Source organism: Pelmatolapia mariae, linkage group LG6, assembly GCF_036321145.2.
Source record: "Pelmatolapia mariae isolate MD_Pm_ZW linkage group LG6, Pm_UMD_F_2, whole genome shotgun sequence".
Classification (NCBI taxonomy): domain Eukaryota; kingdom Metazoa; phylum Chordata; class Actinopteri; order Cichliformes; family Cichlidae; genus Pelmatolapia; species Pelmatolapia mariae.
In genome coordinates, this window is record NC_086232.1 from 13,238,787 (window position 1) to 13,381,003 (window position 142,217).

At 41.2% G+C, this 142,217-nt stretch overlaps 7 protein-coding genes across 15 annotated transcripts; 2 read left to right on the top strand and 5 right to left on the bottom strand.

The window, feature by feature from the left end:
- Positions 1 to 19,428: 19,428 nt before the first annotated feature.
- micall2b (mical-like 2b) lies at positions 19,429 to 34,026 on the bottom strand. 2 transcript variants are annotated; one of them, XM_063475834.1, is made up of 16 exons: positions 33,695 to 34,026; positions 32,552 to 32,600; positions 29,061 to 29,202; positions 28,792 to 28,979; positions 28,396 to 28,520; positions 26,849 to 27,544; positions 26,524 to 26,732; positions 25,869 to 25,932; positions 25,248 to 25,369; positions 25,047 to 25,105; positions 24,831 to 24,954; positions 24,605 to 24,707; positions 22,878 to 22,951; positions 22,667 to 22,781; positions 22,116 to 22,162; positions 19,429 to 20,576 (listed from the first exon to the last, which is right to left on the bottom strand). In XM_063475834.1, exons 1-16 carry the CDS (start codon positions 33,835 to 33,837, stop codon positions 20,491 to 20,493), a joined length of 2,346 nt encoding a protein of 781 aa, XP_063331904.1. In that variant the 5' UTR covers positions 33,838 to 34,026; the 3' UTR covers positions 19,429 to 20,490. The 2 variants fall into 2 exon arrangements, with proteins under 2 accessions (XP_063331904.1, XP_063331903.1); XM_063475833.1 differs by having other exon boundaries at positions 25,869 to 25,935.
- Positions 34,027 to 41,709: 7,683 nt separating this feature from the next.
- On the bottom strand, positions 41,710 to 55,986 carry gaa2 (alpha glucosidase 2). Its single transcript, XM_063475830.1, has 21 exons — positions 55,830 to 55,986; positions 54,989 to 55,090; positions 54,211 to 54,783; positions 53,390 to 53,535; positions 52,990 to 53,155; positions 52,619 to 52,715; positions 51,981 to 52,100; positions 50,893 to 51,011; positions 50,619 to 50,750; positions 50,419 to 50,529; positions 48,110 to 48,223; positions 47,919 to 48,003; positions 47,722 to 47,839; positions 47,481 to 47,614; positions 47,125 to 47,276; positions 46,749 to 46,897; positions 46,529 to 46,670; positions 46,342 to 46,440; positions 44,558 to 44,722; positions 44,197 to 44,343; positions 41,710 to 43,147 (listed from the first exon to the last, which is right to left on the bottom strand). The coding sequence occupies exons 2-21, from the start codon at positions 55,073 to 55,075 to the stop codon at positions 43,085 to 43,087; spliced, it is 2,919 nt and encodes a 972-aa protein (XP_063331900.1). The 5' UTR covers positions 55,076 to 55,090; positions 55,830 to 55,986; the 3' UTR covers positions 41,710 to 43,084.
- A 925-nt stretch (positions 55,987 to 56,911) lies between these two features.
- LOC134629682 (zinc finger protein 585B-like) lies at positions 56,912 to 72,380 on the bottom strand. Its single transcript, XM_063477207.1, has 13 exons — positions 72,132 to 72,380; positions 70,909 to 71,040; positions 70,722 to 70,834; positions 70,553 to 70,590; positions 70,238 to 70,454; positions 69,612 to 69,839; positions 67,011 to 67,629; positions 66,291 to 66,309; positions 63,137 to 63,254; positions 60,464 to 61,416; positions 60,203 to 60,380; positions 59,965 to 60,096; positions 56,912 to 59,063 (listed from the first exon to the last, which is right to left on the bottom strand). Exons 1-13 carry the CDS (start codon positions 72,368 to 72,370, stop codon positions 58,363 to 58,365), a joined length of 3,687 nt encoding a protein of 1,228 aa, XP_063333277.1. The 5' UTR covers positions 72,371 to 72,380; the 3' UTR covers positions 56,912 to 58,362.
- Positions 72,381 to 73,620: 1,240 nt separating this feature from the next.
- LOC134628975 (zinc finger protein OZF-like) lies at positions 73,621 to 79,319 on the bottom strand. Of its 3 annotated transcripts, none has more exons than XM_063475841.1 (8): positions 79,052 to 79,319; positions 77,688 to 77,762; positions 77,091 to 77,216; positions 76,885 to 77,015; positions 75,719 to 75,780; positions 75,074 to 75,137; positions 74,514 to 74,777; positions 73,621 to 74,335 (listed from the first exon to the last, which is right to left on the bottom strand). In XM_063475841.1, the coding sequence occupies exons 1-8, from the start codon at positions 79,285 to 79,287 to the stop codon at positions 73,713 to 73,715; spliced, it is 1,581 nt and encodes a 526-aa protein (XP_063331911.1). In that variant the 5' UTR covers positions 79,288 to 79,319; the 3' UTR covers positions 73,621 to 73,712. The 3 variants fall into 3 exon arrangements, with proteins under 3 accessions (XP_063331911.1, XP_063331910.1, XP_063331912.1); XM_063475840.1 differs by having other exon boundaries at positions 74,514 to 74,795; XM_063475842.1 differs by having other exon boundaries at positions 74,514 to 74,795; positions 77,688 to 77,791; positions 79,052 to 79,152.
- A 952-nt stretch (positions 79,320 to 80,271) lies between these two features.
- Positions 80,272 to 92,156, bottom strand: LOC134628970 (zinc finger protein 3 homolog). 2 transcript variants are annotated; one of them, XM_063475832.1, is made up of 12 exons: positions 91,801 to 92,156; positions 88,320 to 88,482; positions 87,791 to 88,218; positions 84,834 to 85,035; positions 84,544 to 84,596; positions 84,101 to 84,251; positions 83,930 to 84,013; positions 83,748 to 83,822; positions 83,552 to 83,638; positions 83,367 to 83,444; positions 81,966 to 82,208; positions 80,272 to 81,573 (listed from the first exon to the last, which is right to left on the bottom strand). In XM_063475832.1, exons 1-12 carry the CDS (start codon positions 91,807 to 91,809, stop codon positions 80,789 to 80,791), a joined length of 2,358 nt encoding a protein of 785 aa, XP_063331902.1. In that variant the 5' UTR covers positions 91,810 to 92,156; the 3' UTR covers positions 80,272 to 80,788. The 2 variants fall into 2 exon arrangements, with proteins under 2 accessions (XP_063331902.1, XP_063331901.1); XM_063475831.1 differs by having other exon boundaries at positions 80,273 to 81,573; positions 83,930 to 84,016.
- Positions 92,157 to 96,497: 4,341 nt separating this feature from the next.
- On the top strand, positions 96,498 to 105,365 carry LOC134628984 (bifunctional apoptosis regulator-like). 4 transcript variants are annotated; one of them, XM_063475856.1, is made up of 9 exons: positions 96,498 to 96,563; positions 98,199 to 98,508; positions 99,412 to 99,510; positions 100,807 to 100,900; positions 101,662 to 101,834; positions 101,917 to 102,061; positions 102,233 to 102,412; positions 102,689 to 102,885; positions 103,707 to 105,365. In XM_063475856.1, exons 2-9 carry the CDS (start codon positions 98,207 to 98,209, stop codon positions 103,897 to 103,899), a joined length of 1,383 nt encoding a protein of 460 aa, XP_063331926.1. In that variant the 5' UTR covers positions 96,498 to 96,563; positions 98,199 to 98,206; the 3' UTR covers positions 103,900 to 105,365. The 4 variants fall into 4 exon arrangements, with proteins under 4 accessions (XP_063331926.1, XP_063331924.1, XP_063331923.1 ...); XM_063475854.1 differs by lacking the exon at positions 96,498 to 96,563 and adding an exon at positions 96,608 to 96,802; XM_063475853.1 differs by lacking the exon at positions 96,498 to 96,563 and adding an exon at positions 96,608 to 96,789.
- A 2,103-nt stretch (positions 105,366 to 107,468) lies between these two features.
- txndc11 (thioredoxin domain containing 11) lies at positions 107,469 to 118,856 on the top strand. 2 transcript variants are annotated; one of them, XM_063475852.1, is made up of 14 exons: positions 107,469 to 107,811; positions 108,942 to 109,038; positions 109,232 to 109,351; positions 109,774 to 109,871; positions 111,206 to 111,335; positions 111,418 to 111,511; positions 111,718 to 111,830; positions 111,949 to 112,152; positions 112,767 to 112,898; positions 113,214 to 113,460; positions 115,355 to 115,542; positions 115,784 to 115,896; positions 116,213 to 116,293; positions 116,803 to 118,856. In XM_063475852.1, exons 1-14 carry the CDS (start codon positions 107,687 to 107,689, stop codon positions 117,320 to 117,322), a joined length of 2,262 nt encoding a protein of 753 aa, XP_063331922.1. In that variant the 5' UTR covers positions 107,469 to 107,686; the 3' UTR covers positions 117,323 to 118,856. The 2 variants fall into 2 exon arrangements, with proteins under 2 accessions (XP_063331922.1, XP_063331920.1); XM_063475850.1 differs by having other exon boundaries at positions 112,767 to 113,460.
- The last annotated feature ends 23,361 nt before the right edge of the window (positions 118,857 to 142,217 follow it).

Genomic DNA, 142,217 nt, shown 5'->3' on the forward strand with positions numbered 1-142,217 from the left:
AAAAACACCTCCATCACGCTGTGGTTTTTAGGCAATAATGACGTCCTCTCATAAATATCCATGGTGCGCATCAGCTGCCTCTGACTAACCTACAGCTGGAGACTCTGTGCCTACAATCCTTTGCTCACTAATTATTCAAAAAGCAGACAGGACTGAGAGCTGTGATTCGCCAGCCCTCTTCAATTAGCGTTGTGTTAATTAAAGAGCATCATCAGGTTCTCGTTAGTTATTAAACACTCGAGTGTGATTACTTAACTCAGCAGGACTCCTGAGGAATCATCTGCCCCCTGATCCTACCGATGAGTGCATATATATATGTGTGTGTGTGTGTGTATTCTTTGTGCATGTGCATTTGAAATTTAGCAATGCTAAGGCGCCAGCAATGGGAACAGATTCTCCCTCTCACGCTGCATGTCAATGCTGCAATGAGCGCTGCATATGCAAAGCTGCGAAGAAGTGCGTATGCGTGTTTGTGTGTCCGATTAAAAGGGGATTTTTGTTCACATGCTGATGAGGTGTCTGCAGTAAGTTAATTGCCTATCAAGAGAGCAAGCCAGCTCTGCCTCTTGTGGTGTGTGTGTATGTGTGCGTGGAGTTGTGTTTGTGTATTTGCCAGGGCCTTTGTGTGCATGTCTGTGTTGCTTCACGAGCTAATTGCCTATCATAGGTCCACTCAGGTCTCTGTCCTTCACTAGGATCAAGTGTGCACTGATCTACCACAACATTAAAATCACCTGCCTAGTATTGTGTAGGTCCCCTCGTGCCACCAGAAAGGCTCTGGCCTGTCAGAGGAGGGGCACAGGACCACTGGCTGCGGTGCTCTGGTAATTGCCACAGAGACAGATGATTGATTGGATTGGGATGTGGGAAGGTTTGGAGGCTGTGTCAATGCACCTAATGCTTTTTTGAATGAATTTTTTCAGAAGCATGGAAAATTATCCTGCTTCAGGCCCAGTGATGGAATAAAGAAAAGCAAAGGGCAGTTTTACAGTTTTACTAATATGCAGGTGCACTGCAGTCAGTCTTAGATTGTTATGTTGGGGTTGGTGGGACTGCTCTGATATTCTCGATAAACTCATGAATTCTGACTTCCAGCTTCAATCGGAACGTACTATCAGCCTGACTTTCTGTGTATTTTAGTGGCTAGCGGATTCAGTATTTCATGACTAGCAGGAACTGCTACAACTTAGAACTCATTCAAAGTCCAACCTGCATGATGACCTGCTGGACAAGCTACGCAATCTCTGAATGGACCAGTTCATTGGTGTCGGATGAGAAGTTGCAAGACATTGCATGAGGAAGTATAAGTTCTGCAATAAGTAGGCTAAGAAAAAAATCCCTTGGCTGGCAACCCTTCCATTACTCCTGCTCTCCAGCGGCCATATCCCAATGCATTTACTGTTTCACTCAGTGTTTATACCTAAGTCTGACTGACTGAAGGCCACAACCATATAGAAATACAGTCTTTGAGCAGGCATACTTCTTCTTTCAAGCTTTGACTCACTGTTTAATTTTGAGATACAAAGTAATGTTACACTATGGTACAGACCAGGCTAGTTCAGCGGTCCCCAACCCCCGGGCCTCGGACCGGTACCGGTCCGTGAGTCGTTTGGTACCGGGCCGCGAGAGTTGAGGCTCGGATGTGAAATGTATGGTTTTCAGGGTTTTTATCGGTTTTCAGCGTTATTTTGTTATCGTTTTTATCGTTAACTCGGTTTTCCTGGGTCTTTTCACGTGTGTTATGAATAAATCTTCTTTTTTTCGGTACCGGTACTAGTTTTATTTTGTTGTATTTATCCGCGACACCTTAAAGGCCGGTCCGTGAAAATATTGTCGGGCATAAACCGGTCCGTGGCGCAAAAAAGGTTGGGGACCGCTGGGCTAGTTGGTTAGCATGCTAACTTCTGTAGCCATCCCTGCAACACAATACATAAAATCTTTGATATAATATCAAAGCTATTCATTCTTCCTATTCTGTTAACAAGTTTCAATAATCTAAACATTTTAAAGTGAACTAAAAATTCTATGTATTGTCCATTTAGGTTTTTGAAGTAGTATCATCATTCTCTAATGATCATAGCAGATCCATGTCTGTATGTGTGCTCCCAAATTCCTCTTAGACAATTAGTTTAATCTTCATGCCATTTAACCTATAAACTGTACTAAGATTCATAACATCTACATGGTGATAGGAGTCTAAACAGAGTCTAGATTTTATTGGTCACCAGAGGGTTTAAGTTTTAAGAGTTGGTAAGTTTTTATTTCCTATCTGGTAGCGCTTTTTTTATCCTACACCAGCCCCGCGTCAGGCTGTGGGCCTGCCCAGGATGTACTCCGCCTCTTGGCCTATGGTAGCTTGGATAGGCTCCAGCACCCCCTCGACCCTGACAAGGATAAGCAGAAGAGAATGGATAGATGTATATAAAATAGTTTATTCTATACTTTGTAATAGAAATATAAGCTAATTTTCTGCCCAGCAGTTTACTAAGTAGGTCCAGGGATTTCCACTGTAACGGCATTCATGTTTCTGTAATAAGAATGCAGTAATGTACAATGAAGTATCACCATGTGAAAGCCCAGTCTCCAGGTCATAATTGCATTAATTAAGTAAATAATTTTAATAATACCCATAGACTCATCCTAAGCACAATTTTAATTTCACACTTTTATTTCTCACTAACAAATATGAATGTTTTCCACCCATGTGTTTGTGTGTTGCTGTGGTTCCCACCAGAGCGGTTTTACCTCCAGAGGCCCGAGATGCTAATTAAGATGAATCCACCTCCGGTCTTTGTTGTCCACACCGCTCTCTCATATGCAGCAGTGTTATGTTAATGAGCATGTGTAAAATCTTCGGCCACTGTCCCATCTCACTCATTGTAATATATAGCATTTAATAACACTGTGCACATACACACATACACATAAAATCAATATCCGTGATTTAATAAAGCAATGTACCGATCCAACTGGTTTCACAGGCCTTATTCCTGGTCACTGGAGCATTACCACGACAACAGGCAACAGAATAATAGATCTGCTTCAAGTGTATTAATTGAAAGCGTGAGTGTGTGTATGTGTAAGTGTGTGCACGTGAATGCAATGAAAAAATGAGCTGGACATTTTTCATCTCTGGAATGATGAAGTAAGATTTAATAAACTAGCAAAACACACATTCACATACACACGCACGCAGATTCCCTCAGCAGGTGAACGTAGCTGAGTTGACACTCTGTCAGCACATTGTAATTTGACATAATGAATGCAAGCATCGTTACTGCTGTTAATTGGCCAGACTAATTATACTCCGAGGACGTCATTAGAGAGAACCTGCCGCTCCGTTCTGTGTGTGCGTTTGTAGATGAGTGTAGCTGTGTGTGTGTGTTTGTGTCGATGAGTGTGTTTATGAGTCAGATTGAGGCAGACGGTGGGAAAAGTGCAGGAGACTGGAAGAGGTGGGGTGTTCTCATGAAGGGAGTGGATGAAGATGAGCAGTGCAGGTGGCCAGGACTGATGACGAGGGAGTGGCAGGGTGAGGAAGGGTATAGTTTAGATGCCATAACGGGAGGTAAGTTTAGATTTCAAGCCAGGAGAGGCGATGAAGGGTTCAAGCCTGTCAGGTCAAAACAATCAAAGTCCTGAAAAGTTTGTTAGTCTTTGCCAAAGTCAGGGCTCCGATGCCCCACGTGGTTTAAAATTAATCCATTTTAACAAGCATAGTCGATTAAGCTACTTTCACTAGTTATTTTTTTATAATCTTCAGTTACTCCATTTATTTTAATACCTTTCTGTATCAGATTTTCACTATTTTGGTTACTCGTTATACTGTAACAGTAACCCTTCCTACAAACGCACAAACCTGTTAACTGAGTGGGTCAAATACTGGCGCACCAGCGCTTTTGACAGCTGTATTTGGTGCTCTGGAAATGAAAAGATGCTGGATGTACAGATCATAGTCACATTGTTGGTACCTATTTACCATTAAGCACAGTTTCTACGTGTTTTAAACATGGAGGGCAGGTTTATTACTGCCCATAACCGTTTATAACTAGTTTGTTAGTTCACATTTAAATAAACTGTCTGTTTTGATGCATCCTTGGCTTCACAGAATAAGCTGTCTTTCACTGCATGCTGTGCTCTGTGCTTACAGTGTGAAATTAAATCTCAACTTCTATACTTGGCAAGCTGTTTTTCATTTTTACTTATGTGTCTGTGCCCATGAGGCGTTGCATTCCTCTCTTTAGTACTAAAGTTTTGATAATATCCTTTAACCATCGTTTTTATTGTAGTAGTGTGTATACTTGAGATTTGAGAGGGGAATTAATTATTGTAGTTTCTCCCTATGTGCATGAATGGCCATTCATCTGCTCACTTGACTACCAAGAAGAGGGGCTGCACTGATAATATTGAGTAAGGTGGAAGCAGACGTTACAAATGTGAACAAAGGGCCGATCCCCCATTCAAGGTCATCTTCTTGTGCACCTCCAAACTATTTTCAACATCTTTTTTTTCAAACACTCTTTAAATACTAGCTGATTGGTAGTAGGAGAGATCATTAGAAAGAACATGAACATGATTTACATGTTACATAATTCAATTTAGCTATTTGGCGATTAGATTCCGATCGCCCATCCCAGCAGAATGGAATCCCAGTGGTGATAGGAATTACGGCAGGACCCCAGGAATCTAAACGCTGGTGGTAGAGGTGAGGATTAAGGCTTGGATGGAGCCTGAGTAACACGGGAGAGGCGGGGATGAGGAGAAGGTGGGTTGCAAGAAGGCGTCTGCAAGGGAGAATGACTGATGAGCTGTAAGATTTATGGTACAGCCAGTAAGATGATTGGACTAGACCAGTGATGTTGCAATGAGCTTGACAGCGTGGGAAAGAGGAAATGATGTAAAGCTTAGATTAACCACCAAACACTAGGAAGCAGAAAAGTGTGTGACTACAGATGTTACTTATTGAATTTATGCAAAAGCTTCATTACAACTTGAAAAAGTTCACCGCAAACCAGAAATGGAGAACATTAGCAAACAAAGTAAAAGCTGAATCTTTTGAACTGCAATAGTGTGATAGTAAGGCACAACTTTAACTTTGAAGGGGAATGTTCTCCGTTTCCAATTTGCGGCTTGCTGTATACAGTTTTGCTGTACAAGTGAAACTGAAATGACACAGTGTTGCTTTGCAACCACTGGCAATCTGCTAGCAACCAAGGCATTCACAAGAAGGCTTCTGGTGCAGCACCATATTCTCCAACTGCTTTCCCTAGTGACCCGTGATTACCTGTTGGATAACTTACCAGGCCTGTGTGACTTTAGCATCTTTACCAACTGATATCACAGCACCTTCCATCAACCTCCAGAAATCACTCACCAACCAGTCGGAGAAAATACATATTTTCCTTGTGATCTGGTTGCCAGATGGTGACCATGTTCACGGAGAGTGTGTCCAGGAGTTATATTGGTGATGACTGACAGTTAATAAAATGCTATTTAATGCAACAAAAAAAAGAAAATTAGCCAATCTAATCTAATCTAATCTATCTGAGAATTTTTTCTGCTCTGGTCCCAGTTCAGCATCAGGGTTTAGTTTTCACCAAAGCACCACTGCACAACTGTTTGCCAGTGGTTTTAGTTTAGCCTGTGATAGTAACGCTCTAACCATTAGTCCTCACACGGCACTCAGTGGAAAAAATTAAGCTGAAACAATCGATGTTTAATAACGAATCAGTCAAAAATGTAATTCAATTCTCTTTGGCATATCCTTATCAGGGTGGCAGGGGGCTGGGGCCTATCCCAGCTACCATAGGGCAAGAGACAGAGTACACGCTGGACAGGTCGCCAATCTCAGAGCTAACACAGAGACAGACAACAAGTGGCACTCACATTTACTCTTATGGTTAATTTAGAATCACCAATTAACCTCACCCCACTAACTGCATGTCTTTGGACTGTGGGAGGAAGCCAAAGTACCCCGGAGAGAACCCAAACACCACACCGAAGGCCCTGGCTAGATGATGGATTCTAGGGATGGGTACCGGTGTCCGGTGCCATGATGGCACCGGTTCTGACATAAACGGTAGTAACCAGACCGAAAAGCAGCGCACATTTCGGTGCTTTATTTTGGTGCTTTTTTTTCCTGAGCTGTGATGACTTTAGATTTTAGCCAATCATTTTACGTTTCCGAGGATAGTAGGCGGGGCCAGGCACGTACGTTCTTTTAGAGCAGAGCTACAGATTAAAAATATCCAAGGCAAAGCGGCCAAAAGTCTGGCTGTACTTCACAGCAAAATATGCAAACTCAGCAGCCTGCAACAAGTGCTTTAAGCTGATACTGTGATACTGTCAAAGGAGGTAACATCTCGAATCCGATGAAACACCTGGCGACGCATAGCGTTTTTTTAAAGCCGAGAAATACGCCGTGTTTGATAGCTGGCTGCGAGACCTCACACCGTGCACATCTACTGTGGGTGTGGTGCCTGTTATCGGACCCGGAGTTAGCAACATCCCCCAAGAACCCGAAGAGTAGAGTCCTGGCCGCTAGCCCTGCCAGTGTAGCAGAAATGATGACGGATGATGATGGCAGCAGCAGCCGTTCTTCTCTGCGTGAGTAGCTTAATGTTGTTCGTGTGTAATTCACGTTGAGTAGGCTAACCACGTTATTAAATTAATGCATGTAAGGTGAACTAGCAAACACCGTCATAGTTACATGCGGCTGTCTTCTTGTTTGATGGCAGATACTCCCTTCACCCTGGCCAAAAAGTTAAAATGACCAAAGAAAAAGTGGAAAACAGTTAAACATGAGAGGTTTTTGGACAAAGTTTGTGTTTTTTCCATTGATTAAGCACTGCTTCCAGCCAAGAGTGATACCATATATGCCCCATAGCTGCAGAAAAGGCTAACATTGTTATATTTTTACAAAAAACAGCTGAACATGAGAGGTTTTTGGACCAATTTTGTGTTCTCCATTCTTTAAGCACCGGTTTGAGCACCGTTTAAGCACCGGCACCGTTTCAAAAGTACCGGTTTGGCACCGGTATCGGATAAAACCTAAACGATACCCATCCCTAATGGATTCAATCGCAGGACCTTCTTGCTGTGAGGGAACAGTGCTAACCACCGCAACAACATGCTACCAAATCACAACAACAGTCATCTAAAGCAGCAGTCCCCAACCTTTTTTGCGCCACGGACCGGTTTGTGCCCAACAATATTTTCACGGACCGGCCTTTAAGGTGTTGTGGATAAATGCAACAAAATAAAACTAGTACGGGTACCGAAAAAAAGAAGATTTATTCATAACACACGTGAAAAGACCCAGGAAAACCGAGTTAACGAAAAAAACAATAACAAAATAACGCTAAAAAACGATAAAAACCCTGAAAACCATACATTTCACATCCGAGTCTCACTCTCGCGGCCCGGTACCAAATGACCCCAACAATCAAACAAACCCCCATGAGTAAGCACTTGGTGACAGTGGGAAGGAAGAACTCTCTTTTAACAGGAAACCTCCAGCAGAACCAGGCGCAGGGAGGTGCAGCCATCTACCATGATTGGTTGGGCTTCACAGAAGATGGCTGGATCATTCTTCTTGCTATGTGGCAAATCTTTGTAAAGTACTAAGAAGAATTATATTTTTCTTGCTATCTTACATTTCACCTGCTCCCGACACAATATATCTCAGAGCTTCCATCCAAATCCAACCCTTGATGGTGAAAGATTTGTTACTAAATTAAATTAATGAATGACATTTAGAAAAAAAAGGTAAAACCTACAGTGAACAAACAGTGTCCTCACAGTGAACGTGCTGATGTCTCTGGCCTGAAGCGGCATCAGTGGAGTATTTACTTATCCAGTCATTACAGCTGAGAAATCTGAGCAAATTCTGAGAAACAATATCGGCTCGCAGTCCGCCAGCAGGGAGGGAGGGGTGGCTGTGAGTCTGTGACAGAGAAACATGTAATTTCCTAATTCTGATCTTGCAAGACAATCCGTCCTTATCAGTGTCTGATTCCCACATTGGAGGAAAAGTAGACGGAGAAGCTGGAGGCCATTTCTCTCTCTCTCACACTCACACACGCGCTAAATAGAAGACAGAGGCATGAAATTACATGAAGGAAAGGGATATAGATAGAAAGGCTGAGAGACTAGTGAGAGAACAAACAGGCCTATCAAACGACCACAGACCCAGATAACAAGATAAGGCCTAATCAATCAATCCTTGCACACGGAGAGAGATTGCGCTAAGTGGCTCATGAGTCCTGCTGTAAATTAAATCTGCACACTCCTTCAAGTAAGACAGAATGGAGGGAGTGAGAGTTGGAGAGAAGAAGAGAAAGAGAGAGGAGGGATAATAGGGGCTAATTTCATCACCGTGGCCCATGATGAAGCTTTTACACGGTGGTTTGAGAGGCCAAACTAAAAGGCTGGAGGTTTGGTGATATTGAATATGAGTGGTGTGTCATGATTAGATTTGTAAGACGATAGCCAAGAATGAGATTATAGGGTCTAATGCGGATATCTGAAAGGGTGTCAGATCTTAAGGGTTTGGTGTGTGTGTGTGTGTGTGCACGTATTTGAGCGTGTGTCTTGTAATTCTCTTCCTGGAGAGGAGAAGCCAACAGACAATGGTCTAACACTCTCTGATTCACTTTAATTCACTCAGTCCAGCATCATACATCCTCATCACTGCTGTGCGTATGTGTGTGTGTGTGTGTGTGTGTGTGTGTGTGTGTGTGTGTGTGTGTGTGTGTGTGTGTGTAGACTGAACGTCACCAGGTTGCTAAAACAAAAAATACTTATAAAAAAGGAAAAGCAGTGAGCGGCAGACCTGAGGAAAAAAAGAAAGAAAAGAAAAATGTCTGCGTTTGGTTAAACAGAAGCGCCAGTGTTCCTCAGCATGATAAATCATTTTGCTTGGTTTTCTCTCTTAAAGCTACAGTGCCAAAGCGTGTGTTTCACTTGGCGCGGCTTCATTGTTCAGTCACTGGAAAAATGCCTTCACGAGGCAATAATTAAGACTATTCAAATGTTTACTCTCCATTTATTCTGCTTGCCTGTGTGTGCATGTGTGTGTGTGTGTGTGTGTTCATAACCCACCTCCAACTTTGAGTATTTATCTAGGGAAAATGGCAAGACAGCATAAAGTATTAGTAGAAACTCATCGTCCCGATGATGGACACATTAGCCCATTTGTATCTCTGTAGACGCTCGGCGTCTCCAAGATCGCAAGTATTAAGTCATGGAGCAACTCTTAAGCACACATGCACTACAGCTCTGGACTTTTATACACATTACCGGACAGAGTTACACTTCAAGTGTTCTTCATTAAACACTGTACACATTAAACCTGCCAATCACATGGCAGCAACTCAGTGCCCTTAGACATGGTCAAGATTACCTTGCTGCACCCAAGGTATGCAGAAAAGCATCTCTGAACGCACAGAACATTACACCTTGAAGGAAATGGGCTACAGCAGCAGCAGACCGCACCGGGTCCCGCTCCTGTCAGCTAAGAATAGGAAACACAATTCACTTCTTCAGCTGCTGAACATTTGATATAATTTGAGTTAATTTTGGTTTGCTTGGCTCATATATTCGATCAAGGTTGGCGAGACCAAAACATTGTAACCTAAATATTTTTGGCGGCGTTATCATGGACCAATGATAACCTCTAATTTTTTTTTTCATTCTTTATTGTTAATATAAACTAATTTAAAATGGTTTTTTCAGTGGTCTACAAAGTAGTTGCCTGAGCTAAGCAACTGAGGCACTATATGTGAAGGAATTTTGATCCTTTGAGGTTCAGGCTGAACTCTGACCCCTCTCCGGAGGTTTCTTCCTCTTAAAAGGGAGTTTTTCCTTCCTACTGTCACCAACTGTTTGCTGACAGGGTCTCTTCTGATTGTTGGGGTTTTCTCTGTATATCTTCTGTATTGAGGCAAATGTTGTTGTGATTTGGTTCAGCATTCGTAAAATTGAATTGAATGTAGACAGCAACAAATTTGCAACAGATGGCAAAAGATTTGGGATCTTTGTCAGTTTACTGCACTTAATCACTGTTTTATCACAAACAGATTGCATGCATTTGCCAACTTGACCCTATTCAACCCCAAAGTGTCTCCATCTATTTGCCGTTTGATTTCACTCTTGATGCAACAACGCTGCTTTTGAAACAGCAACTGACTGCAAGTGCTCACAGGCCCGGTCTCTGTCAGCTCAATGACCATTGCACACAGTCATAATTGCTTTGGTTGTACCACGGTCTCCAACCACTGTTTTCTATAGTGTTACTATTGCATTAGACAACAAGTGAAAATTAAACTTAAAACAATATAAAAGAGAGTAAAAAAAAAAAAAACAATCACAACATCACAAACTGCTGTCTCCAGTCTGACGAGTGTGTGACTTTCTCAGCCCATCCAGCCTGCGAATGCTGACTTTATCTTTTTTTTTTTTTTTTATAAAAGCACTGTTATCTCTCAGTGTCCAAAATTGCTGCATAAAGGTGCAGACACATTAGCCACAGCAGTATTAGCCATACTCCCTCTGTCACAGAGGCTAGCCCTCATACAGCCACACAGCAAAGCAAACACAAACACAGCGCAAACGCATCCAGCAAAACTGGAAATGCAACCAACAAATCTGAATTCCAAAAAAAAGGGGAACTGCGGCTCATGGCGAAGACCCCATAACTAAAAATTAACGACCACGTGCGCGTGCGCAGGCGCAGACGAAGTTGTTCAAGTGTTGTTTGGCAGCGAGGGCAGGCGGGAGATTCATGATTTTTAATATGCAGAGCAACTGAAAAGTGGAAAAGCAGACACTCGCTCACACATACACACACATATGAACTATGAAGATGTTTTTCCATTCGTGTGGTGACAGACAGCAGCTAACACACAACAGATCGCTCCCAGCAGAGAACACAGAGCCCTCACATCATTAACACCTCCTGCTGCGTATCGCCAGCCTTCAACTGTCTGGGGACACAAAGCCAAGGGAGGAAAGGAACAACAGATGAACACTTAGGACACGAACGAAGAGGTGCTATAAATGCATGTGTTTGTGTTTGCGCGCATACACATTTGTGTGCGTGTTTGTGTGCTCTCTATCTCCCAAATGCCTCAACTCATCTACTAATTAGTCAGGAGCAATTAGGTGCGCTTAAACTAACCCCACACAGTGGCAGGCAGAACACACATCCAGGTAAACAAATAATCGCAAACAGAACGAGTGACTCACTTTAACTGCACGGGTTAATAAAAGCAAAAGGCGTCCTTTGAATAGGAACAGAAGAAAAGACTAAAATGAATCTCAGTGAATGTAGTCGTGGGGGACAAAAAAGGCAGACAGAGGGGAAGAAAAGAGTAATAAAGAGAGATGAAAAAAAATGAGGCGAAAGAGATAATCATAAGTCCCAATGGACCGATTGAAGGAGGGCGGTTTCTATCACGTGCTATCTCTCATTTATATGCTAATTTACACTATTAACAGAGAGTGGGTGAGAGAAAATGAGTGGAAAGAGGGACTAATAAATACCTACTGATTGCTGTTTGTTCATTACTAGCTGTGTGATTTTAAGGAAATTTGTTGCGAGCGGCCGGGCAGATGTTGCCATTCTAACTAAAGACAAACTGTGTCTCATATTGTCTCGAGGAACTCTTAAGTGCAACAACAAGGTGTAAAGTGGGTGTTTGAAATGAAATGGGGGAAATAATACACAAAATAAAGGCAGAAGAAAGAGATGTTATCAGCGTAATTCAATTTGGATTAACGCCGCAAATCATCTCCTTTCATCCTTCCTCTCTCCCTCTCCTCCTTCACTTTTGTTCCTTTATGATACCGATAGCCACTCGAGTGCTTCTCTCATTTTCGGCATTAAGCCTTCGCTGCTGCTGATCTCAGTTCAGCTCAATTAACAATAACTCTGAGCTCACACATACACCACGCCTGGCATATATTGCCAGTTTACTTAACCGACCTGCCTATATTTAGAAGGTAAAGAATCATATTAAGGGGTCTTTTGGGCCAAGCTGGGTCCTTTGGTTTGTTTTTCGGACCTCCGTAATTATTTTAATCATGCCATGCTTTTCAAACAGCACATTTGATATAGCTATCATACATGAACACTACAGTAAAATGGGGAAAATTCATAAATACACATGGATTTTTGGACATGTCATAAGCGACATATTGACACAATATACTCAAATGCGATTTTCGGATATTTCACAAGTGAAATCTAATTTCAGTCTCCCAAAAATCTCCTAACACTCCCTTGGAAATCACTTCTTTATTGCATAAAACCTCCTGCTCACATGTCTAAATTTCCCTTGGTGTCATTTTTTATTTTATTTGTGTATTTTATGGTGGTTCTCTAGTCTGAATCTAATGTGTGCTCTCTTTAAAAAAAAAATTGAAGCTCTTATACTTCTGTTTTTTCCTGACCCATATTCCCTGTGGAAAAAAAGAAAGAAGAAAACTCCAAGTTGGTGGAAATGTGGTGAGGTTGGTGAGGCAGCACCCTCACGCTAGGGTTCCCAAACAAATCCTGTTCCAGAACTACAGCTTTTCTAGTAGAAAACGCAGCCTGAGAGAGCTGAAGTCATGCTGTTTCATCTGGACTATCCTCTGTTCTGCTAGCTGCAGACCACCAGCATAGTCTGTTTCTTTCACTTGGTCCAGATCAATTAAACTCACTCAACTGCTGTTACACATACATGCCTCAACTAGTCATGATCCTTCACACAATCATGACTCTGTTCTTTTAATGTCACATTCATTATGTGACAGCTAAGAAAATCATGATCTCTCATCCTCAGTGGCAGCTACAATCTTCTTGTCTTGTTGCTGCCACTGAGGGATGATACACATTTCTTTAAGGAATATGTCCTAGTATGCAATCACTTTTCTTTGCTCTAAGGGTATTTTTATACCTGCGCCATTTAGTTCATTTAAATTGAACTCTGGTTAGTTTTCCCTCATTGTGGTTTGTTTGCGCAGGTGTGAACACAGTAATCACACCCTGGAATGGACCAAAACAACCACAATCTGGACTGCTTTGACGGAGGCGGTCTAGGTGTGGTTCTAAATAAATTTTATGGTGTACTTGATCCGACCTTGATCTGCACCATCTGCCAGGTGTATCTTGCAACTGTGAGCTAAAAAAAACTTCCTGTAGCCAGGTATACTTTGTATTCTAGGATGTTGAAGGTACCACAGATGTGCAAAGTTTATTAGCTAGCCATGAAATGAATGAAAATTCTCCATGTTTTCCACTCGTGCAGAACGCAGCACCTCTTTCCTGTATTTACTTTTGTTGCTCCCGCCCCAGACACATCTGGCCAAATAGGAGACTGAACATTCTCATGTGGTTTGTAGTGACACATTTTGGTTCGCTTAGAATTCAATTTTTTGCTGTGAGACAAACAAACCAAACCATAGGAAAAAGCTGCAAGTTTAAAGACTCCTCAACTGATTTGGACCAGGGTAAATTAACTATAGGTGTGAAAATTAGCCCAAAAAGTCTAATTTCAATACTTTAACAGTCTTATGTGATGGTTGGTGAGTTTTTCAAGTACTGCTCTTCTTCAGTAAACCTCTCAATATACATGACATGAATGTGGTATAATTTATAGGACTTAAACCCCTGTAGCACACGCCTAGGGATAGGTCATAGCCAGCAGTGGTTTCGCCATGGTAACTACTGGTTGCTAGGAAAAAATATGTGTTCTGCAACCACTTGGCAAGTAGTTGTGGGAGGTTGCTGTTGCTAGGTGAAACAGGTTGTGAATAGGTATATGGTTCTGCACTTAAAACCTCTTTCCATTTGTTTTGCTCACTAGCAGTTTGGCGCTGTTGCTCATAGTTGCCAACTTGTCTGCAAACACTCACCAACTACTCGCCAATTAGTTGCAAAACTGTAAAAGGTACAATGTTAATAGGAAACTGAGACCATTCGCCTTCAAAGTGAAAGTTGGGCCTTTTAAAACTTGTTGGTTTTATTTATTTTCATCAATCGCTAAGAAAATCAAAGGACTTCCAGCCAGTGTTGTTGCAGGACAAACGGGTGTCATCAACAGCATAATCATCTAAAGATCTTTACTGGGATCTCACCACAAGTTTATTTATTTTTTTATTTTTTTAACCAAGGTGTGATAGACGTTGACAGGAGAAGCTGCCACAGTTATTTGACCACTGAAAGGTGTGTGAATCCCACATAGCTATGTGCTCAGGCCTAACCTTTAACCAGCTGCTGATGAGGGCTGCAGCGTGTTAAAGCGTGTCTTCATGATTCTCTATGATCTCATGTGTCTCATGTAACAAAGCTATGTGGGTCCGAAGCTTTTGGACTTGCGTAAATAAGCGATAACTAAACGAATGAAATGTGGTGTATCTATATAGAGTCAGATTGTGTTCATGCAAGATTGTGTTCTCCATTAAATAAAATGGTTTGACAATTTGTGGTTGCCACATTAAGTCAAAAGCCAAAAATTAATTAAGGAAAAGAAAACGTCTCCTTTCGAATTTAAGAGACACAAGTTATCAGACCAATATTTGAGCTTTCAAAGAGCTTGAAAATGTGAGTGGAAATATTTACCCTGATAGATGGTGTTTGTGATTCATTGAGCACATATCCTCTCTGTCTTTCGCATTACTCATTCACAGAAACATAAGTATCCATCCGTGGAAGAGCTGATGTGTGCACACAACACTCACACACTGATCATTACCCTGCTGGTTTTTCACAGACACTTGGAGAAACACAAAGAGGGAGACCTAAACCCGAATCCCGAAATGATTTTCCCTCCTGTCACCATCACCACCAAGTTTGTGTGCAAGTTTTTACTGTACATGTGTGCCTGTTTGTGTTGGAGACCACATGCAAAGGGTTTCCACGGGCGACATCCAGAGGTTCTTGGGGGGGGGGTCCCCGGGTTATGATCACTTTTCCAGCAGTGTTGTCACAAAGGCACAATTATACTAAGAGCAAGCTCTTTGTCGAAACATGGAGACGGCGAATCAGACAAAAACAAAGGAAATGACAAAAACAAATCAGAAGCAACGGTTCACTCACAACCGCTTTGCTCTGCTTTATATTTATACGCCTCACACCAGTTCTACAAAATCATTTTGCTACAGATTCCATTCACATCAGCTTCCTTTCTTCCTACATGCTAGAATCTGTCTCGCTCTTAAATCTGTCGTCACTTTTACACCTTATTCTCACCGTTTTGCCAGAGCGGAACATATTGTGCTGCTGTGTGTGAAAACAAAGAAACGTATCCAAGCATCTAAATATCTACAGCATTTTTTTTTTCACTGCAAGCAGGGTGAGGTCGAGCACCCCTAAGTTCCTCGTGTGGTCTGCTTTATGACCTCTCGCTTTTTTAAAAAAAATCTTGTGAAGTTCACCAAAATAAATACACAGAGGAAATTACACATCTTAAGATCTCACAAAAGCAAGTGTAGGGCAGATCGATTCACACCAGCTGAAAGAAAGACAGATTCGTTAGCAGAGTAAGATCTGAACAATACAGCTGTGGGGGCCTACGCCATATTGGTTTTTAGAGAGCAAAAGAATTCATATATTTTATATATATTGTATATACATAGATCACGTATTAGAGTTTATCAAAGAAGAAAAAATAATGGCGTATTGTGTTTTAACTCACAATTGGTTAGGTTATCATGAAGATACAGCTCAGCTGTGCTATCATAGATAGTAATCTATAAAAGAGACATATTAACCAGGACATTATCCACTGGTTTTAAACTCCATACATCAAAGCTTCAGTGGTAATGTTTTGGCCCCCACCATGTTGCATTTTAGGAGCCAGAAGTTAATTTACGCAGAAGAATGTAAAGTGTCAATTTGTTAGCTAATGCTAACTAGCTTGTTAACAAGCTAGCTGTCTTTAGGTAAAATCAGTTGCAATGAGTCTTCTTCAACAAAAAAATTCCTCATGATTGCTTTGGACAGTATCAGATTGATGTGGTCACGTGTAGTTTGCATGGAAGACATTGATACTTAATTAGCAAGTATCTGCAAACATTTGTTAATTAACCACAAAGTGGTATTAAAACTAAAAAAAGCACTGCCACATACTAGAAATGGAGAACATTCAACTTTAAAGTAAAAGTTGTGCCTCACCGGCACAGCCAACACACTTCAAAAGGTGCAACATTTACTTTGAAGGCAAAAAAATCTGTTTCCAGTTTTCGTTCCACTTTTCATACAATGCCACTCAAGGAGTAGCTGGCATGCTCAGGGCTAATTGCTGTGACCACAGCAACCTGCTAGCAACCAAAGTAATCGCAACAAGATTTTCACTTAATGGTCAAGGAATACACATTTTCCTCTAGCATCCGGTTGTTAGTCGATGGTCGCAGACAAGTCTCCAGGTTTTTGTAACTGGGCCTTCACATATTCAAAATGGCGGAAAATTTCACGTCACATGTTTAGTGGTTATGTGTCAGCAATATGTTAACACAGGCCAAGACGATTTTGTACCAAGTTGTAGATATGCTTTTTAATGCTATAAAGGTGAGCAATTTCACACTGGAGTCAATGGAGACTGGCTCCCTTTTGTAGCTTTTGCTCCTTCCAAATTTGTTTGGATTTTCAGTGCTGAAGGTTGTCCTTTAGGGCTGCATGTACTGCACACGGCGCAGCAAATCTTATATACAGTGGTGCCACAGCAGTTGTAATGGATAAATTATGTAATGACACCATTTGTTTTATTTAAATCATCAGTGCATACTCCCAAACCAGTCACAGTGGAAAGCTGCCCTTAGTGAGCCTGGTTCTGCAGGAGGTTTCTTTCTGTTAAAAGGGAGTTTTTTCTTCCCACTTTCACCGCCAAGCGCTTGCTCATTGGGGGGGGGGGGTCATGTGACTGGTATGACTTCTTTATATTTGTGTAGGGTCTTTACTTTACAATATAAAGCACCTTGAGATGACTCTTGTTGTGAATTGTTTCTATAAAAGAATTTAATACTGCACAGAATCTACACAGATACAAATTAATGATATATCTGTGATATGCAAATACCAGCCAACTAATATATATCACTCTGGAGCTAAGTCTTCAAATGTCACATGAAATTCGCCTATATTGGTTTAGTAATCGTAATATTCAACCTTATGCTAACGTAAGAAAATAGAGTGAAGAATGTCACTGGACTAATGCAAAACATCCACATCTGAGTGGATCTGAGTTTATCAGGCAAAAAGCACCAGATATATGCTTTTAAGGTGGAGGGTGACGTCAAATAATACTTAAGAGAGTTCAACTCCCAAAACTGAGGCTTCTTGGGTTTTAAATAAGACAATGCACACATGATAGAAGAAAATGTTGACAAGTTGAGTCGAGCTGAAAGCAGAATCACATCTTCACCACGAGCAATAGCGAGTTAAGTCACAGAGCGCTTAAGAGAAATAGTGGCATGTACACAGTGTGTCAAATTATGAACACAGCTTCTCTTTAATCTTAACAAAAAAGTGAGGAAAAATGTACAAAAGAGTGTGACACAACAGTACCAACAGGCTGAATGTACGCTAATGTCGACTTTATGTGACTTTAACATGGATTAAAGAGATAGGGGCCGTGAATGGTTCAGTCACATTATGTCAGAGCAAAGTCGAGCCTTGCCGAAATTCACTAAACTGTGTAAAAAGTCTGCGTGAATAAGTACGCGAGGGCCCACTGTGTTATGTAAATGAGCCACCTCAAAGTCTCCCGTGTTACAGCTGTAACCTCGCCAAGTCGACTTAAAGGCAAATTTTCCCCCCTCCCCTCCACACATCCCGAAAGATAAACATGTTCCAAAGTTAAGCAGAGACATGATTGATTCAGACACACAGCGGCGTAGTGATGGAACATTTTATCACGGTTTGAGGGAGGAATCAACAAACATTTTCACACATAACAACAGGAACAGATGCCGCTTTTAGAGAGAGGAAGATTACACAGTTTTGTATTTTCACACTAACAGACTTTTAAAAAAGCCAAAAAAAACAAGAAAGCTCGAAGTCAATTTCCCTGCTCTTTTCTGCTGTTATTGTATTATTTTTTCTTCTCCTCTTCACTCCTTTAAATGGATATTTTAACTGTGGCAGAGAAATTGTTCTTGTGTTTCAGAGCTTTGTTTTGTATACAAAACAAGTTTGAGACCAGAAGATTTGTGTGTGTGTGTGTGTCTTAAAATCTGAAAAATGGAAAATAAATCAAATGCTGTGCATTGTGTTCACCAGTGTACTTTGAATCTACAATAGCCTCTTTGGAAAGCTGTAAGTTTGTGAGGATTCTGCACATTCTGAATACTGTAGCTGAAGTGGAGGCAGTTACGGCTATTTCTTTTATTATTTAAACTGAGGCCCCAAAACCCATAGATAGCTACAGCTACATAAAGAGTCGCATTCACGCTAGCTTCTGCTTGGTAATAAAAAGGACATTTTGTTTGTCCTCTGCAAGAAATATGTGTCTTATTTGTTGTGATATAAAAGAGTAAAATAAACCCCGCAACAGCTTAAAATGCATGGTCAGGAAATCTGCATTTCTTTCTTTTTATGTGTATGATTTGAACAACAGAAATTAAGCAGCTTCTGTTGTGTTCAAGCAGTAAAAGTTAATTTAGAAAGAGGTGAGAAATATCTGACCCGTTGACCTGAAACTGGTTCCATTAACTTGTTTGGCTTTGCAATTTTCTAAGAATTCTTAAAAATAAAAAAAAATAAAAAATGAAGATAACTAAAGAAAACTGACAGCTTTTTATTATTATTATTATTATTCCAAATGAAAAACTTGCAACCTCGTGTTTGTGATGTGCCTTTAAACCTGTTTAATCGGTGCCTGTACTGATAGGAAACGGATTTCATACTGAGAGCGAGGGTGACATGAAAAGGCCCATGCTGCCTCCTGGTGGTTTTACAGAGTCACTGCACTTCAGTTTGCTTTGTTTAGTTTTGGAAATGAAAATGATTCAGTACATTACAAAAAATAAAGTCAAATTATTTGGTTAAATAAATTAACTCCTCCCCCCCCCCCCCCCCCCCCCCCCAAAAAAAACAAAAAAAAAACAAAACAAAAAACACCTCTGACCCTGTAAGACCCACTAGTTTGCTTTTGGTAATTTTAGCCTCTATTCAATAGGATCCTGCAGAGAGGAGACATGAAAGTGAGGCAGAACAACACACAGGAAATGGTCTGAGGTGGACTCAAACCCAGGCCCCTACAGCAAGGGCTCCAGCCTTCAGTATAGGACAGGTTTCCAGCTAAACCAGGTGAGCCATAGTAATAAGCATGTCTGGCCCGCCACTAATAGTTGAGTTTCACTGTGCACCGCATTCACCAACTACATCAACACGGTCTGTTAATTTTTACCATGTTTTTATTAAAGTAAGAATATTTAAAACAGCAATTAATTTAAAACCCAGGCAAGTTTCTCCTTTTAATAGTATAGGATGAGAACATAAACATATACACAACATCCGGTCACAACACACAAAAGAATTAAAAAGTTGCTTCAGAATTACATCAATTTATGGCACTCAGACAGTATACAGTCAGTTTGGCTCAGAACTATTAAAACATGTACAAATCAAGGTCCAATGTGGACCACTTCATGCATTTCATGCGCTCAATAAAAACAAAAACAAATAAAAACAGGCAAACGACTGAGTATTTATGAGACGTTCAGGTCACATGACGCAAACCACACGCATCCTTTCCCTCTACTGAGCCATAAAAGCAGCCCTCATTACAGCTTTCATATTTATCTGTAGCGACTGTGTCTTTTCTGACTCAGACCTCCTACTCCCATGACCTCCCTTTGGGAACCACTCATCTAGAAAACACCATTACATATCATTAAGACATAGCTAAAGAAGCACAGCGGTCACTGTCCAAATGTAGTAAACAGACTCAGACAGCGACCCCGACGTTGCTGATGTGGCTCGTTTCACGATGGGTTTGAAGGGCTTTGACTCCTACTTGTATCAGTGTTACTGTATACAAGCAACATTTCAATGAGATGCACAAGCAGCGAGATGTAAGCAGACAGCAAGTGTGTGTGTGTGTGTGTGTGTGTCAGCATTAAGGAGACAGATTAAGACTAGAAGGGGATTAAAACTAACAACTGGAACATTGAACCCAATCACATCACGACTGGTGAGTCATTAACCCCTCGATGCTGTGTGTGTGTGTGTGTGTGTGTGTGTGTGTGTGTGTGCGTGCGCGCGTACAGTGGAGTAAGGCAGGAGAAGCGTCAGATCTTGAGTGACACAGCTGACAGAGGGAAGGGCATCTTTCAACAAGCACCGAGAACGACAGATCGCACATGCTCGCACATGCTGTACACTCAAACGCACGCAGCGTCCGTGTTATCCCGCAAATCACAGGCTGAGCACACTGACGTTAAGCAGCGCAAACATCAAAGGAAGACGGAAAGAAAACAGCAACAACAGCAGGGCTTTGCAGAGTATCACGCTTCCTTCTTGTTTCCCCAGCCGAACAGTTTGGACATCGGAGACTTTGACTTTTCCTTCTTTGGTTTTTCCTTCTTAATGTCTGTGTGAGTGAGAGAGAGAGAGAGAGAGAGAGAGAGAGAGAGAGAGAGAGAGAGAGAGATCATTCAAATTCTTACTTTATAAAGAAAAAAAAAAGTTATTACATTGTATATGAACACACTGTCATGATGGTGAATTTTCATGTTTTCAAATAATCCTGTGAGACAAACTGTGTTCATCATGTTCGGTTTCAGTGTCACTGGCTTTATTCGCTCTCAATGTAAATGCAAAAGCCCCACCCACTTTCTGTCCAGACCTTCTGTTTGCAAGGGACGGTCAATCAGCAGAAAGTTGCCTCAATAGGAAGAGGAGTTAAAACAACTTGTTCAAAATGGGGGATGAACTAAGAGGGTTGTTGCCAATACTTAATATAAGTAAAATATCCTGATAGGCTAAAGGCACAGAGCTGCACTACGACTGCACTGGACTAATTCCTGAAGAGATTTAGAGTCTGAGCATCATCAACATCGACAAACATCCTGTTCACACAGTAGTAGTCATGATTCAGGCTACTGCGCCACACACAAGATGGTGAATTATAAATGTGTTTTTGAAAAAAGGAAATCGTTTAATATCCCCGAAAAGCAACTTTAATCCTTCTGAGCATTTATTTTGAAAGTCCAGTGTAGTTTGGCTAAAATGATTTTAAAGGATGAAACAGCATGTAGGAGCTGTTTGTAAGTGACTAAGTATTGGGGGACAGATAAAAATATTAAAATGTCACTGTATAATTAAGTGGGCTTTATTTTGTATACATAATTAAACAGCTCCTTTTATGAGCCCATTTAAGTGTCTTTAATATTGCACCGTGATTCAGAAAGCCCCACATTTGCAGCCAGCTACCAGACACAAAAGTCCGACTTAGTCACCACTAAGGATGTCCTGACGCCTGCCATCCAGTGGAAAGCAGGGGATTTTCCACATCTCCACCGCATGGGACATGGCACGTGTGTGTAAACGGACACACAACTGCACTCGGAGTGAGAACGAATTGTGCAACTTTGGCATTAACTTTATGAATACATTAAAACTGAAATGGCTAGTCTTTAGCCCACGGTCGGCGTTCGCTCGCTGCAATGTAATGACCTTTCACTGAAGTTCAATAAATCTCCTCAATTTTCAGCCTTGCTTTGCCGGTCATGAATTGCAAATGAAGCCGGATCCAACGCTGCTCTATCAGAGGGTCAAATTAAGCAGCTGCATTATCCATTTGTCTAATAGGGACGCTGCTGACAAAAAGAGAGGGGGGAGCATTTTGTTTGATGCTTTTTCCATTAGCAGTCAGTAGATCAAACGAGATGAAAACATTGCCCAGGCGCACCCTTAAAAAAAATGCACCACGAGTCCACACACACACACACACACACACACAGAATTCTATCTACTTCAATTAGAGGTGTCCATGATGGAAATCCTCAATTGGATAATTTATAAGCCAACTAAGTTGTAGTGACACTGAGGTTATGATAACTAATGAACAAAGTGGGGAGAGGGGGGGGGGGGGGGGGGGGGGGGCTGTGGAGGTGGTGCGGGCACTCACTGAAATCCAGCATCATCTTGTTTAGCTGCTCGTCCTCCTCTTCCTCCCTGAGAAGATGAAGCAAAAACACACAGAAGGCAGACAAGTCAGTCAGCAACTGAACGCTACACTTAGAGCAATTTAAATAATCAGTTTCATTACGTCGTACTTAGTCCACAAAATGTCAAAATAAGGCAAAAAGTGTCCCTCTCAGTCTCCTACAGGCCAGAGGGCCGACGTTCAAGTTGATTTTTTTCTCTAGTTAAGCCGTTTAAAATGTACTGAAGAACAAGCTTAAGCCAATTTGCTACATTTGAGACAAAGTAAATAATAAATAAAAGACATTTTTCCTCAATACACAACTAAAACTGTTATATTTGTAAAGCATTTATTAGATGGTTGATTTGCTGATAGATTACAGTCACAGAAGTGACACAGGATAAGAAGTATAGTCAGTCATCTCGTGCGATGCTTTTAATATCTTTGAGTTTTAAGCAGTTAACTCGGTTTGGAGTTAAACATTATCACATCCAAACTTTTTACACACACAACATACTCTGCTCTGCACACACCTGAGTCTGTCCTCATCCAGACCCTCAACGATAGCGTTTCTATCGTTGACGATCGCCACCAGTTTCTCCATCAGCTGCTGTTCTTTCTTCTTGTCCCAGGATGTTTTCAGATGTTCTGCACACACAAACATAATTCAGGCTTAGATCAGCGCTCTGTTTTCCTTTTCCTCTGTTGTGCACTCTGCTCAGTTTCATCCCTAAAAGTCCTCACCTGGTTTTTCCATCAGCCTCCTGAGCTCTTGCTCAACAGTGGGCTGCTCTTCCTCCAGCTCCTGGGTTCTTGCACTACACATGTTTGAAAATAGAGATAACACATAATTCATGGCTTTATTAAAGAGTACATCCTTAAGAGAGCAGGTTAAGATGGTCCACCTTAAACACATTCACAGAGACCTCACGCGTTATTGTTGACACATCTGAAACTTTAAACGTTTTTAGAAAAACACTGCGTCACCCTCTCCATATTTGGTAGTTCTTAAAAAACAACAACAACAACAACAAAAAACAACAACTATTCTGTATCTCAGTCAGAATCTCTCAAACATCACCTTATAAAAAGATCATTTGGCAACAGATGCATGTTTACGCATGCAGGTGTGTAAGTCTGAACCTGACAAATGTAAATCTGACATTCAGACTCCTAACAGCTCCGTTTGGCCTCCACCTCCTCCCCTGAGATTCTCAGTTCTTGTTTCCTTAGCTGTTGACATATTGACACAAAAGCTTTAAGAATAAGTTTCCACTCTGTTAAAAATATAGGTGTACCTAATGAAGTGGCTGATAAGGGTATACTGCACTATGTACATATTCATTAGGTACACCTCTTCATCTGGTTGCTAATGCAAATAGTCAATCACGTGATAGCAACTGAATGAAGTTAGGTATGGAAAAAACTACCTGCTGAAGTTCAAGTTCACGAGAATGAGAGAGAAAGGTCATTTAAATGAGTACATATCCAGTGAGCGGCAGTTCTCTGGGAGAAGAGGTCAGAGGAGAAGGGCCAGACTGCTTCGTGCCATTAGGAAGGCAACAGATAACCACTCGTTACATACCGAGGTATGATGATCGCTGAATGCACAACACAGAGAACCTTGACACTGATGGGCTACAGAAGACCATACTGGGTGCCGATCATGTGACCTAAGATCAGGAAACTGAGGCTACGGTTCACTCAGGCTCACCAAAACTGGACAATAGAAGATGTCGCCTGGTTTGAGTCTCAATTTCTGGGTCAGAATTTGGGGTAAACAACATGAAAGCATGGATCCATCCTTCCTTGTCTCAACAGTTCAGGCTGATGGTGGAAGGCTGATGGTGAAAGTAGTACCAATTGAATACTGTGTAAATAACACAGCCCATCTTACTGATTGTTACTGACCATGTCAATCCCTTTATGACCAGTGTCATCTTCCAGCAGGATAACACACCATGTCACAGAATTCAAACCACCTAAAACTTGTTTCTTGAACATGACGAGTTCACTATACTCAAACGGCCTCCACAGTCACAGGATCTTAATCCAATACAGTGGATTAAGTGGTCCAACCCATTATCGGGCAAGGTGTACCTAATAAAATGTCTGGAAATGCTTTATAGCTACAAGTCAGTGTTATATCCGTCTTTACCATTTATTTATCAAATGAGTATTTTCAGTGGAATTGTCGCTGTTGTGTTCAGAAGCATCGTGCTTCACACTTGTGTTTGGACACTGCAGACAGTCGGGGGTTGGTGGGGGTGGCAGTGGAAGGGGTGAGGCGGGTTAGCTGCTTAGTTCCAGGACATCCTGCAGTGACTCGGAGGAGGGAGGACACTGGGAATTCACACTGTCAACCTTCTGGCCACAAGTCTGTTTCACTAATCGCTAAATAGTGGCATGCCCCCTTCCTGAGTGTGTGTGTGTGTGTGTGTGTGTGTGTGTGTGTGTGTGTGTCTACTCACATGTAGACCAGTTCAGACTCCCGGCGCACAGCCAACTGTTTGTTCCTGATCAGACCGAACCACTCAACCATGAGCTCGTCCGTGAGAGTGTCATCGTCACCCTCTGACAAGGAACACAGGAGCACACAGTTAATCCCAGACACGTGCATTAAGGTTTCTTTTAAATTCACAGCACATCCTGCCTGAAAAGGCTTCACATAACACACGGCTGGTGCGTGCATCCCACCTTCTTCGCATTTGCGCAGCTTCACCTCCAGATCGACTCCCCTCTTTTCCAGCTCGTTTAAATTATGTTCAATCTCCTCAAGCTCCTTCGCGATGTCCTCTTTGGGAATGTAGTCTGGCTTCATCTACAGACGCAAACAGATGCAGAGAAAAGTGCATGAATGACATGCTCATTTCAAAAAAAGCTACGGCAAACTTATTTTCAGAGACCCACTACCTTCTTTGTCTCTGACTTGGTGCCATTTTTTGTTTGCCTTTTCAGACCCTCCTGTAATCCTAAAAAAAAGGTGGCGATAAAAAGCAGAGAATAAATCAACTAACAAAGCTGAGAACGGATAAAAATTAGAAAGGCACGACTCACAGCAAACTGTTAGGAAGGCTTGTTCCTGTAAATGTTTGGTTATGACCACGCTCTCACCCTTTGATGTCGGTGGAGTGACAGAAATACTCGGGCTGGGAAACTGAGAGGAAGGCCTCGCAGAAATCTCTGAGGTCTTCTGAGACTCATTAGAGCCTGGTTTAGTGGAAGGACCAGCAGGCCTGTGGGTGGGAAGAAGGACAAATGGAGAGGATTCGATTAACCTACGAGTAGACTTGCTACAGTTTTGATTCATGAGAGCGAGAGGAAAGGTCATTCGTAGAAAAGGAACTCCGAGCACTGAGCATATGCTGCACCACGGAGGACTCGACTCAGTCCCGACACCATTTGGGGCTCGCATGCATGTGGCGGAAGAGGAGAGACTGAAAGCTCTGACTACAAATGATGGCCGAGACATTTGGAGGAGCAGCAGGTACAGGCTTCCTGTGGGAGGAATGTTTGGTGAGACGGATGAAAGACTGGATCACACAATGGATGGATGGACAGGACATGAGGAGGGGGGGGGCTCATACAGTTAATGCCTCACGATGTCAATATGCTGAGAGGCCACCCACGTACATACACTCCCTGCTGTTATCAGGAGCACGAGTCAATAAGGGAAAGGACTCAACGAGAAGCATAAGAAGTAAGAACCAATTAAATCAATCAAACAAGTCTTACTTTGTGTCTTTGGAGACGGGCTTGAGCTTCGACCTCCAGTCTGCAGGAGTCTCAGTCTCCTTCACTGCTGAGGGAAAGAAAAAAAAATAATCAATTGAAACCAGTTCAGTTCCCTCAGTCAATGTCAGTTCCTAGTTCTGTTGTTTTGTTGTAAATGCTATTTGTTAAATGGCATTTTTACAACAATGACAGCAAATGCACAAAAGCCAAGGATGATATTACACCCAAAGTACCTCCCAAATAAGCATATAAGCAGCAGATTAGAGACACAGTATTAATAAAATAATTAATAAGAAGCACTGTGGGAGTACAAAACTCCACCAAGGCAGCTCACTCTCTGGGCAGCATTTATATATAAGGAAATCATGTTTTATACACAAACATGATGTAGGAGTAGGTGATGGATAATATGTATTGATTTGTAAATAACTTGAGATTATTGTATATAAAATTATACTATAGTATATTTCTAACTAAGCAGCTTCTTCTCTTTCTCTCGACAATACTTTCTTTAAAGACAGAACACATTTCGGGGTCAACTTGGAAGAAAGGCAGATGTGAAATGTAAAAGTGAGGTCAGAGGTCAAATGTGTGTCAAAAGTGTGTGTGAGACCTTGTGTATCAGCTCTATGCTTGTAAAGTGTATAAGTTTAACCTGATGTATTGGGTAATGTACTGCCCGTCTGCGAGGGTGCCCTGTCTGCAGTCTTGGCTTTGAGCCCGCTCTGACCGCTCGGGCTCTCAGAAGAGTTCGTGGTGTCTTCAAACTGCAGGTCAGACAGGATCGATGGGTTCACTTTCAGCTTCACCTTCCCTCTGGCTCCCTCTTTCTCCTTCTTTGGCGTCTCAACTTTAGGTTGAGATCTGAATAGAGGTGAAGAATGCAACTTAAATGCCTCTCTTCACCAGCAGAGGTCAGGGCAGAGCAGGATACAAAGTGTAATCACATGTTTCTGTGAGTCTCAGGTTAGATTACTTACTTCTCAGTTTTATTTAGTACTGTAGTCGCCCACGATGGCTTTTTGTTGTTATTGTTGTTTTCCTCAGACAGTTTTTTGGAGATGAAGGCTGCTGCTGATGCTTTTGACTTATTACTCTCGTCTTCCTGTTTCACCTTCCAGCCAGTGCCAGTTGTTTTAGCTGTATTCCCACCTTTGTCCAAACTTTCATTTACCTCTTTTTTTCCAGTACCACCGACATTTACGACCACAGTAACAGCTTTCCCTGCCGTGGCCTGTTGTGCCTTACCACCAACACTCTGGCCTTTGTTTATGTCCACATTGAAGGTTGAAGTCTTTTTCTCCTCCACCTTTGCTGTGTTATCTTCCTGGAAGAACTTGAGCTTGGACTGGAGTGTCTTGGCAGCGGTTGCCGAGGGCCGAGGAGTTTCAGCTGGCCTGGTGTTGATAGATGGGGTCACAGTGGTAGTGGTGTCACGTGAAACTGCGGGTCTGGCCGAAGAGTTAGATGATGCAGCCCAGGGGGCTGGGGACGCAGAAATGGACTTGGGACTGGTGGGTTTCTCCGACACCCATGAAGGACTCAGACTGGAGGATGTGTGAGTAGGAGCAGGTGTACTGTTTTTACTCGAGTCTTTAAGAGGAGTGAATTTGGAAACATAGGAGTTTGTGGTCAAATCTTGAAGAGGGGTGCTTGTGTTTGCAGATGACAGCAACCTGTGGGAGAGAAAGTACAACACACACACACAGGTTACAACAGGGAACATGGTCACAAACTAGGAACATAAACCTGCGGTTGGTGCCATTTTAGCCTAAGTACACCTCGTTTATAATGATGCTAACCTGCAAAACCAAGCTACAGGAAGAATGTATTGGTTCAAAACGGAAATTAAGCTCAATTTGCTTTTATAAACATTTTATGTTAATAAATGAGCATTCTGAATTCATAGAAATGTGTAACCTTTGCATTTAAAAAAAAAAAAAATCTACATTTAGTGGTAACAGTGTTCTGGCTAGTTAGCTAAAGCTACTCATCTTTCTTTTCCTCTTCATAGAAAAAGCAGGACAAATTAAGGTCCTATGTAAAAAAAACAAAAAAAAACCAATAATATATCAAGAAATGAACAAACATTGAAACAATTTAAGCTTTTTATTTAATGACAAAAGTAAAATAGTCTTTGCTAAGAAGAAACTAGCTAAGTTTAGCAAGGTAGCGGCAGAGCCAGCAGTCAATAGCTAAAAATAAATCCATGGCTTTATCTGATTAAGAGACATCTGAAATATTTAAATTTGTTTTTCAATTATTAAACTAGTTGAAATGTATGAGAAAGGAAAACTAGAATATTTTTTAGTTGTTTTAACCATTTTTCTTAATACAAGCGATTAAGAAATAAAAACTGAGTTATATAGAGGCATTACAAATACAATAATTAATAAGAAAAACTAAAATAAGTGTAATAATTCTCTACCATTCTTACACAAATCAGTCTTTCCCTGTTCTAATTGCAGACTTGGAATAAACGTAATGGACCTAAATGGCACCAACATTAGCATTCCTATCAGCTTACTTTGCACAGTTCCTGTGATAAAGCTTCCCATCCACTAGATGTCGCTGCACCAGGTGAACATGCTTATTACAGGATGCACATGTGCTACTCAGGGTGCCTGCCTGAGATTTTCCAACCACGACCTCCTAGAAGAAAGAAAGAGAGAAAAGAGTGTGGGCAAGAGGGGACTTAAGTCGTTACAACTAACTGATATCACGCAATGTGGGCCTTTTTTTAAGTAACTACATTGATGTCATGGTAATCATCTGCTGACACAGACCAAGTGACCTGTCTGTGTAGTATTTGGTCATCGTTGACGTGGATGAACGTACACAACCTTGGTCAGTATTTCGTAAATGAATTACTTTTAGACTTCCGCCCCAATTTAGAAATGTAATAGTAACTATTCAAGTTTACCTGTGTTGAAGTTTTGTTTTGATTTGGGGAAGGAAGTGGCTTTGTGATGTTGGAGGATGGGGGAGGGCTGTTCTCTCTGGCAGGCTTAGAAGAGGGAAACACCTTAGACGTCACCGCCTGGTTCTTCTTCCCTGACGGCTCATCGCTGGGGCTGTCGGCTGGACGCTTTATTCCCGCCATTCCACCGACTGTATGCAAAGACAGATGAACAGATGAGATGTGTGCAGATGGACAGAGAGGGATACAGTAAGACTTTATTAAATACTCACTCGGGGAGCGTCCGTGGAAGTAGTTGTAGTATTGGGAGACATAAGTCAGGATGCTGAGGCGGTCAGGAATCTTAAGTGCCACCATGTCTTCTGCATCCAGCAGCGCTGGAATTCCCAGTTGTTCTTCTGCAACACTGAACGCCTGCAGATAAAACCAGTTTTATCCAGTGAGAAAAGAAACAAGACTTTGGGTCTTAAATCTAGATGAATGCAATGCACTTATAAATCATAAAAGCTTACATTGTGTGATCTTTATGAAAGACTTTCTAGATGTTTAAGGACACCAAACATGATTCTGTTCTTTAGATGTCCCAAAGAAAAGCAAAAGAAGATAAAGGTGGGCATTTGTTTCAAAAATGCATGCATTCTCTGAGGTTTGCAGACAACACAAGTTTAATTTGAAAGAGGAAGAGATGTTTGCATAGTGTGAACAAACCATTGTCATTGTTCTACTGTCCCCATCTACGTCAAATACAAATCACCAACCCAAATTTTGTTGAATTCTATTCCCTCTATCCTTTATGTGAGTCAGTAGTGAGAAATAAATCAAGAATTTGCACACTACACTAACATCCAGCAATTCCATGGAAGAAACAAGCAGCAGCAGGCCAACGAGCACCAGCGTCGTTGTTTAATCGGTAATCAGATAATGAAGAGAGCCACTCAGACGCTGTTTACTTTGCTGTGCCCTATTAATCTCTTACAGTGTTTTCTTATTTGATTGCCCAAACATGTTGTTTCAGCTTTGAGCTAAAACCCAGAGCAGTGTCAAACAGTTCCTGTACTTCAGATTTATTCTCTGCTGGCCCAAAAAGCAGGCGTTTGGACATGTCAAGCTCTTGGCACGCCCCGAGTTCAGTCTAACAATGAAGAATCTGTGAAGAAAAAGAAAGTGAAGAATGCAAAGCAAAGTGCCCGCATTGAAGCAGTCTGCTTTTTGCCACTCTGCTCGCCCATGCTGAACGTTATTTCCACAATTACCCAAGATCCCATGGTGCTGATGTAAACCGAAGTTTAGTCTTAAACTCAAGCTGACTAACTTGAAGTCTGTTTTCTTGGGAGTACTGAGCTGCATCTGTGTAGTGGAGCAGCACACTCAGCTGTAAATCTCGAACACTATCAGGGGCACAGGTGTGGCTCCTGTGGTCACGGTTCATTTACCCCACGATTACCTGCTTTCTCGCTGGTTATATAAATATGATGATGTTCTTCAATATCAGATAGCAACACTGAAATTTTCATGTATCATTAACTCTTTCTCCCATAAAAACGACATTTGACCCCCCCCCCTGCAACCTTAATGTCGAGCTTTGATACCGTCAATAAAGCTGTGGTTTGAAGACCATTGCAATAGGTACCAGGGTTTTACAAGGGTAGTCCTAGTGAGCCGATCACTAACTTCTGATGCAAACCTTTGTTCTGGACATGGCCTGAAATATGACAAAAAAGAGAGACAAGGGTTTTCCCTAGCAGGCGTCACAGGGGAAAAGAGTTAAAGTCCAGGGCTATGAAGTGGAGTTAACTCATGACTCCTGTTATAGAGGAGAGTCATCAGTTCAGCAACTGGTGAAAGAACTGAAAATGAAACTGGGTTTTTACCTCAGAGTCCAGCCTGATCTGTCTTTTGAGCTCAGAAAGACACTGGCTGTGTCAACTTTTACACCAGCGCTGGATGTTATTTATATGCACGCATCATCACAGTGCTTTGGTATGCTGTATACTGCATGTATGCTGGATCATAAAACACTGAGACCGATTACAAACCTTAAACCTTTCCCCCAAGATTCGAGGTTGTATACTCAGGTCAGATGGTCTAGCTTATCAGTGTCATTATAAAAGCTATTCTCGCTTTGCTCTACTTGTTCTTACTGACCTACATTAATCAAAAAAAAAAAAAGAAGAAGAAGTGTGGGATGTTATTGTCTACATTCCCAAGTGTTATTCATTCAGTCTTTCCTGAATGTTCACACGGAATTTGGACAAAGAACGCTCATATTTGCAGCTTCCTCCTCCTGGAGGGAGGAAGTATGAAAATCAACTAAGTCTGATGGCGCTGGTCCCTGTTTTTTGGCCCGAGACAATTTCCACTGATGTTTGAGGTTATAAATTCTATCTGTTTTTATATTTTACTCTTCATCCCACAGAGACTGGTTTTGTTTTGGTTTTCTGCTGTGTGCAACTGCTGTCTGTCTTGGCCAGAACATTCTCACAAAAGAGAGAGTCATGCTATCCTTCCTAAATAACAAATATACCTGTGCTTTCTAATGACACCGATGGCCGAGTTATTTTTATTTTGTTTCACAACAAACAAGAGGACTAATTACCAGCCACCATTGGTATTCTGTTTGTTTTCACCATCATCACCACCTGATATTTGACAAAAACCCCATCCACTGATAAGGATCAGCAGATGTCACTGAAAGTATTTGGAAAACTAACACGCAGGTAAAAAAGAAATCAATAGTTACGTTGACTGAATTCACTCATAAATGGGATGTACAAGTTAACATTAGGTGAGCAAACAGCACCACACACCACGAAAACAGCTTCAGCAAAAACTAGCTTAAACCCATTAGCCAAAGTGGCTGGGTCCATCTTTTATTTACAGTTTGTGGATGCAGCTTGCAATCCTTAGCCAACAGCTAAGGATTATTTTTTTAGATGATGACATGGCTGCCTTGGATGATGTCATCTTTTATATACAGTCTATGATTGAGATTTAGATTCAGATTTATTGTCACATGGCATCACCATATTTTAGATATGTGCAAAGGCAATCTGTCTGGCAATGGAATAAAAGCAAAAGTAAATAAATGAACAAGTCATGATTTATTTAGTGACTTGACAGTGGTTGAAAAATAGCCCTTCTGCGTCCTGCTCCTGTAACTGAGGATGTATTTATAGTTTTCTGGGCTGGGACTGGAACAGGTTACATTCAGAGCGAACTGGTTTTCAATAAACAGACTGATTTATTAACTCGCATCATAAATGATAACTAGGGTGGTGATTTTTGTCCATCAGCTTTACTTTAATTATTTAAATAAATCAACAAACTCTATAATTTTTGCTAACAATACTAAGAGTCTATAGGATGGCAATGCAGAACCATAGACTCTGTATAAACAGTGCATGCAGTCACCAGTTGGTGGGGATATTTTGGCCTTCACCATCTTGGGTTTTTATAAAACTAGATGTGACGAATGAGGGCTGGGTCTGATTGAGAAACTGAGGACAATGCAAGCTTGTGTGGTCAGTTACAAAGTAGCCACGGCTGAGGGATTCATTATTTCCAAAACAGGAATGTTTATATTAAAGTTCATTTCAATCCATCAAATAGCTGCTGACATACTTCAGTCTTAAGCTGGCATTGTCATATATAAGAACAAAATAAAAAAAAGGGGAGGATTAAGGGAGCCTTTGTTGGATTCAGGAAATCGGTTTGTAAAAAAAGAAAAGTAAGTGTGAGCATCCAGAATGGAAACTTGTCTTACCAGCTTGTTGTTCTCATAGACATCGTCCTTCTTCAGCGAATCAAATTTGCTGCAACAGAGAAGGAAAAAACCAGAAGTTACAAAACACATAAATCAACTTCCCTCCTGCCATCTTCAGTTTACAAGCAGCGCAGACTAACATGTGTTATGCAGTCATGCATTGCTGACTCACTTCTGCATACATCACAACAGCAGCGTGACACCTGCCTCACTGATCCCACGCTGCAGATCTGAAACTAACATGAGGTTCAGCCTGCATTAATCACACTGTCACGACTGAGCACGCTGAAACTGAGCCTTCAGCCACTGTTTACTGCTGCGGCTCATGTAAACATGGCAAGCGCCTTCGCTCTGCTCTGGCTCGCCATAAATACTGGAATGAGGCGATTACAGCAGCTGTGTCTTTTCTGTCAAATGGTCTTGCTGAAACAAAAGCAGGCATCTCTGCGAGAGTGACTGGCCAGAAGACAGTTAAAGATGGTGAGAAAATACTGCTTAGAGGCTTGGGCATCAATCTTGCAAATCTTCCGCAGTGAAGAGTGCAAGTCTTCAGATTTTTATAGTAGGTACTGGAAAAGTACAACTAACTCTAAACGTAGACATAATAATGTAGCTCATTGTCCAATTGTGATGATGACATTACAAAACTTAGTTTCTGTTGTGGCTCGAATTGAAGTTATCAAGGACACATAGTTTAAAATGGGACCGTTTCTGAGGACGGATCATCAAAAACTTGGACACGACACATGTGGCCAGCAGCAGTCACAGGGATTTGTAAAATGCCCAATTCCATTACGCAGACATGCTGAGCATTGAAATCGAGTGCAGATATGCAATAGTGCTATCTTGAAATCCCCCCCATAAAACCATAAGTGACCGTCTCTGCAACGCTCTTTGGGTCACAGCTGAGCTTCGTCTCCTGCTTCCTACAGATCAGTAAATGTTCAGATTTGTCTCTGACAAAATAACACAAAGAAAAGAAGAAAAAAGCGAAACTCTGCCATTAAACTCGAAAGCAAAACCACTGACTTCAATCTTCCATGAAAATAGTTTTGTGTTGTCAACTGACAAGTCAGGAGTGCAGCCAATAAGTTTCACTTATTTCCTGCTTTCGTTCTCCGGTCCTGTTTCAGGTGTACTTACATGAGATCGGGTCTGTGTTTGTGGATGAGGGCGCAGAAAGCCAGTCCGTCCCTGAAGGACGTGGTCATGTTGGTGATGGAGACATCCCGGTAGCCCTCACACTGGATCCGGCACCACTGCTGCAGAGCCTTCACGGCCGCCATCCCGGAGCTCGGAGCCGGACTGATCCGTGTGAAGAGCGCAGCAGTGCCTCTGGAAGCGCTCACAGAGCTCCCTCCTTTCTTCGCTCCTCAGCGTCCAACAAGTAAAACTTTAGAAACTTTCCACAGAAGCCCAGACTGACGCCTTATCCGGGACACTGGGAAGGCAAGTCTTTTAGCGTTTGTGTGAATCACCTCACTGACTCTGAGTTAAGTGGAAAGAACCTGGACGTGACACCTGCGAGAGGTCGACGATGACGCGATGGCGTGGGTGGAGTTTGTCTTTTAACTCTTTGTGTTCATCTGCCGAGTGACACCGCAGATTCTGGGATCCGATACCAAGCAAATACAGGGCCAGTGTACCGATACCAATACCGATAATTGTAACCTACAAATGATGAGATGAGATCAATTTGCAAATTTTGAATACATTTTAATGACCACTGGGATTTTTATTTTCCACAATAATTAGTTAACACAACAAAACACACCTTTCAGCTTTTATATATATTGAAATTTGGTTTTTTTGGAGAGCTGGAATGTAAATTTTAAAGCACTTGGTCGGGTTCTGTATTGTAAATGTGTTGTAGGCTATGAATAAAACAGATGTGACAGTCAACAATAAAAGGTTATTATATTCAGACATTTTTCATAGTGCATATTTTAGGTATATTTTGTCAGTTTAAAAACATTATTTTATTGCAATTCAGTAGGCTACATACTGACCGTAAAGTATCAATCCGATATCAACATTTAGTTTAATCCACCCACATCTATTGCATCTGTCTGTGTTTGCCTGTCTGCTATAAAGCCAAGTCATAAATCCAAATTTATACAAAGAGAAAAGTAGCCCTCTACTTACTTCCCTAAGTGCTGTTCCAGAGAAGACGTAGAAACCACAAAGAGAAAACCATCATGTGTAATTTTGCATGTGTTAAGTATGTAATATAAACGTGACCTCAGGTCCTTAGACTCCCACAGATACCCAGAAACAATACTGGGGATTTGCAGCTATTCGAAGGATTTCCATCCTGAGCTTAACAAACAAAAATCTATAAGTACCCACATCCCACCTAACAACAGGAACACATGCCCCAGTATGTACCTAATGTCTGTAATGAGCTATTTTAGTTATAAGGGGATAAAGAGTGAAAGCTAGGTGTGGCTTATTCTTGTGTAAGTCAGCTTGCCCGGTCCTGTTCTGTCTGCTGGGAGTGTTGAAGGAGAGGGGTGTAGTCTCTTCACTGAGTTACCTGACACCTGCAAAATCCAGCAGGGTAAGACAAAAGAACAGAGGGCCGGGTTTACTCATTCAAACGTGCAAGGATCCTTTTTCACCCACCTTTCTGCCAGGCTTCTTAAAAGAATTCAGTTAAATTAGATGCAGAGAAAAAATGATAGAGGCAGCACTACCTGATCATAAGATACAAGTTTCTGTTAAAAAAAAAAAACAGTATAACCTGTATCTGCTGGTATTAAAGGTACTTTCCACTGCTGTCCAAAGAGTCACCACTGTGGATGGATGGATCCACATGTTTGGATTTGGCATAGATTTTACACTGAAGGCCCTTCCTGGTACAATCCTCTTGTGTATCTTGGCTTGGGCACAGCACTCAGAGTAGACAAGTCTGTGACTTCCTGAGGTCAGGAGCTCCTTTGTGTCTTCTCTGGCCTATGCATCCAAGGCAAATATGATTATCTTTTTTCTGCTGATATGATTTCCTATATTGTGTGTGTGTGTGTGAGAGAGAGAGAGAGAGAGAGAGAGAGAGAGAGAGAGAGTTTTAAAAGAACAGTCTCCCACCGTCTCTGTTTTGTTATACCCAAATTTGATCTGGATTTCAATTCTTTTTTTCATTGCATCAGTTCACAATAGTTGAGAGTGGGAAGGAAAAACTCCCTTTTAACAGGAAGAAACCTCCAGCAGAACCAGGCTCAGGGAGGGGGCAGAGAAGAGAACAAAAAAACCAAAGCAGAGTCTAAAATAAAGTGCATGGCATGCAGTAATGGCATGTAGCTTCGTGAGGTGTGAAAATGTGGGTGTGGCCAAGAAATGCTGAGTCCATCGTGGGAAGTCCCCCAGCAGCATAACTAAGGGATGGCTCAGGATCAGCTGATCCAGCTCTACATGCGAAAATAGAACTTTCAAGACTAATTTTAATAATAGACAGGGTGTCTGTCTCATGAATCCAAGGAGTTTTTGCATGCATTTGTTACTTCTGGCCTAGAAGTAACAAAATGCATGAACTAGATTTTCAGCATCACTCTGAGACAGGATGTTTCTAATTTTAGCAATGTTGGAGATGAAAGAAGGCACACCTACACACTTCTTTAATGAGCATGTTTACTCCAAATCACTGCCAGGTTCCCTGCAATGTTACTGGGGCACAAAGTAATGACATCCAGAGTAAGTAGCTGGTTAGACACCACAAATTAAACTGTCACTGAGATTTTCAAGCAGAGTAAAATAACCTTGATTTTTTCTGTATTTGGAGCATTTTAAGAAACCCTTAAAATCTGAGTTTGTTCAATCTACAGATGCAGACCTCCTAACTTGTGTGCACAAGATTTTAAAAAAATCTCACCTCTGTCTCATTTTCCAATCGCTGGTGTTCAGATTCTTATAGGCGTTGCTGTATACAGTCACATCTGAACCTTAACTCTTAAACAGAGTTATTGCTGAACAAGGTAGTTCCTCTGAGCTCTCTCTGATTTGGTTCATTATGTTTCGTTCATGATTCAGGTCACCGTTTTTATATGAGCATTATTTTCAGTGGCAGAGGAGCTTTTACCAGCTGGTTTTTGTCTTGAACAACTGGTGGAGACCAAAAATAGAGGTAAAAAAAAAAGGAAAAAAAAGGTAATGATTAACGTCTTACTTTGATGACTCTAAGCTGTGAGTGTGGGTTTTTTTCCACCCTCTAGCAGTGATGTAGAAGCACATCTCTTGGAAATGACATGTCCAGCTTTCACCCTCCAACCAGAAAAAGATAGTGAAACTGTGGTTTTTAGTTGTAAAGCATAATGCACCCCTGAACATGTCTCAGACATTCATTGGCATAACTTAGCATTTAAAAAAGGGTTATATTCTTACACTTACAAATTCTGCTGAACTAAACTTTCATTTTCTTGACTACTGCTTTGGTTAATTGGTAAATGGACTGATTCTTATATAGCGTCTTTCCACTCTCCTGGAGAACTCAAAGCACAACATGCCACATTCACCAATTCACATAAGCATTGTTTTCTATGGTTGTCAGTGCTGGATGCATCAGAGAGCAACTTGGGAAGTTAGCATCTTGCCTGAGGATATTTGGTATGCAGACTGGGGGAGCCGGGGATCAAACCACCAACCTTCCAATCAGCACATGACCTGCTCTACCTCCTGAGCTACAGCCACCCCTATTTTGGCTTACTATTTCCCATGAAGAGGATTTTCTGGGAATTTTGAGTCAGCTGTATGTACTCCATGTGTGTTGAATCATCTTTTTCCTCTCTCTGTTTGAGATCAAATAGGTTTTTTTTCTCCTGAATTTCACAGTTAGATGCTGCTTGCCTGCAGCATACAAGTTTTTCACAGGAACAGTTAAATGGATGCCATTCAGATCACGAATAATGAATCCAAGCTTCAGACCATCAAGGAAATCTTTCAGCTTGATAGGTGGAATTTACTGGACGTTCAGGCCAAAGTTGGCTTCTGCAGAGAGCAGATGATGTGATACAATGTGAGCATGAATCACATAGCAGAGGGCAAACAGAAAGCAAAAGTAAGGAGACAAAATCTGATAATGAAGTAAATACTTGGCTTGATGTTGGGCTAACTGTCACCGAGCAGTTTTCAACACATCTTTGAGCGAGACCAGATTTCAAAGTCTTACCAAAATAAACTGACAGCCCCTGAGTAACAACAACAACCTGCAGAATACCTGGAGCAGCCCTAACGTTTTTGATGCCAGGTGATATTTTGGAGAATAAACTTTTATCTGCTGCCAGCACAAGATTCACATTCCTGGTTTTGATTGAAATATCTTGCAGTGCATCAGAGGGATTCTCACGCGATACCATGAATGCATCCACAAGCGAAACTAGTGACTGAGCCCATGGAAAGTGTTTACCATGGACAAATTCCCTTTTCCCTTAAACTTCTCCTGAAGACTACAAGCATTGTTAGCCATGTTGGACATGATACCAAACCACTGGTTCCTTGGGAAAAGCGTATTTTCCAAGATTGGAAAGGTTGGCAATTTGCTGGCTCTGGCTGTGTGAAACCAGTTGTAAAGGAGGTGCTGCACCAAAAACCTCACTGCGATAGCTTTGGCTGCAAGCTGACTGACACGGCTGACTGCAGTTTCCATGTTTGTCTGCAAAGACTTGTTAACTACTAGCCGAGCAGAGGTAAATCTTGAAAAGTTTCGGAGCAAGACAGAAATGTAGAATGTTAACCTTCAAAGTAAAAGCTGCACCTCAGGGCTACAGCAGGGATCTTTCAAATAGTTGAAATTTTACTGTAAAGCCAAAAGGTGCCCATTTCTGTTGTGCGTAGTATTTTACACTACAACTCATGGAGTAGTTGTAGTGTTTGTCACTTCCATACACACTTCAACCGACAGCAAAAATAGGGAAATTTATGCTAACTATTTAGCGAACACATTTTTCTTATCAACAGGTAGTTGTCAGGGGGTGATCCATTACTGGTCTGTAGACCTGTGTAACTGGAAGTTTATCAGTCATTTCTCTAGTGACTGCCATCAACCTCCAGCAAACAGTCAGGGAATACTCATTTTCCCTCACAAACAGTGGTTGCCAAATAGTTGCAGACCAGTCTCTAGACCGGTGAGTCTGAGGCTGTACTGGCTTGATCCATACCACCACAAAATGCCATGTTTTTGCAAAACCTCAGTGCAACCCAAAGAATTTTTGCAACCATATGCTGGCAAACCAAAAGAATGCAAGTTTAAGGCTTCACTTTTCAGACCTACCATACTACATATCCAACTTTAATGTGTCTGTGTGTAAAACACGGTGCCTTTATAGCACCACCAGGTCAGATTTAGCTCAATGCACGTCTACCATCAGCCAAAATTTACTAATTTTATCTACTTTCCTTTTCAGGAAAGTCAGGTGAGTGAAGCATTAACATGCAACATTTTTGACATACTAAACAGCACAGAGGCTCGTCCATGTATGACTTTCTTTCCTCTTTTTTTCTGATTTTTTCATTGCTGAAAATTAACTGCACAGAAACCTGTACAATCTTTAGAGTCAGGTCAAAAATCAAGACTTCACATAATAGCCAGCATTGTAGAGTGAACAGAAGTATGGAAACAAATGCAAGTGCAGTAAAAAAAAAAAAGAGCTTGGTGTTGTCGCTGTCCCATGTCAGCAACTCTTACTGTTAAAAATATCTCCCGCGAGCTGCAAAGGAACGTTCGAAGTGAACAATGAAGCTGCATTTAACTTCTTTTTATGACTTTCCAGACTTTTCTTCTTCTTTTTTTTACACAACAAGGCCTTCTCAGTAACACTGCTAGTTTATTTTAAATTCAGTTTCTGCTTTATGTAGCATACAGCGAAACTTTAATGTGAGAAAGCAGAAATTCAGAAAAGCCCGACTGGAACACAATCTGGCAGCTCCAAGTTTTTTCCTCAGACAACTGACACTAAATCACTATTTGCCCTACAAGCAAAGTTGCACACATCAAACACGGACAAGAATCCCACAAAAAGTCTTGTGTGTTGGTCCCACTCTCCACATGCAAAGCATACAAACACCCCCCTACGCACGAATGCCTAATCCTCCCAAATCCAGACAGGAAATGCCCTCGTCAGTAGAGCTGAATGCTTTTGACAGACCCCTGCTGCTCTTTCTCTGAGCGCTCTCTCCTCCCCCTTTTGCTGAATGATATATGTGCTCTCCTCAAAGTCCCATCTGGAAACAGTTAGCCTGTGAACATTTCCACACAGCCAATAAAAACACATCTATTGCAAGCCTAGTTTATCAGCAATGGAGAACAATTTCAGCATGCAATTGTTACTTTCACTTTCTGGAGCTTTTGTTGGTACAGCGAAGCAATAGTTTACTGTCATGACTCAGAGATCCGGTCAAAGGTCTGGCTTAGCGTCAGGGCTCCTTTTCCATTATGTTTTCCAGTTAGTTTGTTATGGTGAGAAACACGTACTAGAACATGCAACTCTTAAGAGTCAAAATGATTTATAAGAGTCCTCAGATGACCCCGGTATCTTAATGACGGACATCCTGAAACTGTTATCTAAATAACTTCTGACTTTCATAGAGTGGAGAGTCTAGTCTAGTCCGTAGACGCAATAAAAGCATGAGGGTTTTAAAGGGAAACAGCATTACAGAGAAAAAGGTGGAAAAAGCAGAGCAAAAGGATGAGGAAATAAGAGGAGGAACAGGAGAGTGGCCTTATAATTTGCTCAAACACACATACACAGATCTCAACCTTGTTTATAGCTCCAGGAGTAACTATGAATAAGCATAAGGTAAACATTAACCGTACAGCTCACAGTTTCAGTTAAGAACAATTGTCATTTCCTGATAAGAAATATTTCAATGTGCAATGACTCTTACTGAACATTTGCTGGTGATAAAGTGCTACGCCCAGTGAGGTTTTCAGTAGGACACAATGAGGGGTGAGAATGTATTATTAAGTTTCTTCTCATGTTACAAAGTGTGTCAGAAACATCCTCTGGTGCCACAGTGGCAATTACACCGTTACAGTCATGTGGAAGAAAAGGACTCAACAGGACTCTGTAGTCCCTTATAAGTACACCTTTAATGCTTCCATAATAATTAAGGTGGTAAGTAGCAGCCAGGTGCTGCTGATCAAATGCACTTGATAAGGTGATCATCAGCAAGTGTGAGTACCTTTATAAAAGCAGGTTCTCTGGCAGATGCACAATTGTGCAATGTTCAGTGAAGCTGCAAAACACCCAAGAGCTACTCTGTTATCTCAGAAGCTACAGGCCTCAGTTAGCATGCTAAATGTTCAACTTCATGATAGTAAAATCAGGAAAAGATTTGAACAAGTGTAACCTATTTGGAAGTCAGAAGATGGCAGCACAGCTTAGGTTTGCCAAATTGTGTCTGAACAAACAGCAAAACCTCTGGAGCAATTTTCTTTGGACATGCAAGACCAAAGTAGAGATTTTTGGCTTTAGTGTACAGCAACATATTTGCTGAAAAACAAAACTTTAGAACAAGTGTGATGCATGGTGGTGGAGGGGTGATGATTTGGGCTTCTTCTGTAGACACAGGACCTGGGCAGCTAACAGTCATTGAGTTGACCATGAACTCCTCTGTATACCAAAGGATTTTAGAGTCAAATGTGAGGTCGTCTATCTGACAGTTAAAGCTTGGCCAAAATTAGGTCATGCAACAGGATAATGATCCTGATGACAGCAGCAAATCTGCAACAGGACAGGTGAGAAACAAATGGATGAAGGTGTTTCAATGATTCAGCCAAATACCTCAGCAGACTCCAATGCTGTGAGAGTTGTGCATTAACGAATGTCCACATATCTCAAAGAAATGAAGTAACACTGTAACGAGTGGGACAGCATTCCTCCAACATGACGTGAGACTGATTAAGTTACAGAGAAACTGATTACTTCAAGTTCTTGCTATTGAATGTGATTCTACAACCTACTGAACATAGGATGTACTTTGCTTAGTCCTGTCCTGGTCATTGGGAAACCATGCCCTCTGCTGGCGAGTTTACTTCAGCACTTCAAGAAGCAATACATAAAAACATCTGTTCACTACTTTATAAGAGAAGGCCTCAAAACTGTACATCAAGTTAAAACACAAACAAATAAACAAAACAGGAAGTCTCTTTGTTTTGAAATGTTTTATTGTCTGATGTTACACTCAAAAAAAAAAAGTCAAACTGTAATTCAATTTAAGCACATAAAATTTATAATACCTTCAAAATAAAATACTGCAAACTGTCAGTGACACTTTGTGAAGTATGATTACATCACACGAACATGCATTCATGTCGTTGTCAGCATATTCTTTTCCAGTGTTGCCCACAAGAATCCATGAGAAAAACTAATTCACAAATGTACTAAATCAATTTCAAATTTAGGCAGAAATGAACAGTGCTGATCTCAAAACAAGGAAAAGGATCCAGTTTTAGCTTTCATTTGTATTCTGCTCTGTCAGAGTGACGAGTCACAGTAAAATGATTGTACAACACTTGTAATCAGTAAAGTCCTTCTTGTGTTTAACAGTAATACGGTCTTCAGTGTTGAAAAGGGGCTGACGTTATAAAGCAGAGATGTTTAAAAACAAAGAAAAAGAAGAAAAGGAATCATAAGGCACACCCACCTATCCTACACTGCAGTACTAATTAGTGCAAAACAGACTGTAAACAACTTTCAAGCACATGGAACAAACTACATGATGAACTATTCTGTCACATTTTAAGGAAGCTAATTTTATCTCTCACTCATTTATTGCACGTCATTTTTCTGCTCACGAGGACTTAAAAAAGGGAACAAAAATAAAATTAAAAATGCAGTGTTGATTACATTAACTTAGTATAGACTACCCAGACCAAACTATAATATAAATCAGATACACACAAAGAGAGTGGTCTTCCAAAGACATTAAAGCTGCGTCTAAACTGCTATTGGTCAGTGATGACAAGCTTTTCAAAGCATGCCGAGCACAGGAAGGCGATTTTGTCTAATTGTGCAAAGCCTGCATTAGGATGATATTAACACTACAATATGACCCCCTCGCTCCTGAGTACCTTAAATTTCACTCCTAACTGACGGACACTTTGCTTTGGCTCTTTATTCCTAATCATCGGGTATAAACTCTCAACATTCACGCAACCTTTTTATTCAAACGCGTTTGCATTGACATCAGCAGCTGTGATCTTTTTTTAAGTGAATCCCTCCCTTACGAAGCCTATGAGCAAGACACCCAATGCAGATGTGGAAACACTGACAAGGACATCTGAATGGTGAAAATGTTGAGCCCCAGTGATTTCATTTCTAAGCTTGCTGCAGAGCTATACAGGCATATCCCAAGGAAAGGTTTGAAGAGTTAAGTGAAATGCTGCTCTTTAAAGGGCGACGACCATCAGTGAAGTAAATTACCCGACATCCCTATTTCGCATCGAGTGTCTTTGAGTTAAGAGCCAAAATATTTTGAAAGAAATGGCTGTTCTTATTCTTGCAGATGGCGTGCTGTGCAAGCTTGTGGCTTCACGGCTGCTTACATCCAGCTGATGGTGAAGTTCTGACTCAGGCTGAGACCCAGATCAGCGACTGTTAACACCTGCAGAGAGGAAGGAAAGCATCATTACTGTTTGGAGAATATCTTCATGTGAAACCAAAGCCAACACTATCTGTTGTCTGCATTAAAGCTACAGAACACCATGGCTATAACACATGGCTTCATGAGCACAAGTACTATAGGGTTTTAAAGCTAAAATCTACTAATTTGATATTTTATTCAATAATATTATTGATCTTTTTTTTTCTTCTTTTTTTTTTTTTTTTTTTTTTTTTAAAATCACTGCTTTTTGTCCATCAATCTATAACAATGCCATTAGGAAATTCTATAATATAAAACTAAGATAACCACATTTACATTTCATACTTTAAATACATGTTGCTGCCAGTTTTTCTGTGCTGGACTAATATCATAAAGTTTTGTATTTCTCGAAATAACTGATCAAATTAATTATTTAATGCCCAAATGCAAAAAAATGACAGCTTTCACTGTACACACTGTGTGACAAACGTGTAAAGTAACAATCAAATGAATTTAAAAATATTTTTAATTGAAAATAGAGTAAGAGGAAAAAGATGGAAATACTGGCTTGTCATCCAGTTTCATCCTGTGCTAGAAACTGAAAAAAGGCTGATTTATGAACCCTAGCAGCTTTAACAAGGAAGCATCTTTCAGCTCTTTCGGTAAAAACCGAAGGTACCAGGTTATTTTTTTTTTTTTTTTGGGGGGGGGGGGGGGGGGGGGGGGGGGGGTCTCTCTTTTGCAAAGGTTGGAAAACCCAGTAGAAACTTGAGTGCTCTGTTGTGGTGCTGATGTGGTTGTCTCCAGCTGTGGAGTCTGTTAAACTGAGAAAGGTCGCTGTCATGAGAAACTGATTTCAGACTCACTTCTTTTCTCATCTCTGTTGACATAATTGTGATGCTTTGCAGACTTTGTTGCACCATGTGCACTTCCCTGTTTGCCCTGTCAGTCTTTTTAAGTTTTTTTTTTTTTTTATGATGTGTCACCGTTTTTTTTTTTTTCCCCAAACCTAAAAACAAAAAAACAAAAAAACAAAAACAAAAAATACCCCACATAACTCAGAACCTCACCTGGTTGGTTCTGTAGGTAAACGGTGCATCATGGGAGTTCACCAACACTCTGCTCGGCTTCTCCTTCACACCATAGAAGGAGGCCGACTCCACAGTGATGTATGACGCCTCGATGTGGTTAGAGAGCACCTGGGATGTCATTGTGTTCTACAAAATAAGGCAATAAAAAAAGCTCTAACCATTTTTCAACAACACGGGTGAGATTCTCTGAAAAGCACAGCTAAATTAAACAGGTCCAGACACAGTTTATCTATACAAGCAGCAGCATGATGTGTGAAGTCAGATAAAGTAGGCTGGAGCAAACAGGAGCAAACACACAGGGTAGATTACTGTATTCTACAAAATAGATGAAGGTGAGCACCTGAGCAATGCTGAAGATGATGTAGGCGTACTGGTTGGTCTCGTAGGTGTCGATGGTCTCTCCATCATCCCAGAACAGATCTCCACTGGCTGAACCATCTTGAGACAGAGCTGAGACGAGGTGGAGAGGCTGACCGGTGCTTACCCACAGGGTCAGGTTGGGTGCCTGTTCAAACATGCACACAGAGAGAAAACATGAATGTGAATCAAGTGGAAGACGCACACATGTCTGACCTGTAGAATCACAAATTCAGACACACACAGATATCTCGGATGAAAAGACATCAGGTTTTCAGCATTCTTCAGTTTTCAGCACAGACTTAGAGTTTGTTTGTTTTTTTTAAAGGCAAAAGTCCAACACAAGGAGGTAGCATATGGAGATTGTCAAAGGGGTTAACAGGTTCAGTGGCCACAGATGTCATTGTTTCTAGCACTAAATAAATAAATAAATAAATAAATAAAATAAAATAAAATAAAGATTTGTGGCGTAATTTGTGTGAATTACACCTGAATGTGTTTGGATTAAATCTTATATTTTTTATGTTTGAGATGCAGAGGTTTCAAAAGGTTCAAATAATAAAATCCAATAAACCATGTATCAGGGGTGTCCAACTCCAGGCCTCAAGGCTGGTGTCCTGCAGGTTTTAGTGCAGGACACCAGCCTTGAGGCCTGGTGTCCTGCACCAGGACACCAGATTCAGGTGGGTCAACACACCTGAATCTAATGATTAGTTCATTAACAGGCCTCTGGAGAACTTCAGGACATGTTGAGGAGGTAATTTAGCCATTTAAATCAGCTGTGTTGGATCAAGGACACATCTAAAACATGCAGGACACCGGCCCTCGAGGCCTGGAGTTGGACACCCCTGCCAGATATGCACTGATAGATATCGGCGACAAGTGTAGATATGCATGTGCTTTCCCTTCATATCTAGCACACAACAGGAGATTGTCTGTTTCAGACACGCTGGCACTTCTGGAAACGCTCTGTGGGGTTTTGACGAGAAAGCTGCCGAGGTAGGGCTGCCTCCCCCTTACACAGTGCAGTATGGTCTGTGCTGCTTGCTACACGAGGTTTACTGACCAGCTGGCAGGTTAAAGACTGTTTGATGTTCAGTCTGAGTCAGACATTTGCATTCTCACCTCAGCCAAGGTAATGTGAAGCAAAGTTGAGTGCTTCAGCGTGAAGTGTGAAAAGTCCCATTTTAGCCTAAATGTCCTTGTTCTAAATTTGATTGCAAAAATAATCACATTGGAGTTAAAGGCAAAAATTTCACCTTGTTCTCTTACACTTTGCCACTTTTACTGCTGAGTGCTACTGCAGAGTGGATCGTTTATGGTGTGAACAGGATCCAACTTCTAACTAGCAGGTGCACGCTGCAAGTTTAGGCTACAGCAGCTCCTGTACCCACTCTGTCATGCTTTGCATTCTGGGATCTGGGAGAGTACCATACATATGTGAAGGTCAGTACAGCCAATCAAGTAGCTGTAAAATGAGCATAAATTCTCCGTGTTCTCTACTCATCCAGAACACAGCACCTTCTTCCTGTGTTTACTTTTGTTGCTCCCGCCTCAGACGCACCTGGCCAATCAGCAGACTGAACATTCTCACGTTTTTTTTTAATGACAGATTTTGGTTCGAGTAAACAAACTGCAGTGTAAAATGCCCTTAAATTTACAGGGATTACAGCCACATACTCTGACTGTACTATTTAAAAGTCTGCCCATGGTTAATTTGAGCATCCAGCACTGTAACAGGTCCGTTTTAGCTGAAAAACCTTCTACCTGTGTTGGTGTAATGGAGCCCTCGCGCAAATGCAGGTTGATCTTATCTAGAGGCGCATTGAGTCGAAGCTCTTCGCCCTTACTGGTCACACAGTCGCCCTGGGAAGTAAAGGAACACACATGATATAAGCACTCTGATCAAGTCACCATACGCTCTGTCCTCTCACTATCGCTCACAGAGTCTCACCGTGTAATAGTCATACCACAGACCCTCAGGGAAGTAACCATCCACGTAGTCCACTCCAGGATCCAACACTGGTGTCACCAACAAACTCTTCCCCCACATGAACTGCTTGTCGATGCCGTAGGCTTTCACGTCTTTGGGAAACCTTTTGAGTACGTAAAGTTATGCACCCCGGAAACACACGGAATACATGAAAATCTGTGCTTTTAGGATTCCTACTCACTCGAACATTATTGGTCGAGCCACTGTGTGTCCGTGCACATGCGCGTGATGGAAGAGAGTGTAGAGAACAGGGAAGAGAGAGTAGCGCAGCAGCAGAGCCTCCTTCATGGCTGTGCGAGCAAGCGGGCTGAAAGCTGTCGGGTCTTGAGGCTGTAAAACCACAGAAATAAGCCCCACACACAGTAGGAGATGCAAAATAGAAAAATGAATCCATTAGTAGACATGCAGTTACATGTTTGAGACTTCATTTGGAGAATCTAATCTACAAAACAAACACTGATGTAAAAGCTTCAGGTGTCATCTTGAAACTATAAACAAATAAATTTTCAGAAGCACAGCTAAACCTGTAAGTGATAGATTGAAGAGGACACTCTTACCTTCATGCTGATGGCGTTGTGGTTTCGTGTGAAGGGATAGAAAGCTCCCAGCTGAGTCCAGCGGACGCACAATTCCTCCTGTGTCTCCTCGCTGAAGCCGCAGACATCTGCTCCCACCAGCGGGATGCCCAAAAGGTTAAAGGTCAACATACCTGCACAGAAAGAAATGGGAGTTAAATATCCAATGATGAGATGAACAATTTCACATGAAACATCCTCAAATCCAAAATGATAAATAATATAAGAGATTATCCAAGAATTCAAATAAGCAGTTTTACGACAACAGATCAGCCACAGTGTCGTCGTTTATGCATGTCAACACAGTGTGTATTATCTGTATCTGCTGAACTTCTGACCTGCTATAGAAGTGTAAAGGTCTTTCCACTGACTCCTGTTGTCTCCAAGCCAGTGACCGGAGTACATGCCCTGACTGGGGAAGGTGGAGCGGGAGATCACGAAAGGTCTCTTTGCCACAATTCGCTTCAGAGCGCTGAACACGGGGACAGTGAAAACAACAAGACAAAGTGTGTAATGAAGAAGTATTGTAGTGTTTTATTTCCGTTGCATGTGTACATGCGAGTATTGAGAGCATCAAACCTTGCAGAGGCTTTAGCTTCCATCAGTCCATACAGACTGTGCATGTTGTAATGTATGGACTGCTTCTGCTGCGCGGTGGCACACAAGGTTTTGGCTCTCAGTAAACCTCCCAGTACACCTGAAAGCAGAAGACCCCATGAAACCCAAATGTATCGTATGTTTGTAGTGTGATCTCTGTTGTAGAGTCAATCTCCTACCTGGAGTGTAAGGAGGGTTTTCAAGATTGTTTGATGGGCAGCCACTGGTCGATCCATCCAGGAAGTTTGATGGCTCATTCATATCCTAAAACCAAGTGAAGTGTTGTCAGATCTTTAAATAATCATAAGGAGACATCTAGGCAGGAGTCAGTGATTACTTATTTAACAGCCTGCACTGTTCTCATACTTACAATCCATAATCCATCAAACGCCACCTTATCGTGGAACATCTGTAGGTTGTCATACCACCATTCATGTGTCACTTCATCAGAGAAATCTGGATATGCCGTGAGACCAGGCCACACCTGGAAACGGGGAGAAAGAATTTTAGTTTAAATTCATGCTTAACATTCAAAACCATGTTCATTTATTATTGGGCTCACCTGGCTGCACTTAAGAACCGGTCCAGCTGAATTACGTAGATCTAATGAAGCTGGATAACTTTCAAAAGCTTTCAGCTATACTGTAGCTACTGTAGTACCACCCAGATTAATGAGTGAGTTTTCTGGTACATGAACGGGGCTCTCTTTTTGTCTTGCTAAATCGCCATGGTAACTTATGTTTAACATAACCTGGTCAGGAGTAGGTTATGTTCTTAGATTTGGTTTAAAACTCAGCTGGAAGCACCAAATATTTACAGTGTCTTTCAAGTGCAATATAGATTCCCTGATAGGGAAATACATTTAGGTGTTCAGTACATGCCCTGACTGGGGAAGGTGGAGCGGGAGATCACGAAAGGTCTCTTTGCCACAATTCGCTTCAGAGGGAAATACATTTTATACATTTAGGTGTTGTGTTATTGCACTGTCACAGGACGTTAAGAAAATAACCAAATACTTGATTCTTGTTAAAATAAACTATTTTATTCAAGCTGTTTATTTTTCCAAACAGAATCTTTTTTCCCCCCATTTGCAATAATGCTGCACTTCACCGTTATAGATTTTGTAGATTTTTAAGTCAACATCTAAAAATGTCTCCGACTGCACTCATAGGCATCACTTTGTGTCACAGACTAGATCACACAAAGAGTCATATGATAAGTGAAACGCCCCCTTTTTATGTGTGTAAACAGAATCTGAAGCAGGACTCCTGGCTTATCTGAAAAAGCTCATCATCACTGTTGTGACCCGTCATCTCCAACTGGGGTTTCAGGTTTTGCCAAATCACCTGACTGTGGCGATCTCTGTTCGTAATGTACCCCTCAGTTGGCACTCCTGAGCCAGAAGTGTCAGAGACTCTCCACTTTATATAGCCACTGGGAGAAGATGTGTCAGTGAATTTATCACCAAATATAAATGTATCTGCACTGCTGTGGTGCTCCTGCTGTTACTGTTCACGTTCCATATTTCACTATTGCTAAAACAATTAATACGAGCTCCAACAGTTTATATGACTAAAATTATTATTCTCATAAATGACCTTATTCTTTCAATGCCATTTTCACAATTTAAGATACACTAATCAATGATATTTTCTTCATAAAAATGTGAGTTCTAATGCTTGATATTTACTATATCAGCAGCTAAGTATAATCACACAATGCACAGCACATTTGCCAAACGGTTCTTTCAACAATTATCTGTCATGACACCATGATCGCTTTCCATGCTCAAGACAGAAAGTTTATGTATACTCACATTCTGTGTCAGGACACTGAACACTTCTATCAAAACCTCTGAATCAGTGACGTCTACAGGGGTTTAAGTGATCGAAGAACTGGTGGAGTAAGAAGCTGGTTCAGTGTAACTCTGCTTTCTTTGATTGGGGTTTTGATTTGATTTGATCGAGCCATATGCAAAGACAGCAGGTATCACAATGATAGTTAGCAGCTTTCAAAGAAAACCCGGGTCTCTGCGCATGCTAAAATAAAAGCAGGCATCTGATGCATTATTTGCATCTTCTGCACAAAATGAACCAATTAAGTTCTGCCCAATCAGTCAAGAGAAACAGCAGGAGAGATAAAGGATGTAAAGACTTATTACAGCAAAACACAACACAACACAGGTACAGTAGAAAAGAGGGGAATGTTGCAGAAAACTGTTAATCCTGTAAATTCATCAGTGAAAGTATTTATTTTACCCCTGGGTGCACTCTCGATATTAACATTAGATAAGTGTATTCAGGTCTGACATGGCCTCCATAATGAAGGAATGAATATTCTCTGTGATAAATACCAATAAAAACATCTTAATAGCAGCAATACTGACTTAGCAGCAGATTAGGCCCAGGCACATTTATGCTTAAAATTCCTGTGAAACAAGACGCACAACAACAAACATCTCCACTAAGTATCTACTGTGCACTTTGATTATTTCATCAGCAAAAGAATCAGTGAAAATGTGGGGCTCACAAATACTTAAATCTACTCTGGAACAAGAAAGCCCAGCACCATCATGTTACTGAATATACAGGCTCTAGGCTCAACATGTTTCCCTAACTCATTAATCCTGCGTCACAGAACATGCCTCAGTTAATGTTGTTGTGTGGCTTCATGTCTCACCTTCCCAATAAGCGTTTTCCCTTCAGCATCTTTAATAAAAACTCCTCTCTTTACACCTTCATCGAAGGGCCAGTATGAGCCCTCGGGTTGTGTGCTGCTGATACCCGGGTCCTGAAGGATTAATAAACGACTCACTTAAACACTCACATGCCAAAGCAGACACAAAACACATGAGACCAAGTACGCGTGTGTTTGCATACCAGGATCATGACGTAGCGTTGGTTATGAGCATGTAGGTCCCTGACCAGTTCAGGTAGTGTGTCAAACTTTTTTGATTCATACGTAAAGTCCATAAATTTGTCCATGTAGTCAATGTCATTCCACTGGACATCCTGCGTTTAAACAGACTCTCATTATTATTAATAATAAAATGAATTCACTCATTCTGAAGCTACTTAAGAGAAATGCATGTTTAGGGTTAATTACAAAAGAACAAAAACTAAAAACACTGACACGTACTACAAAAGAAATTACCTGAGGTATCCCATAATTCCTCATGCTCTTGACAACCTCCCACGTAGAATTACTCGTGTCGTAGCCCCATCGGCAGAGATGGTATCCTAAAGCCCAGTAGACTGGCATTGCTGGGTATCCTGTGTCAACAAAGATGGATGAAAATAAAGCAGTAATTCTCAAAACAAAAAAAGGACAAACTCAAGGTGACAGAGGCAAAAGGCTGGAGTTATTTATATAATGGAGTTCCACAGGGTTCTATGCTGGGACCAGTTTGTTTACATTTCACATGCTTCCCTCAGGCCCAGAATACATTTTCATTGCTATACAGATCATAACCAGCTTCATCTATCCATGAAGTTAGATAACACACGCCAATTGATTAAACTACAGTAATGTCATGAAGACATAAAAACCTGGATGACCTCCGATTTCCTGCTTATAATTTGAGATATTTCCAGAGTAAGTATCTGTCTTACCAGATTCTTTGTCTAGATGGCATTACTTTGGCCTCCAGTAACACTGTGAGGAACCTTGGAGTCATTTTTGACCAGGATATGTCGTTCAATGCACATATTAAACAAATATGTTGGACTGCTTTCTTCCATTTGTGCAACATCTCTAACATTATCCTGTCTCAGGGTGATGTTGAAATTAGTTCATGCATTTATTACTTCTAGGCTGGACTACTGTCATTCATATGACTGTTCTAAAAGCTCCCCTGAAAAACCTTCAGTTGTTCCAAAAATGCTGCAGCAAGAGTACTGACAGGGACTAGAAAGAGAGAGAATATTTCTCCTATATTGGCTCCTCTTCATTGGCTCCCTCTTAAATCCTAACTCAAATTTAAAATCCTACTTATCACACGAGGTGATAAGTCTATACGAGGTCTTGAATAATCAGGCTCCATCTTATCTTGACATAGTACTATAGTACTGCATCACCCCAGTAGAGCACACAAAAGGGAGTTTTTCCCTTCCCACTTTTGCCAAGTGTTTGCTCAAAGGGTGGTTGTCTGATTTTTGAGGTTTTCTCCCATGAAAACATGGATCAGGGTGCAGTACAAATGCCTACATATATGTGCATCTCATCACAGTGCTACTACTGACCTACAACATCCACATATTGCTGAACCACTGAACCAGGATCAGGACCAAGGAAAATATAAAAGTCAAGGATCCCACCAATAGTACGCCAGGTAAGGGCCGGGGTAGGCTGGAGGACCACGTCTGACAAAACAGATAAGAAACTGATGAGACATTTTTCATCAAAAGAAATGTGCACTTAAGAAAGAAATAGAGTAAGGTATCAGCTGATTATTCTCATTTCCTAACTACATCTTCAGTTTGTGAAAGAACAACACAGAAAACACAGAAACACAGAAAAGAACAAAGGTCTGTATAATAATCTAAAGGTGATTTTCAACATAACTTAGTTCAATGGCAAAATGAAACAAATCTTATTAAAACTTCAGTACATGGCAAATGGTTTTACAGTTTGTGTTGGCAAAGCTCTGAATAATCAATATGACATCTGAGTATGATATGAAGTTTATCTTCACACACTGGAAAGTCCATTTGTAACTTCTGCTTTTATGAAATTGCTTAACTTTGTCAGCTGCTGTCATGTGAACTTTTGTGAAATCTTGTAAGCTTAAGCATTTTATTCTGCTGCTCCTGAGTGTTTGTGTATGTGACCTATTGCACATTGTGAAACCAGAAGGTATTAGGGTGACTAACAGACTGACCCATTGCATTGCTGTTCAGCAGGAAGAAGCCGTGTGCGTTCCCTCCATCCTCCATTGCCAGGTAAAATGGATGAGCCCCATACAGGTTTGTCTGTTCCTACAGTACGGAAGAAGAATGCAAAGATATCACAATACATTTCATGTAATCAGCAGTCTTATCCAGCCAGTTAACAAAATTAATTCAGCCTCCTGTCATCCTCCAAAGACAGCCTGCAACAGCTTTGTGAATTGACTGCAAACATGAGAGCATGGCAGCAAAACATCAAAGATGATCAGACAGAATAACTAACTGATCATTTTACTGACAAAAACTATATTAACGTGAATATCTGTGGGATCACACAGCAGCTGTGTCTGTGACTGATGGTTACCGTTGGAGGCACATCTCTAGCCCACATGGTGAGCGTGTTCCAGTGGACATCGTGCAGGAAGGTGGAGCGATGCTCGCCCAGGCCATAAATGAACTGCGTAGGTAGGGAAGTGGAGAACTGGAGGAACTGATCCGCGTAGAAGAGAGGCGCCACAGTGGTGTTCAAACTAACAGGAAACATTTGGACAAGCATTAATGAGACTGTCATTTCATAACGGAATACATATATACAGTTAAGAGTATCTAATATGTATATGAATGAGGAAATCTAACTATAGCCCCTTTCTTCAACTTAAGCCAAATGAGACCTACAACACAGAGCCGCAAGTGGAAAAAAAATCCCTCTGAATCAGATACTTTATTCCTCACATTTCAGAATGTCCCATTCAGCTCAGACTTACAGTACTGCTCCTGTCGAGCGCCTCTTCACCACAAGACCAAATGGTTGCTTTGAGAGCTCGATGATATAATCTGGGCTTTCTGTCTTGTTGGTGACGGTGGGGACGGAGATGGGAACTTCAAACCGTGAGCTTGAAGGGTTGGTGATCTTGATGGAGAACAATTTGTGGTTAACTGACAGTAATTATTACAAACATTTTATCAGAATTACAAAAAAAAAAACAACTTAATTAATCAAGCAAATTTACAGGATTAGATTTGAGCCTGATGAAATGAAAAATGAAATGCAAAGGAGAGCAAAATTTGCTTACATCTGTAATAGACAGGTGTAGTTTCTCTTATCTTTATTGTCATGAATACTAATCAATAAAATTATCACAGTGCAAAGGTCAACATGTTTGTTTTATATGCAAAGCAGGAATCAACAGATGTGTGCACTGGAAGTCCATCTGCCCATCGTTTTGCACATTTAGGTTTCTTACAGTGTGACTCAGTCACTTCATATAAAGTTTCTTAACTATCGCTGTCCAACAATCATGTTTATTTAAGACAGTTTAGCCCGTGCCAATTTCCAAATTACAGCCTTTACATAATACCCTTTTATTTAAACCAAATACTAATTCTTTTATTGGTCTGTTGCTTCCTCCAATTAAGAAAATGAACAACACAGAAACAGAAGATCAGTGCAAAAACACAGCATGAATTATAAGTTTTAAAGGCTGTTTAATACATGAACATGAGCAAAATGTATTCATCAACTTGTAAGTTTCCAAAATTTTGCCCTTCTATGTTTTCCATGACTAAATGTGAAACCTCTACTCACCCGGACACGCAGCCGCTTGTCCGTCTCATAACGCATCTCCACTTCTATGGTGAGGATGTCTCCAGGGTAATACGTCTTCACCTCCTTCACGAGCGTAGCTTTCTGTCCCAGCAGCGTGTCATTTAGTGACACGAGCGAGTACGAAGGGAACTCTGAAGGATAGAAACACCAAGGGATTCCATTTTTCCCTGACGGGCGACTGGCAGAGGAGGAAGCGGTGGACGCAGGGATAAAGCAGCAGTTCCTTGCCTCGCACAGCTCTCGGGTCACAACCACCCCTCTTTCAGGGTAGCAATCAAACCTCCACGCCTCTGGTATCAGACTGCATGCCTCACTGCGGAAAGAGGCAGCAGTATCGTTCGCTGCCGTTTGCACTTTGGGGCCCGGTGTTTGTCCTGGGGCCGGCAGCGGCGGTTTATGCTCCTGTTGGTTGGGAGTGTGCAGCCATAACACAGCACCCAGTAGCCATGCTCCACAGAGCACCAGCAGGAGGCAGCCGATCACCAGGAGGCCCGTGGTGACGGAGCATGAAGGTCCACGTTGAAACAATGAGGCGTCCTCTGGCTCCAGCGCCTTGAAACACAGGAATGAAGTAAAAATCCAGTTTCAGCACTGAGCAGTACAGTAAAATACAGACTTTGCTCATAAAGATCCTAATTTTTGTGAGTCATCCTAATGAAAAAGAGAATATACTAAAACGTAAGGTTGTAAGGCAACAGTATTTCTGCTCTACGGATTATAAAATGACAAACAGATTCATAAACACAAGCTAACTCACTGAAACCTCGCCTTGAACAGGCTCTTCTGACAAAACTGCGCTGGAAAACTGGACATCTTCAGGATTCAACTTCTTGTAGGAAACCATTGTGGCAATAAGAGTCTATGACAGTGAGAGACAGAGGAGAGCAAAATCAGTAGAGACATGCAGCCATGATTCATTTCCTTTGTGTGAAGCTGCTGGAAGAAGTGCATGACAAACAGTGAAGTGAAACTTAGTTTCTCCCATTTCAATGCAATGAGCACAATGGAAAAAAAATATACAAACAAACTACAGTGTCTGCGATGTCTAATGTTTATTAAGCATTAGGGTTAACATTTAGGCATTTACTCAACTGTAATAAATGTCACAATTAATGTGCCTAATACCACCATACACCAGCTGTTCCGTGACTAATATACTGGGCATGCTGCATCTTGAACTGCAGCAAGTTTAGCCTTCAAGTAAAGGTCACACATGCGGAAAAAACACATTAACTGCAGTTATATTAGCTTATATAAACAAAGAGAGGAATTTAATGAAATTTATATTTTAATATCGTCATCCAAGCTGCGGTGTTATTCGCAGTCACACTAATGAGAGGTCCTGAACAACTTGTGGCTAACTTTAGCTAGCTACTGCGTAGATATACACGTGAATGTCAAAGTTCACCTAGGAGACGTACGGCCTCTAAATTCATTCCAGATTTATTTACAGGCGTCAAGCAATAGATAAAACAGCTGTTCACCCTAGCCTGCTACAGTGGTACGCTATTGTTTTTCATTAAGGTTACGTACGTTAGCGTTAGCTTACTTTAGCAGCAGTCTTAAGTTTAGCAAACGTTTACAGACAGGAGTGTTACCTTTAGCGACGTCCAACCGGATATGCTTTATTCTCTGCAGGCGCAGAGGTGCATTATACAGCCCAAAGTTAGCTTTAAATTACGCGTTACGAAGCTAAATTTTTCGTAGTGTTAATAACCTCTGCCACCACAGCCTGCTCGGCGCGGTGTGCGTTTATTTATCTCTACGGCGCTTTCAGAATACCTCGTAATTCCAACAACTTCCGTTTGACGCAGTCCCCTCCAACAAACTTTGAGCATACAGCCTTTATGCTCTATAAACGAATATCTCGTGTTGAGAGTATATATAATCTCAACACGATATATATATGGTCGATAAAATAAAAATTACCGACCATATGTTAGTAATTCTTTGTTTCCCAACACTGGTCAGGAGAACGCTTCCTCTCAGCGGTGCTGCCTTTAGGAGCCGCTGGGACTTCTGTGAAAGTGGTGGCAATATGTGGAGGCGATTAGATGACCAACATCTATCATGACTGAAAAAAACATGAGTAAAAATTTCAAGTTATTACTGCAAAATTTCAGCTTGGTAACTCAAAATTTCAAATTATTTTCCCAATTTCAAGGAAGACAGACAAACAAACAAAAAATTTGAAACAAAAAAAAAAAAGGAAAATCAGTTAAGAAAAAACAAAAACGTAGAAAAATGGCTGTCCCAATTTGAAACATTTTTAGTCTCAGGTGGAGAAATATGATTTACAGATTTTCATTTGTGAAACTTGTGATGCACAATAGTTTAAACAGAATTTTGTGTTGGATAATTGCTTTGTGAAGTATAACAATAATAAATAAAGTAAAAAATACAGTCCTACTTAAGTAGCTTAATGGGGCTCAAATTAAATGATCAAAATATATTCCAGAGTAAACATACTTACTCACTGTAGAACGTTGCTTTTCTGAATCATATGCATTATATTATCTGTTCACTGTAGCTGGTAATCATGTTACTTTATTCCACATGTTGTCACTGCAAGGTTCTTTCAAGTTTGCCATAAACTGCATCGTTCTGGTCTTTGCAAAAACTACAATATTAAACCTGCCTAGCATATTCAGGTCCTGAAATCCCAAACAAAGTAGTGTTTAGAACTTTTATTGTTCAACATGACATGTCCCATACATTTAGACAGAGGCAGCACATGGCATAATTAACCACCTACATGGCTTCAAATTATTGCCTTTAGCATCACAGAATTAGAGGATGGTACCTTTAATCATGTCGGTTACTCGGCCTTTAAAAGACGACAAAATCAGGTGAACCCGAATTGTTATCTGGCTAATAAGTAACAATCGAAAACAAGACTTAATAAGCATTCGCCACTTACAGAAGACTGGCTTCATTATTGATTATTTCATGACATTTAGTTTCATTTCTGGCTAAATGTCTGAAAGAAGGTTCAGATTCACCTGATTCTTAAACTGCTTAATGGGCCACTATAACGCTTAGTACAAAAATATTAAACCAAATTTCCACATACACTATTAGCCTGATAAGAAATACTGCATGAAAAACAAGTGTAATCACAGACTTTTAAATCAGTCACTCATAATAATAAGTGTGAGTGGACTATTCCAGTGGCTCCAGGACAGGTAATCAGTGACAGAGTTAGGTAAAAGTGACCTCCAACATGTAGAATTTTAAACACTTTCCAAGATGTTACATAAATTAGTAGAAATATGTTTGGTTGGTGTTACTGAACATCACTTGGTGCGCATCTATTTAGAAGCCTGTTTACACTGTTCAGGGAGTTACGTTTTTTAAAGTTAGTATTCTTTTCATGTAAATTCGGGAAAAAAAACTAATGAAAAGAAAATCGGACCAGTCAACCAATGTGAGAAAAAAAACTTGTGACAGTAAAATTTCAGTCTAGTAGACGCACATATACTGCTTGTGTACTTGAGACCCATTTAAAACAGCTAATCACATTCTTTAAATGTTCAACCATATTATAATGCAGCTAAAATGTGTGCTGAGCTGTGTCTAGCACTGCCCACACAACTTTAGTGTACAAGGTTAGTTTACCAAGTGTGGCTAACGTTTCTGTCCGTGCAGGTAAACGTCCACATGTCTGTGCAGACTGTGTTCATGCACCGCTCCAGTAGCAGTTTCTGCCATGGCCTACATGCAGCTGTTCACTTTTTTAAAAGATCAAAATACTTCCATACCGCACTGGTTAGTGCGTCTGTCGTCTGCTTGTTTTTCACATTGCTTGCTTTCAGGTTCTTGTCACAGAAAGAAAGAGGCGTGCTGCTGGGGCTACACTCCTACATAACACCTTAGAACAGTTTACTGGCATTATACATTAAAAATATGAATATTTTGCTTATAGCGCTAACATTTCTTGCGATGACTAGTGAGGAAAGCAACATGTAGTCACCTGCCCGACTAGTGCTGCACATCCCTAGTGTGAAACACCACACAAAAGTATGAATAAAGTTCTAATCACAGAGGTAGTCCCTTATTTCCACATCACCTTGTTCCTGTTTTACTGTCTGAAGTCTTAATAATACTACAGGTACATGTCTTTTAAATACATCATCCATCTTTCTTGTCTGTTATGCACATATTAATTGGAGAGTTATCATCGCTTTGTGAGAAGTCATCATTCCTCATATTGAACTCAGACTCCTCCTCAGTCTGAATCTGCTCGTGTTTTCGTCTGTGGAGCCTCAGGCTTTGTGAGCGGCTGAAGCCTCTCCCACAGATGTCACAGCCGTACGGCCTCTCTCCTGTGTGGAGCCTGAAGTGATTCTTTAGGCTTGAAGCTCGTGTGAAACTCTTCTCACACTCAGGACAGTCAAACTTCTCACCTAAGTGGATTTTCTCGTGTTCCCTCAAGCGGCCGGACTGGTTGAAGCTCCTGTCACACACGGAGCAGTGGTAGGGCCTCTCTCCTGTGTGCGTGAGCCGATGTCTGTTCATGGCCCCCGAGTGGGCGAAGCTCTTCCCACAGTCCGGACAGGAAAACGGTTTCTCTCCTGTGTGAACCTTATAGTGACCTTTGAGTTGCCCTTTCTGGGTGAACTGTTTCCCACACAGGGTGCAGCGGTACGGTTTCTCTCCAGAGTGAATTCGCATGTGGATCTGAAGCGCAGACATCTTGTGGCAGTCTCTTCCACAGAGGCCACAGCAGTAAGAGCTCTTTGGTATGTTGTTATTTGACTGTCCTCGCACTGGTGGTGCTGGAGGGCATTCTTTTTCACTGTTTGCAACACGCTCGGGATCTTTTCCAGACACTGTGGAAATGTAAATATGAAGAGCTGAAACAAGCCATTTGAAACCACCAAAAACAACAAACAAAAAGTTAAAGCTACTAGATATTGGTAAAGTATTTTGGAATATAAGTTTGATGCAGTGTCTGCCATTCGTTATTTCTAAAATGGAAAAGCATCATATTTAGCTAAATTACACCTAACAAGTTTCCTGTTACATTGTAAAGTAAAATTACTGGTTTAAGATGTTGCTGTAAAAAAGTGAAGGCTGTCATCCAACAGCTTTCACCATTGAAAGTCAAAGCCCAGAAGAATTATGTGCAACAATAACCTATAATTACCTTTTTTTCCCCCACCACTTTAAACGACTGCTATATAGTGTTACTTAATGCTGCTCTAAATCTGGGATAAAGAACATATTCTTGCCCAGCCACTTTAGAAAACACATAGACCTTTTCCACTTGTGCCTACTTGGCTCAACTCGACTTGATTCGGTTTCGGTTGTTTTCCACTACAATCGAGAACCACCTAGTATACTCGGAGTCGTTATAGCAACACCAGCGAAGATCCAGCGAAGGTCCAGCGAAGGTCCAGCGAAGGTCCAGCGTAGGTCCAGCGAAGGTCCGCCAAAGGCCACACCAAAGGAGTATGACAAAATGATGGTATATCTGCTTCTCAGTGTGTGGCTTTTTCTCAGATTCGGGTACCACTGTATTGTTTTTTGTGTGGCCATTTCCCGTGTTGCCAGGTTTCAAAAATGACGGTTTTGATTACCAGGTACTACCTCCTAATGGGAAACCTTAAAAACCGAGTCGAGCCCAGTCAAGTAGATACTAGTGGAAAAGAGATATTAGATGACCTAGTTACCCACATTCCAGTTAGTGACTACTCATCAGCAGTAGGATTTGCTGTTGTGTATTCTTACTATTGAGAGGTTGCTGTTCTTCCTCCTTTACTGTAATACTAATTTCTGTGGTGCTTTCCTGACGCTGCTTTTCAGTTTCTTCTGGTATGGTACAGTCCTCACCAACAGACACCTGCTCTGGAGTTTCTTCCACTGGGAAAAAAACAAACAAACAACACAAAAACAGCACTGCTGATCAAACATGTTTACATTCCTCTTAATGCGTAAAAAGACACTCTGGAATGTCATGTTTACTTACCGCACAATGGTTCCTCTTCTTCCTCCTCTTTCACGATTACATTCATATGTGGGGTGGGAGCAGTGTCGTCCGGCTGGCCGATGGGTCCTTCCGGGGTATTTTCACACTGAGCTGCTTTTTTAAAACCCTCTGAGGAAGTGGGCTCAGTTGCACAAGGCACAGTCTGACTGACAGACACCTAAAAACACAATTTCAGAAGAAGAAATGGAAGTAAATAAAACACAGAGATACTACTTTTGCATATCTGTGTACTGCCACTACCTCAGAGCTGATGCTGCTGGCCAGATCTCGCTGGGAAGATTCTTCAGCTGCAGCCTGAACTAAGTCTGACACAACCTCTGCATCCGACTCCTTCTTGTTCTGTGTGCATGACCGTTTATGGTTTCTGAGAGTTCCTGCCAATGAGAAGTGCCTCCCACAGTCTGCGCAGGTGTACGGCTTTTCCCCAGTGTGAATCCTGGTGTGCCTCCGAAGCTCTCCAGGAGCAACAAAAGACTTATCGCACTGTGTGCAGCTGTAAGGTTTCTCTCCCGTGTGAGTCCGCATGTGTGTGGTCAGGGTCCACTGCTGTGCAAATGTCTTTCCGCAGTCAGAGCAGTGGTAAGGCGTGATGCCAGTATGGAGGCGCTCGTGTCTTACAAGTGTACCTGACAAGGCGAAGCGTTTGTCACAGAAAGAGCACTGGAAGGGTCTTTCTCCAGTGTGAGTCCTCTGATGATCCCTCAATTCAGCAGCTGAGTTACAGCTTTTCTCACAGTCTGAACAGGGAAATTTCTTCCTCGTAAAGCCTGCAACAACCTCAGAGTGCATTGCCTCCAAGTGCGTTTTCAAGTGCCAGTGACGTGAAAAGCTCTTTAGACAGATGGAGCAGTGGTAAGGCCTCTCACCAGTGTGTGTCCGCCGGTGTAGCCGGAGCTCCCCCTGACTGGCAAATCTTTTCTCACAGAAAGTGCAAGGGAATGGCTTTTCCCCAGTGTGAACCCTTTCATGGATCATGAGAAGCCCCTTTTCTGGAAATCTCTTCTCACACATGGAGCACGGGAAAGGCCTCTCTCCCGAGTGAGTACGTAGGTGACGCTGAAGCTTAGAGGCATAAGGAAAGTCTTTCCCACATACTGAGCAGCTGTGAAGAGAAGGTGGTTTTTCATTCTCGCTTGGACCAAATGTCTTTGAGGGAGCATCTGCAGGTATGACGCCAGGGATGGCACTCACTCCTGTGGAAACACAAAGAACAGATCAGCAACCAAGAATCTGTGTGAACAACTAACACCATGCTTATAAGCACTTCAGAAATCAGGTTACCAGATGTTGTCTATAAAGCTGACTGGGCGAGGGAACTGCCAATACTTAATTTTGAAACAGTTACCAAATAACTAAAAAATTAAACAATAGAGTCAGTTGCCTCTCCAATGAGATTTCATCCTGCACACAGATTCCAGCTCCACGTCCTTCGAATGTAGCTGCTGAAGATGGTCCTCATTTGGACCGTACAATAAGTTATGTCAGTGAAGCTGGCATCTGTCTTACCGTGGAGGAAGAGACTCTCTGGAGAGACAGCTTTAGGATATCAACAGCAACGTAACCAGCCTGCAGACATGGACACACGAGACAGGAAGTGCCGGGGCCGGCTGATTAGCAGCCACTGAGCAATCAAAATGAGAGCAAGAGGATTGCTCACTAGTCAAACTAATCATGGATCGCATAGTTCTCTCTGATCGTCACCAAATACACAGTCACATGATTCATGACCAAGATTAAAATTCTGAACCAACTGAGGTGATTGTCTAAAAAAAAAAATTAATTAACTAATAAACTCAGACACACTTTGTGAAGATGGTCAAAAGTGATGGATTCTTCCCCTTCTTAGATCAAACATTATCACTACCGTTTTTGCCAAAATCCAAAAGTGGCTATATTCACTTATTTTAGTTTTTCTTTTACCAATTTATTTAACAATTTCAGAAGCAGGCTATGCTTCTTCAAAAAAAACAAAAAACAAACTAGTGGCAGATCGGAGCAGCTGCAGGACCTTTGGAAATAATTCTTCTTGAGAAGTATATTAGAGCATTTTTCCATCTATAGTTTGTTTACTCTGGTGTAAATCAGTTTATGAGTTTGTAATCTTGTAGCTTTTTCCTGTGATTTGGTTTCTTTTCACACAGAGGAACCAAATGTGTCACTACAAACCATGTGAGAATATCCAGTCCACTTATTTCCTCAAAGTAAATACAGGAAGAAGGTGCTGTGTTCTGGATGAGTGGAGAACATGGAGAATTTATGCTCATATCACAGCTACTTAATAGGCCGTACTGATGTACTATGGTACCCGCCCGCATCCCAGAATGCAATGCATACATGGCTAAAGGGAAGTGTTTAGCTCTAACTTGCAACATATATCTGGTAGCTGGGTCAGATTGCATTCATGCTATAAATGAAACGCTTTACAGTTTGTTTGGAACTGAACTGAGACCAAGGGTCTCAGTCCAGCTGTTTTCATCCACACCAGCGTGTGATCACCATGTTCACATCTGCACAAACAAACTGCAACAAACCACAGTCTGATTTTAAACAGAATAAACGCTGCAGGTGTAAAACTGTACTTTCTTTGAAACTAACTAAATCTGAGAGAAAGAAAGCCAAAAACGCCTTTTCAGATAGTCCATTAATGAGGAGAGGACATGCACAGATGACACTCTGTCCAGTTAATTAGATTAGCAAATGCGCCTAACGTGAGAGCTTCCAATTTTCAGCACACAGTTATACTGCTACTGTGTTGAATTACGTTGAATAATAAAGGAAGGTACATGCCTCACACAGGAAATCACCACAAACCACAAGAATCAAAACTCCTATGACTCACACAGTATTTAAAACATCGCTAATTTCTATTTTTCTTGTCGCTGGTTCATTTTTGCTGTTGTTTTATTTACTCACTCAGATCTGAGAAATCGACTTCTTCACCATCAGAGTTGATCAGCCCTCCAATCTCTTGCTGATCATCTTCAGTAAGGATCACAACTGAACCAAAGTCTTCTGGGTTTTCAGAGCCCATCTCTCAAATATACAGCCTGATAAAGGTGAAGAACTGTCAGTAAACAAACACCAAAGTAATAATTCACACCAAACTACTGTCTGCAGTTGGCCAAAAGCATCAGACTTGTTTTAGACTCTTTCCTTTTGGCCCCTATATTATAGGTCTAAAACATGCATTTGAAATAATGAGAGCAAAAACATAACAAGTATTTTAGCATTACACTACAAAGGGACATCTAAACATAATTTCCTGATTTTGCCTTCCTGAGTAGTTTTATTTATCATAAATATAATTTTCTCTCATTTCCTGATTTGGATCAGCACATTGTGAAGAAAAGGAAAAAATTATTGTATATATATATACATATATATAAGTTGTTTACTTGGGTGATAACAATTCCAAATGTCACAAGCACAGACCACACAGAAAACATATTTCTTTGCAGAAACCATATTCAAGGTACTTCTTATTAGGATTAAATGTTTATCAGAATTAAGCATGACATACTGGCAGCAATAAAATAGATGTGTATTACAAATGCATTAATATATCAGGCAGACATCGGCCTTGGCCAGTGTTCTTGCTGACTGCGATTGGCAGATGATGAGATTTACTGCTGGCAGTGGCCGATGTTTATCTGTTGTGTCATCAATTTTGTGGTGGCTAAATGTTCAAAGACAGTGTGATGAAGAGCAGAAAGATGTTTGTTTTTTTAAATGAAGATTTATTTCTCTGGCACAAAAGACGGAATAACAGCTAAAGAGAAAACACACTGGTATTAAAAACTAGTATGGGTACAGAAATTCACAAGTGGGGCATCTCAAATGATTACAGTGTTGTTTCTGATATTACATTTCATAATGAGCCACAGATTTTTATTTAACCCAGCTGTGATTACCTCATTAGGTTGATATCATTTAATGCCACAAATCACCCACTGGGGCTCACAGAGTGACTGATGTTCTCTTCATTTGGTTGCAGTCTGCTTAAGTTTAGATCCATCTACAGATGGATCTGAGTAATAAAGGTATTCTTGTCACAGTGAGCAAACTGCCTCCATCGTCCTGCTCAAGGACACTTGGGCAGCTTAGATGCTGCTCTGTAGAGGAGGTGAACCAGGCTGGGCCTTTAAATCTGAGCTGCCTCTTCAGTGACCTATATTACTGTGAATTCTGTGTAAAAATAAATAAATAAATAAAATAATTCAGCAAGCTCTGAAGTGGTCTGCAGTGGGGGAAGCTGTACTCATACATCTGTGGCAACTCAGTGTCTCGGCTAGCTCAGTAGCATTAGCTCGGAGGGGCTAATCTGTCTCCATCCATGAAGTGTCACACTAATGTTGACTTAAGTTAAGCAGCAGCCTGACTGACTGACCTGTTGGTGTATATAAGTCGTGGCAATGAATAGCCATCTCAGCCGGAGCAGACGCACACAGTAGTACAGACAGTTTGACCTCAGGCTGAATGATGCCTGTGAGTCGTGACGCGGCGGTGACCAGCGCTTTGGTCAGCCACCATCTCTGCCTCCATCTACTGTTATTAAACAGCTAGCCAGTAACGTTTACCAGCTATGCTCATCTTAGCGGGTAGCTATCAGCCCCCTTAAGCTACAACCGATATTCAGCAACTAATAACAGGTCCCACCGTTTCATGCTCCCACGTTAAAAGTGATAAATTTGCGCAGACTCCCCCTAAGCTCTGCAAACGACGCTAACTCAGCTAGCTAACACTTAACAACAGACAATAGACATTTTGACCAACCTCTGCATAGATTTTTCCCCCAGGTAAAAAAAGTAGTCGCTCGACAGAAGTTTATGGAGACGACCTGGAAATATTTCTACGTCTCCCTTGGGTTCATGCTCATGTGTTCACACAGTGTGTCAAATTAATGTCAACTAATGAGTTACGGCAAATAAGCGTTTGGATTTGATGACAACCTTTCTAGCTTTAGCTTCTAGCTTCAAGTATCGTCGGAACTTCCGGTTGGCCTTTTAAATCACAATAAAAGCCTCGGTAATAACATTTCGTGGAGCTTTTTTGTCAATTCGCAAACATGCAAAACCGTTTTGAAATGTGTTAAAACCGCACAGCAGTCAGTCATTCCTTAAATATTCAAATAGAAGAGGGTCGTCAAGCACAGGTGTAACTATTGGGATTCTCTGCTGCACTGCACTAATAAATGCAACAGACAAAGACTAATGCATTCACGAGCTTCTGCTATGACGCATTCAATTATGTCTCTATTTACACGCAACATTTTTTTACTTTTCAAGTGCTGCAAATGTCAAATGCACGTGAATAATGTGCACTCACTGGCCATTTCATTAGGTAAACCTTGTCAACAACTTATAAATATAAATATATATTCACCCAATCGCATGGAAACAACTCAGCGCATTCAGGCATGTAGACATGTTGAAGAAGAGCATCAAATCACTTCAAACTCAATGAGGAAGAAAGCCAATTTAAGTGTTTTTGAATTGGACACAGTCAGAAAAAAGAGAAAATATCCTGTGAGCGGCAGTTCTCTGGGTGAAAATGCTTTGTTGATGTCAGAGGAGAATAACCAGGCTGCTGCAAACTGCTAGAAAGGCAATAGTAACTCAGCCACTCGTTACAACCAAGGTATGCAGAAGAGCATCTCTGAATGCACAACACTTATCATTTTGAAGCGGTTGTGTTACAGCTTTCAAGAACACACCGGGTGTCACTCCTGGCATCAAGGCTCACCAAAATTAGACATTAGAAGATTGAAGAAATGTTGCCTGGTCTGACAAGTCTTCATTTGGACAGTAGTGTCAGAACTTGTTGTAAACCGCATGAAAGCATCCATCCTGGCATGATGTAATGACATGGGAATATATTTTTGGCACACTTCAGGTCTCTCCGTACCAACTGAGCATTGTTCAAAGCCTACCTATGCACTATGATGACCATGCCTATCGCTTTAATAACATTAATGTACCTGCGTTAGAAAGTCTATGCATAAGATAACCTAAAATCTTTCTGGAAACCAAACATACCTTTTCAGTACCACGTTGGACGGCCTTTTTACCTTCAGAACTGCCTTCATTCTTCGTGGCACAGATTCAACAAGGTGTTTGTAACATTCCTCAGAGATTTTGGTCCATGTTGACATGATAGCATCACACAGTTGCTGCAGATATGTTGGCTGCACACCCGTGATGCAACTCTCCCAATCTACCACATTTCAAATGTGCTCATTGTCATGTTTCAGAAACTCTAACCCAACGATCAAGTTTGGATGAACCAAAAATACAAACAACTTTTTTTTTTTAAGAACCATTGACCAAACTACGGACAATGGAAGTGACCATACAAAATATACTACAGGAATACTTTTTCTACTTGAGTCATCTGAGAGATTTTATTTCAAATTAACTCTTTTCAGACACTGGATATGTAACATTGCTGGCTTGATGAATCTGTTAAAGTGACAACAGACTGCTACGTTCACTACAACACTGATGGGACGAGACACCGTACTTGCACAGTATTGCGCACTACTTGCGAGATATAAAGATACATCAATTGTCATACATAATGCACGAGGTCAGAGTCTTTTTGTCAGCTTTTTAAAGCAGAGGCCACACTGTATGTGCGATTACAGGACTTTAATCAATGGATCAGACAATCTTGACCAACCCTGTCTCCATTTTAGGGTAATTATTAAACATCAGATTAATGCCATTGTGCCACATTCATAAGTATGTGGCACTTCTTAGACTGCTGTAAATGTTCTTAATCACATTACTGTTTGTTTACCACTATCAGCTGCTGTTTCGGTCTCCCCAAAGTTCTCATGGATGTTTTTGGCTTCTTGTCATGAATCTTCACATGCGCTTGATAGCCCTGATAGTAATAGAAACACTTCCCACATATCTTACACGCATACGGGTTCTCTCCGGTGTGAACTCTCAGGTGAACTTTTAGGGTATCTGCTCTGGAGTAACGTTTCCCACAGATCGAGCACAGGTGAGGTCGCTCTCCGGTGTGAGTCTTCAGGTGCAAATTGAGGTTGTAAGATTGCAAAAATGCCCTCCCACACTGATCACAGTGGTAGTTCTTTTCTCCGGCATGGGTTAACTTGTGTTTTTTAAGCATTTCCATCGTGACGCAAGTCTTCCCACACTCTGAACAGAGATAAGGTAAATCTCCTGAGTGGAGGCGCATATGCATTTTAACACTCTTATTATGTTTGAATCTCTTCCCACAGTCAGGACATGCGAAGGGCTTCCAGTGAGTCTCGCGGTGTTCCTCTAGCTTATGTTTCTCAGGGAAGTCCATTCCACACTCCCCACACACGTGAACTGTAGCAGGAGATGCTTTAGGCTCGCTCTTCTCTTGAATTAATGTCCACTTTGGTAGCGCTCCTGTGAAAAATACAAACATGTACACAATTAAAAATAAAGTAAACAAACAAACAAACAAACAAAAAAACCTCAAGTTCACAGACAGGTGAACTGAATAAAATTGCTCATGATGTTACACAGTGAGAGCCTCTGCTTGAAAAACGTGGGTCGAGGCATTGATTGTTTTGTTGAGTTCACACTAAGTTCTCATTACATTTGCTGAAGAAACTGATGACTCATCCTGCTATGTGGAAACTACCAACCAGCAGTTGGCTGAATGAAGATGATGTAATTGTTTTTAGTTGGTTTTTTTTTTTTTTTTTTTTTTTCAGTTGAATAAAGTAAGGGTACAGTGTGTAAAATCTCACTAGTAGATTGCTGACTGCAGTCAACTGAATTAAAAAAAACTTTTTAAAAGTAGTCTGATATGAGTCAATGACTCATTGAAACTCACCTCTATACAATGATAGCGATACTCAGGCGAGTTGTTGGATATCCTGAACTTTTCTGTTGGTAAGCTGCTTTTGTTGTTAGCGGCTGTTAACCTCTGTTAGCTGCTGTTAGCAAGGATTAGTGAAACTTTCTTAGACTTTGTTGGACTCTGATGCTTAGTGATTGTGATCAAACTGTTTATCAGTGTTGTTCACTGTCTGGAGACGGGAGGATCACATATTTAATCTGCTGACAATAATTAATTGTGACAATATTGAGAATAAATAAGCATGTTCACGGATATTTTCACGTGTTAAAAGGCCTGACTTCTGCTGACGGCTTAGAGGTCAGAGTTGAGGAGGAAGAAGATGACATTTTGTCCAGATGCTGATCGTGTTTTCTCTTTCCTTTATGTTTTTGTTTCTTTGGCACCCTTTCTCAGATGATAAAACACAGTTACTGGATTGGATTGGATTGGATAATGCATGGCAAACCTTGCCGACCGTACTTACAATACACAACTTCACGCTAGGGAGACAGGTCAGGCTAGGTAGCAAAAGGAAAAACAACGAAATGTGTAAAACAAAAGGTCAGATCAGGAGAAAAAAAAGAATTTCTGCTCATACTGATCCTTAAAAGGAGTCAGCATGAGGAGAAGACAAAAACTCCAGCACATAAAAAGCACAAATATCACATCGTAACACCATAAAAACACAAGACAAGCAACATGGGGGGGTAGGCCAACGTGCACAGCTGTTGGCATACCAGTTCAGCCTGAGAAAGTGTCCTTTCGCCCATTAGGCGAAGATCAACAGTCCGCAGCCTACGCAGGTGGCCTCGAGGGATTGGGCAAGAGAGACAGTTCGTTCTCATTATCATATCTCTTGGAGAATTGTTGTTGTTCTCGTCAGCAAGTTATGATGCTTTTTTATCTTGAATCTAAGGGTTGCAGACACCAATTAAAAGGACACCTATGAGTTTTTTTCTCCCCGACTGTTGGCCTAATACAAATGTGGTTGGTCTCTAACAACATACAGCCACAATGAGATTAGGCAGAACAGCGATGTCTATCTCGCCCACTATATTCAAGTTGGTGGGGCAACATGGCGGCAGCTACAAATCGGCGTCCGCTCTTATGCATTTTTAATGGATTTTTTTAAGTTTAGGAGAGTGCATCAATTTTTTGGAAGATGTTATTCTATTTATGAGTGAACACTATTTTTTTTTTTAAATTAAACTGACTGTAATCTTTACACAGCTCATGCTTGTTCGACCAGTAGAGACTGCCCTCTGCTGGCACTTGCCGTGCAAAATGCATCACCTTAACATCAGTATTCGAAAGAGGAGCAGCTGTATTTCTGAAGGTACTGAAAACCATCAAAACACCCATTCCTAAACACCCAGGTATTCAACAAAACCGTGATACCGGTCGAGTCTACTCAGCAGTCCATACATTTTTTAACTGTTCTGTGCAGCTCGGTAAAATATGAGTAAAGAGGATTTTCAACTGCCACAAACATCTAACTGAAACAGGTTAAAGTGTCCTGAGCACAGCGGGAGGTTCCTCTCACCTCTGTGAACTTTCATGTGTGTCTTGAGGTTTCCACCCTGGGTGAATCCTCTCCCACATATGAAGCATTTGAAAGGTCTTTTTCCCGAGTGAATCACGAGGTGTCGTTTCAGGGCGTTGTGCCGGGGGAACACTCTTTCGCAGGTCGTGCAGTAGTACGTCTTCTTTGGTTTACAAAGCTCCTGGGAGCTGCTCTGTACACTGGTAGGTTCTAGAGTGAGAGTTTCTCCTCAATAGTGAATAAATACAGAAATCTGTCAGTGTGAAGTTGTTGCACTGCAAGCATCGTGTGTGTATGGTTTCCATTTATAATCAAATTATAATATTAAAGTGTGTGTAGATCTTTCTCTTATTTCAATAGTTTTCAGACATATAAAGCATAAAAAAGGAGAAGACAAAAAATCGACTCTGTTACTTTTGATATCTTTCTAACAGAAGGCAAGAAGTTAAACCACAAATTAAATGAAGCTCAAAATAATATTCATATGTGTACCACAAAAAGAAGGACCATCTTTCATAATGAATGTTGGTGAAGCCCAAGACATGAACATGATTTTTAGCTTCACCTTGTGCAACACATGTACTGTCTGTCAGTCTTTTTAATACATTTTAATAACACTCCATCACCTGTGGGTGCCGTGCTGTGATCCTGTGTTTCAGGTCTGTGGTCTTCACTGGGATTTTCATCAGTGTTCGTCTCATTCCGGTTTATTTTCTTTGGCGTGTTGTGATGTGAGACAGACGGAGTGAGCTCCAGCTCATACGATGGAGGTCTGGAGGAAGCCCCTGGTGTCCAGGAAGACTGATCTGCTGAACAGGTGTTTTCAGGTTTTTGCTCCTGATCCTGTGCACACAGAGAGCTTTAAATTCTCTTCCTGGAAAGCAGTGTTTGCTGTGAAATGGTGGGATTTTTAACATCTACAGGATGCACTTTTTCCCAACCTTGTGTTGATTTCCAAGCAGATGGTAAGGCTTGTTTCCTATATAAACAAACTCATTATTATATTACAGCCACTAACAAGGTTACACAGGTTACACAGAAAACCTGACCGTTTTCCAGACAATCATAACTAAATAATGACTCCAGTATGACCAGTGATGCTGTCCTCACTCTGAACGTGGATTGTTTCTGCTCCTGGTGGCTGTTCTGTTTGTTCTGCATCTACAGCATCATGCACGGTGACCTGTTTGGTGACCGACTTGGGAGCACTCAGGCAGCCAGCGCTGTAGGATTAAGAAAAGGTAATGGAAAAAAAAGAGTAATTTTTATTGATACAAACTTCTGGTTCAGAGCTTACCGAACATGTACAGGGGGAACGTAATCCTGAACATCGCTGTCATCATAGCAACCATCCTCTTTTGCTGTTTCCTCTTCTGATGTCGAACCATATCCTTTGTACTCACGTGGAAAACAAGTAATTTCCTCTGTCCTGTTAATATTTTGTAAAATGCAAAATATATTATTAGACAGTTACGACCCAATAAAACACTGATGAACACAACATACGCTGCTTTATACCCTGTTTCACATGTCAGTGCAGGTTTGCACACGCTGCTTTTCAACAAGCTGCACCCAGCATGAGTTAAATTAAAGGTGCCACGTTGTGTGCCATTTCCATGTGGTCACAGCTTCTGAAACCTTTCCATTCAGAAGTGCTGTCAATAAATTAAATCATCATTTTAAAACTGAATTTTTTATTGATTGAGGCTATCTTTGTCTAATATTAAAATGTATTGATGATGCAACCTTTCAACATTTGACAAATATGCAAAATTCTCAGAAATCAGGGAGGCGGCAAATACTTTTACATAGCACTGTAAATCTTGTAGAAGTGCAACATACATTTGAGGTTAACTATTAACAGAGCTGAAACCATTGCTCTAAGTTATGGAGGCATTTATTATGTTCTTTTCTCACAGCCCACATCAGAGCGAGACCAGATCAAAAACTACTACACTGACCAAATCTGGACTAGTTTATTTGTTTAAACAGTTTCTGATTTGTAAAGAAAGGCTGCTTAAAGACACAATAACAAACTGAACAAATGTTTCAAACATCATTCGGAGCTTTAATTAAAAAGTCCAACAGTGTTTTAAAGAAAAAAACAAAGCAATACAAAAAAAAAAAAAACCTCACTGCTGTACTTTATTTGTTTTACTTTCTTTTCCGGTAACTGTTAAATCAGAAGCTACCTTTGTGTGCCTATGTGCTTTGCAAGCCAGGGACCACTCACTTCCCTCTTTGCAGTCTAGCTGTTGCGTCGCAAACCCTGCAGGACACACCCCCTGAGCCTAATCAGGAAACGCCCATCTCACTACAGCACACGGTCAGCAGTGGCTGCAGCTGGACTACTACCAGATACTCATAGTTAAAACCAAACCAAACCCCTATGCTACTCAGTGACTTTAGCTTTATGATGACGCTAACGTTAGCTTGACTACAACATGACAGTGATAGACCACGGCGTGTTACATTTGACATCTTAGCTACCTTAAACACGATTCAAGCACAGGTAACTACCTGTCCAGCAGAAATGTGGCGAACTCTGCATCTGTTTTGAATCCTCTCTGTTCCCGTACGTGCTTCCACCTGTGAAAAACAGCTCCAATGTTTAGTCTGTTTTTGTCTCGGGCTAACGCTTTCGTATCAGCTCGCTGCTTGTCGGGAACCTTCTCTTTAACTGGCTCTGTTATGTTCGCTGGCATTAGGAGAAGGGGGACGGGCGTTTCGTCGCATGCTGGAGGTTGCTCCTCAGCCATTGTTTGTAAACTTTTCTCCAAGATTTGGAGCTAGAGCGCATGCGCAAGTTAGAGGCGGTGCGCGGCGCGTTCACGAACCGGCTGCTTCTCGCACCGCTGGTGTTCAGAGAAACCCCTGGTACTGAATGGTAAGAGAAATCGACGGCAGAACAAATGGGAGCTTTCAAGGAAATAAATATACTTTCTGGGTACCGGATAACGAGAGGGTATTTTAAATAAAAGTGAGAACAAATTATAACTATATTGAGAGCATACTGGCCATCAACATGGAAGTAATCATGGCTATGGATGAAAGTGCTTCCCTATGCTCTAACATAGACTCTATATAAAAAGTGGATGCAGTCACTGTGACCCCTTTCAAGACATCATGATGTACTGCATATTTTGAAACCTCAAGACTAGGTTTCAAAAGCTCTATTTGGATAGGGTGACCATATTTTGATTTCCAGAAAAGAGGACATGAAGAACTTTAATAATACTGTTTGCTTAAAGAAAACTAACTATGTAAACAATGCCTTCTCTGTGCAGTTAATTAATGGTGAAATACAAAATGTCCCATAAGCTTTTACAAGTCAACAAGACCTGGTCAGAACCCCCTCCAAAACACTCAGGTAGGTAGATTGTGGTGTTTAAATGATGCTCACACCAGCATCCATCCTTCCATGCAAGGCAGGATGGATCCATGGTTTCCTGTTCTTTCCATCAAATTCAATCTACAATCTGAATTTCAAAGTAAAACCATTAGTCTTTTTAGTCATTTCCAGGCAGTTCTCTGTAAACCCTAGGGTTAGATGTGTGGGAAAAGCCCAGTAGACCAGTTTCTGAAAAAATTCGGACCAGTCTGTCTGGCACCAACAAGGACACAACATTCAAAGTCACTTAAATCACATTTCTTTCCTGATCTGATCTTCTGCAGGCCATCTTGACAAGTGTAAATGCACTAAGTTGCTGTAATGTGATTGATAAGCTAACCTCACGTTCAGGTGTGATTGGCTGATTGTTTTCAAGGACAAAAAACAAATAACAGTCATATTTCTAGCTTCACTGGATTAAGCTTTTGGCTTAATGGCAAATCCTTGCATCAGATCCACTGAGTCTCCAGTATCTGGAATAATCAACATTAAGTTTAAGAGTTTGGTAAGACTACAATTACAAAACACACAGGAACAATTATTATGATTTATTGTCTTCACAGTTCTAGTCACATAACAGCAACTGTGATTAAAAAACACATAACATTTACACTGCTTTTCCAACCACTTCAGAAATTTCTCTGTAGAGAGTTAAAGGTATATTATATAACAAAAATAATTTAATATTGTCTTATTTTTCTAAAATCCCATTATTGATTATTTACCACTATCAGCTGTTGTTTTGGTCTCCCCAGAGGTCTTGTAGCTTTTTTGGGCTTCTTGTTATGAGTCTTCACATGTGCTTGATAACCCTGATAATAATAGAAACACTTCCCGCACATCTTACACGTGTACGGGTTCTCTCCGGTGTGAACTCTCAGGTGGGCTTTAAGAGTATCTGCTCTGGAGTAACGTTTACCACAGATCGAGCACAGGTGAGGTCGCTCTCCGGTGTGAGTTCTGAGGTGCAACTTTAGATAGGAAGAGCGTGAAAACGCCCTCCCACACTGATCGCAATGGTAATTCTTTTCTCCGGTGTGAGTGAGCATATGTATTTTAAGCATTTTAGCCGTAGTGCAGTGTTTCCCACAGGCGGAACAGAAGAAAAGGGAATCTCCCGAGTGGAGGCGCATGTGGATTTTAACGCCATTTTCCTGTTTGAATCTCTTGCCGCAGTCGGGACATGCGTAGGGTTTCTTGTGAGTCTCACGGTGTTCCTCTAGCTGATGTTTCTCAGGGAAGTCCATTCCACACTCCCCACACACGTGAACTGTAGCAGGCGATTCTTTAGGCTCGCTCTTCTTTTGAACTAATGTCCACTTTGGAAGGTCACCTGTGAGGAGGAACAAATACAGTGACTGATAGATACAGATGGGCAATTAAATAAAGAAGAAACACCGTGATACACAAGAGGAGAAACTCGACAGATGCTTTCACATGAGCACAACTGACTTAATCACATGACTGCTTGTGGTTAAAGTGTCCTGAGCACAGCGGGAGGTTCCTCTCACCTCTGTGAACTTTCATGTGTGTTTTGAGGTTTCCACTCTGGGTGAACCCCCTTCCACATATGAAGCATTTGAAAGGTCTTTTTCCCGAGTGAATCACAAGGTGGCGCTGCAGTGCATTGTACCGAGGGAACACTCTACTACAGGTCTGACACTTGTAGATCTTCTTCGGTCTGCGAAGCTCCTGCGGCGGTTTTACCTCTTCGGTCTTGTAAGCGAGGCCGGTGTGCTCACTGGTGGATTCTGGACTCGCACCTAAAAATTCTCCTGAACAAAAATAAATACCTGAAAATAATAATAATAATGATAATATTCAGAACATTAGTGTGAGTATGGAAGGCATCAAGCAAAAGCAGCAAAACTCTGTTTAGATTACTGCTGCATTAAAGAGATAAAAACATTCTTCTGATTCAATCACGCTTATATGCAAAAATCAAAACATCAAGAGATTTTTCTGCGACCTTAAAAATCTTTTATGGCCAGCAGAGGATTTTTTTTATGTGTCTTGTGGATCGGATCTTATAAAAAAAAATATGACATCAAAATAAAATAGTCTAACTTACTTGTAGGTGCTGCTCTATGATCCTGCTCCCGTGTTTCAGCTCTGTGGCCTTCCTCTGTTTTCCACTGTGAACACATTAAGTTTTAAACTGTCAGCATTTGCCTGAGCAAAGGCTCCACAGTGTAGCGGTTATCACATTTGCCCAACAAACAAACGATGTCAGGAGGACTCACAGATCCTTTTGAGGTTGTGCATCTGGTATAAAAACTTCAACATGTAGAACTACTCGCTGTGGTGCACTGCATGCTGAAGTTGCGGTACTTCAACATGTGGGTATTCTAATGGTGTTTCCGAAAGGCACAATTCATTCTGGGTGATACATCTGGGTTTTGAACCGACATGCTGTCATATTTGCACAATACTCCAGGGTCTCCTCCCGTTAGGAGATACCCAAACCACTTTAACTGGCTCCTTTCTATGTGGAGGAGTAGCAGGGTTGAATGACTGAGCTCCTTGCCCTACCTCTAAGGAAGAGCCCAGCCAGTCTTCAAAGGAAACTCATTGTGAAATGAGTTTAAATCGACACCTATGCTTTTACTTTCAGCTCTCCCCAATCTATCTGTGAACTGATACCAGAGCCCGAGCTATGGACTGAGGTGAGCTTGACTACATCTAGTCTTAATCTATAAGGTGTAAATTTGCTCACTTGGAGGTGTTTGTTTGCAGCATTCATTTCCTGGTTTCCAAGCTGATGATGAGGCCTGTTTCCTGTAGGAACAAATGACACAAAAATCAGCATAACATTATAGACACCAAGTTACAGAGAAAATAATGACTACTTTGGTGTTTAACTTTTCTCCAGTGACTTGTAGGGATGTGTTGCTATCGTAACAAAGAAAACCTCGGGAGGATAGCACGTGTCAACATTTTTTTTTTTTTGAGAAATCCACTAACAGCGCTGTTAACAACTACAACTTCTTTAAACCACTGCATATTTAAATAAACCGATTTGCTATAGTAATATTGTTTTACTCAACACTTCAAGCAAAGAAGAAAAATTAAAGATATGTAAAAAACTTTGTCAGGTTACATTAATTCAAGGCCTACTTGCCTTTCCTGTGTAAAAGTGTTCAATAACATTTTTAAAATACTGGCTTGAACTCTGTTGTGAATAAAGAGGCTGAACCAACATGGCCCCAGTGTTTTTAATTCAGAAGCAGCATTACATGACAGAAAGTTGAAAATAATCCCCATTTATTGCATACTAGGACCCAGTGCAGCCACTCAGCCCAGTGACTCTCTGAAACTGTAACTTCCTTCCTTTAAAGATCTGTTAAATATTCTTTTGATCCTGACAAAACGTCATGGGGCGATCTCGATATGGCAACTTAAAAAGCTAAATTTTGACCCACTGCATGTGCTTGAAAGGCTTGTAACTCAGACTTTTTTCATATTGTCAAAGTAACACTTATGCTAAAGTTAAAAGACAGAGTTGTCAGTGATTTACATAATCAGTGTGATCTTCCATTGACTTTGTTCACTGTCTTATTTCAGAGTTGCTGCCAACTTTGAAATGACAAATTTACATTGTGGTTGTTAGGCAACAGCCAAAATGACCTGGGCACTCATATGCTAACAGCAGGTATAATTAAGACTAGGTTTGTTTGGTGGATGCTGTACACAATAACTATCCTACAAACTGGTCCAAACAAAAACTAAGTTATCAGTGAAGACCAGGCTTCATAACGATCTGTTGATGCACCCGACCCAGAGACATTTATATAAAATCCTTCTAATCTCACACAACTGCTGCTGGTGTTTAAAGCAGTCAGCAGTAAATAATGGATGCAGGATAACCAGTTTTGTCCTCACTCTGGACTTTCGTTTTTTCCATGCCCCCTGGCAGCTGCTCCGTTGGCTCTGCAGTTTCACGTGAAGCGTCCCCTTTGCTGATAGACTCTGGATAATCCGAGTGCATTTTAGTTTTACTGGCACTGCCACCGCTGGAGGAACAGGGAAGACAGTGAGAAAAATGAAACAACTTTTCATGAACCTGAACTTTTAAATGAAGGGCTTACTGAATGTATACTGGAGGGATGTAGTCCTCATCCTTATTGTCACTGACGCCATCCTCATCCTCTGATGTTGAAACGTCTCCTTTGTCCTCGCCCGGAGAACACACCCAGTCCTCTGCACGGTCAACACTACAGCGAAGGAAAATGGACATTATTGCAATGACTCATAAGTTGATGTAAATATTATGTGTATGGGAATTACGATGAAATTGAAGTCATCATCAAGTTTGAGGGATGACAAATAGCTTTGCAGTTTTATGCATACTTGTTTTGGACAAGTTGAATTTTCAGTCATTAAAAATAAGCATTCCATTTACGGTAGTGTGAATTTGTCCAATTACATATGAGACCTTGAAAAATACAAGACTGTATAGAAAAACTTCTGCAATTCTGCTAATGTACTACTTTTTAAAAAACCGTAAAAGTCTGCAATTCATTCAGATTATGACTGTTTTATTGAACTTTAATTGTCTGTCAATACAGGATCTAACTGTACAAGGTATGCATACATGTCTGACCTAGAAATTATAATCTGTGACAACAGTATAATTAATTTTAAAAAAAACCCTAATAAATACTGTTAATAAAAAAAACATATACCTTGACATTGAAACCTGAGCAGAAGGTTTTTCTGCTTCACTGAAACTCAGCTCTTCCTTTTCAAAGTCAGCATCTCTGCAGAAAATCAATTCATGGAGGTCAAACTAAAATCCAGAAAAATTACATCTGGTTACTAATTATTTAAATAGTTGCACAAAAGCATAGTATGCAAGAGCTAACTCATAACATGGAAAACAAAAACATTATAACCTGACGTTTTTGACATTTTTTCCCTTCCTTGTAAACACTCTCTTCTCTGTTCTAAATTCTAAATTTTCAATCACTCAGCATTTTACTTATTCATAGGGTGATCACTGTCACACTACACGCTGAGGAAGGACAACTGTGTAGGAGGGATACCCACAATCCTTCACTTTGCATAGATAAATGCCCACAAACGGGGTCAGTTGATGTACTTTGAATTCTGCTTTACATAATAATAGTGTTCCAGAGCACTGGGTGATGTGCTTACATCCATCTTTGATATACAGTCTATGGTTACAAACCATTACCATATTACAAATTAAGTGTGGGAAAAATATTTATTTGAATAACAAACATTTGCACAATTAATCAAATATATTGAGGTTAATGAAATATTTACTTTTGTGTGCCATTAATTTGAGTATGATGTCAACAACTCAAAAACTTTCTTAGACTTCATGATGTTTTTCCAACTTGATTAGGGCGTTCATGTTCTTTTTCCTTTTTCCATTTATTGAAACACAACGTGAGTGCATAAGCCAGTGTACTCCGGTCCCAAGCCCGGATAAAGGAGGAGGGTTACATCAGAAAGGGCTTTCGGCCAAATCCGACATACAGATAATAAAGAATGAGATTTCCATACAGAGGAGGATGCTAAGGTGAGATGGAGGGAGATGATCCACTGTGGCGACCCCTAAAGGGTGCAGCCGAAAGAAGGAGGTCTTTTTTAATGCAAAGGAGACTATGTCCATCTTTGATATGGAATTTATGGTCCAGCTGTAGCTTTGCAGACCTATCAAGCACACCTCAAGATCCTACCCAGACTTTTCACGCCACTCCACGCACACAGTGTTCGTTTCACTTCCAGTGAACCTATTTCTAAAGCTCATATTGCTCTTTATTCACATCTTGTAGCTCCACGTGTATTATTTGGCAGTTTTGTTTTGTTTTGTTTTTTTACACCGGATGTCCTTCCTGACACAACCCCTCACACTCGCGCTCATCACAAACCTCAGTACTGGGAACAAGCTAGCATTAGCCCACCGCAACATCACTCACAAGATATGCGTCATTTCAGCCAGTATTTTGTGTTTTATCTGAAGCAAAACAAAATGAAGCTGAGCTATTATTATTACCATTATATTTAGGGGTATTATTACCTGTCCAGCAGAAATGTCGCGAACTCTGCATCAGTTTTGAACCCTTTCAGTTCCCGTAAATCCCTCCACCTCTGAAAAGCGGCTCCGATGTTTATCCTGGCTTCATCTGACACTCCCTCCTCAACCCGCTCTTTGTCTGCGACCCTTTTCCTCTTATTCTGCTGTGCCGTGTTTGATGTTATGAGGAACAGAGGAACGGGCTCTTCGTTTGATGTCTGAGCTTGCTCCTCAGCCATTGTGTTTACAAACTTTTCCTGACGGTGCGATTAAAGAGAGCATGCGCGGAGAACAGGGGCTGCGCAGCGCGTTCACGATCAGTGTCTTCCTCGAGTGCGATATGAATGGGTTTTTTTTTTTCTTTTTTAAAGTTCTAATATCTTTGTAATAACATGGATTTGATGTTAAATTTATGCAGTTATGTAGTTTTGTTTTTGCATTTAGTGAACAAATTAATAACATTAGAGAGCTAAAATTGGGCAGTTTTTCTATTAATAAGAAGTGTATCATTATCCTGGAATGTTTTAAGCCAAATCAGAGATGGTGAGGCTGGGAATTTTTTTTTTAAATTTGGTCAGCTGATATGGAATGAGTCTGTGTTAAGCTGAGTCTGTGTTTTATTTATGTGGATACGTGTGTGCGTTCTCAGAATATTTATTGCATTGCTGTTACTGACAATAAGACCCCAAAAGTATAACTGTGTGGCAATTGCAGTGTAAAAGTAATAATCATAAAACGCATTTAGCCAATCATGTCGCCACAACTTGCATTTAAGCATGTAAACATCATGAGGAAGAAAGGCGATTTAAGTGACTTCGAACCTGGTAAGATTGTTGGGGCCAGACATACTGGTCTCAGTAAAAACTACTGATCTACTGTGATTTCCCAAACAGCCATCTCTAGGGTTTACAAAGAATGGTCAACTAAAGAGAAAATATTCAGTGACCAGCAGTTCTCTGACTGAAACTATTGTGTTGATGTCAAAGCTCAGAGGAGAATGGTCATACTGATTCAAGCTGGTGGGAAGGCAACAGTAACTAAAATAACCGCAAATTACAACCAAGGTATGCAGAAGAGCATCCCTGAACCTTGACGCACAAGGGCTACAGCAGCAGAAGACCAGAATGAGTGCCACTCCTGCCAGCTAAGAGCAGGAACTGAGACTACAGTCCAAAGAGGCTTCCCAAAATTGGACAATAGAAGACTGGGAAAATGTTGCCAAGTTTAATGAGTCATAGCTTCTGTTAACTCATCCCAGGCTCACCCACTGAGCCAAACCGGCACCCTGGCTGGTGGAGCTTTTGAGAGAAACCATCTGTCAAATTCAGCCTGTAGTCTGATATGAAGATGCCATATCAAATACAGAAAACAAACAATCTCTGTTTCTTAAAAATGTCTGTATTCCATCAACATGGATTTTAAAATATCAAGGATATAGTGCATGATTTTTTTTTAAACATTAATTAGTATTTGGCATGCAGGTTACAAAGGCACTCAAATTTATACAGATGAGCTACAAGTGGTGGTAAATTAAAAAAATGAATAGAAAACATGGATAGAAGAAAAAACACACAACAAACTGTCAAACTCTTGGCAACCCACAGGAAGTCTGTGGTGTACATTTTTTAGACACAGTAATAATTTTTTCTGCAGCTGTGAGGAATGGAAGGAAGAAAAACACAATTTACTGCAATACTTTCAAACACGGTTAACAACAAAAATTCATCTATAGATTAAGTGTTAGATGTCAAGCCTGGCCTGCTGTTTTGGTCTACCAAGCTGTCTGGTTGGCCCGATGCGTCTTCCAGCATGTGTGCGCTGATGCTGCCGAAGGCCCTGGCGATAAATGAAACTCTTCCCACAATCCCCGCACTCGTAGGGTCTCTCTCCGGTATGAAGTCTGTGGTGCACCTTTAATTCCTCTGCTCTGGAGTAGCCTTTCCCACAAATGCTACAAATGAATGGCCTGTCTTTAATGTGGGTCTGGTAATGAGCTGTTAGGTAAGAGTTAATCCGAAATGTCTTCCCACAAATGGAACATGCAAACGGTCTCTCCCCGGAGTGCTGCATTTCATGCAGCTTGAGGGAGGAAGCGGTATGGAATCCTTTGCCGCACTGAGAGCAGAGGAACGGTTTCTCCCCAGTATGGATGCGCTGATGGATTTGAATGTAGCTCTCGTTAATGAACCTCTTGCCACAGTCGGGACAGGAGTAGGGCTTCTCCTTGATGTGGGTCTTCATGTGTTCTTCCAGCTTTTCTTTTTCACTAAACTGAATGCCACAGCGGCGGCAGAAAAGAAGAGGTGGTGCGCCGGGCTTGACGGGGCCCGATTCAGAGGCTGTCTGAGTGTGTGAAGTGATGTGGTGTGCTTGCAAAGCCGAATGACTGTCACAGTCTTTTCCACATTCCAGGCAACGAAGGGATGATCGAATCCTGGACTCGCCAGGCAGGGACTTTAAATATTCAGAGAGTTCTGACGCTATGGGATTCACCTCATCATCAAAATCCACAGCACCCTTACGACCTACAGGGAAGTGGAAGATTCAAACCATGTTTTACTCTTTAGCTTTGAGGTATAACAACCTCTGCAGTTCACAGAAGTTTAGGCTTACCTCACTTTTACCTGGGTAAAAGTGCAAATAACTCAGGTCATAGGGTTAACAGGGTTAAATGATAAATACTAATCATTACAATTTTCCTAGTTAATGACCAAGACAAATCTATCAGCAGTATACATTGCAAATGCTGCTCTGAAAAACTATAAATCATGCATTTTCAGCTCCAAGACAAAATGCATTTGGAACAAAAACACAGTTTTTCACAAAGTAGTGAAAGACGCCACCCTTGCATTGCAACAGCGCAATGCAATGCTTCTGGCTTGTCAAGTATTATATTTGCATTGTTAGCAGCTCTCACCTAAGTGGACTTTGTAGTGCGTTTTGAGATTTCCCTTCTGGTTAAAACCACGACCACAGATGGAGCAGCAGTACGGTTTCTCTCCTGTGTGGATCAGCTCATGCCGCTCTAGTTTGTAGGCATGTGGGAATTCTTTGCCACACACTGAGCAGTGGTACTCTATTTTTTCTTTGGGTTTCTTCAGGAGCTCAGGAGGTATTTCGATTGGTACACAGATCATCTTTCTGCCAGGGCGCTTCTTGCCTATGGAGATGGAAAACAAGAGGAAATTACAAGGTTAGGCTTCTATTTTAAAGCTCAAACATGACTTGTAGCTCACAAACTGAAGTCTTCTTCAAAATGATCTGTTCAAAGTTCAAGCATCAGAATGGGGAAGAAAGGTCATTTAAGTGATTTTGAATGTGGCATGTTTGCTGGTGCCAGACTGAGTAGTTCAAGCTCCTGATCGACTGGGATTTTCCCAGAGAACCATCTCTAAGGTTTACAGAGGACGTCCAGTAAGCAGTAACCTGCTTAGCATAAGGATGACAGCTAAAGACACTTTGTGTGTTTTCTCGGTGAGAGCACACCAATAACACAGGATACACAACACTAAGTATGACTGGTTTGGGTATATTCACAATTGAAATATATATAGTACTTGTACAAACCCAATTCCAAAACAGTTAGTGTGGAAATAAAAACTGAATGCAATGATTTGCAATTCCCATAAACCCATATTATATTCTCAACAGAACATAGAAAACATATCAAATGTCTCGAACTAAGGAAATGTATCATGTCAAGAAACATATTTCTTGAAATGATACAGTGGGAAACAGGGCTGTTTTTCCCACTGTGTATCATTCTCTCTTCTTTTAACAGTGTGGGAGCATGTGGGACCTGAGGTGACCAGTTACTGGACTTTTGGGAATACTGTCCCAATCTAGTCTCTACTAATGAAGCCACGGTGTTGTAATAGATGCAGTATACAGTTTAGTACTGTCTTGGTGAAATATGCAAGGCCTTCCCTCAAAACGATTTCTGGATGTATGTTGCTCTAAAGCCTGTTTATACCTTTCAGCACTGATGGTGCCCTTCCAGATGCACAAACTGACAATTCAACAGGTACTAATGCACCCACATAGCATCACAGCAGGCTTTAAAACTGAGAGCTGATAACAAGCTGCCTGGTCCCTTTCCCTTGGTCCAAAGGATGTGGCATCTATATTTTCCAAAAGAACTTCACATTTCAATTTGCCTGACCACAAAAAAAAATTCCACTTTTCCTCAGTCTTTTTTTAAATGAGCATTGAACCAGAAAAGCTTTTCTGGATTTTCAGAAAACACCATTTTAGTACCTTTTAGCAGCTGAACACTGAGCTGGTTATTCACTGATTAGGTCATTTTATTATTTCTTACCTGGTGAAACAGCCATGTTCTCTCCTTCTGCTTCACCAGATGTTTTGGTATCTTTCCTTCGTCTATACGGTCGCTTTGCTGTTGAAAAAATAAAGTCATAGATTTTAAGAATCACAGCATATAAGCAAATATCTGAAGTTTGGACGTAATATTCAAGAGTCAGGCTAATTTTTTTCTTTTCTTACCAGCAGCACGGCGGGTGGTTTTTGAGTTTAATTCTTCCGGTTCTGCCGCTGCATGCAAATTTCTCTTTCTTCGGGTACGCTGTGATACTTTAAGATAAAGAAAAAGACTAATTATGACCAAAAAGAAGCAACCATAACTTCAGAGTAGTTAACATACGTTAAGCTGCAGTAGAAAACACAAGAATCACTCACTGACCTCCTGCATCTGCCTCTGAGTCTTCAGCTGGCAACAGTGGAGTTCGAGAAATCTTTCTTCTGCCTCTTCGTTTTGCTTTCGGATGAAGAAAAAAGCGGAAAAGAAAGCTATTACACTGATGGTCTCCTTCCATCTCTTCTGAATGTGCCACGAGTGCTACCTTTTTACTTCATGTCACTCACCAGCATTTGCAGGAACATCTAGCTCTGTGTCTGAGTTCTCCACATACACTACTGGAACCTTTTTATTTCTTCTTGGTCTTTTTTCTGCTAACAAGTGCAAAACAAAATAACCTCAGGACCAAATGTGATGATTATTTAACAGTTTTTTGGTTTTCCTTCACTTGTGTTTACCACAGTATGAGGGGGAGGCAGCATTCATCTTTGCCCCTGTTGTTTTTTCCTCTGCGTCCTCCCTTTCTTCATCTTCCCCCACAGAAACAACCTCCATGATGAGCGTCGGGCTGCTGCTGTCTCTCTGGCTTTGGCCTCGCAGCTCAGACTCCTGCATGAAGAGGATCACAATCATTAAAAAACATCAGAAGCCCACCTGTAAAATCTTCCCTGACAGTCAGTTTTTAAACTACTGTATGTACAGCATTCCAACTATTCAGTGGCAGTAGGTTTGTGTAGGGCAGGAGGCAAAGAGTGGTGCTGCAGATGCAAATGAGCAATTTTGATTTGATTTATGACACCAACAGTCGACACTACAAGACTAAGCACTCCCGTGGTGACTGAGATGCAATAATTACCCAATCTTAGACATTAAACTGATAAACTGTGTTAAAATGAATTACCTTGCTAGGCGGAGGACCTGCTGTGCAATCAGAGCCTCGGTCAGAGCTGCCTGCTGTAGAAATCAAAACAGTTACCTTAGGTTAAAGAAAAAACCGACAGTCTGCAATCCAGACAAAGAAGGAATGTCAACGTAATGATAAACTAAATGCAAACTATGAGTGCTGTGAGTATCTGGGAAAGATCTTCTGTTATTTAAGATATTCTTTAGCCAATAAGCTTACAAATTCACATGAGAAACAGAAACAAGAAGTCGTGGGTTTTCATTAAAACTGCGGTGCTGATAACTCACCAGAATCCCATTCAACCACTTCTCCATCAGAGTTGATTAATCCTCCAATCTCTTCATCTTGTTCCTCTTCTTCTTCCTCGCCCACCTCCTCCTCCTCCTCCCCTGCATGCAGTCTTACAGTGAAATGTAGCGTTTGGTCGTTTAAGTTTTCAGATGCCATCTTGAGCCCGCGTGACTTCGGGTGCTTACGTTTAGGAGAATTCTAAAAACAGAAAACAGAGCTAAAAGGAATTCACGACGTCAGAGCACATCAGTCGAAAGGAAGTGAAGAAGCTACTGAATGACAAAGTTATCTGCAGGTTCTGGACAATGAAACATTTTTGTCATGTTTACTCGTTACACCACTACTGGTGGATTTCAACTGAAACAATCAAGACTGAAGTGCAGACCTGCAGCTTTAATTCAGGGGGTTTAAACCAAAGCATTGCATTAACCATGTAGAAATTATAGCCATCCAATTTTATACATGGTTTCCCATTTTCAGAGGCTAAAAGTAAAAGGTCCATTATGTTGTTATTCCATGACAAATTAGGCAGATAAAGTATCTGGAGTTGTTTATCATTGTTGAATTTGTATTTGCTATCCTTTTATTTGAGTCCAAAAGAGAAAAAAATACTGGCAATGACCAGCGCTACGCCTCAGCCTCCTGGTAGATACACTTATGAGACATCGTAGATGATGACAGAATCCTTTCCTTGGTTAAGACAAACAACTTCTGCCTACATGAATGCAGTGCAGAGGGTTTAAGGAAAGGTGCAAACCACTGGTTACACTCAAGAACAGGAAGACCAAATCAGCCAGAAAACATCAAAATGAGTCTCCACAGTTCAGAAAAAAAATAAATGCTTTGAGTGAAACTTAGCTCAACTTGTACCAGAATGATGGGAAGAGAAAAGTATGGAAGAAAGAAACAGCTCATGATCTGAAGCATACCACATCATCTATCAAACAATGATGATGGTGGAGACAATATTATGAGACAATATTATGGTATTAACCAATGTAAGCAGGTGATTACTGATAATGTGACCGCTGATAGAAGGGGCAGGATGAATTGTGATGTGTGCAGGGCTGCACTGTCTGCTCAGATTCACCCATATGCTGCAAAACTGACTGGACAGTGCTTTACGGTGTAAATCATTAATACTCAAAGCAAACTGCAAAAGCAACCGAAATGTTTCTCAATGCAAATAAATGAAACATTCCTCAATGACCAGATTGAAAACAAAGAGACCCACAAACAACCAACACCTGTAGGTGTCTGCAGTAAAGGCCGAGCAGAGCATCTCAAGGAGGAAACACAGCATTTGGTGATGTCCGTGGCTGCCAGACCTCAGGCAGTCATGACTGCAAAGAATTGTTATCCAAGTATTAAAAACAACCATTAAATTTAGGATTATGTTAGTTTGTCAAATTATTTTAAGCCTGCATTTCTTAAAGTTAAAGACATAATTTTGTTAAACTTCTTGAACTAAAGCTAAAACTCTGCACTTCAATCACATATTGAATGCTTGATTTCAAATCCAAAGGCAAAACTGCAAAGAATGTGTCACTGTCCAAAAACACCGGACCTCACTGGACCGACTGAAACAAAGGGCCTCACACAAAACAACTTCCTATTCTCATCCTCTGCCCAAACGCATGTGACATTTAGAATTGGAGCCATCAAACATTCAACTGCAAAAACGCCAAGATTAATGAAGCCTCTTAGAGAGTAGCTGCATATTCGTGGAAAGTCATCATTAGTATTTTGAACCCAAAGGGCCAGATTTATGAGCGTGTTACGTCAGCGTGAGCTGGGTTTTGGAATAAAAAGAAAGTGTTCTCTGTATTTACACAGACAGTGCAGTGACAATACTGCATGTAAGAGGTGGGAGTTAATTTCCCAACGTGCAAAACATAGCAAGAAGAATATAAGCGCACAGATTTTCCAGCATTACCACTAATTTAAATTTAACAAAATGCATGTCTTATTTATACAACTAACCACACTTATCACTGCTGTTTTCTCCCATTTACTACATCTGACCCAAAAGATCCAATTTTAGTTTCAAAAGTAAAAAACTGTAAAAAGCAGTCTCACACTGGGGAACTTCCAAGTCATGCAGTCAAAACTTAGGACAAATAAGCATTTTGTTTCTAAATTTTAAGGGGCAAAAAGGTGAAAAAAAAAACAAGGTCTGAAAAATAATGGGAAATTCAAAATTCACTTTGTTTTTATACAGCTTCCAACAGAGCAGCACTACACCGTGACATAAAGAAGCAATCACTTACAGAGTTTTAAAAAAAGGGCACGAGAGAATTAAAACTGAAGAAAACACTGAGGATTTCTTCTAGTAACATTTTTTGTACTTAACACAGCAGAGCTGGACCACTCTTGATAAGGGAAAATTAAAAGCTACATTCTTTAAGTCAGTCTTAAAACAACATGTCATTCCTTTAGTATGCGCCACACAAAAACATCCCTTCCTAAAGTGTTTATAATGTAATCAATGTTACAAAGTCCTCGTCTTATCATCGTCCCTCCACTGCAGTCAAAAATGTAAAATAGCAAAATATAGATTTCTTCCTGTTAAAAGGGAGTTTTTACTCCTGACTGTCACCGTGTGATCGTGTCTAGCAGATTGTCAGATCTAAACCTGTGAGATCTAAACTGATTTGAGACGGCACAGCACAAGGACTGATTCTGTACTCATATTCAAAAACAACAGAATGTGATCTTTTAATGGGCAGCATGAACACGAGGGATGAGTTTTAATGGTCACATGAGTTTTAAGACCTGATCTTTAAGAACAAACATGTACACCTTCCTGCATGAGGCCGACTGGGACATTATAAATGCATTCACGAATAACACATAAATAAAATGTAATAAACTAGATGACTAAAAAAAACAAACAATGAAAACTTCTTGTGTTGATCTTTTCATAATATCTACAAAATCTAAAACAACATACAGTTTGGCAAGGTGCTGACGTTTCGGTCTGCTGTAGCTCTTCTTCTGTGTGTAAAGATGCTCTCTGGTCTCGGTCCCAGCGCTCCTGATGGGATTTCACGTTCCTTTTGTGACCGGGGGTCATGTCCCGTCCTGGACAGGAGAGGGGTTTCTCTCCTGCGTTATTGCACTGATGTACAGTCACGTTTCCTGATGCCTTCCCACATTTGCAGGAAATCTGCGGTTTCTCATCGGAGCTCACGAGCTTGTGTCTCTGCAGGCTCTCTGTGGCAGGGCCAGGCTTCTCAAACCGTTTCTCCGCTGCACATCCTCTCTGGGGTTTCTTTACGCCACATGAAGCAGAGCTCTCCACGCCACTCGCTTTCTGGTGGGGAAGGCAGGCGTCTACAGAAGCATCCTCTTTTTCTCTCTCTGAGCTGAGGCTCTCATCTGCGTTTAACATATAAAAATAAAAAGTGAAAAATCACAAAGAGCAACGATGTGTGTATCATGTAGTGAAGAGAAGCTATAATTCAAGATTCTCCACTCACTATTCTCACTCACAGTCCAGCCATCCTCTTCCTCTTTGATGATTACTCGGATCTCTGGAATCTCACAGGTGTAGTCGGGGCTTGCCGGTGCTTTTTTTGGAGAAGACTGGTCACTGCAGTTTTCATTCAGACTCAGTGATAAAGGATCTTGAAGTTCAGGATCCTATTAAGATATCAAACAGAAGGAAAAACAGGTCATCTACTCTACAACAGCTCAAGTTTCACACAAGAAAAAAGAGCTGCTATATAAAGCCATCGGAAGCTACTGTTTATTTTTATATTATAATAACTTAATCATTTTGAATACTTTTACTTGACATAATACAGCAGTTAAACATCCATTTTGGTCAATTATAAAACAGATAACAACTTTATACTTTCATCCATAAAGTGCAACTTATACATTTTGTAATATCCATCCATCCGCTTATCCTTTTCAGGGTCGCGGGGGGCGCTGGAGCCTATCCCAGCTGTCATAGGGCGAGAGGCCGGGTACACCCTGGACAGGTCGCCAGTCTGTCGCAGGGCTAACACACAGAAACAGACAACCATTCGCGCTCACATTCACACCTATGGGCAATTTGGATTAATCAATTAACCTATCCCCACAAACTGCATGTCTTTGGACAGTGGGAGGAAGCCGGAGTACCCAGAGGGAACCCACGCAAACACGGGGAGAACATGCAAACTCCACACAGAAAGACCCCGGCCTGATGGTGGAATTGAACTCAGGACCTTCTTGCTGTGCGGCAACAGTGCTAACCACCGTGCTGCCCCATTTTGTAACAGGCTCTTCAATACAAACATTAGAAGAGAGAGCGATGACACTCAAACAAACCTAGATTAAAAAGTCAGCGAACATTTTGAGCAGCTTTTATCAAATTTCATAGTTGACCTTATATCTGCTTTTATGGCTAACTGACCACTGAAACTAGGTTAAGTTAATTTAATTTAGGTAATGCTTCAAAATATCTGCCCAAATAGATATCCAGAAGCATTTGAAGATGACTGTAATGTAAGTGATATTGCATTTTGTCAAGTGATTACATAATATGGCGTTACATCCTAGACTCGAGATTTCAGGTTAAACAAGTAAAACTACTGAGATTAATGACGGCAAGAATAAAAAAACTCTTACAACATGGGTGCATCTAATTTTGATACACCATACGCCAGTTTTAGCAAATTTACACTGGCTCCCTGTAAAATATCGTATTGATTTTAAGATTCTTTTACTTACTTTTAAAGTTTTAAATAATATGGCGCCTAGTTATTTAAACAAACTCCTCAACATGTATGACCCTAAAAGAGCACTGAGATCATCTAGCCAGTTGCTCTTAGCACAACCAAGGTCTCGATTGAAGCATAGAGGAGATCGGGCCTTCGCAGTAGCAGCACCCAGACTCTGGAATAATCTGCCAGAGGAGATTCGTACTTCAGGGTCTATTCAGTCATTTAAATCGCGTCTTAAAACTCACTTTTTTAGTTTGGCTTTTAATTCGAGTTCAGTATGAGTACCATCAGGCCTGTTTTATGTTTTTATTGTTAATTCACTGTCTTCTTATTTATCTGTATTTGTTTCTAATTTATCTGTATTTGTTTCTCTATTGTTTTCTCTTGTTTTTAACCGATTGTGAAGCACTTTGGTCAACTCAACACAACAATGTGCTATACAAATAAATTTTGTATTGAATTGAATAAACATCTGATATAATATTTTCTAGAGCCCGACTGATATAAGATTTTTAAGACCAATACAGAAGCCGATATTTGGTGCTTTTAAAAATCTGATATAAAAGCTGCTTTTTCTGTCAGACAGATGAAACACGGAGATTATATGTTGTGGTTTGTTATTTATGAGTCCTTACTAACATAACCATCTTGTTTTATTGTTATAACAAGTCGTGGATAACTCGATCTGCTTGGATCAGCTGGCTGCCGTTCCAAACATGGACGTTTCAGAGTGCCCCCTGGTGGACAAATTATGCAACATCAACAGTAACAACATAACTCAAATATGTCTCTTCTTTAACTTGTATACTTCTCGTTAAGTGCAATACTGATATACTGGTACTAATACTGTGTAATGTAAACATTATATAATTGTGCATTAATTATATAATATAAAGAAACAATACACCTGAGCCACAGGCTGTAACCGCACACATCACGAAAAGGAAATCACCTCAAACATAAACTCTAAAAATTCACTTTTTGTTTTTTGAACACAGATGATGAGTACACAGCCTCGATATGACAATGTTAGAGTACATTTAGCAGATATATTATGAAACATGTTAAAACTGGCCTAAAATCAACCAACCATCATCAACGAAACAACCATCAGTGAATCCCACTTAACTAGTTACCTTACTAATTTAACGTTTATATGTCTTTAACAACCATACCAACCAACAAAATGTCAAGAAACGTATTAAATATGCATTAAAATGACCAAATAAACTCTAGCATTAAGTTGAATTGATTTGTATCCCAGTCTAAAACGTTTAACTGACCCGTTTAACTGGACGTATGAACGACTTCAAGAATCTGCTGTTACAGTTTCAACGTAACCCCCCCTTAAATACTGTATGCTCCAAATATTACCTTTTCCCCCTTCCTTCTCAATTCATTTAGGCTGATGAGGCTAACAAGTGGACTGCACACACATAATTCGCGACAACCCGGACCAACTCACATAAATGTAATGTGGTCTGTATTATTCCACCCTGGTAAAATTATAACCTTTCCTACCATAAAGCATTCCTGCAGGATAATGTTAAACGTCTGTTTTAAGTGCTGCAGAATATTTTCTAACACAGTCTGAAACGTGGCCAAAAATTAACCTGGATTTATTCTGATAGTTATGTATTAGTGTCCGGGAAAAGAAAAACGCTTTCTCAAGTTTGTAAATTCACAAAAGTAAAAAATATTTCTCTTATACAATTGTAAAATGAAAACAATCCATTTCAGGAGATTTAGATTTAGTTTAATAGTTTAGCAGCAAGTTCTGTGTAGACCTTTCTTGGGCTCCAAGAGTCAGCAACCTGAACAGACTTTCAAAATAAACTTGTTTTGTCTCGTTTGCTTGCGTTATCCCCTGCAGGAAAATAAATGCTAATATATTCTTGACTGTTTCACTTGGACGCTGAATATATGCCTCCACGTCTCCATCAGTCAGTCGCAGTGTATAAGTCATTGTACTATCTTAATGAATGCAGCTCTGCCTTGTTTAATAACAATTACCGTTTGCTAACAAGCTAGCTTTAAAGCTATAATGACATAATTGGTTCTGTGCATGAACGTAAGAAGGTTAGCATCAAGTCCACACCAGTGCACTCTCAACTAATACGGTGTCCCTGACCTATGAGGATAACCTGTTTACGACGTGCATTTACCTAACTGGTTAACTACAGCAGCTACAGCAAACTGCAGCCAGCTGCACAGTAACAGCCTGAAAGCAGCTACGCTGTCACGTTACCTCAAACATAGTGCGAGGTCGGAGCCGACTGTGAAGGATGTCATAGGAGAAACAGGGCGAGCTACACACGGGGTTAAGTACAAACGTTATTCCGGATGGGAGCAGCTGTCATGAACTAACCGTGCACTCTGTGCTAGCTAAACTGTGTAGCGCCACCACTTTTTTCCTTTTTTTTTTTTTTTTTTTTTAAACAGCGGTTCTTCTTCTACTCCGCCTCCTCCTCTTCTTCTTCGACGCTGAAATTGCTGCTGCTGAATTACTGCCTCCCCGTGATTACAAGGTGTGCATCCCTACAGACAGATGACAAAGATTAAATATCCATTTTCTGCCCTCCACTTTTTCAGACATCTTTCCTATTCTCATTCTTCTTCCGGCTGCTTCCTTTAGGGGTCGCCACAGCGGATCATCTGCCTCCATCTCACCCTATCCCCAGCATCCTCCTCTGTTACATCCGACATACCCCAACCCTTCACTACATCCTTCTTTTTATTCTTCCCGACTGCAGCTCCATCTTCAGCATCCACTATCCCTCCTGTGCACATGTCCAAACCTTGCCATCCTTGCGTCTCTAACTTTTTCCCCAAACCACTCAGCCTGAGCTGTCCCTCTGATGTCTAATCCTGCCTATCCTCATCACTCCCAGTAACAATTCGTGCACCTTCAACTCTGCCACCAGCAGCTTCACCTACTGCTTTTTTGTCAATGTCTCCAAACCATATATCATAGCAGGTCTCATTACCATCTTAAAAACCTTCCTTTTCACTCTTTCACTTCTGCTCCCTACTCACTATAGATCACAATGTTGTCTGCAAACATCGCAGTCTATGGAAACTCCTGCCTGATCTCATCTATTAACCTGTCCATCACCATAAGCAGTCACACTGAAAGTGAAATAGCCATATGCAAATATGCATATTTACTACTTTCCTGATAATTTATTACTATTATTTCCTGCTGCACACTTGCAGACTGAAATGTAGCCTGTTGAAATATGTGAGGTAAAACCCTTTCCCTGGTTCATTGACGAACCATATTTCTGAGTGTTTCCAAAAGCTTTCCTACTTGACAATAATATTTTATGACCCCCAATTCCCAAAAAGCTGGGATGCTGGGTCAAATGTAAATAAAAACAGAACGCAAAGATTTGAGAAATCCTATACACCCATATCTTCTTCATCAGAGAACATTGAAAACATTAGCATTTCATTTGTAATCTGATAGCAGACTTTGGACATGTTGGTGCAAAAACACGTTTATGCCTCTCAAACTACTAACTTTTGTGTTTTTTGTAGATTTGACTAAAGAAATTGCAACAAATGATGTGTTTTTCGTTTTGTTTGGTTTCTTGCGGTTGCAATACTTCAGCATCTAGCTAGGACTACAGAAGATGAGGAGCATAAAGGGAGTGACTTTTTTTTAAGTGTCAGGTGATTTTAAATGCAGTGTTTCTATCAGGTCAATAAACATCAGCAAACATACAAACTGTTTGTGTGCAGTGTGTTGCTAGCTAAAGGTCCAGCTGTATTTCACAGGGTATTTCACTCAGAGATGGAGAAAGATAAGAGAGACAGGACAGGAGAGGAAGATAAGAAGCTAGATTTAAAGGTAGGGAAATTAAAAACTTAAAGTCCTCATGTGTCTAAACCAGTTACTGGGTCTGTACATGGGACAATATGCTGCAAAACAAACCGAGGTAGACTAACTGTGATATTTAAAGGCTACATGAAAATCCTCTGCAGGTTAGTGCAGGATAAACAGGTTAGTTTTTTGTACTGTGATGGGTTTAACGTAAAGAACAGTGTCTGTGACTGATGCACAGTGGCCGTGGTTTCATGGTCAGAGTTAAGTTACATCAAGTGTAGCAGAGTATCATTGATATGAATTTTAAATGATGATGCTGAGATCCACTAACATCTGCTGACATCTGGTTGAACATCTACAAAGAGGAGCAGGTCAGCTGGTCACAGCCTGTACAATAAGAAAATCTACTTGAGCTCTCAATAGAAATGATTGTGATTTGTGATTTTTTTCCCCCACACTGAGTCATTACATCCAATTTTAGGGTCCCTCCACCCGCTGAATCCCACTTTAACTCTTGACTGTACACATTTTCCTGTTTAGAGGCAAAACCACCCTCTACAATGTACAAACCGGATTCCAAAAAAGTTGGGACACTAAACAAATTGTGAATAAAAACTGAATGCAATGATGTGGAGATGGCAAATGTCAATATTTTATTCAGAATAGAACATAAATCACGGAACAAAAGTTGAAACTGAGAAAATTTATCATCTTAAAGGAAAAATATGGTGATTCAAAATGTCATGGTGTCAACAAATCCCAAAAAAGTTGGGACAAGGCCATTTTCACCACTGTGTGGCATCTCCCCTTCTTCTTACAACACTCAACAGACGTCTGGGGACCGAGGAGACCAGTTTCTCAAGTTTAGCAATAGGAATGCTCTCCCATTCGTGTCTAATACAGGCCTCTAACTGTTCAATCGTCTTGGGCCTTCTTTGTCGCACCTTCCTCTTTATGATGCGCCAAATGTTCTCTATAGGTGAAAGATCTGGACTGCAGACTGGCCATTTCAGTACCCGGATCCTTCTCCTACGCAGCCATGATGCTGTGATTGATGCAGAATGTGGTCTGGCATTATCTTGTTGAAAAATGCAGGGTCTTCCCTGAAAGAGATGACGTCTGGATGGGAGCATATGTTGTTCTAGAACCTGAATATATTTTTCTGCATTGATGGTGCCTTTCCAGACATGCAAGCTGCCCATGCCACACGCACTCATGCAACCCCATACCATCAGAGACGCAGGCTTCTGAACGGAGCGTTGATAACAACTTGGGTTGTCCTTGTCCTCTTTGGTCCGGATGACATGGCGTCCCACATTTCCAAAAAGAACTTGGAATCGTGACTCGTCTAACCACAGAACAGTCTTCCATTTTGCCACACTCCATTTTACATGATCCCTGGCCCAGTGAAAACGCCTGAGCTTGTGGATCTTGCTTAGAAATGGCTTCTTCTTTGCACTGTAGAGTTTCAGCTGGCAACGGCGGATGGCACGGTGGATTCTGTTCACTGACAATGGTTTCTGGAAGTATTCCTGAGCCCATTCTGTGATTTCCTTTACAGTAGCATTCCTGTTTGTGGTGCAGTGTCGTTTAAGGGCCCGGAGATCACGGGCATCCAGTATGGGTTTACGCCCTTGACCCTTACGCACAGAGATTGTTCCAGATTCTCTGAATCTTCGGATGATGTTATGCACAGTTGATGATGATAACTGCAAAGTCTTTGCAATTTTTCGCTGGGTAACATCTTTCTGATATTGCTCCACTATCTTTCTGCGCAACATTGTGGGAATTGGTGATCCTCTACCCATCTTGGCTTCTGAGAGACACTGCCACTCTTAGAAGCTCTTTTTATACCCAATCATGTTGCCAATTAACCTAATTAGTGTTAATTGGTCTTCAAGCTCTTCGTTATGCTCAAATTTACTTTTTCCAGCCTCTTATTGCTACTTGTCCCAACTTTTTTGGGATTTGTTGACACCGTGAAATTTTGAATCAACATATTTTTCCTTTAAAATGATACATTTTCTCGGATTGAACTTTTGATCTGTCACCTACGTTCTATTCTGAATGAAATATTGACATTTGCCATCTCCACATCATTCCATTCAGTTTTTATTCACAATTTGTTTAGTGTCCCAACTTTTTTGGAATCCGGTTTGTAGACAACTGAAAATAGAGCTGTATTTTTTATTTTCCTTCTTTTTCTTCAGATTCAAGCTGAGTATAATTAGAATTAAAATAAAAGTTAGACTAGAGTTTGTATTCCCATAAACTGGTATTATTTTTTATCATTATGCTAATACAGTATTTCAACTTTTTTCCGGGAGTAGCTGGAGTAAACTTAAGCATCCATTATTGAAAATGTCTCAGATCTCAAACAAAGTCAAATAGTATTCAAATCAGTTCGGAAGCTAAAATGAAATAAGACAAATTTTGATGAGAAAAAACTATGGGACAGGAAAAAAGATTATTCACGAGAGATTACATTGCCTAAAAAAATAAACATGCATTTGCTTCCACACATGATCGCAATGTAGAAATAAAACTCTCACAATTGATGACTAAAGTAAAAGCACAAAAAGAAAGTAGTTACTGACTACTACTCAAAGTAACAAGTAAAGGCTGTGACTAATTTGAAGTACTTTACACGCGGATTGGGTTCGAGTTATAAACCTTATTCGCCGTCTGATTATATTCACTATTGTTCATATTAATCTGCAAAATACCAGTGTTTCCAGGGAATAGAAGCACATTTATTTCCGGTTACTGTAGTAAAGCAGAAGAGTGAAAGCAGCATAAAATGAACCGATTACACTGTGCCAGGTACTTTCTGCCGCTCTGCCATCAGGATGGTGATTTAGGATAATATAAAGAAGCATAACTCACTGTAAACCCTACAGGGTCTCTGTAAAAAGCTAGTGTGTATTTTAAGATAAGATAAGATAAGATAACCTTTATTAGTCCCACACGTGGGAAATTTGTTTTGTCACAGCAGCAACATTAATGTTATAATGTGGTGCTGAGGAATAATAAAAACGAGCCTCAGGATCTGATCTGCGCTGAACTGACGCAGGTGTTAAAAAAGTCACGTCTGCTGGATTGAGCTCTGACTCTACCCAGGAGGAGGACACCGAACCTCTTCCTCTTATAGGTGAGAGCGTGACCGGTGACGACATTGTGAGGTAAGCGGGTGGCAGGTACGCATTCAGGCGCGTGCGTGGTTGTGGTTGCTTGCATGTGGGGGTTTCCACTGCAGGAGGAGGCTGTGAGAGAGCAGAACTGCTCGAGAACTACTACTGTGTGTGTGGATACGTTGAGTTCTACTCGCGAAATGAGCCTGCAATCTAGTTATTAGCCGGATAGTCATGCCACCCTGCAGTCGGTCACCTGTCAGAGACCAGTCCTGAGGCGAGTAACAACTGTAGGTTAGCCAACTGAACCACACCAGTTAGCAGTTAGTAACTTAGCAATCAGCGCGTACTGTTGAGCTAAGTTAGGCTTACTAGCATGTTAGCCTTGAAGCTAATGATAGCGCAGTTTGGTACTAATAACTGTAGTTAACCCATGTTTACAGATCAGCAGTAACCGATGTGCAACTAGCGCATAGCTAGCGACTAGCTAGCTAATTAGAGAGTGAAGCTAACGTCTAGGGTAGTTAAACTGTACCTGCGTGCTGTCACAGTAAGTGAGCAAACTGTCTGTTTTGTTTATGTATTCAGACTTGGTAATGGTTCACCCTTTGTTATTTGAAAATCAAATAAGTTGCACTGTTTGACCGAGTGCTGTCACGAGCCCCTGTTTGTATACGGAAATCAAGTGACTTTTAAGTACTTGTCATATTTAGCTGCCTTTAAGTCAGAAGTCGCGCTTTAATTGCTTGCTGACATCCTATCCCAAGTACCATAGTTTTGAATTAATTTCAATCATAGTTCCTCAGCCACAACTAATTATGGTTATGATGTTTGCTTTTAAATGCTTGCAGTATTACTTTAGATTTCAGATGTGTGGGGATATATTTATTTTTAGCCATTTACTGAGTTTTCAAGTTCACTTTTTTGCAAGAGTTTAAAAACGTGATATGGAAATGAAACGAAAGCTGTCAAATCCAGTGAAAATGCCAACTACTTTCTGTTTTCAGTTTGTACAGTGTTTTGAGTTTCGAGATGTCATGTCAGAGAAACAGATTCTCGTTTATAAAATATTTGTTTACTGAGCAAAAACATAACTGGTCGCTTTAGCCCTTAAATCAAGCAGGAGCAAAGCGCAGGGCCTTCCAGTTATGCAGTTTTGAAATGTTAAAAGAACTGTTGTTGGCAAATATATCTGGATTGTAGTGCCGAGGATAGGCTTGGTGGAAGCACTGCTGTCTCTTTTTCTTTTTTTTCTTTTTTTTTTAAAGTAAACATTTTTCTAAGTGAAGCATTTAGAGCACTGTCATCTCATTGGAGGGCCACTTTAGTGCTCAAGTAGTATGAACAAGAAAACACCGACACCCATTTCCAAAAAAGTAGTGTTTAATGCAGACATAAGTGTACACATTAGTGTTTGACTGCTAGTGAAAATTGTTTTCTTTGCAAATAACTCTCTCACTGAACTAACACAGCCAATCCAACATGTTTGTACATGTTTATACAACTCAGTCCTCCCTAACAAAAAAACGTAACTTCAAGGGCACATTATATTTCTTCACATCAATATACAGGCCCCCGGGCCATGAGTTCGAGACCCCTGATTTACAGCTTGCACCCATATCCTACTTAAAACCTAAAATGTTATAGTTTCTGATTTAAGGCTTATTAACCTTGTGTCTCCTTCAGACTTGGATATGTCGCAGCAGATGAAGTGGAATTCAGCAAATGACAGTGTGGAGGAATTAATGGATGAGTCTTCTCTCTTATCCGAGTCTTCCGACCCTCCTCAGTTAAAGTCTTCAGCGAGCGGCATCTCAGAAAATGAATTTTCTTGTCACTGTTGCTATGACATCTTGGTCAACCCTACTACCCTGACCTGCGGTCATAACTTCTGTCGGCACTGTCTCGCTCTATGGTGGGAGTCCTCGCAGAAGAATGAGTGCCCAGAGTGCCGGGAGAAGTGGGAAGGCTTTCCTAAAATCAACATACTGCTGAGGTATGCTTCTCATAGCTGTGCCATATCAGTGGGTTAATGTTTGATATTCTGGCTGCTTGATTCACATCTCACAGAGACTTACTGGCAACTTCTACTAAGCTTGCTTAGTTAGCTTTATTAAGAAATGGAAAGTTTGGATGACCAGTAATGATGTGTGCAGTTACACCAGAAGCAGACATTCATTATTGTTTCACCATAACCTCTTATTGAAGAGCAAAGCACTATATAAGATTGGGAAGAAACTAGCTGATATGTCATTTAGTAAATCCTAAAAATAAATTGAGTACATTAAGCCCAAAGTTTGATGCTTATTCTTAGTGGTAGAAGATCCCCATTTCAGTTCTGGAACAAGACTCTAATCTCTTTAGGATTATGTTTCATGGAGGAAAAAAAAGCTTGGTGATGTTTTCACCACAACAAACTCCACATTAGAGGTGAACACTTTTACAATAATATCTGTAATTTGTTTCACTTTCACTCTCCCTCATACACGCAGCCCGCAGTCACATGACCTGTCTTTCGTTCTACCGAAAGACACGAGAGCAAATGTTAGACACAAATATTTTGACATGAGAGGAACCAGGAATCTGTGGTAATGACGTGCGGTTTATAAGAAATGCATGACAGCTGATTGACATACTGATGTTTCAACCTAAGATGTGGAAATGTTCTCGCTCAGATGCAGCTGAAAACAGCTGCCAAGATTGAAGATGTCATTCAGACACTCATCTCTCCATTGAATTAAAAAAAAAAGAAGTATTTATCAGATTGCCCACAAATTTTCCTTGACATTGCTGTGTCAAGATGGTTTATCTTCATGTGCTCCGTGGAGATAAGTTAGTCCTACTTAGTTTGATATAGATATCAAACTGATATAATCATATATAATCATCTTCTTTTTAGGGATGCAACTGACAAACTTTTTGGTGAGGTCATACAGCGGAGGAAAGCGGAAATCCAGGCAAACCCCAAAATCTCCCGGAGCTTGTTGGCTTTCCAGAGGTACTTTGATTCTCAAATATGTTTCAAGAGTTATTTTGGTGTAAAGTCCATGAAGACCGTCAATTTAAAAACAAGTCTAGCCATTTAGCAACTAACGTTTCACACCATGGGCAGTCTAACATTGCATGCATGTTGAAAAGCTGGGATTTCCAAAGACTGGGTTCAGTGTCACCTTCCTGTAATCAGAGGAAAGCTGCAAACAAACGTGAAGCATTTGATTCACTAATCCTTTTTGCTGACATCACAGCCTGCTTCAAAGACAGCACCTACAAGCTGGTGCACTCCAGAGGCTCAAAGCTAAAGCAGCCCTGAGAGTAAATGTAAATGCAACTCCAAGAAGTACCAATTCTGAATAATTTGTTCATTTACAAAGCTGACATGGCCTGATGGTGCCAAAAAATCCAAATAAACACTGCCAAGAAAATCCTACAGGGAAGATGATACATCTGGAGGTGTGGACAGTGACCTGGTCTTAATCATGCTCACTGGGAAATCTGACTGGTTTAAATTCAGCTTTCCAGAAGCCCAAAGAGCTAACCCTGAGATGCACACTAGGCACAACTGGCTGTGGAGCAGACTCACTAGCTCAGTCATGAGTTGTCTGCTGGGTCTTTACCAGATACAGTGATTTCATTCCTCCATCCTTCAGTATGATGCTGACTGACCCAAAGGAAGCTCGTACAACAGGAGGTTTAGCCATGGATGAGCCATCAGTCTGCTCCTCCCGCCTTCGTTTCTTAACTAGGTTGCAGATGCTGCAGTTTCATGCGTTATGCTTTGCAAAGAGATCTATTCACCCTGGAATGAATGAGACTCATGACTGGAATGTTTTGGGATTGAATTTTCAGTGCTGTAGATTTTCCACAGAGAACAAATTTGCCCTAATGGTTATCACACTGCACACAGTGACGCCATACTTATCCACATAATCAGGCTGTGGGTCAGATTGTGTAATGTCACAGAAGGAGTGAGTGCTGCTTCAGCACACAAACCAATCGTAGAAGATGGCTGTGAGCTGAGAAAAATGCTTACGTGGAAAAAGAGCTTCCATTAGTCTGTCCTCCTTGTGGTTACCCTGTACTTGAAACACACCATTGTTTGGCACTGACTTTAAGTAGCTTTAAACTCAATGCTGACCCTTTGCCATACTGATCTCATCTTTGCCAACTTGCCTGACGTCTCCTTCATTTTTCACTTGTATTTATTTGCACGTACTTATTTATTTATTTTGGGTTTTTAATGAAACTGGGCCAGCTTTACAAAGCCCATCCTTCATGTTTGTCTTCCTCATCTTAGATATGGTGACAATTTGGGTAGATCCAAGACAACCCAGCACAAAGGAGCAGGCTTTTTCTTCTCTGGAGTCCTAACTGCACTCACATGTGTGGCTGTAAGTACACACAAGCAGGTTAGAAATGCCTCCTTGCTCTTAAACATTACCTTCTGGATTTGCTTGCAACGGCAATGATGAGTTGCCCTTTTTATTAGGATTTGTGCTGATTTCATAAACGGTATGTGAAGGTAGACATGGCTCCTCGTTTTGAAAGTGCCTTGTGTCTTACTTATACTTTCGTTGAACACGTGTCTCCTAGTACCCTAACTGACTAGCAGAGGGGATGTCCTCCTCAGTCTTAGTTGCTAGTGCCAAGTTACTTTGAATATAACCTGATTTTCCATCTCTAAATTGTGGACCTCTTTAGAATCAAAACATTCCTACATTCATAACCCAACATGTTGCAACACCTGTGATTTTTAGTTTGTTGTCTTTTAACCAAAGCATCAAAATTATGTAATATTGGGGCACTTGGGAACAACGTCCCCCTGTGTCTTGCCACGTGGCTGAAAATGTATGTCTGTGAGTGTGTACGGTGCAGGGAATAAGTAAACAGATTACAACATAGTTCTGTTTTTGACCTCAGTTCATGGTGATGATTATTGGGTCGTCTTAGGTGAACTAAGTGTTTTCATTTCTGCAAAGCCTCAGTTTATTTTGGATGCTTTGGGCAATCTGTTGTGGAAATATAGACTGGGCCAACTGAGCTGCAGGTTCAAGTTAAACAAATGTAGCGACATCTAGTGATGTTGGATTATTATTGCAAGGTGAGGTAATGGTTAAACTGTTCAGACCAGTGTTTCTGTGTATGTTTGTAGGTGATGGTGTTGGTGTATCACTGGAGCAGTGGTCCAGTGGATCAGCATGACCTGCTGATCACTAAGCCCGTGTCTCACTGGACACCTGAAGAGGTTGTATCCTGGCTCGAAAACCTGGGTCCCTGGGCCCAGCTGTACAAAGAACCCTTCCAGCAGGAGAACGTCAATGGAAGGTGAATTATTATTTATTTAATTTTTTAAAGAAATGTATTCATTAATGTTTTTAAAATCAATATGATAATTTCTCTGGTTCAGGCTCCTGTTGATGCTGGGGGAAGAAGAGTTGTTGAAATCGCCTTACAGCATTGAAAATCCGGCTCACAGACGAGTTATTCTGGCTGAACTGGAAAGAGTTAAAGCTCTTGGGGTCAAACCTCCCCAGAACCTCTGGGAATACAAGGTGACCACACTTCTGCGTCAGAATGGCGTAATGTAGTTTGCTTCACATGCTGATGCTCAGTATTATTAACATCTTTACAAGTTGCACATTGTGTTTTGCTGGTAAAGCAGCACATCTGCGTTTCCACAGTTAAATAACGGTCTCTTTACTGTTTCTGTCACACTCTGTCAGGCGGCTAATGCGGGGAAGTCTCTGTTCTTGCTGTACGCACTGAAGCGCTCCCCTCGTCTCACAATCTTTTACTTGTATTTGTTCGACTACTCTGAGACCTTCCTGCCCTTCCTGCACACTTGTTGTCCAGCCGTCACAGACAGCGACCAACCAATGGAGAGCAGTTTTGTCAGCTCACAGGTACAAACCAGACAAACTTCCCACTGAAATGACACATAAATAATAAATTGTAATACACTGTAAGGAGCTGAAAATGAAAACACTGGGGACCTTTTATTTGTAAATGACATGCTGTGATTGCTTCTGGTAATTAGATGAAGACAGCATGAAGATGTTTAGACTTCTTTAAACTTTGCTCCATGTGCAATACATATGACTATTCAGGTTACATGTTTTGTTTTGTTCCTGCCCCTCCCCCCCTTTTTCTCTTCTGTTTTTTAAAACTTATTAATTTAGGTGGATCCCAGCTGGCAACAATGGGCAGAGTTTCTTGTGAAATACTGCCTGCTTCCATACCAGCTGATCGCAGAGTTTGCTTGGGACTGGTTGGCCGTTCACTACTGGACATCCCGTTTCATCATTGTTAATGCCATGCTGCTGTCTGTCCTTGAAGGTTGCGCCCTATGGAGGCTGTGGATGAGAGCCAGGGTCAGGTAAATGCAGTGTGAGGGTTGGGTGATTTTTCTTTTTGCTCTTGTTGTTTTTATTATGCAAACACTGGAATAGATTTTAAACTGTCTCAATCCAGATGAGAGTTCTGCACAGTTTGATAAATACTCTCTAATAAAAATCTAGTTATTAATACAGTTACGGTCATTGGGTACGTATGTTATGGCAAAAAGTAAGATCAGATTGTACTTTTGTTATACTAACTTTGAGAAGGAAGTGATAGTTGAAATAAAAGATGTGTATACTGTGGTCGCGTGGCATACTTTGGTCATCACAAGGCATAAGTGAATATTCCTGCCAGTCAGGAATATAAACACTGAAACTCAGCAGCTCCAAAAGTAAATTTTTAATCATAAAATGCTGGTTAAGTGTAAATATTATCTATCTGAAAGACATGCAGTACGTCCTGCTGAAGGAAAACAGGACCTGCTTAAACATGCCTTGCAGTTCTGTGCAAACCATTGTATTAATGTCATGTTTTCTGCATTGTATGCATAGACTGTATAAAAGGTGGATGTAGTGATGGTGACATCACCTATTGGTTAATGAAAACTAATGGAGCACAGACATGCAACTGCAAGTCTTTGTGTATCCAGCGACGCCCCCTGCTGGCTGTTAGAAAGATTTATGGCACTTCTGCCTTGGCTTTACATTTCAGACCTAGAGACTATGACCATGTTTTATACTGTCTGTTGTGTATTACCTGGAACTGGATTTAGCATCTCCTGTACAAGATTTGGGTTGATAGGTGTTGATTAGTGGTTGTAGTGGTTTTATGACACTTGTTTCCTCCCTCTCTTTGTAGGACTCTTCCACAAATGATGTGGAGCCACTTGTGGAAAATGCTAACTCAGGGATTTGCATTTGCCCTCCTTTGGCCTTTTGTCCCGCAGTTTGTGTGCAACTGCCTCTTCTACTGGGCACTCTACTTCAGTCCCATCATTAATATCGACCTGGTGGTGCAGCAGTTAATGCACCCTGAAACAGTAGCATTGTGACAGACGGCACTGGATGAGGAGGTGCCCAATTGATGTGGGACAATTTGCAGCAAATGAGTTGACGAGAAGTGTTTATTTTTAGCAGTAAATACATTGAAGACTGGCTTTATCTACTGTTGGGGAATTTGTCTTAGTTCTTGATTTGTCTCTCTCTGCCGGATGGTTGCCGTGTTGAACAATAGAGGCACCGGACTACTGAAGGAGAAACAAAACCAATGAGGTGAGAAACAAGTAACAGTGTCTGACTTGGGTTGATCACTGCAGTGATCTTTTTGCATCCACAGTGCATTCACAAACCACGATGCCTAAACGGTCTAGGGTGGTAGGCTGAATGATAAGACGTGTTTAAACAGTCACTGGAGTAAAGATTGGAATCACGACGCAGTGCTGAAAGCTTTGTAGCCCTGGCATAGCTGTAGTCCAATAGAACATGCGTTTTTATGCTTATACAGAGTCAGTGAAGTTGGAACAAGACATGTAAGGATACATGTTTTTACATCTGTTATCAAATATCATTCTGGCATGTAATCTACTTTTAGAAAAAATAACCTCAGGCTGCTTCAGGATTATCCATCCAGAATCTTAAGCAGTATTTATAACTCTGCATAAATTCTGATGCATTTCTTACATTTTCACTGTGATTGTGATCTCGGTGATCTACAGAGCTGTGTGAGAAGTCATTCTGTGATGTTTGGTAACATGACTGAGAAGTGTCAAGTGAGGTTTGTAGTTCAGCAGTCTGCTTGGCCTCTCAGGCTTTAGCGCCCTTCCAAGTGCAAACAGAGACAGTCTGGCGGAACAAATGTTCTATGAAGTTTGTTCCAGCGGTTCCAGCATTTGCCTTCACAAGATTTGTGATGCTTAGATTTGAAATTTTTAATATTGTGGGGTTTTTTTTTTAATTTGTTTAGGTAATGCATAAAACTTCTACTTTTTTTTTAAATATTATATATATATATTTTGTTTTTATTTGCTCACACTGCTGAGAAATATTGTTGCACTTTTTAAAAATTGTTCAAGTAAATTACAGTATACGTTTCCATTTCATGGGTGGACCAAGCTAATCAGAAATTAGGTTGGGGTTTTTTTTTTTGTTTTTTGTTTTTAACATGTTCATTTGCACTGAAAAATCTTACACTGTGATGATCATTATTATTATTATTTGTGCTCTTTTGTTCTTGAATGACACTTTACAAAATAAAGATTTATATTAAATCTGAAGGAGTATTCAAAGCCACATATAAATGACTTTCTAAATTCTGATTCATTCTGATAAAGGAGCCTCAACCAACTGCTGAGTGCATAAAACAACATTTTTAAAGGGTCTGGATTTAAAATCCTTTGCTACCTTAGGAAATATTTTAATAATGTGAGATACAGGTTTATGATTTTCATGAGACATAAGTTAATCAAATATCTAAAAGTCTTTGAAATATTTCTCATCACATGAACAGAATATATCAAAGTGAAGAAATTAACTTTTCAAAAATAAATATATATATTTGATGTTTTCGAGTTCAGTGCTTTTTTTCATTTTTCTTTGTTTTAGTCATCAAAGTTCTGATACAGACACAGACTGTATCAACAATCAGCTATCAAAAGTCAGTGAGTAAAAGCTAATAACTAATGCCATAAATTGCCATTAACATTAGGGGTATAACTGAATTTACAGTACTGTGCAAAAGTTTTGATCCACTCATGTCTTTATTTTGCTTTCAAGGCACCTTCTTTTAATTTTTAAAGGAACCTTAAGCAGTCATTCACCAGGCTTTCTGAAGATCTTTCTAAAACCTATTTGCAGTCCAGTCAATGTACCTGATCATTTTCAGAGGAGAATAGATTTTTTTTGTTAAACCACTTATGGAACCATTCAAGGATTTAAAATGCATGATGAATCAGTGTTTCGTCTATGAATAAGAGACAACTTAAATTGTGTATGTATGTTTTGGCACTTTGTTACTTCCTGCCTAAAAAAATGTGTACTTTATTTTCCTTTCTTTGCTTGAATCTGTGAAAATGCTTTAAAAAAACCCAAAAACCCCAAAAACAAACACTTTGAGAGATATGGAGGAGAGTTGTACATGTGCACCAACTAACTGAATCAAAGAGCTACTAGTTAAATACCTGGCATGTCTTAGCATGGTGTGTCCTTAATAAATTGGAGGAAACTGGACAAGTGGAAGACAAAAACAGGAAGTGGCACGCCTAATAAAATAAAGCAAGTGTGCACAGCCATCAGTAACACATGGTGGGGCCTGTGTCGTGGTTTGGAGCTGCATTTCAGTCCTTGGTGCTCGGGTTCTTGCCAAAATTGAGTGAATTATGAACTCAGAAAACTACCGTTTTGATCCACCATGCAATTCCATCTGGAACAGATCTTAGCAATGCCTTAATTTTTCATGGTGACAATGATCCCACACACAGCTCCAGTGCCGTAAAAGCATACATGGATGGAAAAACACACAATGGAACGCTATCAGTCCTCTATTCGTCTTCCCAGAGCCCAGACCTCAACATTATTGAAGCAGTGTGGGATCATCTTTAGCCAGAACAGAACAAGAGACATTACATTTAAAAAAATCAAGAAGTTCACAGTATTTTTTTTCCCAAATGCATTAGAACTGTACAAACTCTGTTTTTGTTTTATATACTGGATTTCCATGTGTGTTTGCTCATGTTTCAATAAATCACTGTCCCCATTTCCCATTTTCATAGCAAAATATAAAGAAAAGAGTAGTAGCTTGAGATATTTGCACAGTACTCTAGATCCGGATATTCTACAGACATGATATCCCAGATATAAAATGTCAAGCTCACAGCCTGAGAACTGTGATGCTCATGTCCTACATGTATTGTTTTAGTTGTATTATGAGCATTTGACATTTAAGACAGCCAATGTCTTAAAATTATATCACAATAATTAAGAGTAAGTAGTGATAAGGTAATAAGAGGGTCTAACAATTTACAACATCACTATATTTGGATGAATAACACAAGATTAATAAGAAAGTAGTTCTAACTCTAAGACAACCCATTTTATCAGGTGGTGTTTTACCTATAGAGACCCTTTAAAAAAAAAAAAAATCTTACACACCCAGTGTTCAGTTATTTTAGGATAAACTGAATCAGTTTGATGCAGTGATTTTTATACGAAGCAAAGTAACACGAGAAAGAAGTTTTCTCCAATCTCACAATCAGTCACAAGTCCCGGGCACTTTAAATAATTCTACTCTAGATGTAAATAAGCGGCATTTAAATAAAGTTTTATCGATTCATTTTTAAAACAACCGCCCCCTAGTGTTTTACGACTGTCGTAGCAGCAGCGGCTGTCGCCATAACAACGTAGGGACGGTCTGAAAAGAGCGCGTTTTGCGCCATACGGAAAAAGGAATAAAATCGCTTACTGAGGACCAGTTTAAATATTGTAATTATTACGACTAGTGTCGTTCATCTTTAACATCCGGTAAGCTAACTGTCAGTGACATTTTTTAAACTCAGACAGCCATTAAAGTGTTAAACGCACTACGCGTTTTATTCGCGTAGAGGATTTTACATCCTGCCCCTGGTGTCGTTGTTGCGGAAGTGAAAAGTCTACGTGTGGAAGAAAGGTTGGCTTGACCGTATTTGAACACCTTACACACCAGCACTGCTCATGTCCAATCCAGGTTAGCTGTTTCCGTCGAACCAGTGTTCCTCACCCATCCCTCCTCCCCCCCGTTAGGCAAATGGATGCTTTGAGCGGTAGTCGGGGCGTATAAATGGGACGGAGAGGCGACGACAAGCTGTAATGTTGCGCCGGGTGCGGCAGTCTCTCCGGCAGGTGCTGTTTCTGATGGCCCGGAGACCGGATCTGCTCTGCGGGGCTATCGTGCTCGGCGTCCTGCTCGTGCTGGCCGTCAAGTTCACGTGCAGGTAAACATAGGCACGAGCTTCTGTTTATCCTCTGACAGCGTGAGCTTGCTTGTGTGTGACCAGGCTAACACGAGACCAATTAAAACATAAAAACTAAGTGGAATGGTTATTTAGGTGAGCGAAGAGCAGCGTTGCAACACTGTTAGGTCGTAAATGAACTACTCCTCGTTGTCTACAGTAGTTACAAACAAGGGCTTCATTATTAGTGCTGCTAATCTAAAACTGACGTGTACTGTAGACAATGAGATTAACTAAGGACATCGCCTTAATCTTTCAAGGAAATGTTGGGCGTTTTTTACAGTTTTCTCAGATAAAACCCAGAAAAGATTGCAGGGAGATCATAATGAGATTATTAATGTTTAAATAGTAATATCTGGTTACAGCCCTGACACACTGTGCTGTCATCATCTTGCAGCTTTGGCCTCTGCAACTTTAAGGTTCTTCAAAGCTTATACCACTTGTCATTCAGTTATGGTGAATGAAAGTGCTGAAATCCTTCAAATGTGTAAAAGTGTAGCAACTGTTGCTGAACGATTGACTTGTTGGCTAAGCAGTTACTCAGTCGTCCTCTCGAAAACCCAGCTGAGACGATAATTGCCACAAAGACTGAAACTTGAAACCGACTCCACGCAAATTATACCAGGCAAATTCTGCTTCTCGTCATGTTGAGGTAATTTTGTTCCCCCTGTAACGATGTAGAGACATTTTTGCATAGCCTCTGGGGGAGGCAGAATGTTTAACATCCCCAAACACAGCACAGTTTTTCACATTGCTTTCTGTGGATGCAAAGATATAGCCTTTCCTCCCCTCGTACATCAGCTTAGCATACCCTCCATTTCCAAATACCATTGCTTCTACTCTCATTTTCCAAATTTAACACATGCATATTCCAATATGTGCAACTCAGAGTAGTATGCAAGGCTGGAGGTTACTGTAGCACTAACGTCAACCGATGATGGACACACTGCCGTGATCAGCGAACCTCGTGGAAGTGACACAGAGTTATAGCTTTTGGATTTAATAACCTGGCAAGACTGTTTGAATTCTTTACATATGCTGCATATTATCTTATTATGTGACTGTGATCTCTTTGCACCCCTCAGCGTTACTCTTCTCATTTATTTCTGTAGTCGTGCTAAGAATGTGGTGGCAGCAGCTCGACCTCCGGTGCGTTTCTTTTCTCCTGATGCCCCGGTGGTGGATCTCTACTTGGGTCAGCTTGACCAGGTGAAATTCAAGGATTCAGACTTGATGGCATTCACTGTATTTTCCTTTGTTTGATACTTCATTTGCTCAAATTGTAAAAGAGAACAAATGGAAAGAGCTAAGAGAGTTTCTAAAGCTCCAGTTAAATGTTTTGGCATTGTTGTCATCAAACTTGTGGTGCTCTGTGAGATTGAAAGGGTTTTTTTCTTCACAGGTGGAGCGTCTCAGGAGTGTGGCCGAGGTGTCCTTTATTTTCTTCTATGCACCATGGTGTGCTCACTCTATGGCTGCGCGACAGGAAGTGCAGCAGGTCGCTAAGAAGCTGGCCAAACAGGTACAAGTGAATGGAACCTCCACCACTCAGGATTGTTTAAACATCAAATATTTAGATGTGTTTTACTTGGGCAAAGACTAAGGAAGCTGGGGATTGTTCTTACGTGGACTCGTGTTATGTTATCGCTTGTTATGCAAAGTGTTGGGAAGAGTTTATAGGAGCAGCTTGACAGACTGCAGTAAAGAGCGACTCTGATATACTTGAGTTAATAAAATCTGTTCCCTTCAGCTTAAATAAACACTCACACATTTTTAGCTTGTGTCTCTCTCTCAAATGCAAATTCATAGTCGACTTGTTTTGGGCCTGTTTGTTAAGTACATGAGTCATTACAGTGTGTGATTTTACACTGTTTTGTGTGTAGTCTACACATCGTTTTGCTTATCTTTGTTTCTTATTGTGTCTCTTCAAACACACAAACACAGGTGCAGTTTGTGGCTGTTAACTGCTGGTGGAGTCAGGGGAAATGCAGGAGGCAAAACCGCTTCTATCACTACCCCGTCATCCATCTGTTTTACAGAAGGTGAGACGGTGGGCTTGTCTTCACTTATGGTGGGAATTTGCTTTCAACAGCTTTAGCAGACAAAGACGAATTGGGAAGGTACAGCCCCATTCCCCCCCCCCCCCCCAAAAAAAAAAAAAGAAAAATCTGGGATGCCGTATGAACTGCACATAAAAACTGATTTGCAAATCTCATGAAACCCATTCTTTATTCACAGAACAACACAGAAAACATATCAAATGTTCAAACTGAGAAAACGTACCATTTTAAGAAAAATACCGGCTCATTTTGAATTTGATGGCAGCAACACTCGGGGAAAAAAGAAGCTGAGACTAGACCATGTTTACCACTGTGTAGGATGTATGATAAACATCTGGGAACCGTGAGACCATCTGCTGGACTTTTGGAAGAGGAACGTTGCCCCATTCTTGTCTTGTATGACAGAGCCATGCTGTTGTAGATGCAGTATGTGGTTAAGCATTGTTTGGTTGAAATATGCAAGGCCTTCCCTGAAAAAGTTGTGTGGATCAGTCTGTTTTGAATGAGCTTTAGCTCAGAGAAGACGATGTTTGCATGTGGCTTCTTCTTTGCATGATAGATGGCACAGCCGAACTGTGTTCACAGACGGTAATTTCTGGAAGTGCTCCTGAGCCCATGAAGTGATTTCTTTGACAGAGTCATGCCTGTTTTTAATGCAGCGCCTCCCGAGGGCCTGAAGATCATGAGCATCCAATATTGATTTTTGGCCGTTTCGCTTGCACACAGAGATTTCTCCAGATTCTTTGAATCTTTTGAGGGTATCATGTCCTGCAGAGGGTGGGCTAGTGAAAGTCTTCACAGTATTATGTAGAGAATAATTATTTTAGAAGTTTTAATAGCATAGGAATAGTAACTCTGCCTCTTTAAGATGCTCTTTCTTTTATACCTAATCATGTTACTGACCTATTGCAAATTAAGCAGATTACAAAATGTTTTTGTTGTTGTTGGTTTTTTTTAGTACCACCTGTAACACCTGTAGTACACTTAGTACAACAGCTTCTTGTTGACCCCATCCTAACTGATATGAGACCTGTTGCTGCCATCAAATTCAAAATGAGCTCATATCCAGAAATGATAAAATGTATGAATCAATATGTTTTGTGTGTTCTTTTATGAATTAAATAATATTTTATTTACTTTTGTATTTGGCTGTTCATACTAAACTTCAGTCATAGACGCGCATGTTTAGAGAGGCTAAAGATGTATTTTAATACAAAACTGTGGGAAACATTTTGAATTTTTTGTTTCTTAATTGTAATTTAATTATGATTTGTTGATATTTATTAGCATCTGTCGTACCTCTGTGTTTTCCACAGGTTTGGGCCAATAGAGTATAGAGGCCCATTTTTGGCTCCATACATGGAAAGTTTTGTACTCAGAGTCATCACACCACTGACTTACCTCCCATCAAGAGGTCATGTTGAAGAGTTCCTCTCCTATCATGAGGTATATTTGAGCTTTACACTTCTGTCACTGAATCACCCACAGAGTGTAGCCAACTGTAATGAACTGTCTTGTGCGTTTCTAGCCTCGAGTGGTGGGTTTCTTCCAGTTTAACTCTTCCCCCCAGCCGCCAGGATACATCACATTTCTGTCCTCTGCCCTGCATGCCCTAAAAAGGGGTAAGAAATAATCACACAGCTTCAAGGCTGATTGTTAAGGCTTTAAAACATTTTATCTTGTCAAGTATGGGATTAGAATTCAAGGAGAGGCTGCTGTTGAAGAAAAGATAGCAGTGGTTGAAACAGAGAGAACCCAAATGTGCATTTTACGATAAAGGGAGCATAAATGTTTGAAGTCACGAGTTTCTCTGTTTTTTATGGTGCAGATTTCCGTGGTGTTGTACGTTTTGGGGTCGTGACCAACAAGCAGGTGGCAGGGGCCATCTCACTAACAGAGGATGAAACGGTTTTTCTCCACAGAAGATTTAACTCCTCTTTGGTAAGCAGTGTCAACACATGTTGTAGATGTGGTTCTTCTAGAAAATGCAATTAAACACTAATGACTTTAAAACTGTGGATGTATATGATGCTGTATGTTTATTCATCTGTTGTTTAAGATTTTTCCCAGGAACGACCTTAACTTTACGTCTGAGGCCATTTGTAGATGGGTGTTTGAAAACCGTGAGACGGTCCTCCAGTGGCTACAGCCCCCAGGAACAAAGTCTCGCCTGTTAGAAGAGGAGCTGACTAAAGGCCCTGCACTGCTGCTGTTTGTGCCACACGATCCACTGGGATCACAGCCCAGCCCTGCGCTACAGCAGGTGAGCAGAAAAAAATCCGATGAATATCATTTTCGAAATGATAGAAATGCTTCATTCTCTTACAGATTTGATTTGCAGCTATACTATTATTATACACTGAGCTAATGTCATCTGGCTTACCCATCTTCAGTTAGCTGCCCTGTATTTAAAAAAAAAAAAAAAAGGTCAGTTTCTTTGATCATGTAACTGAGACTTAAATAAATATTAAGTACGCTGTTAAAGGCAACTTTTACAGTGTCAGAAGCAGGAAAACGGGCAAGCATAAGGATTTGAGGGAGTTTGAAATGGTGACATGGTGATGGCTAGACGACTGGGTCTAAGCGTCTCGATGGGTCAGGGTTGATTTGGCAGCAAAATGGGGACAAACAAAATATTAGGGAGGTGGCCATGATGTTATGACCCTAACCCTTTGAAGGCGTTTCCAATTGGAAATGGCTTACTGAAGGATCTTGCTTTAATTGTGAGCCCTTTAGAGAGACATCTTCCTCCTCATGTGCTTTTTATATTATAACTTATTTTTTATGTGTATATTCTTTAATTGTGTTGTTAAACACTGTATTATTCTCCTTAAGTTCTGCAGATTAAATCATTTTTACCCCATTTTGTTTTTCTAGGTTGCAGACATTGCTGTGCGTTACCACTCCTGTGACAACAGCCACCACTCCAGCTGGGACAAAAGTTTCTCCTTCCGCTCACTGTGCTGCCAGTCAGTTGTCCTCCCACAGTCGAGCACAAGCGTGTGTGAGGTGTGCCTCAGCCTTTCGTGGCCAAGCTTCACCACCTCACCTCTGCACTGCTTGTTCCCTCCCTCGATCCAGGGAGGAGATATTTTTCAGACTTATCTCAGACGCTGCTGCCTCCACCAGCTCCCTTCCCCCGTGTCCATTAATAGTGCAACCTCAATGGGCTGTAGCAATTTTCTGGACAGCTACAGTCCATTTAGTCAATACAGTGCCTGCTGCAGAAAAGTAGAACCTCAGCTCAATGAATCACAAGCCAAAGAGGAGTCAGAGATGCAAAGTGTTCCTCCTTCCTTGATCCCTCCATTCTCTGTCCCTCAGCTGGAGGGAGACGGCATCACCGGGCTCCGTTGTCAAACCAACAGGACACTCAGGTTTTATGTGCTGGATGTTGCCCTGAACTGGCCTCTGGCAGTCAGGCTAGGAGCATCAGGCAACAGAAGTGCTTCTCTTGAGCAAGAAGATGATAGGAGCGGTGACGGGTCGTTTGCTGCTATTGTGAACCTGAAGGATGAAGTTCATTATGTTCTTCAGCACACTCCAGCTGCCACACTAACAGAGTCTCTGGGTAAGACATGGACAATTTTCATTCATGTAACACGGCCTGGTTTTGTTTTGTCCCGAAAGCTGGGAGCTCAAACGATTTGCAATTTTTAAGGCATCTGGTGATTTCAAAATCCCATATTGTGTCTCTTTGGTCTCAGACTACTGGGTTACTTGTGGTTCCCAGCATATTTAAAAGTAGAATGGGAGGCAAAGCCTTCAGTTTTTGGACCCTTCTTTGTGGAACCAGCTCCCACTTTGGATCCAGCCAACAGACACCTTCTCTAATTTTAAGATTAAAAAGGTTTAAAACTTTGATTGTTGATAAAGCGTGTAGTTAGAGGTGGATCAGGTGACCCTGAATCCTCCCTTAGTTTTTCTCAAACAGGTCTAGGCTGCTGGGGGTTTCCCATGATGCACTGAGTGTTTTTTCTTTACTCACCCTTTTCCACCCATTATGTGTTTATACACCACTCTGCATTTAATCTTTAGTTATTATTAGTCTCCCACTATCGCCAAGTGCTTGCTGAAAGTGAGTTGTCTGATTGTTGGGGTTTCTCTGTGTTATTGTACGGTCTTTACCTTGCAATAAAAAGCGCCTTGAGGTGACTGTTGTTATTTAGAACCATATAAATAAAATTGAATTGTTTTCAGATCACCTGGTTGTTGTGTGTGTTGCCAACAGGGAAGCTGCAGGAGGAGTGCCCTCTGTTAGACAAACTATACAGTGGCAACACTCATAACATGGTTGAAGGCTGTTATTCAAGTCTCCTTGGCGTTTTTAATTTTCATTCATAGGCCGTCATAAATGGTGATACTGACCTTGGCAGTATTAATATTAGCCAAAAATATCCACGCCCAATAAATCAGTCAGGCACTGGTTTCTACAAATGTCTTTAGGGCCTTTCTAAAGACGAGTCATCTGTCCCTGATGACATTGTGATGATGCATGCACACATCTGGCCAGATACAGTGTGAAGTCGGCATAAAAGTTATAAAAATCATTGAATTCAGGCCGTCTGGTTTGCAGGAAGTTGGCCTGTAACAACGTTTTAATCGTCCAAAAAACACTTTCTTTAAAAGATACTCTTCCTTACTCTACTCAAAATGGACTAAAGTGGCTCTCTCACTACAATGTCTGATATTTAGAAATCACAACAGTCATATTATCTCACATGACAAGTCAGGTTAATGACCAAAAGTCAAACATTTAGTGGCTGATAAATCAAAATTTTAATGAGGGCGCTGGGTCGAATTCCAGCTTCTTCCAGTGAAAATTCAAGTTGGGGAAATAATGTCTAGTTCTGTTGTTGTTTAAGAGAAATGTCATGGTCCACATTGACACACCTTGGGGTTGTGTTCTGGTCAATGGTGGTATCAGCTCTGTTGATGGGGCTTGTCTTATTATACACACGCTTAACTCAGGCTGAGATGTGATTGCACTGATTCTGATCTGCCTTTCAGGAGTTTGGGGGTTTTTGAGTTGATGAAAACAGAGCTTTGTTTGGCCTGCTTTCTTGAACAGGGGCCTCATCATTTAGATTTGCTTATTCTTCGGGCAAACAACAGTTTTGCATAAAATGCATATCAGCAGATTACCTAATCTGACTCAATCATATTTTGCATGCACGTGTAAATGCTTTCAGAGAATTCATTACACAAGAAGACACGGGTGATATGATGTGGTTTTGTTTGGTCAGTGTTTACACAAATATTTATTTTTTTCACTCTTTACTGCTTTTCTGACCTTCACCTTATCTGCTGATGTGACATATATGCAAACCTGTCTCCTTTCTCTCTGTAACTTTAAGGTTGGTACATTTGTTCCAAAGTCCCTCCATGACAGTCAGATGCATGATGGTGTACTTGAATCGTATTCTTGGGCTAATTCTGTGTTCATGTTGTGTGTTTCATTGCAGAGGCCTTCATCAGGAACTTCAGCGCTCCCTACAGCCTCTTGCAGAGACACTTGGTTGGAGAGGAGGACAGGAAGGGAGCTGAAGAGGAGGCGATGCATTCAGACAAACACACGCAGTCACCTCCACGCTTCCTCATCACAGAGTTGACCACTTCCTCCTTCCTGCCCTCCGTCATGGACCTTCAAAAGGTGACTAAGCGTTCTGCAACACCCTCAGCAAATCAAGGCAGTTTGTGAAATTCTGAATTTCTTTTAAGAATTTCTGTAAAGCAACTTCCATGCACCTAAAAATAAAAATATTAAAATATAAAAACAGCCGCTTTTTACAGCTGCAAGCGTGATTTTAATGGAGGCTTAGTACGCTGCGTGCTCTACTTATGGAAGCAGGTAGTTTGCTAAACTCCTGATGATGCCAATTTGTGTGTTGTAGGATGTGCTGCTGTTCTACTACACTCAGTGGTGTGGATTTTGCTCTGTTCTCAACCACATCATCATCCAGCTGGCCAGATTATTACAGGGAAATGGCACCATCACTGTGGCCAGGTACAGTTACTGTCTGTTTAGTTTTTCTGCAGTCCCGGTTGTAAGTGTACCTTTGATGATAGTCTGAGTAAGAATTAAGGCAAGGTGTACCTAATAAAGTGTCAGGTTAGTGTATACTGTGTGATTGAGGTGTCTGTGTTTTGAAATGTAACAAAAAGCATATTTTAAAAACATTTCGGAAGCCGGATGACCTGAACACAGTTTCCCATATATTTATTTTATGAAGCGTGTAAAGCATACTAGAGAATATTAGCAGTGTGACCCTCATTTTTGAAGAAAACAAAAGTGATCACAGCTTTGTTTTTCCTTTGCATAGGGTGAATGTTGCACGTAATGACCTCCCCTGGGAGTTCATGGTGGATCATGTTCCCTCTATTCTTTTCTTTCCCAGATACAGGTAAGAATAAATGCAGAGAGGTGCGCACAAACAAGGGTGTGGCCAAAAAATGGCAGGGGGGGGGTGGTCTGGATCTAATATTTCTGCAAAAAATAGCTTTGATCTTCACACTGCCTCAACAGAACTATAACTGATGTTAAATAATACACACTGAACAGCCAAAGTGTTCATTCTAAATGTAAAACAATACATTTTATTGGAGTCCTACTCACAGTCCACATATGAGTGATTAGGTTCATGTCCTACTAGAACCTAGCTGCTTTACTTTGTAGATCTCTCTGTTAATGTAGCTAGTAATTATTACATTGTAATAAGTTGCCTTTATTTTTTAAACGGTTTTCAAGTGGCTTCATTCATGTGTTTAAGACCTCACTTTGTGATTCTCCCCCATTCGAATACCCGCCTGATTCTGTCCTTCCTGTGACACCTCAGTTAAAAAGAAAAACTTTCATCAGTGAATTTCAGCAGAATATTTTTCACTCTTGTGTTCTTTTTCTCTTCCCTTTAAGAAAACACCTTAGTGTGAAGTTTCCTGACAACCTTCCCATCACATTACCCAACCTCCTCCGCTTCATCCTGCAGCACTCTGGCTCTTTGCATCACGCGCACAAACCATCTGTTGAGACAGAAGGCCCCGGACACAGTGCTTTCCTTAGGTCAGAGTTTCTGACACTCCAGCGTGAAGTTCAAGCCCTGCATCACGCCCGGGAGCGTCTCTCCCAACAGCTCGCGCAACTATGGCGCGACAACCGACGACTGAAATTCGACGCCCGCGCCTTAGAGACCGAGAACGCCGAGCTGCAGCGAGAGAGGCGGAGCTTAGAGGAGCAGCACCGGGAGAAAAGCCGGCAGCTCAGTGAGGCAGTGAGGCGGCTGCAGGAGCTGGCGGACACCTCTGAAAATCTGCTGAATGAGAACACACTGCTCAGGGTCCTGCTGAGGGCGCTGACGGACAGGACAGAGGCTAGAGAGCAGGCGGAGGTGGAGAGGAAAGAGACGGAGCAGAAAAGAAGCCATATGGCCTCCTGAGCACAAACCTGCAGGGAACCCTGAGAATGAGGCAGAGCAGAGAAAAGAGAAAGGAAACCGGGCCAGGAAATGAAGGGAAGGTTAAATTAGAGGCAAGAAAAGCTGTGAGAAAATAAGGCTGACATGAGGAGATCCTCTTCAACTGCAAAAGGCAACGCCCAGTAAATTTTCTCACAAGCAAAAATAAAGAAAAGATGACAGTTACCATCTTCCAAGAAACACTGCTGCTCAGTCAGGCAGGAATATAAGGAGAGATGAGTAGGGCAGGTGGGAAGGCAGTGAAAGAAAAAACACGCAGCTCTTGTGCTGTGATCATATGAGCTTGTCCAGCTCTTTAAAGTTCTGTGCCAACTTTCCAATTCAGACTTCCCAGCTGTGATGCTGCGCTTGCAACGATTTATTGACTGTTTTAATTGTGAAGGAATAACAAGAGAAACCTGGACACACCCTGCAGCCAAATTAAGCTTCCTTTAATTACTGTAAACCAAGTGCAAGATAGTTTCTTTATTAAAAAATAAAAACACCATGGATGGGCTAGACTCACCTGCACCCTGTAACCTAAAGTCGAGGTTAGTACATTTGAAGAGCAGTGATATACTCTGCTGTGTGAGTTTAAGTGATTCACCCATGACGGAGTGTTTTGCATGGAAAACCTTGCTTGGAAAGGAAGGCTACGATACTCTTAATGTGAAAATCCCAGACTTTGCGTCATATGTCTATTTAACCTTTGGGTGCATAAATGGAAATTGTAATCAAACACTGAGGAAGTCTGGACTTGAAAACAAATAAAGCTCTGAAAGAAGGCCCCGGGCACTTTCCAAGAGCTCGCAGGATGACCTCACCTGCTGTTCTGTGAGCTGAGAGTCACATGACTAACCTCCTGGAAACGTTCCCCATGAATTCCTAAAATTCAACCAGCATTGGCTCACGTTGATTCATTATAGTTCATGTGACACGTTCATGTGCTTGATTTGTTTTCATACTTGTAGTTCTTGTCTTTTTAAGTTGTGTGTATATGATGAACAGATTGGCTTCCTTAGTGTTATGAAACATCAAAATGATAAAAACATACTGGTAGGAATTCTTTTAAAGTACATACTTTTACACTGAATAACAACTCTGAATCTTAATACCTATCTGCAATGGCATTTATAGTTCAGTGCTACCTGACTTTTAGGAATTTATGAGTAGCTTTCATCACATTCTCTGGAAATCTGTAAAACACAACTATGTTTTTCCTCCATTGTTTACTTTAAAATGCATTTGCAGTACTGGTGGTGCAGAATTTGGCTGCAGGGAGAGAGGGCTACTAATAAAACTGAGAAGTAATTTAATGCTGAATACATGCTCCCCTCGTTTTGTTTGGAGCTATTAAGTGGACTCAACAATCGGTAAGATTTTTTGTGTTTTTGAGGGGATACAGTTGTTTTGTGAAACTGATCTATTTTTACAAGAATCCTTGAATCACTAAATATTTCTATGTAACTATTCAGGTATTATTAACATGCTGCAATTGTTTACATGTGAAATATTGCACCGGTTTTTACTGATTAAAACTCTTTCATCTTGTATTGATGTGCGTCTTTGTGTTTGAGCACAGTGTTGTGTTGAGATACAGTTGATATACCAGCTTTTACCATTCAGGACATAATAATAAATAAAATAATGTGGTCCTTTGTAGGACTTAAAATGTTAGATGAACAACAACACGTGACATATGACGCTGTGTCATTAGTTATTTAACACAAATTAGGCCAAGATGGAGAAGCAGTGTGTGGGAAACTAACTACATCCTTACTGCTTCTATAGGATATAAGAAGGTAAGTAGCAGCCGGGCGCTCCTGATCAAAGGTGCTTGATTGACTGATCACGAACAAGTGTGAGCACCTCTGTGAAAGCTGATCGTCTGGCAGTTTGTCGGTCTGCAGCATTCTGGGAGGGTTATGAGGCACTTTCCAAACAAACTGTAGTTCATCATTATGCATTGAAAACAATCAACTGGTCTTTCCAAGAGTGAACATCCTAGCAACCTTGGCCCATGGTCAGAGTGCAATATTCAAAGGAGTTGCTAAAAACCCCAGGAGCTACATCTAAGACTATAGCTGTCACTTAGATTGTTAAATTAGTTTTTAAAAAGTCCGTCACAGTTTAATTAGGAAACCTTGAACAAGTACGGCTTGTTTGGAAGAAATTTAGGTTTGCAAATTTGTATCTGAACAAGGCACAAGACTTCTGGAACAACCAAAGAGCTGATGTTTGGCCATTATGCACAGAAACAGAAAACCAATGAGCACAAATACCTCATACCAACTCTCAAGCACGACGGTGGAGGGTGATAATTTGGGCTCATTATAGAGTCACAGGACCTGGGCACCTTGCAGTCACAGTAGACCATGAACTCCTCTGTATACCAAAGTATTCTAGAGTCAAATATGAGGCCATGTGTCCAAACAACTAAAGCTTTGCCTATATTAGACCATGCAACCATCCCAAGCACAGCAGCAAATCTACAAAGGAACAGCTGAAAAATAAAAGAAAGTGTTGCAATGACCCTGTGACACGGGAAACTAATGTTGCCTGCATTGATTCATCTCCATGTTTGTTGTGGAAGTTGCACTGGTTTGGGAGTGGTTTTGTGTGTCACATTTGCTCCATCAATGGCTGTGATGGGGTTGGATTAATTGAAGGTGTGTGTATTTGATTGCACAGATACTCTGGTCTACTTTTAGCTCACACTACAAACACTGCTGTGATATTTTGTCTCTGTGCAGGTATGTCATATACCCAGATATAAGATGACTTGATTTAAATATATTTATGATGGATAGTTTGCTGCTCTGTGAGTTGTAAAAAGAAGATGCGGTGATATTTAGTCTCTCTGTGCAGGCCAGGGCCTACTGTATGCCGCAGCCTAAAGGCAGAGTTCGGTTTCTAAACCTGGAGTGATTACCAGCCTTCTACTTACAGGGTGGTGGGTCACGGACGACAACTGCTGATCCCTGTTAAGTGGTCGACATGTAAAGTGTAACTGACTTGTGGCATATCTGGCTCTGGCCTCGGACCGCGTGTTTTATCCCTTCATTTTCTGATCATTGTAGTAATAAGTGATTACTTCAGGTTATGGCTCCTTCATCCACTGTTTAACATTTAGAGAGTCAAATTTGTGTTGGTTCTTTTTATTAGTGTATAATAAAATTGTTTTGTTTAACCAGCAATGACTAAAAATTTACACAAACATTATCTTTTATTATCCAAAGCTTTAGTACATGTTTAGAGATTTCATATCCTAGAATTTTTTCCCCCTGAAATTTCCCAAAAGTTGATGATTTTTTTCCCTCTTTGGAACGACCTTTCTCTTTGAGAAGACCCTGGTATGATTTAGAGGTACGTTGATCTGCTTGTGTGCTTCAATCAAGATATTTATTTCTGCATTTTCCTCTTGAGATATTTCTAGTTTTTATCTAATCTGATAAAATCTGAAGTCTTTAAAAGTCTTTACTTTTTAATTTAAACTCCCTCTTGAATTCATCAAAGCCTTTGTCAGTGTTTCCCGGGGTTAATCTGTACAATGCTGTAACACATTTATTCCACTGCTGTTTAAACTGGAGATGACTGATTCTAAATTTGGGATCCAGTGTTTGTTTTTAAATCCAGATTTGTCCAAAATCTGGGATCATTCATGTGTTTTGATCACATTACTTCAATAACTGTTCAACAACTGATCATTTTTCATTTCTCGAACAAGCTCCATCTACCTACTTATTACACTTATTACACTCTGCATTTAAATTCTCTCAGTTTCCAAAGACAACCACACGTGTGTAAGGGAACATTTGGCATGAAATGATGCTGTTGCACAAGTTTTAGAATGTGGCTTTATAAATGCAGAACAGATAAGACACTGTATGAGCATGAATTCAACGTTGCTGTGCTCACCAATGGTTAAACGTCTCATTTAATTTGGAGCAGCGGGAACATGTGCTGCTAATTTTACTCTGAATGCAGGATTATGTGCCTTCAGTTACTGGTTGGGTGCAGCAGTCCTCTCAGAAATGTCTCTTCCATATCTTTTTGCATCGTTTAGCGCTGGCTGCATACTTTTGCACCTCGCAGCAGATATGATACACTACAGATACACTACAACACTACACCAGGTTATTGGTGTAGCAGCAGAACTGCATGTACACAGGAATGAGACTACACTGATGGTAGACAGAAAAAGGGTATAAAAGTACTTGGGTTAGGGCTGGGTCAGTGAGGCTCACACCGAGAGTCCGAGGATCTCATGACTTATTAAGTAAAGGAGGCTGACGGTTAAGGTAGCCCTTTCAGCTCTGCACTGAAACCTCTTCTCTCTGTGGTCACATATCCTGTCCCCCCAAAACTGTAAGTACTCTGCTTTAACTCACAGATCAAGTCTAACACTGAATATCTTTGTGTTATTCAGACTTTTGTGGGGTTTTTTTTTTTTTTAAATTTAGGACAGCTTTGATTATTTTCTTAAGTTATTATGTTGAAATGCACATTTTTTAATGTGTGTACACAGGAAAAATGGCAAATGCACAAGTTCCTGTTGGTGAGTTTGTGCCATACAGTCTGTATTTATGTAGTGCTTGTTACTCTTAAAGCTGAGCTCTAATTTCTGGTGATTTTATTTAAAAACCTGATTTGTTTTTGCATTTGCTCTTTTGGTGCTCTCTATCCTTGTTTTTCTGCAGCTATGGTCGGTCCACTGGGAGACAGCCCGGTTCAGATCGCCTGCCCTAACTGCCATCAGATAGTCCTCTCCAAGGTGGACTACTCTGCTGGTTTGCTCACTTACCTTTTCTGCGGAGGGCTCTTCTTCTGTGGGTAAGAAGAGTTCAAGCATTGTTTGCTTCACCATGCCAATAAAAGAATTTTACAGATTTTATACAGCTCCTCACAGTGTGGCTGGAAAACCACATGGAAACTGTTTGGAAGTGAAAACAAAAGCTGGACTAAAGATTAATGTCACTGCAGTGAGTTTTTAGCAAGGGATGGTATTAATCTGTCAAGCTGTTGAGCTCTCACAGATACAGTGTTTTTAGATCAGTGTTGGTGCTGGAAACTGATGTTAGTCTGAACCTATTCATTTCATCTTAAAGGAAACTTTCCTGTAATTCCTCTAGTTGTTTAGTGCATGAATGCATAGGGAGAGCAAGCAATAGCGTTAGTTGTTTAAGCTAAGGTAACAGCCTCCAGCTGCAGAGATATGCAAGTTGGATCAATCCTTCAATGTTGTTTTACTTAAATTATTGAGTAATGTAGAATTACTCTCCCATTATGTGCATATTGAGTTATTAAACTTCTGTTGGTGTGCCAATATTTTTTTAAAGTGAGCATCACACATTGAAAACCCTGGCGAAGTAAAGGCGATTCCTCTTCTGTGGATCGTGCATGTTTACTGGTGTCCCTATGGTTGTTTTTTTTTTTTTTAAACCCATGTCACAGCTGTGGCATCATACCAGTGGGCCAGCATGACTAGTGCTTAAACTAGCTGCTAAAAATAAACCAAGTGTAATTATGAGAAACTGACTGAAAAATACACAAAGGCTGGATGCACATGTGCAGATACTTTCTTTTAAACTGAGGTCCAAGCTCTTGTTTGGGATACATTTTTAATTGATCCTAGCTGTTTTGGATCTGTCGGACCTGATAAATGTAAAAAGTACAATTTCATTTTTTGAAAAGTATGTCCAAAAACTGAAATATGATATCTGCTGCCACATGTCCTCATATGGTGACATCATATGACCTTACATGGGATAGTCCTGAAAATGAATGAATGGATCTTTGAAGGTTAAAAAATATATGAAAATAAAAAGGATATGAGTAAATAAATCTGACCATCGCTGCTGTCATTTCCAGCTTTGTTTTAGGCTGCTGCCTCATCCCATTCTGTGTGGACCGTCTGAAGGATGCCAAGCACACCTGTCCTGTCTGCAAGACTGTACTTGGGGTGTATAAACGCTTATAACTCAAAGACCTGCATCAATTTATACATGGCTTTTTGCAAACAAAACACACTTACGAAAGGTCACACTAATGAACATTTCCTTATAATTGAATAACTGATAATCTTGTGACTAATTTGCTGTTGGTGTACAAATGAAATTAGGCAACCTTTTTAACAATTTCTCTCTCCAAACCTTTGAATATTAAAACACTGACACCAAGCAAATAACGAGCTCCAATGACTGTTTTAAGGCTGTTTAATATGTGTTTATTATTAATCTCTCAAATACATTTTCATAGTAAGACTGAATAAAGAAAGTGCTATCATGAAAACTGTTACCCGTCACCTGAACCTGTTATTTTTCTGTTGAATCCTCATCCTTTTAACAATCTTAATTTAAATGGAACAATAAAAAAATAGAAAACAAGTAAAGCAAAAATATGACCTTAGAAATAGTTTATGAAAAGGTTTCAGGAAGATTTAGTAATCAAAAATACATCATTTACAATTTGTCTTATTGTACCTGCACTATTTTGTTCATAGCGAGCGTTACAAGGAACGAAGCAAATGCCCTTCTGTTTAACATTATTTCCTTCTATTAATGATAAATTAAAACAAAAAAAATATTTCAAGCCTTTATCCAGTTATCTACCATTTTATACTTCATATTCCAATAATCTTCCATGAGAAAAGTTGTCTTTACATTACAACATACTGAGAAGTGATGAGGAGTACAAGAAGAGCGAAGAACGAGAAGCCAGCGTCTCGGACTGGAGGAGCATTGCCTGGAAAGAAACGTACAGTCACATTAGAGACCAATAAAACTTTTTGCCCTTGATTTAACTTCTTTATCTGAATTATTTGTGGAACACTAGCATATCAACCGCACAAAAGCCTCAACAATGGGCTTTTTAGAAAACTCTGAAACTGCTCGATTAATCACTGCCAGTTCTTTTTAAGCATCTTTTATAATTTATTTATTTATATGGTCCAATTCTGTCTAAAGGTAGAACAATATTTTGCATAGTATGCAAAACAACTGTCCATCATTAAAAATATATAAAGAAAATTTTACTATGATACACTAAATCTCTGTCTGTCTGCAAATTCCTACATGATCAGGAGTTGAGCAACTAAAATGGGCGCACAGGCACAACTCAGACCCTTTAAGGTTCTTATCTACATCAGGTCTTTTGTTGTCATCATGTTGCCTAGCAGCCACATACCGATGGTTCTTAGTGTTTGTGCACCTTTAACACCATTTAAAAACGTATCATTTTCATTTCACAACAGTGGTATGTAGTCAACCAAATATTTAATATCTTCATTTTTCATATCAAGTTGTGATCTTTACACTATCAGTATGTCAAGTTTGCTGTATTCAGTGCTGTAGTGCACGCTTGTACTAGTTTTTCTTGTTTTTTTTTATAATATGAAAATATTAAGTATTTACTGTATTTCATGCTGGCATCATTAATCACACTGCAGATCTCGCAAGTAAAAACCAAGTTCCCTTTCACCACCAATGTGTTTTTTGTTTTGTTTTTTTTTCTTGTCAGTGCTTCTGATGTAAGATGATCTCTACATACTCGTAACAAAACAGCAGGATATGAGACAAAAATGCTTAAAATGAGCAACTGAAAGATTTAATCTGCAGCAGAAGGTCAACTGCTGGCTTAACATTTCATGTTTTCATGCTTTATTTCGGTTTCCTTTACTTCTTGTACTCCCGATCAACACAAATCCCTTCCTGCCCACACTCTTCCTGCAGAATGCTCTATGTGCAGACAGTGCGCCATATTAAGTGTTGAAATGTGGTACTGCTGCTTTATCTGAGGTGTTCTTCTTTGAATGTTTTACCCCATGCTACCTTTTGTGATACTTACCCGTGGTGCTGTTGGATGAAGTTGTTGATTTTGTTGTTGAAGTTGTCCCCGATGTTGTTGTTGAAGTTGTCCCTGATGTTGTTGTTGAAGTTGTCCCTGATGTTGTTGTTGATGATGTGCCCGATGTAGTGGTGGTGGTGGTGCTAACCCTGCCTCCTATAAGCCCCACTCCCAGGCCATTAAGATCAGACTGTAACTGTGAACTGATCCAGGTTTGCACCACTGTCACATTTTCATACGACTTCAAAAGTGGGAGGTTGGTGCCAAGAAGACCTTTAACATCACTAACAGTCAGGTTCTATGGAGAACAGAGCAGACATATTTTATGCTATGAGCAAATAAACACACTTACTTTATTCATCGACAGAACCAAAAAACAATTTAGTTTTACAACTTATCAGGCCTGTCCAATGGTTTGAGTGAAGTAAATAAATTGAGGAACTATGATGCAAGACCCCCACCCCAAAATAAATAAATAAATAAACTTTTTTTCAAAATTAGTCTAAAATTCAGAATTCAAAGTGCAGACAGGCAGCACTGACCTGTATAACACTCTCAAGCAGCCCTGTGAAGGTCGGGAGGTCCATACTGATATTGGCAGACACTAAATTTTGGATAAACGTAAGATCTGCACCCGCTGCAAGATGGGAAAAAAATGAATAGTACGTTAACTTTCAGCTGTTTAAATGAAGTTTTTTGTGAATGAGGGTCTGTTTACTTACGTAGGTAAGATTGTATGAGCTGGTAAGTGGAAGTGGAGATAGCGATTGAGCGGGTGATTGGGATAAATGCTTTATATGCGAGGGCAAACAGTTCTTGCTTTTTCTCAGTGGTGCAGCTGGATATGTCCAGGGCATCAGTGTTTCTGCAGGAGATAAAAACACACAGGAATGGTGTGTTGAGTTTATGGAATTCATATAACATTATTTATCATTAAATCAGACTTTTTTTCTAGTTATCTAAATACTAATTTAAAGATTTATGTGGGTTCACCTGCCTTTGTAAGTGCAGGATCCCTGACAGACCTTTAGCCAACATGTTCTTGTACCTTTCAGATATTACCTGCAGCTAATGTCATGTAAAAATAACCTCCAAACACACACACACTCATGCACAGTCACAGCTCTGATGCCTTACTTGATGCTTCCAACCGAAATGTTCCTGATAACAACAACATCCAGGGCGCACAGGTTTGGTCCTCCAATGGCGTTGAGCTCCGCACTGCCGAGACTGTTCCCCTTTACACTCAGATACTTGGAGATGATGGCTTTGGCCTTGATGAGGAGAACCAAGCATCGGTGAGAAGACACAAGCATGTAAAGTAAGCTCACATTCAGATTTTTTCTTCTGTTTGCTCACCAGAACCGGGTCCCACGGCCCGTTTGAAGGATCCATCAAAGAAGAGAGTGTGTCGATCTGAGTAATACTCCACATGTTGATGTCTGCCATAGTGGCACTACGGGACATTGCTCCTAAGATCTGAACCTGATCTTCTGGGATGATGCCGCTGGCATTGTAAGCCTATAAATTTAGGAAAGTCAGAAGATATTCAGACTCAAATTTAGATAGCAAACTATTCAAAGAGAAAAACTGCTGAGAACAAACAAAACAATGCAAGAACACCTCAAAAACAAAACAAGGATTTAGGGTTTGAAAAAAGTATAGACTCATGCTTAACCGTCTATAAGATCGTCAGCAAAAACTGTAAACTCTAATCATTTAACTTCCTCACGTGTTTCTATGGAATTTTAAAAATAAATAGCCACAAAAATTAAGAGACCAAGAGAGAAGAAACCCCAGTCAGATGCTGATAATGTCACTTAACCTTGTAAAGCCCAAATCATGAGGTAATTGCCAGGAAATTATGTATATTTTTTTTAAAGTGGAGTGTTTATTGAATCTTCCGTTTGGATCATCTTTGCTACATCTGACATTTCTCTACAATTTATTTAGGTTTATCAGCAGAAACAAAATTGACCTGGTGATGTTGAGGTCTTAAAGACTCACAAAAGCCATGTATTAAATATGACACATGGTGTCACAGAGTTAAAATTTTTAAGCTTAAAAAATGGAAGTGGTTAGCGCTGCGGACTTTGCATACCCTCCCTGTGTCTGTGCTGGTTCTCTGGCTTCGTTCCAAAGTCCAAAAACATGCACTGGGTTTGGTCGAATAGTGATTTTAAACTGACCGTGGGTCAGAATGTGTGTTATGTTTTTCTGAATGCTTCTCTGTGTTAATCCTGCCCTCCAGGAGGGGCCTAACCTGCCTCTAAATCTATGCCAGCTGGGATAGGCTCCAGGAGTTTTTTGCCACTTACCTCTCGCAACTTGCTGAGAACAATCGTTGTGTAATTCTGTTCCTGCACCTGGTTAACGAGGGCATCCAAGTTGTCTTTGACAATGGTGGAATTGAGGCAGCTGGTGAACTGACTTATACCATAGTTTAAGGGGAATGTTAGATTAACGATAGTCACACGGGTTATGAATCCCAAAGTGCAGTCAGTGGCTGAAACACAGAAAGAGAAACAATTTTTGGTTAAACAGTAAATTCTCTCTAGATTCTAATACAGGGGTCGGCAACCCTGGGCACGCGTGCCACAGCTGGCACGCGAAGGGTTAACTGATGGCACAACCATAGCTGGACTGGTGATTTTTCGTTTTTATGGGCCGATTATTATTATTATTATTATTTTTTGTAATGGTATAAACAATGAACGCTGGTGGATTGTCCAGATGCTGGTCGATGTGTAAAAATAACTCAGTTGTTTGGTAGTGGCTGTGGTGGAGCTTCCACGGAGGCCAGCAGGTGGATGAGGGAAAGGGGAGGCAGGAGGAGGAGAGACCCGAGGCAGCCGCCGGTCCGAGTGTCAGGTGAACTGAACTTCAGGTAAGAAGTTATGACCTGCAGTCTGTCTGAGTCAGATATAAACCAAGTTTAGGGGTAGTTTATTTTCGTTATGCTGACTTTTTACCGTCAGTTACAATAACTCGTAGTTTCTATACAGCTGGGTGGGTGCTATGATGTTACTGACAGTGAACTTTATTTTATTCATAAGGTTAGTTAGTAGAGTTGCTAACCGTCCCGTAAAAAATGGAATCATCCCGTATTCAGAGAAAATATTCGTATTGAGCCGAAAAGGAACACAGTTTGTCCCGTACTTCAGCTAGAATGGAAGAAGACACAAAGCTGGAGTTATTCCGTCTTTATGCTGTCAGCTGCCTCTTCTTCTCTCATTCTCTGGTGATGGAGAAACAGGTTTACCTTTTAGGTGACATGAATGAGTTGAAGGGAAGTTATGAGCTGTTTCTGAGAGACAAATAACACCAGGATCGTTTTTTACATAGCTGACAGCTGGTAACTGTGCAGGGGCGGGTCTAGCAAAGTTTTCCCAGGGGGCCAAGTAGGGCATTAACAGGGAGAGGGAGGCACAAAGAAATACTTTTCGTTCTTACTCTCATTTAAAATGTCTGGCTTTTATTAAATAATTATCTGAATCTTACAACCAAACTTTTTATCTGACGTAAAATGTATAGAAATCATACATATACCAACAAGACAGCGTACATCACTGTCACAACAGCGTTTGTTTTCATTCAAAGGCTTTATGGCTTTAATACCTGGTGGGCCGGTCTCTAGTCAAAATGCCCGGGCCGATTTTTTGTCCCAGTCCAGCCCTGGGCACGACACGGAGTGAATTAATCTGATAAGGTGCATTAAAAAATAAATGGCCGGGCCAGCGGTGCACATCGCAAATTAGCTCGCATAGACACATTAGTTGTGCCGGTTCTTAATGACGGTATCTTAGCTAACAACCCCAACTACCAGATTCAACTTAATTGGCTAAAAATAACTTCGCCCACCGGTGAGAGGGACGTTGCTAGCTGGCAGTTTTTTCAAGCGATGTTGAAATTTTCACATTCCAACACTTCAAATGCTTCAGGAGCTGTCCGCTCAGTGCAGCATCAGCACTACGGAAATACATGGATTCATCCGTAGACTCGAGACAGAATTCACTATGCGTTTTCGGGACTTTCAGGCATATGGACCAATGTTTTCTTTTCTGATTAAACCAGAAAGCTTTAATCAGCAACTGGATTTGTCTTGCATTAACTGGCTGAGTTAATGCGACATTGAAATGCAGCTGATTGAACTGAAAACCTCGACTTTGTGGGGGTCAAGGTTTACAGAACTACGAACGCAGCTGGAATCCATAGATGTGCGTGTTCATGGAGCTTGCATTTTCACCTGCTGGACATCACTACCTGACAAGTTTAACTGTCTTCAGAACATTGCAGAGGCCTTATTGACAGTATTTGGCTCTACATATGTGTGTGAGCAGATTTTCTCTCACATGAGTGTCCTCAGGTAGCCGTCTGAATGCTGGACACTCGGAGACCTGTGTCTCTGAGTGGGAGACCAGAGATCACATTAACATGTGTATCCCTTTATTAACAAACATGCCATATTGACCCAGTTTATTTTTCTTATGACTGTTGTGAGGAGACCATAAATAGCACTTGCATTTTCTGTTGTACAGTTCATTTGCTGTTATGGAGTTATTGTTATGGATAAAAAGTGTCTTTTTTTGTTTCAAAATAGCTGATAACTATTCGCTGATAGCTGCCAACATCTGCGAACAAATATAATTCTTTTTTTTTTCTTTTCCCCTGTCCCGTTTCGATCTTTAGCCATCAGAATTGTTGTCTTAAGGCCAAGAGAGATGCCAAGCGGATTTACTTTACCAAGTGGATCATCATGGCTTTGCCATATTGGTCCATTTGATTGACCTTTATTATAATTATGTATTTATTTTATTTTCGGTTGTTACAGTCGGGACAGACATGACTGGGGGATAGGACAGGGAGAAAGAATGAAAGAAAGAGAGGGAGAGAAAGAAAAATAGAGGGGAGAAGAGATGGTGAGAAAGAGGAGAAGAAAGAAAGAAAAAACAAACAAAACACCTGGATCACCTGTATGGAGAAAAAAAAACAGAAGAGAAAACAAACAAACAAAAAAGAGCAACATAATAAATACAGCACCATCACAATAAACTAGCTAGCAGTAGATAACAGTAGATACTAAATATTAAATGTTATTGTGCAGCACGCAAGATCGACAGCGCACAATGTGCTTTGAGGTAGCAGCCAAGAAAGGTGTAGTTTGTGTCTGTGAACACCCGTGTGTACACCTGTGTGGATCAGCATGCTTGTATTCAAAAGGTTTCTCCATGTAACGGTCTGCTAGGGAGTGACGGGAGCCATAGCCCCGTCCCCCAAGGCATGAAGCAGGTATGGAGGAGATCCAGGCCCCAGACATTCAGAGGCCCCAGAGTACGAGGACCCAAGGAGGACCACCAAAGGGGGGCAACCGTGCCTCCCTCCTGGGAAGAGCTGAGTAGAGCCCCAAACGAGAGGTCACCCAGCAGCCACAGAGCAGAGGCCAGAGGGGGTTGCAGTGGCGTGCCCGCGGGCTGTGCCGGCAGCCAGCTGCGCCAGAGAGGACCGAGCTTCAGGCCCAGAGGCCAGAGGCCTGAGGGCACCCCACCCCCCAGAAGGGGCCCAGCCGGGCCACAGGCGCCAGGCCCCGCCAATCGGCCACCAGGAGTGAGCCGGTACATACATGAGCGCCCAGCCCCAGTCGACAAGAACCACCAGCACACCAACGTCTGAGGGCATCAGCCACCGGCAGGGAGTGTGGTGAGGGGAGATAGGCCTCCGTACTTTGGAGGGCCTGAGATGTTCCCAGAGAGGTGGAGTCTAAGACCCAACCTGACATATAGACACAGACGAACAGGCGCACGCAGACTCAAACGTGCATTCCCACCCCCATATACACAACCAAATACTCGCCACTTACCCAACGTGTAGACAGACACAAATAGACACTGCACAGACAATCACACTCCCCAAACATACTCTATATCCCAGGTCCAGGTACCCCCGCCCCCAGAGGGGCAAGCCGCACCTAGACCCAGGAGGTGTAACCCTTCTCTCTGGGGTGGAGGCAAGCGGACCGCCTCCTTATCTGCAGTAGCAGGGAGGCCCCGCATCCCAGACCCCAATCTGACGGCCAGCACCTCCTCCCAGCCCCCCAGCCCTGACGGCTAACAGAACCGGGGTGAGTGAAGACCCCAAACCTCCCTCCACCCGCTCATATGTAGTGTTGCTGTGTGCTGTTCTAAAGTGCATTTAAAACACAGGAGGGCACGGTGCTTCCTGCCAGAGAGCAGCACGGCTCCTCCCGAAAACCCTCAGTGTCTATATGCATTAAAATTGAGGGTAGGGCACCAGCGCCAGAGGTGGGTTGGAATACGCCGACCATCCTCTGGATGCTGTAAAACGTGCCCACCCCCAAGGCCCTATATGTATGTGTTATGTGAGAGTGTGAGTAATGTGGATGTCTAGGTTGCAGAATAAAATTGAGGCACAGGCGGCCAGAGGGGGACAGAGGGGGAGTGCCTCCCCTGCACCCTGGTGACATATCTGCACCCCAAGCCCTGCGTGTGTGGGTGGGTGTGGTAGAGCGGGAAGAGGGAGGTAGCTGAGGATGGGGAGGGAAGAAAGGGAGGGGCAAGCGGCCCCTCCCTGGGGTCAGCTCCCCCGCTGACCCCAGTAGGCACCCCCACACTCTGGAACCCACCAGGGCAAGGGGGCCCAGGCCCATCCGGACCGGGGCCCACAGCAGCAGCACCGCCCAGCCCTACAGAGTCCGGGGCAGCCCACCCGACTCCACCGCAGAGAAAACTGCACCCACCCCATCATCCAATCATCTCCCAAACTACACAAGACAATAGACACCCAGGTTGAGTTCATTCTCTACCTTTCCTATATCTCTCCCCCACCTGCAAAGTGAGCTCCTGTAGAGAGGAGACCACCTGCAAAGATATAACAGCCTCCCCACCAGTTAGAGAGCCCCCTAGTTGGGCCGATGCACCAGAGGTCCCCTGCACTGGGGCTGAGCCCCCCTGCACCCACCCGCCCACAGCCCCGGCGGCACAACAGCCAGGACCCAAGCCCCCAAGGCCCAGCCAGCACCCCAGACCAGGGGCGGAGCACCCCCAGACCCCCAAGCCTCCACGCCTGTCCTGGACCCACCCGGGGGCAGCCAGGCCACCAGGCCAGTAACCAACGTCCGCCAGTACAGACCCTCCCCCATCTCCGCTGTACGCAGCCACAAGGAAAACACCATCTAGGAGCCACCAGAGCCCCTAACCAGGTCATGGCCACATCCCCCGGGTTAGGCCCTCCAGGGAAAACGTCCCTAGGGACTCCCCAGGCGCCCTAACAAATAGCTAACAAATAACAAATACCTAATTATAACAAATATAATTCTATAAAGTTGTTCTATATAGTGTATAACTGTTAATATAGCGTGTTATTAAATTTATTGCTAATGCAATCATATGGCACATTGACTTCTGAGGAAATTTTAGATGGCACTCGTCATTAGAAAGGTTGCTGACCCCTGTCTAATACATGGACCGAGCAGTTGACAGAAAGAAACCAACCTGTAGATCGTTTTGACTCATCCGGAATGGACATCCTTATTGCACTCTTCAGCTCCCCGATCTTCTGACTGTCCACGTTGTTTTCCTTGAGAACACCCAGGAAGTACCTCAAGTAGTTGTTCTTTGTTTTCTGCTCACAAGAACAAAGGGAAAGAAGAACAAGGTTAACAGCAAAAAACAGAAATCTAAATCAAAAAAATTAAATGTTTGTGGTCATGTATTGCTCACAGTGTTAAAGTAACCATAGAAAGTTGAAGACATATACAGCGACAGCATCCCGAGGTCTTCCAGAGTTTGCTCAGTCCACACTGAAGGAGCTCTGGTTATCACAAAAACAGAACGGTGGTTATTATTTTGAAGGACACAAAGGGCCAAATGTAAAAATTTAAATCTGGAAACAAACAAACAGGAATGAAAATCTGCCACAGCGGTGAAGCGATTTACGTACCCAGATCTTGTGTTGCCATTAGTCATTCGAGTCTGAACAGCAGCTGCTTGAGCAGAAGTGAGGCTGGGGCAGCCTTTGAGTTTTTCCAAGATGGATGAATCTGAGTTTAGGATGTAGGACGCATCCAGGATGCAGCACATGTTTCCCAATACTGATATTGAATCTTTAGTTAAGCTTGTGTTTGTTATGCCCTTTGAAAAGAAAAGAAACAGAAGTTCATTTCAGCTCAAAACATTAAAGAAAACCTTAGTGTGATGACAGTTATTTCCAGTGATTTATGCTATAATTCATGCAATTATTAATAAATCTAATCTTTAGAGCTCAAGAAGTGATGTGTGGTTCAAGGACTCACCAGGCAGCTCTTTGCATTTTCAAACAGGGCAGTGCGCTTGTAGCTGAGCGCTGCAGAGAAGACAGAGAAGTCTGCATTTCCCAACTCTGTGAAATAGGCCCTGCAGCTGCCCTGCGGCACCAGTGAGTAACTGCAAGAGGAAACACAAGTGTGACAAGCTGTAGCATCCACCATTCAGCTTTAATTCAGAACAAACAAACAGGATTCTTACTCATAATACAGCAGCACATCTGGAGGGTAGAGGTTGAAGTTGGCAGCATCGTCTTTAATGTAAGTGTACATGCAGGTCAGCTGTTGATTAAAAAAAAAAAGACAAAATAATTAGCACCTTGTATCGTCCCCGTTTATGACGGAGAACATGACGGAGTGTGTTTTAAACAATTGTTAGTTACTCATTTGATGTCCAATATGTTCACTTTTTAACATTTGAGCAGATATGAAGGAATCTTGGGAGATTTTAATTATCCCATAAATGCCTTGAATACTGTACCTGAGACTCCACTAGTTTAACCTTCCTGCTGCCTGACCTCCGACAGGCTTTGATCAGATTCTTGACTTGCCCATTGCCAATGTTCCTCACTCCAGTGCATGTGAACCCTTGCAGCACCGAGGATGACAAACTACACACACACACACACACACACACACACACACACTGTTAGCTCTACTCAAACCCATTTGCAGGTTGTTTTGATTGATTTGATTGATCTCACAGACTGATTGGAACTCACTTGTTTGGACCTCCCAGCTGTGCGGAGGCGCTCTCTGTAGCTAACGACTCAAAGAACAATTCAGCCTAACAAAACAATAAAAAAAAAAGAAAGTCTGTAATAACAGGCAATGTAGCACAACACGACAATAAAAACCAAGCTGAGGGTTTCATCTTCTACCTGCTTCCGTTTCCATTTCTTTCTGTTGAGTATGGTTATAATGTCGTTGCTACTGGAGAAGCCCACCAGCAGGACTCGAGGGATCTCAGTGGCCAGGTCATCGGGAACGTTCTGGATCACTTGCACGTTGCTGGTGTTCACTGATATGATCTGAGAGAAGATGGGAAGCGTTGTGAGTTAACTCTCTGTGGAAAGCTTTCTATCTTCACTCGAAGCAGCTGATGGAAGTGTGCAGTTCAAATCATGCTCAAGCTATAACAGAAAACCTGTCATACCTGACTGACAAAGACCTGCTGGATGATTTGAGGACCAGAAAGGAGGTTTGTCACCAGTGAAGGAGTTTGGGAGGCACTTATCAGCTGATTACCGGAGATGCTCAAGAACACTCTGGAAGGTACACCAATGATGAGAGTGCCCAGACTTATCAGCGACGATGAGCTGTTGATCTGGTGGAATGGAAAAGGATGGAAGGAGCACACGCATAAGTGAGCATGACCACAAAGATGACTTTGATTTTTCTAAAGGCAGGATTCAGTCTAAAACCTGCTACCTGTATGATGCCCGAAGACAGCAGAGACTGGATGATGGTCATGGCCTGACCTTCGCTCCAACCCGTCACACTGGAGAGAGTGCTGATGGAGTTTATTAAGTCCTGGGGTTTGATTGAGCTGATCTGATTCAGCGACATGCCGGTGCTTTGGTTGCCGAGGGCAGAAATGACTGTGGAGTCAATGTTCTGACCAAAGTTACCTGCCAAAGCAGCTGTGACCTTCACACGTGAGAGAAAAACTTTGTCAGTAGAGTCAAATTTATGTCTACAGTGTAAATATTCTGGGGAACAAAACTTCATTCCGTTAATAAAAGGAGAGCTTAGTGCCCTTATATTCATCTTTCCATTTCATCCTTCCTAAAATCACGTACCCCCAGAACAAAGAGCTCTACACCACTCTAAATAATAAACACCAGATTCAAAACAGGAGCCTGCAAGTGAAACTAAACCCACTTTTATGTGGGTGACAAATTTAAGGAAATAATAAACTACTTTTTACCAAGATACCAGGCAAGATGCTGAATCTCTAAAAGACTGAAATCTTATAACATTCATGTCTATTTGACCTTACTTATCCTTTATTAAATGTAGGTATGTGCATTTCTTAAGTTAGGTTCCCTTTCAGTCGATTCACTCGGTACTAGTGATGGGAATTCAGGTTCCCAGGTTGTTTTACTGCTTTAATTAATTTATTATCAACAACAATATAAAATTATGCACAAAAGGAATTACTAATGTTTAAAAAAGCGTGGTTTTATTTATATATGTTTATATATAAATATATACGGTGCCCCTAGAGACAAAGAAGAGAGAGAAAGAGAGCCAAGGACAACAACAATAGACAACATCATCACGTTAGAAAGGTATAGTAATCATCCACAATTATTTTCAGTTGCGGATGATAAAGGATTCAGAAAGTTTATTCATGCAGTGAATCCTATGTATGCAATTTCAAGAAGGAAAACACTCCCCGAAAAATCATCCTTGGCCTATATGACAGAGAATGTGCATCTTCTTTTTGTTTTGCATATTTTAATTTATAATTAATTGTGTTGTGGTTTGCAGTGTTTTGTGTCGTTTCACTTTAAATTTGTTTAAAAGGAAAAAGCTGAAAATTTAAATAGTTAAATAGTTAAAAGTTTTATACGTTTTTTTCTATTTCTTTTCCATATGGGATAGGCCTGAGATGATTTTTTGGGAAATTGTTTTCCTGCTTGGAATTGCATACATAGGATTCACTGCATGAATAAACTTTCTGAATCCTTTATCATCTGCAACTGATTACTATACCTTTCTAATGTGAGGATGTTGTCTCTTGTTGTTGTCCCTGGCTCTCTTTCTCTCTCTTTCCCTCCCACTCTGTCCCTGTGCTACTGGGAGTGTAACTACCACCCCTTCCCCCTCTGCTCAGCGCAAGCACAAGGCTCACGTGCAGAGTGAAGTGAAAAAAAGTGTGAGAGAGAGGGTGAGAGAAAGAAAAAAACAACACGGCTCGCATCTACACTTCAAAGAGCCGGCTCTAAGAGCTGTTTCGTTCGCGACTGACACATCACTACTCAGTACAACACATAAGTATGGGAAGCTTCTTCAGTTCTAAGGACTGAAGAAGCTTCTCGGATGAGAGGTGAAACGTCTTCAAGCAACTTAACCTCCTAAGACCTGAACTCTTCCACACCATGCATTTTTAATTTCTCTTTGATATTTGGGCATATTGGGGCCCGATGAATGTAAAAACAAAGAATTCCCTGATTTTTTTTTTACCTTATTTTTGTTTTTAAGAAAAATAAGAGCCAGATATGAGGATATTCGTTTAAAATTTTAATAGAACAGTAGCAGTATAATGTCCTCGTGAGTGGATATCAGGCCCTTGTAGAGCAAAATTGAGTATTTTGGTCTAAATAACCCAAAATGTGATGTCCACATATGTGGACGCCAGGTCCTAGGAGGTTAAAGAAGTCCAGACGCTTTTCTTTGCAAGCTCCTTTGACTACGATGACCTGGATGACTGAGAACCTTCACAGACATAAGTATGGGATATCACGCCCTTGCGTGTCCCAGCTGAAGAAACCTTTATTCACGTCTTTAAGGCAGATGACGTGTGATGGCACGCGCACAGCCCCGCCTGCACATAGAGCCACTGTCATCACAGTCATCCCTCAGTTCTTACGCTCTTCACCTCGCAGTGAACACCTCTGCTGAGTTGGGCTAGCTAGCTGCTGCTAGTTAGCGCTGTTGTCTGCCGACTTGAACTTAGCTTAACTGCCCCTGTTGGTGTTAGCCTCCACCGTGCAGTTGGTGCGTAGGCTGCCAACGGCGTGCTAATTTCTAGTTTTCCTGTGCAGCGTTTTGCTTTGCCTTTTGTAATGGACTCCAAACCGAAACGAGCAAAGCAGAAATCTTCTGTTCGCCCCAGTCCTCAAGGATGCGGTTTCTCTTTGCCTGACAACGACCAGCACAATGCCTGCCCTGTCTGCCTGCCTGGGGATCGTCCATGCTAGGAGAGCGTTGACGGAGCCTGAATCCGGTGCGTTTTGTCGCCAGCTCCAGTGCTCGACCCTGGAAAGACGGGTGACGTTTGTGGAAAAAGTGCTGGGATGCTCGGCTGTCGCACGGCATGACCCTCTCCTTTCCAAGTCTGGAGCCCTGGCATTTTAGTGGGCTTTTTCCTCCCACAACAACCAAAACCTGCCTTCCAGGAGGGGAAGTGGTTCATCCGTGCCCAGATCTGTGGTGCTTTCATGCTTACCTGCTGAGAGGTTAAACTTGATTGCTAAGGGCTTGCCACCTAGTGTGATAGCGACAATACAGAGCTTCGGCAAAACGAGCTGGTGACCTTCATGCGCTGTCTGTGCATCCCTCCTGCACACAGTTCTCTCCTGATAGCCACAAGTTTGTATTGCGCCCAAATGCTGCCTATTTTGCCAAGATCATGCCTGCATCTTACAGCTCAATGGAGTTTGAGTTGCTGAGCTTTTGCTCCCCTCCTTTTGCAGGAGCAGAGGAGGATGCATTCTTTTTGTCCAGTGCGTGTGCTACGCACCTACATTGAGCGCACTCAGAATGTGCGTTTATGTGACCAGCTGTTTGTCTGCTTTGCTAATCCAACTAGAGGTAGAGCTCTGTCTAAATAGAGGCTGTCCCACTGGATTTTAGAAGCTATCTCACTGGCATACAGCATCAAAGGTCTTGCTTTGCCCCAGGGGGTGAGAGCTCATTCCACCAGGGGGATAGCAACCTCATGGGCTCTTTCTAAAGGGGTGCCTGTAGCTGATATTTGTGCAGCAGCTAATTGGGCATCACCGCACACTTTTGTGCGGTCTTATCGGTTGGACGTTACAGCCGCTTCGGTGGCTAATGCTGTCCTTTCTGCTGGGTCTACCGCTCACTAAGGGTGTGGTGGTTCAATTCTAGTTCGGTGGCTGCTCTGCGGGGCGTGTATATATGTCCCATACTTATGTGTTGTACCGCGTAAATCGACTGAAAGGGAACGAATAGTTATGTCTATAACTTCTGTTCCCTGAAGGAGAAGAACAAGGTACAACAGAAGGTGGCCCCACTGAGCAGTTTGGCTCGGTGAAGAGCGGCTATCGAACTGAGGCATGACTGTGATGACAGTGGCTATATGTCCAGGCGGGGCCGTGCGCATGTCACCATAGGCGTGAATAAAGGTTTCTTCAGCCAGGACACGCAAGGGCGTGATATTCTATACTTATGTGTTGTACCTCATTCCTCTCCTTCAGGGAACAGAAGTTATAGACATGACTATTCGTTTTAGCAGCAGATTGCACACATAGCTGTTTTTCTTTTCTTTAAATGTTAGTGTCTTACTTGTGGGTCCAGGTTCGTACAGAGAACTGTGAGATTCTTCAGAACTATCATACTGTCGCTTGGACTCAGTTGGGTAAATGCTGGACCAGGAGCGACACACCGAAACAAGATAGGAAGGCTGCAAAGAAGGTTAAACAACCCTTAAAGAAAAATGCAGGATTTGTGGTTGGAGAATGCAACATATTGTATAGATTTAAACTCACAGTAAGGGGTTGAAGTTGCTGTCCTGTTGATATAAAAGGGTGGTGTAGTACTTTGTGAGGTTTGCAGGTAAGACAGAGGTGTTGAAAAGAGCGATGTTCTGAAGGTTCACTGTGAAGACTTGAATGACCTGCAGGGAGGGGAGAAAAGCACGTCTGTAGGTCATGAAAAGCATTTGAATCCAAGTAGAGAAAAAAAATTAGCGTAGTGTTGATTCTTTACCGACTGAGATCCAAATGTCAAAACATCGTCCAGAGTGAGGAAAGAGACGAAAGACCCGATGTACTGAGCAAACCAAGCTGTGGAGTTCAGTTGTGGGTTGCTGGGGAAGTAACACTTTGGGTTTGAGGCTAGAAAAAAAAAGATGTTAATAAATAATAATGATAAAGTTCAGAATAAATAGAAATACAATCTATAGTCATTTTACTCCAGCGTAGCCTTTTTTTAAATTGCTGTGAATTCTTGAAGTCAAATGTAGAAAGTAAGCAGTAAAAAATGCTGCCCATAACAAACTGTTACTACAGTAGCTGGCAGATTTTACTGGAATTAACATTGTTATCCAGCATTCTGCTGATTGGTCTAAATATAAGCAAATCGAAAATAAGATTTCCTTACGGTTTATTTGAAATCGAAAAAAATTAAAGCATGACAAAGTTATAAAAGACAAAATCTTTGAACCTTATTAGGAACGATGACGGGGACAAGCATCAGTGAAAGATTGCTGCTGTCTTGCTTTTAATGTACTTATACTGTATGTGTACTATACTGCTATATTGTACTACCACTGTACTACCTACTATACTACCTACTATAGGCTATCATTGATTGTTATTGGGCTGTATTACAGCAGTGTACCTGTGCTGTTGTTCGTGGTCAGGAAAACCTTAATGAAGTTCGTGTAGACAGACATCTGCCTGACAGGCGTCAATTGTGGCTGGAGTTGACTCAGAATCTGCAGACTGAGTTGAAATAGTGATTAGAGTAATAAAAGCACGGTATACCAAGAAAGGCAGTCACATTTGATGTAATTTGTTTGATGTAATTTCTTACATGGCCTGGTAGGAGCTGCAAGTCAGTTCCCTTGTGGTCATATATGAAAGGAAGTCAGGTGAAACAGCTGGCAGAAATGGACGAAGGCGGCTGCCAAACCACGTCTGGATGAAGGTTAGATTATTGAGGGTAGCCATGTTGACAGTATCTATTCGGAGTTCTTGTATGGTGTCCAGAATCATGGACACTGCTGGGCTGTTGGCATCCAGAGTCTATAACAAAAATCAAAATGTGATGTAACTACTGACTTTCCTTATCTTTCAACAACAGACGGTTTGGAGAAGGTTCTTCTCGTCTTACAAAATATTGTGTAATGCTTTCATACCGTGTTGACGAGCAGATCCAGAGCCTGGTCCAGGACCTGAGAGGTTTTGGAGAGGACAAGTTTCCAGACAGATCTGGACCCACTCGAGTTGGAGGAGCGGTTGCACTTCAGTATCGTTGCCAGCTGCTCTGCTGTTATTGTTGACAGCTGTGTGACGACAGAGAGCAGTTTAGACTCTACAGTGAAAGTGAAAATGAGCTGAATCACAGACTGCTTTTAATTTATGTGACGCTCTTACCGAGGCACAAGCCAGTTCCTCAACGGCCAAGTCACAGAGGTTTCCGCTTGTCTGTGCACTGGTGAGTTGGAGCTGAACTGCTGTTCTGTGGTTTCAAAATAAAACATGTGATTGGTACTTTGTTGGCATCTGGGACAATGTTGCATAAAAAGTAAACCCTCCAACAGGTTCATGTAAATCCTACCTGTTCAAACCGATACAGATTTCTGTTGCTGTACCACAAAAAAAGAGAAAAAAAGTTATAAATTGACAATAAAAAATTACATTTTATGCATCAACACAGCAGGAGATGACAAAAAAATGTTTAAAATGAGCAATTAAAAGATTGAATCTGCAGCAGAAGGTCCACCGCTAGCTTAACATTTCATGTTTTTCTGCTTTATTTCGGCCTCCCTTACTGCTTGTGCTCTCGATTAACACTTCGGCCCTGCTTGGGTACAGCTGCTTTATCTGAGGTGTCTTTGAATATTTTATCCCATGCTACCTTTTGTAATACTTACGCGTGGTGCTGCTGGATCCAGTTGTTGAAGTTGTCCCCAATGATGTCAATGAAGTTGTCCCTGATGTTGTTGCTGAATTTGGCCCCGATGTTATCGTTGAAGTTGTCCCTGATGTTGTTGCTGAATTTGGCCCCGATGTTATCGTTGAAGTTGTCCCTGATGTTGTTGCTGAATTTGGCGCCGATGTTATCGTTGAAGTTGTCCCTGATGTTGTTGCTGAATTTGGCGCCGATGTTATCGTTGAAGTTGTCCCTGATGTTGTTGCTGAATTTGGCCCCGATGTTATCGTTGAAGTTGTCCCTGATGTTGTTGCTGAATTTGGCCCCGATGTTATCGTTGAAGTTGTCCCTGATGTTGTTGCTGAATTTGGCCCCGATGTTATCGTTGAAGTTGTCCCTGATGTTGTTGCTGAATTTGGCCCCGATGTTGTCGATGAAATTGTCCCTGATGTTGTTGCTGAATTTGGCCCCGATGTTGTCGATGAAATTGTCCCTGATGTTGTTGCTGAATTTGGCCCCGATGTTGTCGATGAAACTGTCCCTGATGTTGTTGCTGAATTTGGCCCCGATGTTGTCGATGAAATTGTCCCTGATGTTGTTGCTGAATTTGGCCCCGATGTTGTCGATGAAGTTGTCCCTGATGTTGTTGCTGAATTTGGCCCCGATGTTATCGTTGAAGTTGTCCCTGATGTTGTAGCTGAATTTGGCCCCGATGTTGTCAATGACGTTGTCCCTGATGTTGTTGATGATGTGCCCGATGTAGTGGTGGTGGTGGTGCTAACCCTGCCTCCTGTAAGCCCCACTCCCAGACCATTAAGATCGGACTGTAACTGTGAACTGATCCAGGTTTGCACCACTGTCACATTTTCATACGACTTCAAAAGTGGGAGGTTGGTGCCAAGAAGACCTTTAACATCACTAACAGTCAGGTTCTATGGAGAACAGAGCAGACATATTTTATCCTAAGAGCAAATAAACACACTTATTTTATTCATCGACAGAACCAAAAAACAATTTAGTTTTACAACTTATCAGGCCTGTCTAATGGTTTGAGTGAAGTAAATAAATTGAGGAACTATGATGCAAGACCCCCCCACCCCAAAATAAATAAATAAATAAACTTTTTTTCAAAATCAGTCTAAA

Excerpts from the sequence above, each read along its gene's own strand:
- LOC134628975 (XM_063475840.1), bottom strand. The coding sequence starts at position 79,287 with ATGGCTGAGGAGCAAGCTCAGACATCAAACGAAGAGCCCGTTCCTCTG. Across the intron at positions 75,138-75,718 it reads CTGCAAACAAACACCTCCAA|TGGAAAACAGAGGAAGGCCA; the intron begins GTGAGCAAATTT and ends ATGTGTTCACAG. Across the intron at positions 74,796-75,073 it reads TCATAGAGCAGCACCTACAA|GTATTTATTTTTGTTCAGGA; the intron begins GTAAGTTAGACT and ends TATTATTTTCAG.
- gaa2 (XM_063475830.1), bottom strand. The coding sequence starts at position 55,075 with ATGGTTTCCTACAAGAAGTTGAATCCTGAAGATGTCCAGTTTTCCAGC. Across the intron at positions 52,101-52,618 it reads GCTGAACAGCAATGCAATGG|ACGTGGTCCTCCAGCCTACC; the intron begins GTCAGTCTGTTA and ends CTGTTTTGTCAG. Across the intron at positions 47,840-47,918 it reads AAACCCTCCTTACACTCCAG|GTGTACTGGGAGGTTTACTG; the intron begins GTAGGAGATTGA and ends TTCTGCTTTCAG.
- LOC134629682 (XM_063477207.1), bottom strand. The coding sequence starts at position 72,370 with ATGGCTGAGGAGCAACCTCCAGCATGCGACGAAACGCCCGTCCCCCTT. Across the intron at positions 70,835-70,908 it reads GTTCCCCCTGTACATGTTCG|CGCTGGCTGCCTGAGTGCTC; the intron begins GTAAGCTCTGAA and ends TTAATCCTACAG. Across the intron at positions 61,417-63,136 it reads AGTCGATTTCTCAGATCTGA|GAGTGAGTGCCATCCCTGGC; the intron begins GTGAGTAAATAA and ends GTGTTTCCACAG.
- LOC134628984 (XM_063475856.1), top strand. The coding sequence starts at position 98,207 with ATGTCGCAGCAGATGAAGTGGAATTCAGCAAATGACAGTGTGGAGGAA. Across the intron at positions 98,509-99,411 it reads AAAATCAACATACTGCTGAG|GGATGCAACTGACAAACTTT; the intron begins GTATGCTTCTCA and ends TCTTCTTTTTAG. Across the intron at positions 99,511-100,806 it reads AGCTTGTTGGCTTTCCAGAG|ATATGGTGACAATTTGGGTA; the intron begins GTACTTTGATTC and ends TCCTCATCTTAG.
- LOC134628970 (XM_063475831.1), bottom strand. Across the intron at positions 84,597-84,833 it reads AGTGGTTGAATGGGATTCTG|CAGGCAGCTCTGACCGAGGC; the intron begins GTGAGTTATCAG and ends TGATTTCTACAG. Across the intron at positions 81,574-81,965 it reads GCACTACAAAGTCCACTTAG|GTCGTAAGGGTGCTGTGGAT; the intron begins GTGAGAGCTGCT and ends ACTTCCCTGTAG.
- txndc11 (XM_063475850.1), top strand. The coding sequence starts at position 107,687 with ATGTTGCGCCGGGTGCGGCAGTCTCTCCGGCAGGTGCTGTTTCTGATG. Across the intron at positions 111,512-111,717 it reads CCTGCATGCCCTAAAAAGGG|ATTTCCGTGGTGTTGTACGT; the intron begins GTAAGAAATAAT and ends TTTATGGTGCAG. Across the intron at positions 115,897-116,212 it reads GGCACCATCACTGTGGCCAG|GGTGAATGTTGCACGTAATG; the intron begins GTACAGTTACTG and ends TCCTTTGCATAG.
- micall2b (XM_063475833.1), bottom strand. The coding sequence starts at position 33,837 with ATGGCGGCCGTGAAGGCTCTGCAGCAGTGGTGCCGGATCCAGTGTGAG. Across the intron at positions 22,163-22,666 it reads CTGGATGAGGACAGACTCAG|GGAGGAAGAGGAGGACGAGC; the intron begins GTGTGTGCAGAG and ends TCATCTTCTCAG. Across the intron at positions 20,577-22,115 it reads CAAGATGATGCTGGATTTCA|ACATTAAGAAGGAAAAACCA; the intron begins GTGAGTGCCCGC and ends TCACTCACACAG.